Genomic DNA, 144,179 nt, shown 5'->3' on the forward strand with positions numbered 1-144,179 from the left:
CCTGCCGTTTGGAAGCTCCCCACCCTTTTTTTGCTCCACTAGTACTGCTTATTTCCCTAGCCTGTAGTTTCCACTTCCTGCATTTGGGCTTAATTTGGCTCGCTACTGGCCCATTATCTACTCCCTCTTCAGAGCTTATTTGGCATGTGTTGTGCTCCTTGGTTGAGTTTTCGACTTCTTTTTCCCACTCTTTCTTTTCCTTCTTTTGTGGTTAATTTCCTGCCTTGCTCTGCCGTGTCAGCTTCTGTAACTTCTGCAGCTAGTAGCTTGAGTTGTCTCCTCGAATTTCTAGCTTCTTGCATTAAATGTTCTCCACCTACTCTGTCATTTTTTCTATGGATTGTTGGGTCTAAAGGTTCACCCGCTTTGGGAAGAGTAGATTCAGATTCATATCCATTTTCAGTTCCCGGGTGTTGTTGACTGTTTTGCATTTTCTGTTGACTTCGGGAATCCGAAGCACCATCTCCCTTCTTGAATTGATTTTGTTCTCGGTGCCAACTATCTCGGCAATTTTGCTTTATTTTTTCAGCTCGTGTTGCAGCTTTCATCCAGTAGCCCTAAGGGAGGTCTTCCTTGGGTTGCCCTTTATACTCTATGCATTCCTTATATTGATGCCCTATAAGCCCACAACAAAAACAGAAATTCGGTAGCCTTTCATACAGAATTGGGATTGAGATGCTGCCTTCATCTTCTGTTTCCACTTCCAGGATTTTCTGAAGTGGTTTAGTGATATCCACCGAGATTCGAAGCCTTACAATCTCCCCAATACAGTTCCCATCTTCATCCGTATTTACTTCTTCCACTGAACCAATATACTCTCCCAATTTTTAAACCATATCTCTAGGCATCCATGTAATCGGCATATTACGAAGATGTACCCAAAACGATGTGTGAGTGAATGACTGGTTGGCTATGTCTCCAATGCCTTTTGGTTCCGTTAACACTATTAATGCCCTATCAAAATGCCAGGGCCCTCCTCCCATGACTCTCTTTTTATCAGCCTCCACAGCAAACTTGAACATGAATATGTTACTTCCCAAACTCTCTATCATCACCTCTTTATTTGTTCTCCATATCTGTAACATAGCAGATCTGAGACCTTCTAGATTTACTCCTCTTTGGTGCATAATCTTGCCCACTAGGCAGCATGCTGCTATTTGTTCACCTCTAGCACTCTTTCTACCCATGAGTGATATTTTATTCGACTGGTCTCCTTTGATAGAAATAGCTTTGCATTTGTGAATTAACTCCTATGTATCCATGCCTGGCTAGTTCACAACTACTCCAATAATGAACTTCTAAAAATTTTCCTACAATAATCCCTGTGTTTAATGAACTTCACCCTTTTAATGACTCTCACTGCCAACCTCATAATAAGGTGAGGCCAATACTATTAGAACTAAAAAACCACACCTGTCAAAGAGTGGCTATATAAGCCATAAAAACTCCTTTTTCCTCTCATTCAAGGTTTTCTCACGGAGAGGAGAGCACTTGTGAAGAGAGACTTGCTTGATTGATGTTTCTTTCACTGACTAGAATTTGTTGCTATCACTTTGTAAACAGATCCCATGGAGGTGTTTTTTTCAGCATTGTGGCAAGCAATTAATTAAAACATTGAATCTGGCTTACATGGGTCTTTTTAATTTTTCTGTTCGGTGCCATGCCCTCTGTTTTCTATATTTTGCTTTTTTGCTGGACCTATAAACTGATACTATATAATGCGGCACGCCAAAAATACCCAAAATGCATAGATAATTTTACTCTTTACCATAACTCAATTGGAATCCTCACGCAACGGAGGATGCCATCAGGAATTAATTGAGTAATATAGCAGTTTATGCAAAAATGAATGTGAAATATCAGCGGAATCCATTGTATTTTACTTTTAAGTCTTTTTTTACTCATTTATCTAATATGATTTTAATTTTTATTCTAAATTAATTTTCAATTTTTCATCATTAAAATTCAAATATTGAACATCATTTTCTCTTCTTCTCTTTTTTTTAATGAAGGATAAATTATACACAATGTCTCATTTATAAAATTCATGTATGTATGTTTGTATAAATAATTGAATACAAATATTTAATATAAATCTTGTTATATATATATATGTTTGAGGGAAAAATAGGAAAGGCAATAAAGCGCCACGTGTCGACAAATGGAATGACTCCAGCACAATCTGAGGTACCCCGCACGATCTGAGGTAATCGGCATGATTTAAGGTACCCCAGATAAATTGAGGCACCCTACACAAATAGAGGTACCCTGCACAATTAGGGGTACCCCACATAAATTGAGGTACCCCACGTAACTCGAGGTACCCGGCAGATCAGATGCACGAGAATCCTCTGAAAATATCCGCCATGAGAAATGTCTCCATCTCTTAAAAGATATTATTCGATTTTGTCATAATTAGGAATCAATAACGTTGTATCAAAAGGGGGGGACAGCCGCCTGCTACCTTTGCCAAAAGTGAAGGACACTGTCCCAAGGACAGTGGTCTTCAGCCGCCTACCCGACAGCTACTACAGAGGTACCCTGGACCACTCTCCAGCGCACGCCACGTTTCCAAAGGATGAGATACACCTCAAACATGCACATCACGGCCCAAAAATCATAAAAAGGTAAAAGGACGTTAGCCAAAAAGGGTACGCCACGTGGCAGCTGAGGTACTCCATATATAAAGGTGCTTAGGTTTCATTCTCCAGGAGGTTCTCACTCACTATGAACACTCACACTCTAAAAAATAGGTTTTCTTGAACCTTAAACCCTAATTTACAGAGGGCTAGCCAACTCTCTTTACTATAAAAGCTTGAGTTTGCTAACTTGAGCGTCGGAATGTGAACGCCGGGGTACCCCGGCTTCACCTCTAACCTCTATTTCATTGTTTTGCAGGCGTGGAGCCCATTTTAAAGAATATCTCTCTTGGTTTTGACCTTTCACCATTGTTACCACTCCTTCTCCCTTTTTCACCTCCCCCAAATTTCAGATATACCGCGCCGTGCACAACAAACTAGTGAGGTACCCCATCTCCCCAAAAAATATAAATTCATTGTTCAAGATAAATTTTGGCTTTTTCTACCCTAAAATCTGTTAAAAACAATTGGCGCCGTCTGTGGGGAGTCGCACAAAAAGCCTCCACCGTGGTTACTAAACTAGTTGTTGTGTGTACTCTAATACATGGCACCCGACACACCTCCCGAAGGTTTAATGGCGGATCCTTTAAGGATGGGAGATGATAGCAACGGTGAAAGTAGTGATACCGTAAGAAGGGTAGCCCGTCTCAGCAAGGGCAAGGGTATCAAGCAATCAATAGGTATCCGCCAAGATGATGAACCCATCTCTCACAAGCACTTTGAGGATCTTGCCCATACAATACTTAGGGCGGTTGGATCTCAGGCACCCAAAAGTTCACTTCCACCAGTGACACTAGATGCTCCACCACCTCAAACGGACGACCAAGCTATGGTTATAACAGAGGTACCCGAGGCCAACAAGCCAAAGCATAGGCCATCGGGTACCTGTTCTAAGTTTCAAACCGTGGGCTCTCGAGATGAGCATTCCACCGCTTTTTTCAATTCCCGCTGCAGCCAGGGTACGAGGCGTGCAAAGCGTACCCACGAGGACCTCCGTGAAAAGTTAAACGCCAAAAGGGCTTCTCAAATGGCGGCGACATTGTCGGGTACCCCATGAACTTGTGGAAAAAATGGAGAACTTGGAAGCCCAAGTGAAGCTCCTCTCCGAGAAGCAAAACATCACAGCTGCTATAACGCCAATGACCTACCAATCGCCATTCACTATGGAGATTCAGAAGGCAGCTCTCCCCGAGGCGTTCGCCATGCCTCAATACCCCAATACTCGGGTACCACTGATCCCTCGAAGTATGCTGAGCTATACCATGACCAAATGCTTATCAATGGTGTAGATGAGAGCTCTATGTGTAAGATGTTTACACACACACTCACGGGCCCCGCGAAGTCATGGTTTCGATCTTTGAAAGCGGGTAGCATATCTTCCCTACACCAATTGTTATCCGAATTTACTAAAGAGTTTTCCTGCGCTTCCACTCAAGATACGGTAGCCTCCAAACTTGCCTTTATCAAGCAAGGGGAAGCTGAGCCTTTGGCGGAGTATGTGAGTCATTTTCACCAAGAGGTGCTGCGAACCAGAGCATTTGGAAACCAATACACATTGACCCATTTTGAAAAAAATTTACGGTTGGACAAGTTATGACGTTCTTTTCAAAAGAAGTACCCACTTTCATATGGGGAAGCCCCTTCCCGGGCGTTGCAGCAGGTGGAGATGGACGAGAAATGCCAATTGAAGAGCTAAGAAGATAAGGCCGATGTTACAAAGAACAAGGAGAAGCCCAAGAGGATGAAGGCCCCAATACTGTTGGTACCCCGAGCACGGAGCCCTTCACGGGCTGCCCCGCAGGGACGAGGGTATAACGCTCAGGGTACCTCAAGGGTACCCAAACCTCCAAGATCGCCACCACCGGATCAGCGAGAACCACCACCGAGGTCTCGGTACGAATCTTACCATCCACTAAATCGATCCCCAGAGCAGATCTTCTACCATATTCGGGATAACGACCTTTTTCGTCCTCCTAAGCCAATGAAGAAGTACCCCAACATGAAGCGTAGCCTGAAGTATTGTGAGTTCCATGAGGACTTCGGTCACAGCACAACCGAGTGTTTTACCTTGCGAGAGGAAATTGAATATTTGATTCTTAACGGGTACCTCAAAGAATTTGTTGCTGGCATAAGAGAAGCTCAGAAATCCGCGGAGCAGGATAAGGGCAAGCGGGTAACTGATGGCAGTCCTGAACGAGAGGTACCCCCGGGACATAAGAAAGGCGTGTATGTCCGGATGATCATGGGCGGACCGACTTTAGCGGGTCAATCTAGGAGGGCTATCAAAGACTATGATAGATCGTTGTTGATAACCACCAATATTGGCAGAGAAGTCAACCTTAATGAATGGGGTACACCGAAGGTACCCCACCATCCCCCGCCTATCCTTTTTACAAAAAAAGATGCGAAGGGTATCTCGTACCCCCATGACGATGCCTTAGTAATTACGTTGAAGGTTGCCACAGGTAAGGTAGCAAGAACTCTTGTAGATACCAGCAGCTCTGTTGACATCATTTTAAAAGCGCCTTGGATCAACTATTGATTGAGTCGCCAAAGATCACCCCTTATGCTATGCCTCTTATTGGGTTCGCCGGAGATATAGTTATACCAAAGGGCATCATTACGCTGCCCGTTGCACTTGGTAAGGTATCTCATCGTGTTATTCATATGATTGATTTTCTTATTGTAGATCACCCGGGTGCCTACAATATTATATTGGGTAGGCCGTTCTTAGTAGCAACTAAAGTGGTGGTATCCATGCACTACCTGACCATGAAAGTCCCGTCCGCCCAAGAAGTCATCACCATTAAAGGGGACCAGTAATTGGCTCGTGGATATTACTCCGTGGCCTCCAAAGTCACTTACCAAATAGCTTCTGATCCACCAATGAAGGGGTACCCTAGTGGCAGCTAGCCTACACCTTATCCCTCAAAGCGAGCACTTGCTAGACAGCAGAGAGCAGTACTCAAAAAATCTCCTCAGGTAGCCCACCCACAAAAACAGTTGGAATCCTCACCAATAAGCGTAGATGCAGTTGCGGGGGATAACTCAATGGTACCCCACGGGGATCAGGTGGAGCCCATATGTGAAGTTGAGGCACCCTTGGATCCCCGAATATTGAAAGATGAAAAAAGGGGTACCCCGGTTGAAGACCTTATTTCAGTCTCGATTTGTGCCACCGACCCAACAAAGACCGTGAAAGTAGGCTCCAATCTTTCAGAGGAACAAAGAGAGAGGCTCATCACCTTCCTACTCGAGCACCACGACTTATTCGCTTGGTCCCACTCGGATATACCGGGTATCCCACATTTCCTATCTTGTCACAAACTCAATGTCAGCCCACATAATAAACCGGTCAAACAGAAGCGTCGCGCCTTCAACTAAGAGAGGTACGATGCAATTGAACAAGAGGTAGACCGCCTATTAGCAGCGAGATTTATCCGGGAAGCAATGTACCCCGATTGGGTATCCAACATTGTTCTAGTCAAGAAATCAAATGAAAAGTGGCATATGTGTGTGAACTTCACCGATTTGAACAAGTCTTACCCCAAGGATAGATTCCTGCTTCCCCGGGTGGACCAGCTGGTTGATGCAACAGTGGGGCATGAAATGCTTAGTTTTATGGACGCCTTCTCCAGTTACAATCAAATTCCAATGTATGAACCCGATCAAGAGAAAACAGCCTTCATCACTAACCGTGAGTTATACTGTTATAAGGTTATGCCGTTTGGTTTGAAGAATGCCGGGGTTACCTATCAGCCGCTAGTGAACAAAATTTTCAAGGAACAAATCGGACGCACCAAAAGGTGTACATAGACGACATGATCACCAAATTGGTGCATGCGGGGGAACACCTGGGGTACTTCAGAGATACCTTCACCGTTTTGAGAAGACACCAGATGTGGCTCAACCCCGAAAAATGTGCATTCGGGGTTACTTCGGAGAAATTTCTTGGGTTCATAGTACAACAACGGGGGATTGAGGCCAACCCCGATAAAATTCGCGCGATTCTTGACATGAAATCGCCACGCACCATCAAGGAGGTTCAAAGCTTGGCAGGCCGGGTAGCTGCCCTAAGCTGCTTTATCTCCAAGGTTACAGACCGGTGTAAGCCTTTTTTCAAAACTTTGAAGACCGGCAAGAAGCTCCAATGGACACCCGATTGCGAAGAGGCTTTCCAAGAACTGAAGGGGTACCTCGTGAATGCTCCACTACTTGCCAAACCTGAGTCGGGAGAGGTGCTTCTGTTGTATCTCGCTGTATCCGAGCATGCCACTAGATCCGTGTTATTCCGAGAGGATTATAATGGGGTACAACGACCTATTTACTATACTAGTAAGGCTATGGTTGATGCCGAAAAGAAGTTCTCCACCTCTGAAAAGATCGTTTTGGCATTGGTTGTCTCCGCACGAAAGCTCAGACCATATTTTCAAGCTCACACCATTGCAGTCGTCACCAACCTTCCCCTCTGGCAAATCCTCCAGAAGTTAGACATGTCCGGAAGGCTTCTCCGATGGTCCCTCAAATTAAGCGAGTTTGACATCATCTTCAAGCCTCGTTCGGCGATTAAAGCCCAAGTAATCATTGATTTCATTGCAGAATTTGCCAATGACTCAAGTGGTGAAGGTGATATGAGGTACCTGTCAGATACCCTATCCACCGACAAAGGGGGACAAGTCTGAGAAATATATGTAGATGGTTCCTCTAACTCACACGGAAGTGGTGCGGGAGTTATTATAATCGACCCGAACAAGGTGAAAATATGCTACGCTTTGCAATTTGGATTCAAGACTTTAAACAACGAAGTCGAATACGAGGCCATCTTAGTAGGGTTGAGGATGTCGAAGGCTTTGAAAGTAAAGAGGGTACACGTCAAGAGCGACTCCCAGTTGGTGGTAAGCCAAATTACTGCACAATATCAAATGAAAGAGGAAAACATGAAAGGGTACCTCAGAAAAACCAGATAATTGATGTCCCAGTTTTGCGAGGTTAAAGTGAAAAGGATACCCAGACTGGAGAACAACGAAGCTGACACCCTGACAAAAATAGCGTCCCTTGGTGTAGCTCAGTCAGCTGGCCCCATAACGATAGAACACATACCCGCCCCTAACATTGATCTCCTAGAGCCGTTGGAAGTAGGATCACTGTCCAACGAAATACTTTGGATGGAGCCTATCATAAGGTACCTCAAGGACGGAGACCTCCCCTCAGATAAAAGTGAAGTAAGACGACTAAAGTATAAAGCTGCGCGGTATTGCCTGATCTAGGATACCCTATATAGAAGAGGGTTCACTCTTCCTTACTTTAAATGCTTGGGAAGTGACGAGGCCGAATATGTCATGAGGGAGATATATGAGGGGATTTGTGGCAATCACTATGGAGCACAATCACTGACGCAAAAAACTCTCCGTCAAGGGTACTACTGGCCTACCATGCGGGAAGATGCCAAGAATATAGTACGAAGCTGTGACAAATGCCAAAGGTTTGCCAAGGTGCCCCGTCTACCCCCAGAGAAACTAACAGTTATATCTTCCCCTTGACCCTTCGTTATATGGGGAGTGGACCTCATTGGCCCGTTACCTACTGGGAAGGGGCAAGCAAAAATGCAATTGTGGTGGTAGATTATTTTACAAAGTAGGCGGAAGCGGAGCCACTAACAAGCATCACATAAAGGAAAACCATCGAATTCATTTGGAAGAGCCTCATTTGCAGATTTGGGATCCCCTATGCAATTGTTAGTGATAACAACAAGCAATTCGACAATGAAAATTTTCAAAGTTTTTGTTCAGAGCTTGGGATAGCCAATCGATTTGCTACACTTGCCCATCCCCAATCTAATGGGCAAGTCGAAGCTGTTAACAAGATTATCAAAGGTATCCTGAAGAAGAAGCTAGAAGAAAGAAATGGAGCATGGGTAGACGAGCTACCTGGGGTTCTGTCAGCCTACCGGACTATTTAAAATACCTCTACCTGGGAGACCCCTTTTTCCCTTTCATTCAGTGTTGACGTAGTGATTCCGGTGGAAATCGGGGTACCCTATCACCGGGTTGAATACTTTGACGAGGCCAAAAACACCTCCTTGATTGCTTCCAACCTTGATTTGGTGGCCGAAAAAAGGGCTAGAGCAAATTAAGGACAACCATATATCAACATCGCATTTCGAGTCTATATAAAAAAAGGGTACGCCCTCAATCCTTCAAGAAAGGAGACTTGGTCTTGAGAAGGGTAACTCAGAATACTAGGGTACCATGCGAAGGCACTTTTGGGGCAAATTAAGAAGGACCTTACTGCATCGACAAACCCGTTGGGTCAGGTGCATACAGGCTACTCCACATGGATGAGACAATCGTAAGGCACTCCTGAAATGCTGCAATACTACGATGCTACGGAAATATTACTAAATGACAGTGTCTTAACCTTTAGTCTTTTGCTGTTATTTGCTTTCTTTAATGTTTTTGTGTGGTAGGCCAAATGAGGTACCCCAAACGCCTTATGTTGGTCAGTTGCAACTTTAGAGTTTCTTTAATTTGCAAATGAAAAGGATATGAGGTCTTGCGTTCTCCCATTCTCCTTAGGATAACAAAGCTAAGTCATGTATTGATCAACGCTTTCGTTATCTATAAATGTATTTTCTTTCTCAACAAATATGATGTGGGTTCTTTCTTTATTTTTCGCCACTTCGATCTTAGAATGCGGATTATATTCATTTATCGCCATTAATATACCCTCGCATCTGGTTATGTGCAATTCTCACCATACGCTTATCAATTATGACTAACCTATCACAGGACTAGCCAGGGTACTTGATATGCCTAGATCGTGACGATCTATGTAAAGCCAAGATGGGCAGCAGAGTGAACAGCCCAGGGGTAGCCTTTCTGCGGAAGCACGACAAAGCTGCCTAGACAAATAGATGGAGGGTTAAAGAGGACCCGAGGGTGGAGTAAAACCGGCATACCCTAGCGGCACGAGGTTCAGCTTAGGTATGAGAATACCCACACCTCCGTCCTCTTACTTGAGCAAAGTATGTGGTAAGCTATTCAAAAATTCGGAGAGAACTTTGAAAGAATAAGAAATTGATTGGTTGGACCAATTGCGCACTTTCAATTTTTGATCGAGATGTCGCGATGATATTTTGATTACTTATTTGTGGGAAATCCGCCATGGTTGCTGAGAAGGGCATGCACCAAATTCGCCGATCTGTATAAACCAGCAGGCACCTGATGTCGAATATTTGTTAAGGTATCGGGGGTACCCCATTTAAAAAAAAAGAAGAAAAATGAGGGGTACCCTGAAAATTTAGAAGATAACAGTTTAGCCAAGCATTCATTTGCAGAACAACAAGAATACAAAGTACGAGAGGGCTCGGTGGCATGGTATCATAACAAAAGAGAAGTCCTAATAATACAATATATCCCAAGAAACCAAAAAGAAAGAAACAAGTTCCAAATAGCAAAATGTGGATATATCCAAAAAACAAGGGCACACTGAAAAGGCTACACCGAGGGTGGAACACCATCCCCACCATCCGTCTTCAGAGGGCGATCAGTAGAGAACTCTGAGGTACCCAGAATATGAGCAGCTGAAGTAGGGGCATCTGAGGCGGGCAACGGCTGAAGTGCGCGGGGTACCCTAGGTGACCTGGAAGGGGTACCCGATCGTGTATGTGAAGACTTCCTCTCCACAATCGTCTTCAGAATCGTGGCCTTGTTGACAAATTTCTGCACATGGGGTACCTCCAAGTCCGGATCCACGCTTTACACCTCCGTCATGATAAGTGAGAACGCATCCTCCGTCATCGTCTTTTGTCGGGATAACAGATCCTCGTTTGTGGCCCTCAACTCGTCGCAATCCTTCTCCACTCGAGCTTTCTCTCTAAAAAGGCTAGTAATGCGTTCCTGCAAAGTCTTGACTTCTCGAGCAAGCTCGTCCTCGCGAGACTGGCGACTTTGGAGCTCACCCCTCAACTTGTCGACCTCTGACTGGGCGGCAACAAGGGAGTTGAGGTCTGGAAGGCAGTGGCTGAGGAGAAAGGATGCATACAGATCGTAAAATACATGTTAAATATATGTGTATGGTAATAGAAATAAATAAGTAAAAAATGAATGGGTACACCCGGGGCACCCTAGTAAAGCCTACCTCTTGGGTAACCCTGAGTGCCTGACCATAGCGCTGGCTCAAGCTCAACTTGTTTGTCTCTTCAGCGATCTCGGAGGTAACATTTTCAGTAGAGTAGTAGAAACAGTGAGCCAAATGCGAAACCTCCTTGTTGGAAGCCGGGTCTAGGTCACCTTCACGCAACACATTGGTGAAAGCGGAAACCAGCTCGAATTTTCTCTTCTTCGAGCGAGGGGTACCCTTCGACCCATTGTGGGAGGTACCCTGGGATTTCCCCTTTGGTCTGGGAGCTCGAGGCGGCCGGGAACGTTTCTGGGGTACCGCCGAATCCTGAGATCCGGAAGCACCGCCCACTACCGCTTAGAAAAAGGCATCAAAAGCGTCACCCGCTGATTCCATAACTGCACCAAATGCACAAAAGTTATGTTAGCCAGACAAGTACTAAGTACTACAAAAGCAAAAATGGGAAATGAAAAGCAGGGAAACAAAATAAAGAATGAGGTGATAACGGGGTACCCCAACCCGTAGATAATAATAGGGTACCCCACGACACCCGAATCATACATGAGTCACCCCCAGAAGCAGGTGGAGGACTTCGGTCAATCAACCCCGCTCTCCATAATCTGCTCTCCTCTAGCACATTACTACCCCTCTGTGCACCTCGAAGCCTATCCACAAACTTCTTCGCCTCTCTCCCCACCTCTTGAACTAGGCATGATCCTTTAGCACATGTCACACCTGCAAAAGCATGAAGAACCCAAGGTTAGTGAGATATTCATGCGAAAGATTATGATAAAGAACTGTAAGTAAGGGAGATACTTACAGTTTACATTGAAGAAATTAGGAACTTCCACAGGGTTGCCCTTTTCATCCAGAGTCTCTGTCCCCCAGCTACCCTCAGCAACAAACTATCCCTTTCTGTAACCCTTCTTCAAGGCGGGGTTCCCCTCAATAATATGGCAATGATCACCCCAAGCGAAGAAGTAAGCAATACCGGGACCCTTAGGCTTTTTGAATTGGTAAAGGCCCCTTAACTCCCGAATAGAAATGTTGAGTTTCAAGATCTCTAACCATAACACATGTAAGCCCGTAAGCATCCTCCACCCCAAAAGGGATAGCTGCCCAGGTGCTACTCCCAAATAACTAAACATTCTCATATAGAAAGGTTGGAGGGGCAGGCGAAGTCCTAGATCAAAGAGGTCAATATGGAGAGCAATCCCATCAGATTTCGGACACTCAGGTCCCTCATCCACATGGGGTACCCTAAGCTGAACAGAGGGAGGAATATTGTATTTGACTCTAATTTGTTCTAAATCCTCCAAAGTAGCCCTCCTAGTGCCTAGGGAAAAAAGGTTGCCAGATTTTGAAGGTGTGAGAGGGGGAGATTTAGGAGGCCGGTCTGAGGAACGAGCTGGAACCTTAGGCTTGGATGACCTACCCTTCTTTCGAGGATGGGGGATTGGCCGTTTACTGGGAAAATGTGGGCTGACACGAGGAGTACTCTTAGGGTTTGGAGCTCGGAACGAGAGTTACAACTCCTAGAGGTACTAGGGGGGAGCCTATTCCCCTCGCTAATGGAGATGTGGGAAGGAGAACCCGTAGGAGGGCTGTCAACTCTACTAGCCCCAACTGCACGACGCTTCCTCATTGATCCCGTATGTTTCTTGCCCATTTGCTTTCCCCTAACAACACATCCACAAGCCCCCAACAACACATCCAACAAGCCACAAGTTCCCTAACAACACATCCACAAGCCCCCCACAACACATCCAACAAGCCACAAGTTCCCTAAATAATAACATATTTATACCAAGCACCATCCACTAAATGCAAACACCAACCACAAAAAAAGAGAAAAACAGAGAAGTTGCAGCCACCAAACCAAACCGACGCAGGGGAAAGAGCTGCAGCCACAGAACCGAAGCCGGCTGCCATGGCTGCAGCCACCAAACCAATGCCGGAAATCGCCAAGAAGAACGCCGGCCGAAACGAAAAAGAAAGAGGAAAAAGAGAGAAGAAAAAGTGAGAAGAAAAGGAAAAAGAAGAGAGAGAAAGCAAGGATAAAATGAACACACAAGGGAGGGGAGTTACTGTTGTGCAAATTTTATTGAACTCTCAAGTGCACGAATCTATTGTAGAATAGATTAATGGTGACTAGTGTCGATCTCACGAGGAGGTTGATTTTAATTATATGTAGAAATAATTTTATAAATGGGTAGTTAGATTTGTGGTGAAAGTGACTTTAAATTATCCTAAAATTAGATTTTAAATGACGAGAATAAATTGAATAAAAATTTATTGAAATGATGTACTTAGGTATCTGGATTCGTATCAACATGCACCATGGGCTAAATATTCCTTATTAATACCAATTAAATTATGAGAGGGGAATCCACACCTCATGAACCACACTCTAATCAATATGGTGCTAAGGATTTATCATGCCAAATAATAATAACCTTGTACTAGGGAGCCGGTGAAATCAGAGCGGTATCTAGACAAGCTTATTATTATTTGTCAACGAGAAGTCAAAACATCCACAAAAACTAGAGGGGAAGAGAAAATAAATTTACCAAATAAAGCCCATGACACATGTTGAGACTTCACCTTTAACCCAAGCTTGAAAGAAAATTAGTTACTCATAATTGAACTAGAGGCAAAATGAGAATTTATTAAAATACGTAGAAAATATAAGATGTAGAAGGAATAACAGAAAATGGATCCAAAAAATGGATTCAGAGCTAACAAAGTAGGGGGGATGCCCCATTTTTATAGATACATTGAGTAAATCGTAGCCATCGAATTAAAAACAGTTTGGACGCTCAGAATTGCGCCACATCATCAGTCAACAGTATGCGGTTTGACCACGCGGGTGAACAGTAACACGGTTTGACCCGGGTTGAACAGTGATGCGGTTTGGTTGAAATAATCCTGTGCAATGCATGTACCGTACGCGAGATTTTTGGTCCACTGATATGCTGCCACATCATTGATCAACAGTGCATAAGAATTTTAGTCCAACAGGATCGTGACGCCTCATCAGTCAATGCCACATCATCGGTCAATGCCTCGTCATCGATCCGTCTATGTGAACAGTATCGTGAACAATAACGTAGACAGTACCGTACATGTGAATAGTACCGTACATGTAAACAGTGCCATTTTTCCTTTTATGCTCCTCTGAAGGTTTTCGACCGTCCTGAGTTCAAAAGTGATGTCCGCTTTGCCGTCTGATCTCTCGTTCATTGTGAAATAACTATGATGCCCCTAAAATACATAAAATACTTAATTATAATACAACACACATAATTAAATGACAAGAAGTTTAAATACATAAAAGTAAGGGTGTTAGTAAAACTTGAAGTGTAAAATGATAATTTTCTCCTTTATAAATATACATTTTCTAACACTCAACACAGCCCCCAACCAGCTTATTGCTAGTCCCTAGCAAATAAAGCGAAAACAAAATTCAAATCCAAAGTGATTTTTTTCTTTTTTAAACAATCATGTTTATTCAATCAGACTAATAATAGTAATCAAATAAAAGTATAAACATTATCTCCAGTCTAAAAAAATATCGCACCCATATCAACCATTCACATGAATCAGCTCAGTAGACTTTGTCATAGCTACTTTCAAGAATGACATGTCAAACCCCAAAATCTCACTGGAAATAGTGACACTCTCACAATAAAATTAAACCTAATAAAAATAGTCACTGCAATGAATGGTAATTGAGAGAAAATAATAAAGAAGTGATATCACATGCTCTCACCAAGATGAAATAAATATGCCTTCAGCTTAGAAATAATACGATCTCAAGTCAAATAAAAATGTTAGTCAACCCAATTTATTTATTATTTTTTTATGCACCACTACATCTTTTTAGCCCATATAACTAGCTTCTATTTCATATTATAGTTTCCTAAAATCAAGAAGGACTTTTATTAGAACGTAACGTAAGTTAGAGACATGGCTAATAAATGAAGATAAATAAGGAAAACAAAGTGTATGTTTGATAAATATGTAGAGATGTGTTTTTTGAAGTTGCAAGATGGATTTCACCTATTATTATTTTTTTTAAACAACAATTTTTTTCTCTTTTTTTTTTGTTTTTGTTTGGCACAACTTCACTGAATAAAATAATTATTTACATTTTTCTCAAACATAAATAGATGATGAAACATATAAGATATTGGATAATACTCCAAATCGGAGTGGGTCAAGATAATAAGTTTGACAAAGAATATATATATATATATATATATATATATATATTTTAAAGGCTCAAAAGGGTTAACTATGGATATTTCATAAAAGGAATGGCTAGAAAGGCTTAAACGGATCAAAGATGACATTTCCATAATCTTTTAGGGCTCTAAATAATCTTCCATATCTACTAGTTAGATGGACCTCCAAATGTAGCAATACACTTTTTTTTAATTATATATATATATATATATTTTAGGGTTAACTCAAAAGAAATCTAAAGATCGTGTATAAAATAATAAACTGTTAAGCTATATAAAGAATGGGCAAAATAGTTACTCTCCAAGAAAAATAATAGGCTAAAAAACTCACTTGGTACTTATTATGACATGTTCATTCCTTCAAGCAACTCATATTTGTCTCCGACATCAACATGTAAAGTAGCAAACATAGCGTAACATCACTTAAGACTAAAGATAATACAAATACTAAAATTTGAAATTAATCATGTCATCCAATGTTAAAACAAATCACACAATTTTTATTTATTTATTTATTTTCAAACAACATCATACCCCCCAGCCTATTCTAAACATGAAAGGAAAATATGCATGCAAAAATGTGAAAATGATGCAGAAAAACTAATTAGAAAAGTTACACTTAAAAAGAAAACGATTTTTTTTAACTAAAAAGATGCATTTCTAGAGGCACTACACTCCATATTCAGCGATCTTCAACACAAAAAGTTAGCAACAATTAGTTTTTACAACAAAAAATTAGTAAAAACTTAACCAAGATTCCACAATTGTCGACTATTCCTTCCCCCCAACCAGAACGAAACATTGTCCTCAATATTTTAAAGGAAAGAAGTAGAGTTTAGAAGACATCACCTGGGTGGTGCAACACAGAAGAAAATATTTACAAGCGGAGAGTTAAATCTAATTTGTACTTCTTACTGTGGCTACTGTTACCGTCATTATTTGGATGCTCCAACACAAAGGTCCAGGGGTTTGGCTCCGGTTTATAAGCTTGTAGCATGTCAAGTAGCTCATTAGCAGTGTGAGCACAAATAAAAAGTTTTTTCGCATTGAAAGGAATGAAGTAGTTTTTTATTACAGGGTTAAGAAATGCGATGAAGCTATCATAAAAGTTATTGACATTTAACAAATTGATGGGTTTCTGGTGAATGTGCAAATGAGCCCAAGATGCTAGTGTGATAAGTGCCTCTAGTGTTGCAACATCTCCTGGAAGGAAAATAAAAGCACCAGCATGATTAAGCGTTTCAGTTATTCTTTCTTGCATACCTGAGACGACTAACTATTCTCCAGTCGATGAGTCAGACAAACTGCTCAAAGGTTTTAGAGCTCTTGGGATGATGCCTAACACTTGGCTTCCTCTGACAAAACTAGCTTCTGAGACCAATTTTGATAACCCTCGGTTACCTCCTCCATACACCAAGTATAATTTTCTCTCTGCTATGCTTCGACCAAGATCTATGTCTGCATCAACGAACTCTTTATGTTTGCCATAGTTAAATCCAGAAAGCACACAAATATTCTTGAATTGTCTATTGCGAGTAGCTGCCATTGAAATATTTCTCAAAAATAATTTGTGAGTGCTTAACAAAAAGTCATATTTAAGAATCTTGGTGACAGTGGGTCACAACTATCTATGAGGTGGCATGTCAGCGTCAAATAACGTGTAAAGCACATGGCTCGTGAGTCAAAAAGAAAACAGTAAAAAGAAAAAGAAATAATGATAAAATAAATTTCTTCCTCTGGTTTTATGTCCAGAAACGGCTTGAACGCCCTCTGTGGGTCGAGATAGGCTTCCCATCCAGTTTTCTTATAAGCTGGCAAACATGGTCGTTTATAGTAAGATTCCCGAGACTATATCGTGCATGCTCTTTCTGGAATAATGGCCATAACTAGAGAATCACTCCTTGCACATATCCACTAGGATGCGTTTCAAGAGATAGAAGGATATCATCCAATGACTCCTTATTTAAGCCATCCCTAATGAATTGAATCTTATCTTTTTTGTTATCAGACATCATTCCTAAAGAACATGAGTTTTTATCGTAACTCATTCTGGCACACTTATGACAAGCAACATAAATTCTTTGAGCTCGTCGCTTTCCTGCATAATTTCCTTTACCACAACCAGACATGTATGCAATAAATTTTGGAGGTAACTCACCTGCCAATCGTACTTTAGCCTCGATTAACCAACAGATGTCAGCAGGTATATTATTCCTCATGAGCAGGAAGTGAAGGGAATCGCTTGTGAAGCTTCGCTAGAATCTCGTTTCTGTCCATACATTTGCTTCAGAATATCAGTTATTATGGGAAACTGAAGTAACCGACTTGATTGTCACGGAGTACCGTTATCCGCCACTTCACCAGGGTAACAAACTAAAGCACACAAACAGAAAAAAAAATTAAAACGCACAAAGAAAATTAAAATCGTCCTCTTATTGAATTTACCTTAAGTTTCAACTGGATGTTGTAAACACTTCTTTTAATATCTCTGAGTTGGCTTTCTAAACCCTTAACATAGGATACTAACTCTGGTGGTTGCAGAGCCCAAGTACGATGTGTCTTCCAAAATCGAATTTGCCTTTTGAGATAAGATTTTACACGTTGAAGTGGTTTAAGAATGTTCAGGAGGAACGATTTAAGTATGGTACTCATGATTAACAATGATAAGAAAAAAAAAACTTAATGGTTAAACAAACACACTTATGCAAAAATAATTTCAATTAGCAAAAAAAATAATAACAAAGAAAGAAAGAAAAAAATCAAATCACTGAAAAGAAAAAAAAATCAATTCAAATCTGGTGGGTTACTCAAATTTATTTCGGTGTCTTCTCCATGTGGTTGGTACTCTAGATATGGCTTTAATATTTGACCATTAACTTTAAACGTAACACCGTTCTTTATGTCCTTTATTTCAATTGCCTCATGTGGAAAAATAGTATGAACAATAAATGGGTCACACCATCGAGAACGTAACTTACCTGGGAATAGGTGCAAGCGAGAATTGAATAAAAGCACTTTCTGACCTGGAGTGAAATATTTTTTCATAATTTGCTTGTCATGGAAGACTTTCATTTGTTGCTTGTAAATCTTGGCATTTTCGTATGCATCATTGCGAATTTGTTCAAGTTATGCCAGCTGTAATCTTCTTTCTGAGCTAGCTTGCTGCATGTCAAAGTTGAATTTCTTGATGGCCCAGTATGCACAATGCTCGAGTTCCACAGGTAGGTGGCAAGCTTTTCCATACACTAGCCTGTAGGGTGACATCCTAATCGGGGTCTTGAAAGCTGTTCTACATGCCCATAATGCATCATCAAGTCTTAATGACCAATCTTTTCTGTCTGGCCTCACCGTCTTTTCTAATATGTGCTTTATTTCTCGATTGAAGATCTCAACTTGGCCACTGGTTTGCGGATGATATGGGGTCGCCACTTTGTGAGTGATTGAATACTTTGTCAAAAGAGCTTTGAATGCTTTGTTACAAAAGTGGGCACCACCATCGTTGATTATCGCTCGAGGAAATCAAAGTGTGAAACAATGTTGCTTTTCAAAAATTCTATCACCACCTTGTGATCATTGGTTCTACATGGAATTGCTTCTACCCATTTCGATACGTAGTCCACAGCAACCAATATGTATTGATGGCCAAAAGAAGGGGGAAAGGGTCCTATGAAGTCGATACCCCATACGTCAAAAATCTCAACCACTGAAATTGGATTTAGTGGCATCATGTTCCTTCGTGTAATGCTCCACATTCGTTGACACCTATCACATGAAGAACAGAAAGTGTAAGCGTCTCGAAATATAGTTGGCCAATAGAAACCACATTGTAAAACTTTAATCGCTGTTTTCTTAGCATTGAAATGGCATCTACAAGCTTGTTCATGGCAGAATGAAAGAATATTATGAATTTCTCTTTCTGGGATACATCGTCTAATAATTTGATCTGCACAATACTTGAACAAATACGGATCATCCCAAAAGAAATTCTTTATTTCTGTAAAAAAATTTGGCCTTATCTTACTCGGTCCAATGCTCTGGAAGTTGACCTGTAACAAGATAATTCACGATGTCAGCATACCATGGTAATACTTCCACACTCATCAATTGTTCATCTGGAAATGACTCATTCAATGTTAATGGCTCTGTAATTGTGTCAAAATGGAGACGAGAGAGATGGTCTGCCACAACATTTTCTGTGCTTTTCTTATCTTTAAATTCCAAGTCGAATTCCTACAAAAGTAACACCCGGCGAATTAGTCTAGCTTTTGCATCTTTCTTTGTGAGAAGATATTTAAGAGCAGTATGATCAGTGAACACAATTATTTTACAACCAATGAGATAAGATCGGAATTTCTCTAATGCAAACACTACTGCTAACATTTCTTTTTCAGTAGTTAAATAATTCAATTGTGTATCATTGAATTTCATACTAGCATAGTAAATAACATGGGGAATTCGATCAATTCTTTATCCTAATACTGCTCCTACTGCATAATCAGAGGCATCACACATGAGTTCGAATGGTAAGCTTCAATTTGGGGGTTGGTTGATGGGTGATAACGTCAACAACTGCTTTAATTTTTCAAATGCTGCAAGGCATGAATCATCAAAGGCAAAAAAAGGTATGTCCTTAGCAAGTAGATTGCATAAGGGTCTAGAAACTTTGCTAAAATCTTTAATGAAACGTCGATAAAAACCAGCGTGCCCAAGGAAAGATCTTACTTCTCTGACTGTTTTGGGTGGAGGAAGATTAGAAATGAGATCCACCTAACCTTTGTCAGCCTCAATACCTTTGCTCGAAATGATGTGACCGAGAACAATACCTTGTTTTACTATAAAATGGCACTTCTCCCAATTTAAGACTAAGTTCTTCTCGACACATCTCTGGAGAACTAGTGTTAAATGATGTAAACATTAATCAAATAAATCACCAAAGATAGATAAGTCATCCATAAAGACTTCAAGGAATCGTTCAACCATATCAGAAAAAATGCTTAACATGCATCGTTAAAATGTAGCAGGTGCATTACATAATCCAAATGGCATTCTCCTATATACAAATGTGCTAAAAGGGCAAGTGAAAGTAGTTTTCTCCTGATCTTTTGGTGTTATGGGGATCTGATTGTATCCTGAGTAGCCATCTAGAAAGTAATAAAATTCATGACCTGTTAATCTATCAAACATTTGATCAATAAATGATAAAGCAAAATGGTCTTTACGTGTGACAGAATTCAACTTTCTATAATCAATGCAAACACACCATCTTGTAGTCACTCTAGTGGGTATTAATTTATTATCAGCATTGATAACTACTGTGACTCCTGACTTTTTAGGGACAACTTGTACAAGACTGACCCATGAACTATCATAAATTGGATAAATGATACCTGCGTCTAATAGCTTAAGGACTTCAGTTCTAACAACTTCTTTCATGTTAGGATTTAACCGACGTTGCATTTCCCTAATAGATTTAGCATTTTCATCAAGATGAATGTAATGCATGGAGTCTACTGGGTTTATACCTTTTATGTCTGCTATGGTCCATCCTAATGCTCCTTTGTGCTCTTTTAAAACATCCAACAACTTATTTTTTTGTTCGTCATTTAGGGATGATGAGATGATTATCGGCAGAGTGCTTTCTTCTCCCAAAAATGCATATTCCAGAGTGTTGGGTAATGGTTTGAGCTCGAGTTTCGGTGGTGATTCTATGATGGGATGAGTTTATTCTCTGATAGTGCTAGTTGTTCAACTCTTGACTTCCACTTATTAGTGTCTATGGATGGTGCTGAGTCAAGTAGAGCATTGACCTCATCGACCGATCTGTCAATATCAAAATCAAAACCAAAGTGAGTTAAACATATTTGTAAAAGATCATCACTAAGGTTTAAAACAAAAGTGTTATCAACTAATGCTTTTATTAAATCCAGATAAATAATTCCATCATCGGCATTGTGAGGTTGTTTGGCAATGTTGAAAATGTTTAGCTCCATAATCATGTTGCCGAAGGACAACTGTATATTTCTAGTCCTGTATTAAATGTGAGCATCCGCAGTTGCCAAGAAATGTCAGCCTAGAATAATGGGGATGTGCTTCCTTGAATCATGTACTGGTTGAGTGTCAATTATAATGAAATCAACAGGAAAATAAAACTTGTCTACCTGGATAAGTATGTCCTCCACAATACCATGAGGTATTTTTGTGGACCGATTTGCAAGCTGCAACACCACTGGAGTTAGGTGTAATTCTCCAAGTCCAAGTTTTAAAAATATTGAGTAAGGCAACAGATTTACACTAACTCCTAAATCCAACAAAACATTCTCAATTGTGTGGCTCCCTATACTACATGAGATAGTGGGGGAGCTTGTGTCTTTGCATTTTAAAGGAATTTTATGTTGGAGGATAGAACTAATGTTTTCTGTTTAAAATGCTTTATTTTGAACATAAATGTTTCTCTTTTTAGTACAAAGGTCTTTAAGAAACTTGGCATAAGATGGAACTTGCTTTATAACATCAAGTAAAGGGATGTTAACACTTACCTGTTTGAAAATTTCAACAATCTCACATGTGGATTTTTCCTTCTTTCCTTTAGCTAACCTCTGAGGAAATAGAGCTTTGGGAACATATTCTCGTGTGTTGATTTCTTCTTTCTCCTCTGGTGATGAGTCCTCAGCATTTACAGGTACAATTTAATTTTCGTTTGTCACCGGCATCTCCACTTTGTTGTCGACTTCTTTTCCTTTTCGCAAGGTCATGACTGCTTTGACCTCTCCATGCTGCTGTGGTGAACTGGTACTTGCTTCATGTACTCCTTTAGGATTAGGCACTGGTTGACTTGGAAATTTACCTTTCTCAACAGTCATTGCCAAGGTCTGAACTGAAGAAGCAAGTTGTCCCACCATCTTCTCGAGGCTTGAAACTGATTGGGCTTGTGAGTTGAAGCCTGCTCTCAACTCATTTCGTAGTTCATCAATGGTGTGGTTCTGTTGCTCAATTGTAGAGTGAGTAACATTTTTGAAATTATGGAATGCATCCTCTCATGGTATGGGTTGAGAGTAGTTCTGGTTTTGATTGTATGGTCTAAATGGTGGCTGAGAGGCTTGAGGATTTTGAGGAATTGGTTGCATTGGTGGAGCTGGAGCTGGAGCTGCTGGTCCATTCTGTTAGAATCCTTGAGACCATGAAAAATTGGGGTGGTTTCTCCGTCCAGGGTTATATGTGTTGGAGTATGGGTTGTAATTTGATGGTTTTCTCATTACACCTATGGCATTGGCTTGATCTAAGTATGAGTCATAACCATGTGGCTCTATTGATTTAGCAGTCGATAACGATACTATTTCTCGAGCGAGACCTTCAACCATCTCCTTGACTTCTTTGATTCCCAAAGTTGACTCGCCAATGTGAACTTCATTCACTCCTTTAATTCTTTTAGTATTCCTGAGTGACCGACACCGTTGTTGGGAATTATCCGCTTGTCGCTGGAAGAATTCCCAAATCTCCAATGCACTTTTTGACATTAGCTCTCATCCACTTGTTGCCATTAGCCATTTTTGCACATTCGGCAATAATCCCTCCAAAAAGTATTGGCATTAGTGCCATTTCTCGTACCCATGATGTGGACACTTCAAGAGTAGCCCATTGAATCGCTCCCATGTTTCGAAAAACTGCTCGTCTTCTCTCTGGGTAAACTCTAAAATTTCCCTGTGAATAGCATTGGTTTTATGCACTGGGAAATATTTATTCAAAAATTTAGTTACCATTTGTTCCCATGATGTAATGCTATTAGCAGACAATGTATTAAGCCATAAACGAGCTCTATCCTTTAAAGAAAATGGGAATAGTCTAAGTTTTACATCATAATCTGAAAAATTCTCATATTTAAATGTTTGACAAATAGCATAAAAATCATTCAAATAATTATATGACCTCTCATGTGGTTGCAAATCCATTTTATTTTTAACTTGTTTGTGTGTGCGAAGTGTTTTCTCAAGTTCAAGGTCTATGGGTTCAAGATTAGGTAATAATGACCTTCGACCATGCATGCAAAACAAATAAAATAAAAATAAAGATGGGAACAAAACAAAAAAAAATAAAGAAGAGGAAGAAATTACGATACTAACCTTATTGCGCTATTACAACCTTACTATAAAAACACACTAAAAAAAATACGTGAAATAAATTAACTAAAAATAAATTAATAAGCTAAACAAAAAAAAATTACAAAGAAAATTAAATTACAGAATTTTAAAGAAGAGAAAAAGAAAATAAATTCTTACCTCTAAATATACATTCACTTTTTTTTAAATAAGAAAAAAATACAAGAAAACAAATAAAAGAAATTATTCACAAAAATTAATTTTACGAATTAAAATAACTTACCTCCTCGACAATGGCGCAAAACATTTGTTGTGTAAATTTTATTAAACTCGCAAGTACACGAATCTATTGTAGAATAGATTAATGGTGACGAGTGTCGATCCCATGAGGAGGTTGATTTTAATTATATGTAGAATTAGTTTTGTAAACGGGTAGTTGGATTTGTGGTGAAAGTGACTTTAGATTATCTTAAAATTGGATTTTAAATGGCGAGAATAAATTGAATAGAAATTTATTGAAATGACGTACTTGTGTGTATCTGGATCCATATCAACATGCACCATAGGCTAAATATTCCTTATTAATACCAATTAAATCATGAGGGGGGAATCCACACCTCATGAACCACACTCTAATCAATATGGTACTAAAGGCTTATCATGCCAAATAATAATAACCTTGTACTAGGGGGCCGGTGAAACCAGGGTGGTATCTAGACAAGCTTATTATTATTTGTCGACAAGAAGTCAAAACATCCACAAAAACTAGAGGGGAAGAGAAAATAAATTTACCAAATAAAGCCCATGACACATATTGAGACTTCACCTTCAACTCAAGTTTAAAAGAAAATTAGCTACTTATAATTGAACTAAGGGTAAAATGAGAATTTATTAAAATACGTAGAAAATACAAGATGAAGAAGGAATTACAGAAAATGGATCCAAAAAATAGATTCAGAGCTATCAAATTAGAGGGGGAGGCCCTATTTTTATAGATACATTGAGTAAATGTGGCCATCGGATTAAAAATAGTTTGGACGCTCAGGATTGCGCCACGTCATCAGTCAACAGTACGCGGTTTGACCACACGGGTGAACAGTAACACGGTTTGATCCGAGTTGAACAGTGACGCAGTTTGGTTGAAAATAATCCTGTATAATGCATGTACCGTACGTAAGATTTTTGGTCCACTGATATGCTGCCACGTCATCGATCAACAGTGCATAAGAATTTTAGTCTAACAGGATCGTGACACCTCATCAGTCAATGCCACATCATCGGTCAATGACACGTCATCGATCCGTCTATGTAAACAGTGTCGTGAACAGTAACGTAGACAATACCGTACATGTGAATAGTATCGTACATGTAAATAGTATCATTTTTCCTTTTATGCTCCTCCTAAGGTTTTTTACCGTCCTAAGTTCAAAAGTAATGTTCGTTTTGCCGTCTGATCTCTCGTTCATTGTGAAATGACTATGATGCCCCTAAAATACATAACATACTTAATTATAATACAACACACATAATTAAATGATAAAAAGTTTAAATACATAAAAGTAAGGGTGTTAGTAAAACTTGAAGTGTAAAATGATAATTTTCTCCTTTATAAATATATATTTTTTAACACTCACCAGTTACCGTGTCTATCGCCGGGTTGGATATCGTCGTGAGTCGTTGGAAAATCGCCTTGAACCGACCAGATCTGGAGCCAAAATCGCCATTGCAGCAGTCGAGATCCACGCCCAAAAAAACTCCAGATGAACGCCGGCCGAGAGAGAAAGAGAAAGAAGAAAGAAAGAAAGAAAGAAGAAGAAAGAAAAGAGAAGAGAGAAAACACGGGAAGAAGAAGGAAAAAAAAAAGGGAAGTGAATAGATAGAATAAGCCTAGGGAAGACGATCAGGTTAAAAAAAAAGACAAAAACGGAGAAGCTGCAGCCACCAAACCAAAACGATGCAAGGGAAGAGCTGTAGCCACCGAACCGACACCGGCTGCCATAGCTGCAGCCACCAAACTAACGCCACAAATCGCCAAGAAGAACGCCAGCCGAAACGAAAAAGAGAGAAGAAAAGGAAAAAGAAGAGAGAGAAAGCAAGGATAAAATGAAGACACAAGGGAGGGGGGTTACCGTGTTTACTGCCGGGTTGGATCTCGTCGTGAGTCGCTGGAAAATCGCCTTGAACTAACCAGATCTAGACCCAAAATCACCACTGCAACAGTTGAGATCCACACCGGAAAACGCACCAGATAAACGCCGGCTGAGAGAGCAAGAGAAAGAAGAAAGAAAGAAATAAGAAAGAAAAAGAAGAAGAAAAAAAAAGAAAAGAGAGAAAACACGGGAAGAAGAAGGAAAAAAAAGCGAAGTGAATAGATAGAATAAGCCAAGGGAAGACGACCAGACCTAAAAAAAAAAGATAAAAACGGAGAAGCTGCAACTACCAAACCAAACCAACGCGGGGGAAGAGCTACAGCCACCGACCGACGCCGGCTGCAATGGCTGCAGCCACCAAACCAACGTCGTAAATCGCCAAGAAGTACGTCGGCCGAAACGAAAAAGAAAGAGGAAAAAGAGAGAAGAAAATGAAAAAGAAGAGAGAGAAAGTAAAGATAAAATGAAGACACAAGGGAGGGGAGTTATCGTGTCTACTGTCGGGTTGGATCTCGCAGTGAGTCGCTGAAAAATTCGCTTGAACCGACCAGATCTGGAGCTAAAACTGCCACTGCAGCAACCGAGATCCATGCCGAAAAACCCAACAGATGAACGCCGGTCGAGAGAGAAAGTGAAAGAAGAAATAAAGAAAGAAAAAAGAAAAAGAAAAAGAAAGAAAGAAAAAAGAAAAAAAAGAAAGAAAGAAGAAGAAAAAAGAAAAGAGAAGAGAGAAAACACGGGAAGAAGAAGGAAATAACCAAAAAAAAGTGAATAGATAGAATAAGCCTAGGGAAGACGATTAGGCTAAAAAAAAGAGAAAAATGAAAAAGCTACAGCCACCAAACCAACCGACGCAGGGGGTAGAGCTGCAGCCACTGAATTGACGCTGGCTACTATGGCTGCAGCAACTAAACCAACGCCGCAAATTGCCAAGAAGAACGCCGACCGAAACGAAAAAGAAAAAAGAAAAAGAGAGAAGAAAAGGAAAAAGAATAGAGAGAAAGTAAGGATAAAATGAAGACAGGAGGGGGGGTTACCGTGTCTACCGCTGGGTTGGATCTGCCGTGAGTCGCCGGAAAACCGGCTTGAATCGACCAGATCTGGAGCTAAAACCGTCATTGCAACAGCTGAGATCCACGCTGGAAAATGAACCAGATGAACGCCGGCCGAGAGAGAAAGAAAAAGAAGAAAGAAAGAAGAAGAAAGAAAATAGAGGAGAGAAAACACAGGAAGAAGAAGGAAATAAAAAAAAAAGAAGTGAATAGATAGAATAAGCTTAGGGAAGACGACCAGGCTAAAAAAAAAAAAGAAAAATGGAGAAGCTGCAGCCACCAAACCAAAACGACGCCAGGGGAAGAGCTGCAGCCACCGAACCGACACTGGCTGCAGCCATCAAACCAACGTAGTAAATTGCCAAGAAGCACACCAGCCGAAACGAAAAAGAGAGAAGAAAAAGAAAACGAAAAGAGAGAAAGTAAGGTTAAAATAAAGACACAAGGGACGGGAGTTACCGTGTCTACTGTCGGGTTGAATCTCACCGTGAATCGCCGAAAAATCAGCTTGAACTGACCAGATTTGGAGCAAAAATCGCCACTGCAGTAATCGAGATCCATTCCGAAAAACGCACCAAATGAATGCCGGCCGAGAGAGAAAGAGAAATAAGAAAGAAAGAAAGAAAAGAGAAGAGAGAAAACACGGGAAGAAGAAGAAAATAACAAAAAAAAAGAAGTAAATAGATAAAATAAGCCTAGGGAAGACGACCAGGCTAAAAAAAAAAAAACGGAGAAGCTGCAGCCACCAAACCAACCGACGTAGGGGGAAGAGCTGCAGTCACCGAGCCGACGCCGGCTGCAATGGCTGCAGCAACCAAACCAACGCCAGAAATCGCCAAGAAGAACGCAGGCCGAAAAGAAAAAGAGAGAAGAAAAGGAAAAAAAAGAGAGAAAGTATGGATAAAATGAAGACAGAAGGGGGGTTACCGTGTCTATCGCTGTGTTGGATCTCGCCGTGAGTCGCCGAAAAATCGGCCTGAACTAACCAGATCTAGAGCCAAAACCGCCACTGCAACAGCTGAGATCCACACCGAAAAATGCACTAGATGAACGCCGGCCGAGAGAGAAAGAGAAAGGAGAAAGAATAAAGAAAAAGAAGAAAGAAAGAAGAAGAAAGAAAGAAAAGAGAAGAGAGAAAACACGGGAAGAAGAAGGAAATTAAAAAAAAAGAAGTGAATAGATAGAATAAGCCTAGGGAAGACGACCAGGCTAAAAAAACATAGAGAAAAACGAAGAAGCCGCAGCCACCAAACTAAACCAACGCGGGAGGAAGAGCTGCAGCCACCAAACCAACGCTAGAAATCGCCAAGAAGAACGCCGGCCAAAACGAAAAAGAGAGAAGAAAAAGAGAGAAGAAAATGAAAAAGAACAGAGAAAAAGTAAGGATAAAATGAAGACACAAGGAAGGGGGGATACTGTGTCTACCGTCGGGTTGGATCTCGCTGTGAGTCGCCAGAAAATCACCTTGAACTGACCAGATCTAGAGCCAAAACTGCCACTGCAGCAGCTGAGATCCACGCTGGAAAACGCACCAGATGAACGTTGGCCGAGAGAGAAAGAGAAAGAAGAAAGAAAGAACGAAGAAAGAAAAAGAAGAAGAAGAAAGAAAAGAGAAGAGAGAAAACACTGGAAAAAGAAGGAAATAAAAAAAAGGAAGTGAATAGATAGAATAAACCAAAGGAATATGACCAAGCTAAAAAATAAAACAGAGAAGCTACAGTCTCCAAACCAAACCGACACAGGGGGAAGAGTTGCAGCCACCGAACCTGAGCCGGCTGCCATGGCTGTAGCCATCAAACCAACGCCGGAAATCGCCAAGAAGAACGCCGGCCGAAACGAAAAAGAAAGAAGAAAAAGAGAGAAGAAAAAGAAAAAGAAGAGAGAGAAAGCAAGGATAAAATGAAGACACAAGAAAGAGAAAACACGAGAAGAAGAAGAAATTTTGTACCTGTGAGCAATATTGATACAGTAAGGAGAAAAGATGAAATTTTGAAGGAAGAAGGCCACTGGAGATAATCAACTTTTGGGAGATCGTTTGGGGATTTTCAAAATAAATGAGAGGAGATTGACATTCACGTCAGGAGTTTTTAATTCAACCTGACAAAACACACAGCACAAGAAAGGAGGTCAGGGATGTTTGCATGAGATTGATATTTTTAAAATTCAAACTGCTTGTCAGACGGCTGCCACTTCCCAAGAAAAATGAGAGAGAGACATGAAGACAACTGTTCGTTCCCATCGTTAAAAAAAAACAGGAAAAGGAAAAGACAAAGAGAAGATTTTTAACTCAGCAGTACACAAAGTTCAGTCAAGGGAAGAAACTAAGCAAGATATCTTCGGTCCAGACGCATTGCCATGTGTCACTCATACAATGAGTTTCTTTTACCTCCAATACTTCTCGCCAAAAAGAAACTAGGGGGATGTTGTTTGAGAAAAAAATAGGAAAGACAGTAAAGTGCCACGTGTCGACAAATGGAATGACTCCAGCACAATCTGAGGTACCCCGCACGATCCGAGGTACCCGGCATGATTTAAGGTACCCCGGAAAAATTGAGGTACCCCGCATAATTAGAGGTAGCCCACACAAATAGAGGTACACCGCACAATTAGAGGTACCCCACACAAATAGAGGTACCCTGCACAATTAGGAGTACCCCACATAAATTGGAGTATCCCACGTAACTCGAGGTACCCGGCAGATCAGATGCAAGAGAATCCTCTGAAAATATCTGCCATGAGAAACCTCTCAATCTCTTAAAAGATATTATTCGATTTTGTCAGAATTAGGAATCAAGAACGTCGTATCAAAAGAGAGGGACAGCCGCCTGCTACCTCTGCCAAAAGTGAAGGACATTGTCCCAAAGACAGTGGTCCTCAGCCGCCTACCCGACAACTATTGCAGAGGTACCCTGGACCACTCTCCAGCGCGTGCCACGTTTCCAAAGGATGAGATACGCCGCGAACATGCACATAACGGCCCAAAAATCATAAAAATGTAAAAGGATGGTGGCCAAAAAGGGTACGCCACGTGGCAACTGAGGTACTCCATATATAAAGGTTCCTAGGTTTCATTCTCTAGGAGATTCTCACTCACCATGAACACTCACACTCTAAAAAAATTAGTTTTCTTGAACCTTAAACCCTAATTTACAGAGGGCTAGCCAGCTCTCTTTGAAATATAAGTGTGCAACCTAAGAGAGAGGGTGAATTGAAATTTTAAAATTTATCCTAAGAAATCCACACAACAAGCAATCTAATGTCTTAACAATAATTGAAAACAATAAGTTCAATAATAGCACAATAATTAAAGAGTAAGGGAGAAGAGAAACAAACACACGAATTTTTACGTGGTTCGGCAATCCCCGCCTATGTCCACGCCTCCAAGCGATCCAAGCTCGAGGATTTCACTATCCAAGCCTTTCCAAGGCTTCAACGATTATAATTGACTTTGAGGTGTCAATAAACCTTTACAACAAAGAGATTATCTCTCAATCTCTTCACTCAAGTGTCTCACGCACTCAAACTCTTACAAATGAATTGAAGAAATGAAAGTTACAATGAAACTCACTTAATGAGTAGATATTCAAAGATGAAGAATAATGAATGATTCAATGATTTGTGTTTTGCAAGTTGAAGGCTCAAGATATCACGTGTGCTTTTTGTTCTTGCTTGTTGGAGAGCTTCAAAATGAGTTGGATTTGAGTTCTTATAGTTTGAGCTCAAAAACTAGCCGTTACTCACATTCCAGACGTATCCAGTTTGCCGTTTATGGAATCCAGTAAGCCGAATTTATGTTACCGTTAAGGCAAAAATTTTGCCTTACCGGCTTGCTGGATTTGGAATCCGGTAAACCGTTTTCGTTCTGGACGCTTGCTGCCCGTATCCGAATTTTCAGTTTTTGGAATTCGGATAGCCGCTTGCTACAGTAACCTGCTACAGTGAAATTTTTCCTAAATTTTTAGTTTGACCCCAAAACTTTATAAAACTGTAGTATGGCCCAAAACGTTATGAAACTTTGCAAACAAGTCCAATTTCATAATTTCTAAATAATTCTTCGTTAATCCCAAACTTTCTGAAATTATGATTTCGCCCAAACTTGTGAAATTATAGAATGACCCAAAAATATTTAAATAGTTTCAAATATGTCCAAATCCGAAATTTAAAACACTATCAAAGATTTTGAAATTACTTTAATTTTAGTCCAAAATGCTTTAATTCCATAACATCATTTTCTTATTATAAAAGCACAATTCATAAATCTTTACTTAATAAATACATGTGGTTTGTTATCATCAAAATCAATATTTATAACCATATAGGCTAACAATCTCCCCTTTTTTGATGATGACAAAGCACATTCAAAACTTTAATCTTGTTATGAAAAAGCTCCCCCTTAATCAATGCAAGTTAAAAAATGATTTGAAAATAGTTTAACAAAAACTCCCCTTGCATACATGCTCCCCCTAGATACATGCATATTTTCATAACACATATTAAATCATTCTCCCCCTTCATCATCAAAAAGAATAAAAGGTTCCCCCTATCAATAATCAAAATCGCGACATAAGCACATTAGTAAAAAAAAAAAATATATATATATATATATATATATATATATATATATATATATATCCATAAGCATAAGAAAATCCATATAATCCATAATAATCACTCAAAAACAAATCCATAACATCCAACATAAATAGTCACAACAAATCCATATCATCCAAAACAAATACATAAACTGAAAAGCATAATAACTATCCATAGAGTCAAAAATAAAAGAACACATAATACAGTAAATGAAATGTAGGTGTGTCCAAGTACAAGTATAAGATACTACTCAGGTGGTGAGGATGGAGGTGAAGGAGGTGGAAACGGATATGGAATGCCGAAGTGCTCAAAGAGGAGGCGCTGGCCATGAATGAGCTGCAGCTGCCGCTACTGCTGCTGCTGCTGCTCCTGCTGAAGCTCAGTCTGCCGCACCGAAAGTGTCCGCACCTCATCTATAAGCTGCTGAAGAGTAACATCTCCAGAGGTAGGAGGTCGTGGAGGTGATGAAACGGATGCAGATGCACTAGGAGCTGAAGCAACCGTGGAAGAAACTCGGCGTCTACGCTGCCCTCGAAATGAGAGTGAGAATACTGGAAGTTGATCAGCTGGAATCACAGCATTTAGTGGCCGATCATCACTTGGGGCTAGAAAGGTAAACTTGTTATCGCTGTATTTGACTAAGTGTCATCCTTCCACTCAAAGCCTGACCCAACAATAACCTCATCCCCAATACCCTTGGACGGCCTATAAGAAGGTTCTAGAATAGGCACTTCAAAGAATTTAAGAATTCGGGTAATGAAGTGACCATAAGGAAGAGAGCGGGTAATCAAGGCAGGAATGCTCAACATGGTGCAGATGATGGAATAGCCTAAGTCAACCGGGCGACCTCTAAGAATACAGTCAATCATGGCGACATCCATGTGAGAAACCTCATCCAAATGTCCTGATCTAGGAAGTACAATGGACTGGATGATACGAATCAAAAAACGAGTTTGAAGACAAAGACACTGAGTACGAAAATGAATGGTACAGTCTTCAACAGAAAGATCATTACGCCGACAAATATTACGAACGGCATCAACATGAACATAGTCATCAATATCAGGAGGTTTCCTAAGAGAAAAAATGTCCAGGTCATCATCGGAAGATCCTAGGATGGAGTTCAACTCCGAATCATCAAATTCAATCAAAACTCCTCCAACTGTGGTGATTACTCGATTCTCTTTCTTTGCGGAACAATCCATATTCGAGTAAAATACTTTCACCAAGTCGGGATACACATTCTCTTCCATCAACAATGCATCAATCCAACCAACATCTCCCAATAATTGAAATAAAGTTCTATGACTAATCTGAAGAGTATGTAAAACATCCGGTAAAACAAAGAAAGTGTTGAGTACCTCACGAGTCCGAAAGTTTTGTTGGAACCTTTTGATCAAGTGTTGCTTGTTTTGAAAATGAATGGACTCAAAGGTGGATTGACTGGAGGTGCATGTTGCTTCCCGTGGCCGTGTGGATGGTTGAACCGGTTCTTTGCCTTTTCTTCGAACCGGCCTAGAGCTTGACATGGTGATTTTGTTGGATTTGAAGATAAAAACACCAAATAGAATGAAGATGATGAAGATTGAAAGGGATTTGGTAAAATAAATTGGAGCAAAAACGGCTTGAGAGTGAGAAATCTAGAGAGAGAAAAATCAGCCCAAAACCTAGGTTGAAATTCGGATATAGGGATTTGGAGTTTGAAAAAGAGTTTTGAGTGTGATTTTAGGCATAAGAACGGATGGGGATCAAGATTCATGGACTAATTTGCATTAAAATCGAGTGGAAATTGTGGATTTTGAAGTGAAAATGAGAGAGAGACAATCGGGTTTTAGAGAGAGAACAGAAACGGTATGCCAAATGCATGAGGAAGATGAATAGTGCTTAAAAGATCACAAATCTAGCTTGCCGGATTTGCTATCCGCTAAACCGGATATGGACCCGAGAGCAGCAAGAGGCAATTCGGCTTGCCGGTTTCCTTAACCGGATGGCCGGTTTTGAGAGCCTCCAAAAATCCGATTTTCCGGATTGCCTTGAACCGGAAATCCGGTTTTTTTCCAGCACATTCTCAAAGCAAATTCGGTTTTCCGGATTGAAGAACCGGTAGACCGGTTATGAGGCAGAGACCAACCAAAGCTAATCCGGTTTACCGGAATTTGTCCCGAGAGAGATCAATAGGAAAGAATGTTTTTCCGAATGAATGGAAAAGGAATATTTGCTAGCTCTTATACTTGTTCTACACACACCATTTTATTTTCGGCCTTAAAAATTGATTAATTTTAAATCATTTTGAGATTTAAAATTTTCAATAAGCCATTTAATGCATGAAACACAAAATCATAAAATCATAAATTTACAAGCATATCATGCTATCTAATCCATGAAGCATAAATCCATATGATAACAAACATATCAAGCCATGTAGAGAAACATGAATTAAGATTCAACATTCATCATTCCAAGCTCATGTCTTATCTTTATAAAATGCTCTTCGCTAAGAGGTTTTATAAAGATATCCGCAAGTTGATTTTCAGTGGAAACAAATTTAATTACGACATCTCCTTTTTGAACATGATATCTAAGGAAATGATGTCTAATTTCTATATGCTTAGTCCTAGAATGTTGAATAGGATTCTTAGAGAGATTTATAACACTAGTATTGTCACATAAGATAGGAATTTGATCAAGCTTAATACCATAGTCTCTAAGAGTTTGTTTCATTCATAGAATTTGTGCACAACAACTACCTGCGGCAATATATTCTGCCTCGGTGGTTGAAAGCGCAACTGAGTTTTGTTTCTTACTAAACCAAGAGACAAGTGAATGGCCTAGGAAGTGACATGTTCCACTAGTACTTTTTCTATCAACCTTATACCCAGCAAAATCGGCATTCGAATAACAAGTTAAATCAATATGAGTTCCTCTAGGATACCAAAGGCCAAGATTAATAGTGCCAATTAAATACCGAAAAATGTGTTTGACAGCAAGCATGTGAGACTCTTTAGGACAAGATTGAAATATAGCACACAAGCAAACACTAAACATAATATCAAGCCTACTAGCAGTCAAGTAGAGTAAGGATCCGATCATACCTCGATATGTCTTGATATCAACTTCCTTACCTTTCTCATCTTTGTCCAGCTTGATGGTAGTACTCATAGGAGTGCTTTTTGCCGTTCCATTATCATAGCCAAATCTTTTGAGTAGATCTCTCACGTACTTGGCTTGATTTATGAAAATTCCTTCCTCGTTTTGTTTGATTTGAAGTCCAAGGAAGTACTTTAACTCTCTCATCATACTCATCTCAAACTCTTTACTCATACATGATGAAAAATCTTTACATAACAACTCATTAGTAGAACTAAAAATAATCTCATCAACATAAATTTGAACAATAAGTATATCTTGGTTCTTATGTTTAACAAATAGAGTTGTGTCCATTTTTCCCATCGAAAAATCATTATCCAACAAGAAGTTTTTAAGCCTATCATACCAAGCTCTAGGTGCTTGTTTTAAACCATACAAAGCCTTGGATAACTTATACACATGATCTGAAAATTTTTCATTTTCAAAACCAGAAGGTTGTTTCACATAGACTTCCTCCATAATGTATCCATTTAAGAAAGCACTCTTGACATCCATTTGATACAAAATAAAATCCTTATGACATGCATATGCTAACAACATCCTAATGGATTCTAGCCTTGCTATAGGTGCAAAAGTCTCATCAAAATCAATTCCTTCTTCTTGGTTGTAACCTTGAGCCACTAATCTAGCTTTATTTCTTACAACCACCCCGGATTCATCCATTTTGTTTCTAAATACCCATTTAGTACCTATAATGGATTAATGTTCCGGATTAGGAACTAACTCCCACACATTATTTCTGTCAAATTGATTCAACTCCTCTTGCATTGCCATAATCCAAGATTCATCATTTTCCGCATCCGCAAAGGATTTTGGTTCAATTTGAGAAATAAATGCAGCATGCTCACATGTGTTCCTAAGTGATGATCTAGTGATAACACCTCGTGAGGGATCTCCTAAAATTACATCCTTAGGGTGAGAAGATACATACCTCCACTCCTTGGGGAGTATTTGTGAAGTACCTTCATTTTGCTCTGTATTTTTTTCCTCATGATGTTCTTCTTGAATTCCATGTGGCGCGTCTTCTTGGTTGTCATTCGATACTTCTTCTTGTTGTTCTTCTTCTACATTATCATCAACAACAACTTTCTCCGTAGAGGTGGGGTTAGACTCATCAAATGTAACATGCATAGATTCTTTTGTTATAAACTCTATAAGCTTTGCTTGAATTTGAATAACCAAGAAAGATACCAACATCAGATTTTGGATTAAATTTACCAAGATTATCTTTTGTGTTCAAAACAAAACATTTGCATCCAAAAACTTTAAAATAACCAATGTTGGGTTTTCTATCTTTCCAAAGCTCATATGGAGTTTTATTAAGATTAAGTCTAATCAACACCCAATTTAAAACATAACAAGCGGTGTTGACGGCTTCGGCCCAAAAATACTTAAGCAAAGAGTTTTCATTCAACATGGTCCTAACCATTTCTTGAATAGACCTATTCTTTCTCTCTACTACTCTATTTTGTTGTGGAGTCCTAGGTGATGAAAATTGACGTTCAATGCCAAAGTCATTACAAAAATTTTCAAATGCATGATTTTTAAATTCTCCACCATGATCACTTCTAATACAAATAATAAAGTAACCTTTTTCATTTTGAACCTTTTTATAGAAAATTCAAAATGCATCAATGGCATCATCCTTATTAGCTAAGAACAATACCCATGTGTATCTTGAATAATCATCCACAATTACAAATGCATAAAATTTGCCACTTAAACTAGCATATCTAGAAGGTCCAAACAAATCTATATGAAGCAATTGAAGTGGTTTTGAAGTAGAGACATGATTCTTGCTTTTGAAGGAAGTTTTGATTTGTTTTCCAAATTGGCATGCTTCACAAATTCTATCTTTTTAAAAACTGATTTTTGGAAGACCTTTAACTAAATCATTTTTCATGATTTTTGAAATCAAATCCATGCTTGCATGACCTAATCTTCTATGCCATAACCAACCATCATCATGCAATGCGGAGAGACATTTTTCATGTATAGATGCACAATCTATATTAATGGTATAGACATTAACACATCTATTTCCTACAAACAAGATTTTCCCATCACATGCATTCTCAATAACACATTTTGATTTATCAAAGATAACTCTATATCCTTTATCACATAATTGACTAATACTAAGCAAATTGTGTTTCAAGTTTTCAACCAAACATACATTCTCAATGAGAGTAGAGGATACATTACCGACATTTCCAATTCCAATGATTTTCCTTTTGAATTATCCCCAAACGATACATCTCCACCATTTTCGATCTTGGTAAAGCTTGAAAACTAAGAATAATTTCCTGTCATATGTCTTGAACAACCGTTGTCCAAGTACCACTTATTCTTCTTCTTCTTTGAGCCCTGTAGAAAAAATCTCAAGTTTTAGGTACCCAAACCTTTTTGGGTCCTTGAGAGTTAGCAATGGTTCATTTCGGAACCCAAACACATTTCATACCATAATATGCATTTCTCTTCACTGCACATCTATTTTTCATATGGCCGTCTTGATTGCAATAATGACATACAATTTTATTGTTAATAGATGTATTTTTCACAAAATAACTCTTGTAAAATTTTTGTTTCAAATTCGGTTTATAACCTATGCCACTTTTGTCAAATACACATTTTTGTGAGTTTAGCAAATTGTCCAACATCTTTTGCCCATTTGTGAATTTTAGCACAATTTCATTTAGGTCATTGCTCTTCTTTCTAAGTATTTCATTCTCATTTTTCAAGTCATTCATGTGTGACTCTAAGTGCTCATGTGAAGTGCTAGAATTCTCAAGTAATGCAATATTATCATGCAATGTCTTATTTTTTAATTCTAGGCATGTAATCTTTGTACTAAATGAATCATTTTCATTCTTAAGCTCTATCATCTTCTTTTTAAGACAAATATTCTTTTTACCAATCTTCATTAGCTCACCATGCAAATCATTAAAAGCATCATGCAATTCATCATATGTAGGAAGAACACTTACCTCATCAAGTTCATCATATGATTCTTCCCCTATGGCCATGAGAGCTAAATTTGTCATTTCTTGTTGCTCATCATCATCACTTGTTTCCTCATCGCTATCATCTCATATGGCCACCATAGCTTTCTTCTTGAATTTGTTGAGAAGAGGACATTCCGGTCGTATGTGCCTGGGCTTCTTGCATTCATAACAAGTGATTGGCTCATTCTTCTCCTTCTTATTCTTGTAGCCTCTGAACTTTCTCTGTTCATTATTCTTTTTGTAAAATTTTCTGAATCTTCTAGCCAACATAGCCAGCTCCTCATCATTCATTTCGCTTTCCTCATCACTCTCACATTTTGAAGCCTTGAGAGCAATGTTCTTCTTCTTTTCCTCATGCTCTTTTTCAGCTGCCAAATCTTCTTCATATGAAATAAGAGAGCCAATTAAATCATCAATAGGTAACACATTTAAATCCTTGGCTTCCTTAATGGCAGTCCTTTGTGGTCTCCATTCCTTAGGTAGTGACCTAATGATTTTCTTGACTTTTTCGCTATTTGAAAAAGTCTTTCCTAGGGCTCCTAGAGTATTCACTATGTCCGTGAATCTAGTATACATAGAGTACACATCTTCATTTTGTTCCATTTAGAAAAATTCGTATTGTCGAGTGTACCTACTTATTTTAGATTCTTTCACTTGGTTCGTGCCTTCATAGACAACCTCAAGTTTGTGCCAAATCTCATTAGCACTTTCGCAACTAGACACTCTATGAAACTCTTTCTTATCTAAAGCACAAAACAAGGCATTCATGACCTTGGAATTTAGATAAGCTTTTCTCTTTTCGAATTCATTCCAATCCCGTGAAGGTTTTGAAATATCTTCTCCAATTTTATTTTTAGTCAAAGGAATGAAAGGACCATCATTAACGATTTCTCAAATCTCATAATCTAAGACTTGCAAGTAAATTCTCATCCTAGTTTTCCAATATGAGTAATCGTTTCCATCAAAATAAGGTGGTCTAATGGTATATATATAAAATGAATAATTTATTTAATATAATTATTTAATCAATCATGTTTAAATTAACTTTGATATGATACCAGCACGACCCATCAACCCTTTTTGTCAGCGGCAAATTGTTAATAGCTATTGTCGGCGCTAAATTGGTAATAGCTAGAGGAAAGGACTGAAAGAGATGAGGACTTAAAAACGCAACGACGGCGTTTCTTGTCCAGCATTTACCCGTGACTGTAGCAGATGCCATTGTCCATAAGCTTAGTCAGCTTCCATCTTTTTTCTTTACTGAACGCAATAGTGTCGTAGCATGCCATTCATTAATTGATCACCCACCGAACTTTTTAAAGAGAGAACGATAAAATTACAGCCAATACTTTTATAAAAAAAATATTTAAAAATTGAAACAATTATTTTTGGCGCTTTTCCCATCAATAATGGAGCTGGAAACAGTGTTAGAACTTGAATTACGTATTTTAATAATCAAGAATTTCATATTAAAAGACAATAATAATAATAATAATTAATCAAGAATATGACAAGGGACCAGCAATTTTGAATAATTAGTCATTTGCTTATGTAGCAGACTTTGGTTTTGCTCAGTTTTTTACTGGCTGATTAGCAAAAAGCTCAGACACCTTCCTATGCCGACAACTTTATTGAGTCTGAGAGGTTAAGGTTTCTTTGTCATGTTCACAAAATTTTCTGTTTGATTTTGTTTTTGCACTTCTGTTTGGCTACTGAGAAAAGAAGTTGGGGAACTAGTACACATCAATTTCTTACTAGCTACTTCACTCAGTTGAGCTACTTTTTTCTTAACTTGCATTTCACATTGCTAATGATGATCCATGAATTAGTAATTGAGATGGCTTGTTTAGGTATCAAATTTCAGGGTTGTTGGTTGTTTGACAGAGTACTAAATTGTTTATATGTAATTTAAGTTTTCAACTTCTTCGATTATGATTTTCTTTCCTTTTTTTTTTATTGGGTTAAATTTGAGTGTTCTGGGTGATAATGCAGGATTAAGGGATAGTTTAATATATGCTTCTGTGATGAGTTGAGTGAGTATCTTGTTATGGAGTCCGCGAATCAATTTCTGAAAGTATTTCGTGTTCAAACTCGGAGATGGCTTTTTGTGGTGCTGGTGGTGGCTGTTACTCATCTGTTATTCCAATCCCTTTTGCTACCATATGGGAAAGCCCTTCGGTCTTTGATGCCTGACAGTGAGGTTGGAGTACACGATGAAAGTGGCCTGCCGGCTTTGAAATCTTTTTCAAAGTCTGTGATGGTACGCAACCCTCTTACGGTTAACGCTTCAGACTTGATGAGTGATTCTGTGTTTAAAGGGTCTCTGGAAGATGATGAAGATTCTAAGTTTGGTAGTGACACTGGGGATGATAGTGGGCTAAGGGAAGTAGATGGAGACACTAACAATGGGATCGTGTCTGAGGGGAAAGGCCAGGATAATCCAATTGAACTTGTCACAGATAGAGAAGTGGATGATGATTCTGTAGCTGAAAATGTCAAAGATCTAAATGATTTGTCTGAACTTGAAATTGAGAGAATTGGTGAAAATAGTGCCACGGTGGAACCCGCCGGTGAAGCTAAACAAAGTCTCCCACTAAAGCAGATTGTGCAGCCAAACTTGGAAATTGTGTCAGATGGCGTGCCAGAGCAACATACAAGTCAGTCAATTGCAAATATTGGAGGCGAGAAAACTTTATCCATAGTATCTCCCTTGACAAATATAACCCATTTGAAAACTGAGGAGTCAAATGCAAGCTCCGCTGCTAGGTCTGCTGTCCCAAAAAGTGATATCGCAACTTCAGTGAATATTTCTGCACTGATTGGCAGTCCTGGGAAGAAAAAGATGAGGTGCAATATGCCACCAAAAACAGTAACATCAATATTTGAGATGAATGATATACTAATGAGGCACCATCGGTCTTCACGTGCAATGGTATAGTTTTCTCTGAATACTTAAGTCTATGCTTTAGTAATGCTGAGAATTTAACATTTTTTGTATTTGATTGTAGAGGCCACGATGGTCTTCTGTACGTGACAAGGAAGTTTTGGCTGCCAAGACAGAGATTGAGAAGGCTTCAGTTTCAGTGAGTGACCAAGAACTTCATGCCCCACTATTTCGTAATGTTTCCATGTTTAAAAGGTAAGCTGACAGAATTATCTTTGATCTTACATGAAAACCTTATTTGCTGCTTTCCTTCGTGGATTTCTGGTCACCAGAAGAAATTAAGGGAATGTGGTTTATGAGACTCTACTTTTCTCTTTTTGTCCGCCTTTTCATCAGTTTGCTCTCAGTCATAATATCTGCAGTATCCTCATGGGTGAATGAGCATTGTTGCTGAATCACAGATCTATTAATCTTTTAAAGTATGTATTTTGGTTTTAAACTTCTACTTGGTTGCATTTTCAGGAGTTATGAACTGATGGATCGCACGCTCAAAGTCTACGTCTACAGGGATGGAAAGAAACCCATCTTTCATCAGCCAATACTCAAAGGTTTATATGCTTCTGAGGGATGGTTTATGAAACTGATGGAGGGAAATAAACATTTTGCGGTGAAGGACCCTCGAAAGGCTCACCTGTTTTATATGCCATTTAGTTCACGGATGCTAGAGTATGCACTTTATGTACGGAACTCTCACAACCGGACCAACTTACGACAATACTTGAAGGAATATGCTGAAAGTATTGCAGCAAAATATCGTTACTGGAATAGAACCGGTGGAGCAGATCACTTTCTTGTTGCCTGCCATGATTGGGTATGCTTTCATGCCTTTCTTTCCACGCTAAGAATCTAATGAGGCTAATATTATGCCATAAAAATCAAATGTGATTCTAGAAATCAAATGTGATTCTAGAAATCAAATGTGATAAAATGATCAAAACTGACCATTTTATCTTATTCCTAACTCATTGACCATGCCAACCCCATGTGGTGGTTTGAGGTTTCTCAAGCTAATTCAGAGAAAATGTGGGGGAGGAGTAGTAGTCTGGTCCTTTGGGTTCTGTTCTTTCAAAAGAGGAAAGCGTTATATTGCATTGTCTACATGTCCTAACTCCATTGTATCTACAAAAGTTGCTGGATCACTGTGAAATTTCCCTGCATTTTTAGTTAGACATTTACGTATAACATTAATTCATTGGATGTCTTATAGGCTCCATATGAGACGAGGCACCACATGGAACATTGCATCAAAGCCCTCTGCAATGCAGATGTTACTGCAGGCTTCAAATTGGGGAGGGATGTGTCTCTTCCAGAGACATACGTCCGTTCTGCAAGAAATCCTCTCAGAGATCTTGGGGGTAAACCACCTTCTCAGAGGCACATTCTTGCTTTCTATGCTGGTAATTTGCATGGGTATTTACGTCCAATCTTGCTGAAGTACTGGAAAGACAAAGACCCTGATATGAAGATCTTTGGTCCAATGCCTCCTGGAGTTGCAAGCAAAATGAATTACATCCAACACATGAAGAGCAGCAAATACTGTATTTGCCCCAAGGGTTATGAGGTCAACAGCCCACGGGTGGTCGAATCCATCTTTTATGAATGTGTGCCTGTGATAATATCCGACAATTTTGTGCCACCATTTTATGAGGTGTTGAATTGGGAAGCATTCTCAGTAATAATTGCAGAGGAAAACATCCCGAACTTGAAAGACATACTGCTTTCAATACCGGAAAAGAAGTATTTTGAGATGCAGTTTGCGGTCAGGAAATTACAGCGGCATTTCCTCTGGCATGCTAAGCCTGAGAAGTATGATCTCTTCCACATGACCCTTCATTCAATTTGGTATAACAGAGTCTATCAGATCAAACCTAGATGAGAATAATGCCCTCAAATTTTAATGGTTTTGGTGTAGAAACCCACCCGCCCTTCGTATTCTTCCTTGAAGCTATAAACTTCTTCTATTGGTTGAATTAAAGATATGTTTTGTACAGGTCTATGTAACTTTGCCGTCATTACCAAGTGATCTTTTGTATATATATTGCTGTGCACCATTTTCCTTTTGTGAAAAGAATAAAAAATATCACAGTTTTTGTGTCCCTGTATCATTTTCATCTCTTTGAATGTCAATTAATATCGGGAAAAGATGGTAGTAATAGGGTAGCTGAACATTTTGTGGCATGCTGACACACGAATGCGACGAGAGATGGATTGTAACACAAAGGGGAAATTTTATTAGTAAAAGTAGACGAAATTAACAGAATATGTATTTCTATTGCCATTGATTTCAATATGATTTTGAAGTACATGCGCTGAACAGATTAAAATAATCTGAGTTTATTATTAAACTTACGTTTTTCCACCTCGAGGAGGATGTCAAAGGATACGAAAACTACTCTCTTGATGATGCGCAAGCCTGGAAAGGAGGATGTCAAAAGATGCTTCAAGCTCGGATTTGATAGATCTTTGAGTTCGGTGCCTCCTATTTTTCGTCTCGTTTATGTTTCCCATCTTATTTATTTTTTCTTTTCATTGCTCCTAATGACGAGCACTGGGGCTTGATTTGTTTTTTTTTTTTAGTGCCTTTTGAGAACTCTTCCCTTAAGTAAAACTTTACGTGCATTGCAATTGCTTCAACTGCAACGGAGGAGGAAACGCCAAATTGGTAGATAATTGCTGCTGAAAGGAAGGTGGTGTTTCCTACGAAGAAAAGTAAGGAAATGAGAGGAGAGGAAAGTAGAAGAAAAGAGAGAAAAGAAGAGGACAGTAGAGTGAAATATTTTTCCATATTTGGTTTATAATAGAATTATAGAAAGAAAAAAAAAATTCCTTTTTTTTTATTCGGACAATTACTATTAAATTTTTTGAATTATATTTAGAGTGATAAACATTAAAAATTTAACAGTAAAATTATATAATATATTACATAAATACACTAATAAAAAATTTTAAAATAATTTACTTGTATTTATAATGAAACTCTATTGAAATTGCTCATTTTATAAACTAATAGGGGAAAGATAATGCAAAAATGATTAAGGCAGAGGGGCGAAATTGGGATTAAAATGATAAAGAAATGGCATAGATATATGTATGATCAAATGGTAAAGCATTCTAATTTAAAAAAAAAAAAAATTGATGGTAAAGCATTCTCTTTTATTGTACTTATTTTCAGATCCGTTTATTGCATCTGTCCACAAAAATCTTTCAAAAGAGAAGTTTTTAGCGTACATTGAAAGTAGAAACTCCTCAAGAGCTGCTGCCTCTGGGTGCCTTCCCTTAAGAAGGTTGTTGGGAAAACAAAGAGAATCAGGCTACTGCCGGACACTTTTACAATAAATTTCTAGTAGATGTTATAAAATTATATATTTGTCATGAAAGTATTGCGAACAAATAATGGAGGAAATCGAAAAGTATAATAAAAGCTTAGTGAGAGTGAGAGAAGATAATCGGAGGAAATAAATTTTTAGAGAAGTCATAACTTCCTATATTATGAAGCTTGATATTTTCCAAAATGCATACATTTGCTCAATTCCACCTTCGCCTATGGAATTCACTGTCAATCCACATTGGAATGTTGGATTAGGTGCAATGATGGACTAGGTAATGTGGGGACATATATAATTCACAAAACTTCTCCTTGGACCCATCATTTATATTTCTTCAGATGTAATAGTACTGGACGTGCTTAATACTGCCTCATTAAAAACCATTGCCAGTAAAATTCAATGGGAAAACCTGGTCAAAAGGAAAAAAGAATACAATACATATGCATCAATATTATTGTGATTTTTCTCTTGTAAGATTATGCTTCTCTTGTTGAGTGCTTTCTCTTATTAGTGTTCCTCCTAATGGCAATATGTATTAATTTGATAGTTTATTGAGGCAACACATGCTAATAACATATACAATTTTCTCAAATGTAGATGTAGGTAGAGCTTTTGTAAATAATGTTAGTCATATTATCCATAGAGCATATCTATTTGATATCAATATTCTTCTTCTGTTGGAGCTCATAAGTGTAGAAGAATTCGATGAAATATGTTTTGATTTGTCCCTTTAATGTATCCCTCTCTGAATTGAGCTATACATGCAACATTATCTTCATATATCACTGTTGGGATATCTGAACTTAAAGATATTCTACATGTACTTTGAATATGATGGATTACAAATGGCAACATGCTCGACTAGCTTCATGAAGTGCAAGAATTTCATAGTGGTTGGAGGATGTTGTAACGAGAGTTTATTTCATAAACTCCTAAGAAATTGTTGTACCATTAAAAGTAAAAGCATATCCAATTTGTGAACAAGTTTTATGGGATTAGATAAATAACATGCATTAGCATAACCAATAAGACTTAGATTTTTTGTTAGTTCATTAGAATAAAATAAAGTCAAATAAATTGTTCTTTGAAGATAACCAAAAATGTGTTTGATACCATTCCAATGTTTTCTAGTTGGTTTGGAGCTAAACCAACTAACAGGTTAAACAGAAAATGCTATGTCCGGTCTAGTACATTGTGCTAAATACATCAGAGCACCAATTGCATTTAGATAAGGTAGTTCAGGATCGAGTATCAATTCATCATCCTCTTTAGGATGTAATTGATCCTTTTTAGGATCAAGAGACCGGATTACCATTGGGATATTCAATGGGTAAGATTTATCCATGTCGACACAATGTTTCAAAATTTTCTCAGTATAATTTGACTAATGGATAAATATATTATTAGGTTTGTGGTTGGTCTGTAACCCAAGACAATACCTAGTTTTCCCCAAATCTTTCATTTCAAATTCATTTTTTAAACAATTCGTAGTCTTTTAGAGCTCTTCAGAAGTTCTTATTAAATTCAAATCATCAATATAAATGGCAAGAATTGCAATACCAGATTCCGATTGCTTTATAAAAACATACTGACAAATAGAATCATTAACATATCCTTCTTTTATCAAATACTCATTAGGCCAATCATACTACATGCGCACAGATTGTTTTAATCCATATAAAGGTCTTTGTAGTTTTATTGAATACAAGATACAATGTAATGATTGACACGACTTGACATTTTGAATCCTTAAGGGATTTTCATATATATATAACCCATATAGATAAGTTGTCACTACATCCATGAGACGCATATCAAGATTTTCTGATATAGCCAAACTAATTAAAAATCGAAACATAATTATATATATATAATAGGAGAATATGTCTCGTTGTATTCAATACCAAGTCTCTGTGAGAAGCCTTGTGTAGTAATTCATGCTTTGTATCTTATGACTATCATTTTCATTACGTTTCCATACAAATTCTCATTTGTACCCAATGGGTTTGAAAACCTCAGTTGTTATGACTATAAGTCTAAATACTTCACATTTAACTAAAGAAGTCAACTCTACTTGCATTGCCTCTTTCCACTTAAGCCAATCATGCCTCAGTCTACATTCATTAATGGTTTGCAGATCATGATCATTTATAATGTCAGTAGCTACTGTAAACGGAAACACATCATTGATGATAATTTTTTTAATTTCCAGCCACTTCAAGAGCTTGTGCCATTTCTTGGGCATGTGCCTCTTTCAAAGGTCTTTCAGAATGTTTAGTCTTATTATGGACCAAATGCCTTTTCAAAATATTACCCTAAGTATAGTCAACAGAAATCCCATTATTTCTAGTTTCAAGTGCCTTTTCAAGGTTTTGTTCTTAAAAAAGAATTTTTGTATTGTCAAGGTTTTTGTCATAAACCATTTGATTTTCTGAAACATTTTGTTATTTTAGATTTTTAGCGTTATTTGCAGCAGAACCCTATTTAATCATTTTTCTTTTTCACGGAATAATATCTTTTAAATCAATTGGTCTGCCATGCTTTTGGCGTGCCATAGATAATTTCTCAATTGCATTTTTCATTAATTATTCTTTAAGAACAATGACCTGATTTGGTACATTAGTAGTTGGTATATACGATTTGGTTACTTTTGCCGCATCTGTAAAGACATCTAGCAATTCTTTTGTAATTTGCTGCAAATGAATTATCCTACGCACTTCTTTTTCACTCTAAGATGTGTGTGGATCTAAATGAGAGAAAAATAGGTCACTTTCCATTAAGGATCATGTCTAACATCATGAATCTTTTTTCTTTCCCCTAATCGGGGAATATGTCTCATCAAAATGGCAATCCACAAATTGTGCAGTAAATACATCACCCATCAATGGTTTAAGATATCCAATAATAGATGATGAGTGAAATCCCACATAAATTTCTAAATGACATTGGGGTCCTATTTTAGTGCGTTGTGGGGGCGCAATCAGCACTTATATTACGCAACCAAAAGTGCGTAAATAAGATATATCTGGATAGAGGTGGCAAAAATACCCGTCCGGTCCAGACCCGGACCGTACTCGGGCGTTGTGGGCCGGGTAATGATATGAAGTCGGGTCGATCTTGGGCATCACTTGATAAACCCGGAACCCGAATTTTATTTAAAAAATTATAAAATATATATTATTTTAAATATTTATATTTATTTGACGCATTTATTGTACATATATAAAGTTTTAAATAGTTAAAATTTATATTTTCATGTCAAATTTTATTGAAATAAATTTAAAACTTATAAAATTACCAAAAAATATATACACATATAATATTAAAAAATATAAAATTTGAGTACCCGGATTAAAACCTGGCCCGGACTCGGACCTAGACCGGTTGCATCCAGGCAGGGTCCGGTCATTGCAATACCCGAACCCAGCCCGGGGTTTTGCCATCCCTATATCTGGATAATGTCTCAATACCAGTTGTAATGAGGATTAATATTTATGATAGGCAGTAGGCCTCAAGCGAATTAATGCCGCAACATGCAAAATAGCATGTCCTCATATCGAAATAGGTGGTTGACTTCATAATAATAAAGTTCTGGCAATTACTCGGAGATGTTTGATAAGAGATTATGCTAATCCATTCTGAGTATGTACATGTGGTACTGGGTGTTCTACATCAATCCCAACTACCATTCAGTAATCATCAAATATTTTAGAAGTATCAAATATTTTAGAAGTATCAAATATTTTAGAAGTAAACTCTCTAGTACTATCTAGATGTGTAGTCTTTATTAGATAATCTACAAATTGTGCTCATAACCTGATTATCTACGCAAGCAATCTTGCAAATGCAATATTACATGTAGATAATAAACAAACATGTGATCATTGTGTGGATGCATCAATCAAAACCATAAAATAATGAAATGGACCACTCAGTGGGTGAATAAGACCACTGATATCTTCTTGAATCATTTGAAAAAATAATGGAGATTCAAAACCAATTTTATTGGGTGATGATCTAACTACTAATTTTCCTCGTGAACAAGCAGTGCAACTATTCTCATTGGACAATAAATTTTTCAAATCTTTCAATAAGTGTCCACGAGAGTTCTCAATAATTCTATGCATCATTAGTGATCCAGGGTGGCCAAGGCAGTCATGCCAAAGTATAAAAGATTTTAAATTATATAACTTATCTTTTATGACTGCATAACTTTCCATTGGTTCATCGTCGTATAATATAAGTCAGATGAGAAAGCTGGAAGCTTTGCGAGTATTTATTTCTTTTTAAACATATTAGAAGTAATGCATAGATATTTGTATATTATTATCGTTCATTGTTTCTATATGAAAATTATTACGATAAATGTTTTTAAAACCAAATAATTTTTTTTATTTAGGTGAATACAGAGCGTTATGAATATCTAATTTCTTACCTTTTGCTAATATAATCATTGCTCTTACAATGCCTTCAATAAGATCTATGGGACTTGATATTGTATTCACATTGGCTTTAATTAAATTTAAATTTGAAAAATACCCTTGTTTCGAAGGATCACATGTGTAGTTGCACTATCAGTCAAACATATTTCTTAGGGGTTTTCGCGGATTTGGACATCAATTTATATTCAATCTATGATTTTGCGGATTATAAATTTATAATCCGATTCAATCCACAGATTGATGAAATTTAATCCAAATTCAATCCATATGTCTGCGGATCGGATGCGGATTTGACTTAATCCATATCTAATCTACCATTTTGTGGATTGGTTTGCGGGCTAAAATTTTTTAATTCTGTCCTATTTACGAACTAACTAAATAAAAATAAAATTAAAATTAAAATAAGTTTACTACTAATCAAATTTAAAATTAAATACGATTTACATAAACTAATTGTTTAAATAAAGATAAAAAAGACATTCAAAGTTAAATTAACTGCTTAGGAAGCTATTTTTTTTTATTTTATATTATTATCATATAAGATATAATATAGCGTTAATGTAACAATATGTTAACTTATTTATTTATTAGTAAGCACAAATGCTATATTTACAAGTTAAATTTTTAATTAAATAAATATTTTTTTTTAGCGAATTTCTGGATTTTTGCAGATTTACAGAAGTAAATTCATATCCAATTCACCGATTGTGGATTTTTAAATTTTCAATACAATCCAATTCACCAATCATGGATTGGATTTTTACAGATCGAATTTCTACGAATAAGACGGATTGAGTAGATCGGATTAAATTTTGAACACTCCTAATATTTCTCCATTAAATATTTTATTGAAATTCATATCCTTAAACAAAAGGAAAAAAAAATACATATTAGATAACATGAAAAATAAAAATTACATGAAAAAACATAAAACAAAAGTCAAATTTTTGAATATGATGAACATTTCAATCATTGATCAAGTGATTAATTTTTCCATGTTTGTCTTCAAAGAAATCTGAAACATCAAGTTGTGTGACATCCACTAGATCCGAGTCATCAACATAGTTTGTTTTGACATTCTTTCCTTTGATTTTAGGGATGCCTAAAACATATCCACACGATGTCTGGGGGTATAAAATTGTCCTAAAAAATGACCAGACATTTTACATCTATCACAAGTGTTTTCTTGAATATTATATTAGACATATATTCCCTCATCATTTTCCCCTTTTCTATGGTTCTTATAACCAGCACGAGATTGATAATAATAATTTTTGTTATGACCTTGACCTCGATAAGAACCACGACTACGACCATAATTATGTCTACAACCACGATTATGCCGACGGCCACACCCCATTTTCATAATTATCATCACGATAAGGTGAGATATCATTTGCTTGAAGAATTGGTTTTGTACCAATAAGATGGGGTAAGTGATTTTTCATTAATAATTCATTATTCTTTTCTGCCATAAAACGATATGCAATCAAGTCAGAATATTTTGTATACTAACGGGCTTTGTACTATTGTTGTAGAACTATATTAGAAGCATGAAATGTTGTAAAGGTTTTTTTTCCAACATATCCTTATCAGTCATATTTTCTCGACACAATTTAAACTCCAAAGTAATTTTGTATAATGTAGAATTATATTCACTCCAAAGTAATGTAGAATTATATTCATCTACTGACTTAAAATCTTGTAGGCTAAGGTCATTTCATTCATTACCAGCGTTTAGAAGAATTACTCACCTTAAATGACCATTTCTTTTGTACAAGTTATACCAAAGGACATATGAGTCCTTTATAGTAAAATATTATGTTTTCAGTACTTGGTGGAGATGATGACGTAGAAAAATCATGGCCTTGACTCGATCTTGAAGGGTTGAGTCATTATTATTTTTTATTGTGTTACTAAGGCCTATATCATTAAGATGAATTTCAACATCTAGGATCCAGGATAAATAATTTTTGCCAGATATATCCAAGGTGTTAAACTCCAGTTTTGTCAAGTAAGACATTGTCATAAACAAATAAGAAAAGATTAGTATAATGTATATTGAGAGATAAAAATGTAAACAACTAGCCTTACTTCTAAAGGTAATTTTAAATAAACATATGAAAAACAAAAGAGTATGGGAATAAAATACTTCATGTACTAGAGCGAAGTCTTGCTGAAAATGTGTTATAAAAGTATATATTTGTTGTCGAAGTATTGCAAACAAATAATGGAAGAAATCGAAAAGTATAATAGAGGCTTAGTGAGAATGAGAGAAGATAATTAGAGGGAATAAATTTTCAGAAAACTATAGCTCCCTATATTACGAAGCTTGATATTTTTCAAAATGCACACACTTACTCACTTCTGCCTTTGCCTATATATATGATTATGCCCATGGAATTCACTGCCACAACAGCATAAAGTAAGTGGCATAGTGGAATCCATATTGGAATGTTGGATTAGGTGCAATGGTGGATTGGGTAATAGGAGGACATATAATTCACAACAATTATATCTTTTTTGGGTACACCGATGATGTTCTAACCTTAAGACTTGATCTGTAATTCTAATGTTTAGAAACCACGATTATGCAATTGAAGGGAAACTCATTTTTTTGCTATGGTTAATTTTGTAGAGAAGACTCCGATATATTCTTTGTCGATGAAAATTTGGCAACATGGTTGTAATATATAATTCAGATGTAATCATTCTTTGTTTTGTAGGATGAGTGTCCTTGTTTTCTTTTCCATAATCATAAAATAGCTCGTTGACAGATCTTTGGAAAGCTTTCCATTTATATATATATAGTCATTTTCTAATGAGAATATCTTTACTTTTAAGTGAGATGTCAGTAAAATACAAAAAAAAATATAGATTTCAATACATTCAAACTGTATTTTTTTTTTTTGTACAAGAGGAGCCTAGATCACCGCTAGGCTAAACAAAACGAGAAAAATCAGTCCCTAGTTCATCATTGAACAAACAATAATGCACTCCTATGAGAGGTGAATGAAAAATATGGCACCCAAGGGGGAGAGTGAGAGTCATTCCGGTAAGGAAATCGGCAGCAAAATTCGCCTTTCTACACACATGCTTCATTAATACTTGCTATTGGGTATAAATTCAAATGCTATTGGTGTCAATGTGCAAGTGTACATAACAAGTCATATAATGATGAGTATTCAAGATCGTCTCCACAACGATTGATATTATCAGACTTTCTACAACAATTTTATCAGTGCAAATTTTGTTCTAAATTAAAATAAAACAATTAATGAAACTAATATACTAATTAAAATAAAAACGTAATAAATAAAATGTAACAAAGTAAATTATCACGTCAAACTCAAGGATAAAATCAATGGGAATATAGAGTAGTTGAGTAAATAAACTCTCTTAATGATTTTGACTATTTTTCTAATGTTTGGCTCGGTTGCTACAGCATCTGCTACAGCACTGGGCAGAATTCTTATGTATCCTCAACTGTCACATATTGGATATCTTATATCTATATGCAACCTAACAGTCATCAGTTGTTATGCTAACATTAGATATAACATTACACGCTTAGGTTTTAATTACCTTACATGGTGAATTCCTATGTCTAGTTCATCACTAATTTTAAATTAAGTATGACCCTTTTGAGATCATGTAAAACTCAATCCAAGAAACTCAATCTAAAACCAAGTATTGCTATGATATGTTCCACTAAGATAGACCATTTTGTGGCTCTTCCTTAGCTAGTATCATTAAATGAGTGATTAGCTGAAATAATTAAAAAAAATAAATACTATCAAAACAAAATGTTACATCAAACGTGCAGCAACTCATATTTTCAGTCAATAAACCATTAAGATTGTTTATCACTCAACCAAAAATAAATTTAGTTCATGATTTGCAAAAGAAAAATAAAGAACAAAGTTTCAACTATCAAACACCTCCTCATGAATAAATAGAAAACAAGAAAACAAGAGACGAATAAGAAAGACTGAGCTCCCAATTGATTTCAACAAATTCTCTCTTTTGCAGCCCTCAATCTCTCTCTTGAATCTTGTTTTTCTTTTGTTTCTTTGTGATTTTTCTCTTTGAGTGACGACTCTCTCTTTTTCCTTACCATGTGTGCTTCTTTTATAGTTGAAAATTAAGGTAAAAGGAAGTCTAGTTCGCGTGTCTTCCAGATTAGGAAACTGCAGATCGTAATATTTTGCAAAATCTTTTCTGTCATTTTTCGAAGATTGCTACAGCAATGGCAATGGTTGCTACAGTAACGACTACAACAACTGTATTGTTCCAGACTTGATTCCATTTTTTTTATCATCTTGTTATTTTCTATCTTTTGCAAGCCTATTGCATCAGCATTCCTTCTTTGAAATTTGAGCTTCCAGTCACCTACAATTATGCATATGATTTAAGCACACAATTTATTCTAAATCAAACAAAATTTATAAAAAATAAACTAAGATAAATGATTATGCAAAATACAACAAAAATGCATTGAAACACATCATTTACTCTCTAAGTATTATTGATTTAAGTCTAAAAGTGTCATGATAACTCTCATTTCATAGAGTTATCACACCTCCAAACTTAAACCATTATTTGTCCTCAAGTAATGACAACAATACTAACACTTCAATCACACAATCATGCAACAAATAACTTAGTTATGTCATCAAATTTGCAAAGATTTTTTCACCCTCAAATCACACTCATAATCACACAAAATAGTCATAGCAGTTCAGTTCTAGACTTAGGCTTCATTCTATCCAAAGTGTGTGTGTGCCACTTTGATCAAACTCTAGAGGTGCTACAACATTACAGATATATTGCATATAATTCAAAGGTAGAACACAAATATATTCACATATAGGGGAGCAAAAATCACAAATAAACTCAGACTGTGCTACAACAATACTAAATTTTTTTTTTGCACTTAAAACTCTTCAATACATCATTGATTTTTCATGTGAATGTCGATCAGTGGTAATGATGACATCCAATTACTCAACCAATGCACAGATTAGAGTTGCGACAGCAATGCTCATAACATAGTCTTATCTAAATATATCTTTAACGCAAGGCAAAACATGAGGCTCATGAACAAACTTGGCTACTCAATATCCTAGACAAATGATCATTTTTTTTTGTTGCTACAACAATGCTCATAACTCTTATTGCCTTTGTACTCAAGTCTGCATATGGGGTACATACTCAGCCCTGGTTACTCAGTGACTTAAGCCATTGGAACATAATTTTTTTCATAATAAGCACAATTTAACAAAATTTTTCCCCAAACTTAAAATATTTTCTACTCTTTTTGGTTTTCTTGGCTCTGCTACAGTATTCTCATAAAACTCAACCAAAGTCTAAGTGTCGAGACCTAATTTCAACCTTTATCTCTAACTATCTCTACTTGGCATTCTCATAAATACTGAATAACACTTAATTTATCTTCATTAGGTTTTCAAATCCATACACAAATACTAGATAAAATAGCTTCACATAACACACAACACAAACACATCTCCACCAAAATAGGATATTTGCCTTTATTCATCTTCCACCATTGTAAAAAATCAAAGTCTGGAGTTCTTTTGACTAAAGGATCCTCCAAATACCTATCTAAGTCGGATTTCGAACTAATAGATTGACTATTTTGAGTTGCATATGCATCAAAATCACCTATATCATCTATATCATCAAAACCAATATGAGATTGGTCGGAAGGAACAACAATCGAGGTAGAAGACTCACCAACAACACCATATCTTGTAGTTGTGGATTTGGCCTCATAATAATTCATCGTTTCACCACAAAGGTCTCGCTCTTTGTTAAGCTAATTTTCAAAATCGACTGCATAATTCTTCGGATAATAGTAATTAATCAACAACATCGTGTATCTCGGATCAAGAATAACAGTCATGACTAATATCCCACTAATCTCATCCCAATACTTTAAAAAATTTTCAATCATGTTATTCTCCATGTTCTTAACTGCAGGAACATCTGATGTTTGCCACTCCTTTAATGCAATCCTCATTTTAGAAACCAATGGAAAAAATAGATTAGCAGTGGGGCATGTTGTACTCGAAAACATCTCAGTCAACCTTGAAAAAGGCTCCAAATAATCCAACATTTGCTTAGCCAACTCTCATTCCTCACTACTAGGCAAACATTTGTATTTCGGCTCAAGTGTTTGCAATGGAGAAAAAACACTTTTGTACTTCACTGCAAGTTCAAGCATCTTAAAAGTAAAATTCCATCGAATTGGGCAATCAAGCCCCAACTTTTTTACATCAATCTGCATTTGACAGCATGCCAACTCAAATATTTCCACCTATTTTGGCGACGAACTCCAGTAAAACACATTGTCTTTAACACATGTAATACCACTCTCAATCACCAACAACTCATCCTTTATAATTAAATTCAAAATATGAGCCGCACACCTCATATAATAAAAAATTACCACCCAATATCATTGACTCGGCTGACAACAATCCTTTCAATCTTTCAACCAACGCATCATTAGTTGAACAATTGTCCTAAGTAACCGTGGATATCTTTCTATCCAAATTCTAATCCAGCTAACACTTCACCAAAATTTGTGAAAGGCAATTAGCTCTATGTGGGGCTTGCACATATATAAACCTATTTATTCAAAAAAATAATAATAATAATTATGCAAATTACAAAAAAATTAAATAAAAAATTTAAAATTTATTAAAGTACCTATAAAAATTTAAATATTTAATAAAGTAAAAATACCTTAGGATTCGACTTTGCAAATGTCATAAGTTGTCAATGAAATGTCTTGTAACAACCATATAACCTTTCTTTTGATTACAAGCAGTCCACATATCTGTAGTAATTGCCACCCTACTATTTTTAATCTCCAACAAATTCATTGCCTTCGCCTTTGCAACATTATATATCTTAAAGATCTTACTCTTTAAAGTGTTTTTGGACATATGCTTTACCAATGGGTTGCAATAATCAATAAAATCTCTAAACGCTTCATACTCCACAAACCTAAGAGCAAGCTCATGTTTTACAACAACTGCTGTAAGTTTTTTACGGGCAACCAATGGATCAAATTTCTGAATTCCAAGCTCACCACTTTTGGTTTTCACCAAGTGTTGCTAATTCAAGAACTTCTTCAATTGTCAGTTGATTAAAATCGTGAATTTGTCTAGTACGTCTATTCCAATGACTGGTACTTGATCCACAAGAAAGAACTGTTCCACAATGATTACATTTTACCTTCGCTACACCACCAACATTTATCTTTATGAAATGGTCCTAACAATTTGACACAACCCTCCGTTTTCTTTTTTTTATCACTTCGCATCTCTTCTTGAACATTTTCTGACTCCACTGATGGATTTGAAGGTAAATTAGAAGATTCAGAAGCATTTTCCATTATAAACCTATATAAAATTAAATGAGATACAATATTAAATTAATTAATTAGTTAATTAATTAATCAAATATCATATAATTTTCTGAAAATTTTATAAGAATGTAGAATATTTTTACACCATAATGTCAATGTCATAATAAATTTTCTAACAACAAAGCACGGGACACCACAATACCCTAAATTTGTAACATCCAGGACACCATACTTCAAGCAAATTTACTTTATTTACAAGCACAGTACAATGCACAAAACTGCTTCAACCCATAAATACCAACAAAACCAACAACACAGCTCAAAATTATTAACCAACAGCACAATATTCTTTAACATTTTCTACATATTCTTTAACTACAATATTCTTCACAGCTCAAAATCATAATATTCTTTACAATATTCTTCAACAGATTAACCAATTACATATATTTAGGCCTTAGATAATATAATAAAAAAAATTTGAAGCTTAATTGAGGAGTACCGGACCGGAGTTGGATGGTTTGCTGCCTTGTTGCTGGCGTGGTTTGAATCGCGTACTACAGACTGCAAATCGCTGCTGCTGCCTCGCGCGCATTCAAGTGCTTGTTGTAGTATCGCGCGACTGTGCTAGTGGGTGGGGGTTGCTGTTCCGTCGCGCGAGAGATGCTGGGTGGCTGGAGCTGGACGATGGGTTGCGCGGGACAGCGGGACAGCGGGAGATGCTCGCTACTGCTATTAGCTGAGTGGTGGCTGCTGGAGTGCTGGTGCTGGATACTCGTCGCTCACTGCTGGATGCTGTTGGCTGCCGGCGGCAAGAACAGAGAGAAGCTGGCACGTAGGCACGGTGAGGTGACAGACGGTGAGTGAGGGAGGGAGGAAATGAGGGATTTAGGGATTTTGACTTTGGGAGTTTGGGTTTTGTTCAAAACTAAAGAATTGTTTTGTTTGGTTCACTTTTGTTTTTTGTTTAATTTTTCAATTTTTTTAATTTGAATTTTATGACATATTATAAAGATTTTTCTTTTAAAAAAATTATTTATTAAGCCCGGACTTTTAAAGAAAGCCCTTATCTGAGCCCATTGCATATGGGCTTTACAAGTTAGAGACCATTGTCCATCATTTAAAGCCACGGGCTGGGCCGGGCTGGCCTAGGCTTAGGCCGACCTAGGCTTTTCTGTCAATCCTACCTACAATTTAGCTTTCATAATGGAACAACTACCCAAATTCATGCTAAAACCACAAATCCATTCCCCACAATAATTCATTACCAAGCCACCAACACTTGCCAAACCCAATCTCTTCAAAGCTTTATCGGTATTAAGTTTGAGAAATGGTCATGTTGGGGGCTGCCAGTAGATCCATGCTCTATTTTTGGAGTTCTTTGACCATCGAAAGACTTATAAACAATAATAAGCTCTTTTGAACGATTCTTCACGTCCATGATTATGTTGGAAAGGCTACTCGTCTTATGTGCATAAACAAATTGATTGCACCAATACCACATGCGCCACATAGTGACACCAAACAATACTGGCCAATCTTTCTCATTAGTAATCTTCAACTGGTTTTTCATATTACAAACAATCCATGCATAGAGATCCAAGGCAAAAAATGTATGACTTGTGTGTTTCGGAAGAAGGGCTAACCAAATACGTTTGGAGTCCACACGATCCATGACTGCATGAAGGCCATCCTCCATGATGTTCGGACACCGTATACAAGTACTATCATTAAGCACGTGTCTTCACGATATTCCTTATTAGTTTTCAACCAATTATGCACCAGCAGCCACAGAAAACATCGAATGCTTTGGAGGCCCTGCCATTTCCATATCAAACTCCAAATGGAATTATTCTCACTTGACAACAGCTTGAGGAGAGATAAATAAGCAGACTTCACACTAAATAAACCGGACCTCGCTAGTCCCCAATATCGGCAATTATTTTCCCCACTAGTAAAAGGGGGCATAATGCCAATTATTTTTAGAATGATATGGTGTGACGGCAAAGAAGAAAAATGGTCCCAGTTCCAAGTGCCAGTAATATCAATGAAATTAGCCACACACTCATTCAACATGTTCTCATCGATTGGGCCAAGAGCATAGGATTGCAAACAATTCACGTCCTCTAACCAACAATCTTTCTAAAATTTAGCCAGCCTCACATTCCCAATAGCCCAGTGAGTCCCTTGGACAACCTCATTCCAAACATTTCACAATGCCTTTTATAAAGGAGAACTATATCGAGTTGGAAGTGCAAAAAGGAGATGGTCCTTATCAACCCCATATTTAGACATCAATACATGGATCCAGAAACTATAAGGAGAGTCAAAGAGATTCCAACCAATTTTCATAGCAAAGCCTTATTCATGAGATTAATATTTTTAAGTCTAAGACCTCTACAACATTTTGGAAGTTGTACCATATCCCACTTAATAAGATGCATGCGCTAAGGCTCTTTAATCCTGCTCCAGATAAAACGTTTGCAAATCTAATTTATTTTATTTTGAATACTTGCAGGTAGCATGACAGTCTGTATGAAATAAATGGGTAGGGCTTGAATGACCGATTATGTTAATGTTATCCGACCTACAAGAGAATGATGTTTGGTTGTCCAACCCGAGAGTTTTTGTTGAACTCGGTCAATAAGGCTTTAATGAGTTTACTTACTAATCCTCATGTGCAACAAAGGCATCCCTAGGTAATTACCAAGGTCTTTCGTTGTAGTGAACTCGAGCTTTTCTCTAATCTTTTTGACATCAACAACATTCACATTGTGGGAGAAAAAAGTCAATATTTTGCTAGTGCTAACGTTTTCCCCAAAACTCACGCAAAAAGAGTTGAGAACATCCTTGATCACCAACAACAAAAGATCATCAATAAAGAAAACATGAGTTATAGGGATAACTTGACGAGCAAGCTTAATTGGTTTCCATCGACCTTCCCGAACAGCTTGATTAATACCATGTCTCAGTTTGTCAATGCAAAGCATAAATATGTAGGGTGAAATTGGGTCGCCTTGCCGAATTCCTCTCGAAGGGATGAAAGATTTCGTAAGTTCCCCATTCTACAGGAGCTGCACAGTGGGTAAGGAGATACATTCCATAATAACACGAATGAGGTCCATAAGCACCCCAGCTAGGCATAACGTCTCATAAATAAAATTCCAACTCAGTCTGTCATAAGTCTTTTCAAAATAAACTTTTATTGCCATTTGGCCCACTTTACCCTTTTTATTTCACAGAGAATGCACCACCTCCCGAGCAATAACAATATTTTCAGTTATGTGCCTCCTAGGTATAAAGATAGCCTGTGTTGGACCTATAAGATGTGGTAGCACCTCCTTCAGTCTATTGGTCATTATCTTAATTATGATTTTATACATAAGAGGGCATAAGCTGATAGGCCGAAACATTTTAATATTCGCAGGGTTGTTGTTCTTAGGGATAAGGACAATTAAGGTTTTGTTGAGTTCAAGAGGAATATTTTTACCAACAAAAACTTCTTTGACCACTTTGCATACAGAAGGTCCTACCACCTGCCACTGAGATTGATAGAAGATAGCATGTAACCCATCCACTCCGGGTGCCTTCATTAGGTGCATGTTAAAGACAATCCTCATAATTTCCTCATCATTCACGGGTTGCATAATGCTGCTTATCATATTGCTAGTCATTCTTGGAAAATCATTAGAAGTAGGATACACACAATACTCCCTCTCCTCATCGGAGTAAAGGTTTGCAAAAAATGACACAGCATGTATTTCATCTTTATTCTGCAGCCAACTTCCAACATCATCTTGGATAGTCACCACTTTATTCATTTTTCTTCTTCGGATAGTTTTTTTTTATAAAAGAAACTAGTGTTCTGATCCCCATATTGAATCCAATCTCTTCTGGACTTCTGATACCACAAGATTTCTTCTTGAGTCAAAACATCTTCCAGCTCTTTCTATAAATCGGTTTCCAACTTGATAAAGTGATTAGTCTGATTAAACTCCAAAGCTTTTTGAATGCCCCCAATTCTTGTTGAAAGCCTCCTTTTTTGTTTGAAAATATATCCAAAAATATCTTTGTTCCACTTATTCACTTTGAAAATAAATTCTTCTGCCATCTCCACATAACTTTTATTAACATTCCAATTATCATATACAAAACTAGGAAATCTATCATCTCTGAGCCACGATGCCTGAAAACAAAAAGGCCTTTGCCCCACTTGGAACCTTACAATATGACATTCACGGGCCAGGAGAGGATGATGATCAGATTAGATCTTAGAAAGATAAAGAACAATCGTCTCAGGGGCCATGCACGACCAATCCTCATTCCACAAAATTATATCTAACCGTTTATGAAGCGTCCCTCGAGACCATGTAAAAGTCGGGCCTTTGAATCCCAGATCACATAAACGATTTTTATGAAACCATTTCTTAAATAAATTACACAAACCGATTACTTTCCCAACACCCCTTTTATCTGCACCATTCATAATAGTATTAAAATCCCCACCAATAATCCATGGATCATTAACCATCTAAGCCAAGATATCAAGCATAGGCCAAAACTGCTTTCGGACTGTCTTAACAGGGCATGCATAAACTGTTGTCACCCAAAAATAATGGCCAAGCTTAGAGATACGGTAATGTATAAATTGCATGTTATTAATCATCACCTCCACCTGAATATCTTAATTCCACAATAGCCAAATGCCTCCCGCAAAACCAAACGCTTCGACTCTATGTGATCTCGTAAAACCACATTTCTGTATAAAATTGTCAGCCATTGCACCACTGATCCTAAGTTGGAAAAGAGCCACAAAATTCAGCTTATAACAATTAACCAGGGTTTTAAAAGTTGTAAGGAAACCCCATAAGGCTGCCCCCCGACAGTTCCAAAACATAGGTAAACACATCATTAAGAGGAAAAAAGCAAATGAAAGAGTTCCTTACACATCAGGTGTGTCCACTATCTGCTCAGCATCTATACCATCTTCGAACACAAGAGAATCAGCAGACTCTGATTTTCCATCTTGCTCGGCACTATCTCTCATATAATCACTATCCTCAGAGTTGTCATCAGATTGATTAAAACTATGTTGTCTCCCATCGGAAGGGTCATTATAGTGGTTCAAACTGAGCAAGAGATCTTCATTAATACCGACAGAATTTGAAAGCATCATTAACTTATTAGGATTGTTGGAACTCATACCCTGCAGGTTATCAAAAGCTATGGTTGTGTGTTTCTGTGGGTTTAGGCTCGTGGTGATAGAACAAGTAAGTCATAGGAGATGGCTGCGTTTAGTAAACTAGGTTTTTTACAAGCTACCTCTTTATGCATGGGTACATGGTTAGGTTTTGCATGTGCATGTAGTGCGCCTTTGTGTTGCATGATTGAAAGGACAAATAGTGACTCATTATTGGCATTATTATTGAAGGTAGGGTTCGTAAAGTCTTGGTATTTGAGGCCTTTTTGGTAAATGGTTTAGGCATGGTTACATGAGAGTTAGGAGAAAATGTTGACCGCCATCTAGCCTCCTTCGCAATTGTAGTATTATTGGAAATAATGTCTTTATCATTCTCATTAATAATCGTGAGAGGTCCAAAGCATGATCCTTGGCCAATCATTCCTAACTCAGCTCGGTTCTATTAAAAAATTGTGACACTTTCCTTATGAGCCCTATGATTGCCTTTTTTGGCCACCACCATCCAAGGTCCGAATCTAGGGTTTGCTGACTGTACCGCTGCTTCAACTTCCTTCGACTGATCTAGAGAACTATCTGTATTTTCCTCTTATCTCACCTCGTTTGCTATTTTCTTTTGGCAAGATGAAATGAGGTAACCGTAAATTCCACATTCAAAACATATGGTAGGTAAACTTTCATATTCCACTTTTTGAATCTTACTATCGAGCAGGAACTGGGAGCATAACAACTTATCTAGTGCAACTTCAACAGCGATCCTAGCAAACTTTCCCCTAGTGGTTGATTCCGTATTATAATCAATACAAATGACATTCCTAATTACCTGGCCTAACAACCTCAGCACCTTCTTGTGATAATAGTGAAGAGGCATACCCGGAAGGCGAATCCATGCCACTACTGATGATATCTTCTCATTAACACTGTCAAAATGCAAAGACCATGGTTGTACCGTTAAATAATGTCCAAGCACGATCCATGGTCCTTGAGTAAGCACATGCTGAGCATTGGAATCCCTTTTGAATCGGACAAGGAAGTAGTTATTTTCTAGATCAATCACAAAGAAGCCGTGAGACATATTCCATAAAGCCTCCAAACGATTGCACAGAACTTTGTATCCAATAGATCTTCCCAGCAATTTCACAACAACTGTTGATTGCCATGGTTTCACTAGTTGTAAGTGAACTTTTTGGGAGAAAGATATAGCCGGTAAAAATCTTTCCATTTCAATTACCACATCCCCGATATCAATATCGATGTCCTCTTCCTTACCCATGAATTCCTCTTCCAACTCCATCTGAGTCTCCAAAAGTTTGTCTCTAAAAGATACAGGAGGTGGGTTATCCCCATCCACACCCTGTGCTTTAAACTTCACCCTCTTCGTAGATCGGTTGTTTTCAATCGATGGAGGAGAGGATTTTTCTAGACTAGTCTCCATCTGTGTAATTTCTCAAAAAAAAAAAATGTATTTTGTTACCCATCATAAAAATGAAGATGTTTTCACTAGAGATTAATTATGTGTGTGTGTGGGTTTCAATATTTTAATAAAGTGCAGTAAAACTATTTTTGTTTTAACGAAAGTTTGTACTTTGTACTTTTAATTTTGTACAACTTTTATCGAATTGAGCCTTGTGTAATAATAATAGTAAAGAATGGCATTGCCATTGCCCTTAAGGATAATAATGGTACCCAGAAACCCACAAACACACTCAATATAGCATTATTCAACAAAAAAATTCAATAACTTATCCTTGTAGTTTTGTTTTGGATTGTTAAATAAATCCATAGAAGGATATTTGTCCAAATTCTTGACCACATAAAGATAAATAATCTAGCAGAGAAATAAAAAGAGGATTTTTATTGAGAATTAAATAACAAAATATTAAGAAGGTAATAAAATAATAATCTTGTTATGATCCAAATCCGGACTCAAACAAATGAATAAGCTCAAATTATAATAAAGCTGGAATAACTAATTAACTCAACAGGATTTTACTTGTTTGACAAGAATAAGTAAGGACTCATTTACTCAACACATATGATTGTAAATAGAATAAGCGAATGACGTGCTGTTGAGTTAAAAGAGGCTGACAACATGACCTACAAATTAAAGATAAAATACATGTCAATATGCACCGGCATATGCTATGTCAGATATGTCTTTTACTTCCAGATTTCAGTACGTCTTGTCATACGCTTTAAACAAAGCCAGACGACGTTTTTCTTAGATACCTAACTTCATCCAAAATTCTTGAATTAAATGCTATTGGATAGGATAAAAGAAAACGCCAAGGGACAACCTAAAAATTATGTCCCTCCTCATATTTCATCATTTAGTTCCATAATGATGCATTGATTTCATCAATTACTTGAAATATCCTATAATTATTCTAATTTTAAGATTGACCACTTAATAAAGTCATTCAGTTATTTGATTGAAACTGTAAAGGAAAGTAGATTCGGTAGAAGTTGAAAGTCTTGAACAAATTTCAATGGATCATCAAATGAAAAATATTCAAAGGACTTTATAAGTTCAAACTGTAGTAAAACTGAAATAACTAACTCAAAATAAAAGAAACTTGAGGGCTCTGTATATTATTCTATATATAATCGTGAACTTATAAACTAAAGTAATCAGCTTCTTGTTCAACAAGAACAAGCGCAAATTAAAGCAGCTAAGGCGAAGCATTCTTCTCTCCTTGGGATTAGGGGTGGGCAAATTCGGTTTGGATCGGTTTGGGACATATTCTCAAACCGATCCAAACTAATCGGTTTGAAATATTTTTAAACCGATATCAACCTAAAATTTTTTCAAACCGAACCGATCCAAACCGACTGGATCGGTTTGGATCCGGTTTGAACTTATTAGCTAAAATTTCACTTCTTTTATATTATTTTACCTAAATTATTTGTTATTTTTTTGTGTCCGCAATCCAAATTGATACATCTTTTATATTATTCATATCTACTTTGATATCTACATAACAATTCAAAGATACATCCATACAAGTTTACAACATAATACATCATAATAAACAAGTTCTTAACTTGTTCATTCAAAATAAACTTGAACAACATTTGACAATTAAAATATTGTGCATCTTGTCCGTCAAAATTTATGGCCCAATTACTTTTGCTTTGTCAAAATCTACATAAAATGATAAATATAATTAGTTAGATTACTTAACTTAGAATATAATGTAATTATATAATATTTCTGGATTGGATCGGTTTAAATCAGTTTGTAAGGATTCTAAACTGAAATCCAAACCGAGTGATGTCGGTTTACAATCCAATAAACCGAAACCAGTTTTTTTACTAATGAAACCGATCCAAATGGTCGGTTTGGATCGGTTTGGATCGGTTCGGTTAAAATATGCCCACCCCTACTTGGGATTTATATATAATATACAAATGGTGAAATTATATTGGTGTCACATTAATTGAGATGATAAGTACAGCATTATTCAACAACAAAATTTGATAATTTGTCCATAGAGTTTTAATTTTATTATTATCTAATCATTTGTTTCTGAGTTGGGGGTCCTAATATGAAGATCTTTGGCCAATTGGGTCCAATGTCTCATGAAGTTGCAAGCAGAATAAGTTACATCCAGCACATGAAGAGCAGCAAGTACTGCATTTGCCCAAGGCTATTGCCTGCAACATTTTCTTCCCGCAAAGAAATTGTAAAACTTTTTGAGTTTCTTCATCACTCTTTATCTTCATCTCTCTGATGGTCAGTTGATCTCATTGGTTACACAAAAGCATGCATTCTTTTCCCATCTCACAGGTTTTACTTTCCTATCTCACAAGCTTTGCTTTCTAACTGTTTATTGGATAAAAAATAAAACAAAGCTCATCATACTTAGCATGGCCCGTGACCTGCAGCAATCAAGTATTAGAAACCGAGAAGGCAGCAAGTTTCATAAAGCCGTAGCTTTTTCTACACATCGTAGCCGGTTACCCCCAAAATAAAGTACAAATTTATTAAAATAGCACCGTGTCTGCGTGCATTCATCTCCATCGCCATTGCCCATCACCAAACGTTGGCGGCTCAAGTCTTCTTACACGTAACTCATTAAATTAGAGACTTTGAAAGAGCTTCAGTAGTACGATTTGGGATTTTCTATTTTCATGGAGACCTTAAACGACATTTGTCGCGTCCAAGAGATGCTACACGTCCTAACACGACACGTGCGCCTGAAGCCCCTATCCTCTCCACTAAGACGCTGATCTTGGTGGGTCCCCGTCCAGTCGCCTTTCTTTAGCTTTGTTCTTACGGTACTTGCCGAAACTCCCCACTCTTTATCCACTCCATTTTTCAATAATAAAATAAAACTAAATTGGTGAAAACGAGATAAAATATATCTTTAAAAAAAAATATCCTCTTCAACGTGTCTTGAAGGCGCACCCAAATCTCTATTGTTTTTAACCCACTATGGCACTATAAAAAATTGGGAGTTTTTGAAGTTGATCCAAATTTATGGAGGGCCAGCCTTTTCGAAAAAAAAAATCTTTAAATTTCATATGGGTAATTTTTTAAAATCTCCCCTGAGATTTAGGTTTGTTGTAAATAGATGACGATAATTAATTTATTTGTAAAAAATCTTCTACCGTAGTTAATTTTAACATTGACCGTTAGTTGACCGTACAAAGATAATATTATCCTTAACAATAGTTTATAAACAAAAATAATTAAAAAAAATCAAAATTATTGACGCGAAAAGTATAAATACTATTTTTTAACAATTTTATCCTTATCAATTCCAAAAATTTACAATATCATAGGTAAAGATTATGACTATTTCATTTTTAAATTTTTAATTTTATCTTTCTTGTAGAAATTTTAAAAAAATATCAATAATTTAAAGAGTATTTATTTTTTATAATTTAAAGAAAATATCAATAATTTTTTATAAATAAATCAATTCTCATCATTTATTTACAATAAATCCAAATCACAGGAAGTTTTTTAAAAATTACTCAATTTCATATACAAGAACAGAATAACAGAAGAACGATTAGCTTTAAATGCGTCACTCTCAATGCACTGCTGCTAAAGCGACCCAACGTGGGCCAGCCAAGATTTAGCGTAGTGGGTGTGTCTGTTGAATTCATCTTCAAAGCAACTGGATAAAGATCATCATCTATTGCTCCATTCTCACTTGATGACCCTCCCTTCATTCGGTTGCTAGTGTTGCTGCTATACTTTATACTATTCCCATTTACCCAAAACAATCTAATTAATTAAATAAAAAGATTAATAAAGAAATAAGTTCTTTGCTTGCAACTTTTAATATACTTCTGGCATTTTTCGGGCACTGGGTTGTTCGAATTTTTGGCTCACTTTCAAGATTTCCCTCTTATAAATTGCGACTTGGCAGCTGTTTCTCAACAGAACATAACCGATCTGTTCCTGGGTTTGCAGATTTGACATTTGAGTCTTGGGCTGTCCCCATTTGCATTGGTGTAACGTGTAAGTAAGCCACTCAATTTTTATTTGATGTTAAGTTGCTTCGTGCAGATGTGTTTGAATTTTGGCCTCTGTGGGAATTCTTGAATCTATATTGAAGCGTTTTGAGCTTTCTTTCTTGTTCTATTTTTGTGTGGATTTTATTTCCGTCGCATTGCTTCTAATGCTCCAAGATAGATCCCATTTGATATGGCTATATCTTGGAATGATTTCAGGATTTGGAAGAATTAATGGGAGATTCATATATTGATGGAGAAATTTTTGAAACTCCTTCGACTGTAAGTAATTATATCCATGTGATATATTAAGAACTAATGGGGAGATTCTTATGGTAACAGTTTCAAAAGAGTCAACAAAATGAGGGATTAGATTGTAAATTCATTTATTATTAGGGTCTTGCTCTTATCGCATCCGCCTAAAGAAATGGAAAATTCAATAATCTCCCAGCCTGTAGAATGACTAATTAAATGATTGCTTGAATTTAACTTGGCCCAGTTGCTTGTGTATTAGTCATCATCACTTTTCTTTGATTAAAGCTCAGCTGTCTTGGTCTGATATAGGTCCTCTTATCAGGTCTGTTATGATGTTGTGGAGTTCACAGGTCCTTTTGATTATCTTGGTTTCTTCTCGTCAATTGACAACATCTTCACCTGTCTCTGGACATTAGCTACTTATATAAGTCACCAATTCATTCATTTCATTGGTGAGTTTTCATTTTTCTTACATGTATGGATGCTGCTGTGCATATGGGACTGTTGTTATTGCAGTTGCACCTTCAAAATTGTTATGTTCTTAAGTAAATTTTTTTTTTTTTTTTTTAGGGGGAGTCCTGTAATTACCATATTTTTGGATCATGATGGCTGTTTCATCAGTTTATTTTCACTGCAGAGGATATTATACTCAGAGATATCAGTAGATTCTCAGGAGAGTTGTTCGTTTCATCTGGAGAACATCCGAGATCTTCAACACAAAGCATTTGTAAATCCATTTTGGAAGAATGCTCATCATCTTTTAATTGTTACATTGCACGTACAGTCTGTGGAAGAAGAGCCTTGGGCCCCAGGGTTGGATTGTTTGTAAATACAAGATTCGAAGTTATAGAAGCCAATTGCAGATATCTGGGCATCCCTTTCACTTTTAACTGGTATTAGTTTTTGCTTGCATCCATTTTTAAATAAATTTACTTATTGATTCATTATGAAATGGTCACAATTTGTTTCTTTGTCTCATTTCCTTATCTTCTATAAAATCACCAAAATATCTCTTGCGTGAAAATAATGTATGATTTGCGATCTGGTTGTATGAATATACTAGCTATGCATCTCATCTACCTTGAGCATCCTTCGCGGGCATGCATCTATCTTGGGAGTTTTTTTTTACCATTTTTTGCTGCACCCAATTGCTCCCTCTGGTTGTAGGTTGATGCTCCCATTGTTTGGAATACAATTTGCCTGGAGGTTGGCAATTGCCTCTTGGAGATGTCCTTTTCATTACATCAGATGTGCTCAAGGTCGAGTCCGTAGGTAAGTTAATTTTAGCTTTTTCAAGCTGATCAGCATGGTAATAGAAGTCTTTTCAAATGATGTCATTCACTTCCTAATTGAAGAATAAATTTCGTGCTCCATTTAGTCTTCTGTTTTTTCTTGCATTTGAATTCAAAATTCTTTGATTTTTACATTAATTTGTATCTGTTAATTTGCTACTCAAATAACATGAGCTTCTTTTTGGTATCTCCAGCATTTCATCTCGAGTGAGAAGAACTTTGCATGGCTCTTCTGATGATATTGGATGGTTGCAACAAACTCCTGGAATGGCTCCCGTGGAGGATGGTACCGCAAGATTTTTGGAGCTTCTTGAATGCATAAGGTATTAAACTAATGTCATGGTAAGATTTTCATGTTTAGTGCTTTGCAGAATCAAGCATACTTCCTCTTACTTGGTTCATATTTATTATAGATCCTATCACCTGTTTGTCATCTTGCTCTCTCAGGAATGGGGAGCATACACTGCCTGACTCGTTTGTTTATCTATTAATTCCAGGTATGACAATATATTTCTTTACCCATACTCTCAAGGTTGGCTTTGTTTTGTTCATTTGACATTTAAGATGGCCGAAATCCATTTTAATGTGAAATACTGATCTTCATCAGGCCTTTTTAGCAATCATGGTCCATTATATTTTGTGGCCACTAAGAAATTCTTTTCAAAGAAGGGTCTGGCGTGCCATATTGCAAAAATTCACAGTGAGGTAACAGATGGCTACTTTTTACTTTTCAAGAATAGATTCACTAAAGCAAAGTGAACTTTTATATGCCTGACAACAATATTAGCATTTTGTCCATGTCCATATGATTGTTTCTTTCCAAATTAAATTTCATTTTCTTCATGATGACTTTCTTTTGCTTGTTGTCACCTTTAAATATATTGATGTTCTTTCTGGCTTTTCTATTTCTTGTACAAAGGCATCAGTGGAGCACAATGCATGGGAACTGAAACAATATATTGAAGAGCTTTACTGGGGATCTGGCAAGCGAGTGATGCTGCTTGGGCACAGCAAGGGTGGGGTTGATGCTGCTGCTGCATTATCAATGTACTGGTCTGACTTGAAAGACAAAGTTGCTGGACTGGCGCTGGTGCAGAGCCCATATGGTGGCACCCCAGTAGCTTCTGATATTTTGCGTGAAGGCCAAATTGCTGACAGAGAAACCAGGAGGATCATGGAGTTTTTGATATGCAAGTTAATTAAGGTACTCCTTTACTGTCTAAAACTTAATGGATGATGTACATGTGAAATTTTAAAAGAAGCATAAACTATTTTCTATGCTGATTTAGGAAAGCTTTGAGATTACTTTCGAAAGATTATGTATGAACAATTCAACTCAGGCTTTGTTAATGAAGCCATGATCATAGCTGATTCAAAGCTCAATATAGCTTGCCTGATTATGTGGTGTCTAAACTTCTTTTATCCTGTAATATGATGCAAGGCTCTTGCTGTGTAACAGCAATAGGTCATAGAATTTCCCCTTGGCCCATCAATTGTCTAAAGTAAACGATAGTGATTGCAAATTTTGGACATAAGAGGGGCATTCAGATTTTTTGTCGTCTCTACAGCAGGATATCAGGCGAGAATATTATACATGGGTTCAGTGCTAGAAAATGATCCAAAACTGCAGTTTTGTTGAAAATGGGAAGTTACAGCAATAATGATGGTTTGGCTTCCCTTAACCAGATTTTGGCATAATGTTTTCCTAGTGGTTAGAAACCTACATATTTTAGAAACAATGAAAAAACATTTAATTATACACAGAACATCTTGGAAATGCTTGTAAGAGTCCTAGGAAGACTTGGGTATCTTTAGAAATGCATTTCAGGACTTTGGCTAACTCTACAATTGATAACTGGGAACTACAAGCAGAACTCAGCGGAAATGTGCTTTTGCAATATATGTTTTTGACTTTTCTTCACAATTATGAAGTTTTTACCATAACAGTTCACAAGAAACAATTTTTGTTCGAATCTTCCTCTGAGATTATCCTTTTGTTATGCTTCCTTTTTCTCGTGTTAAGAGTTTTCAGGGGCCTTTATGCCAATTTGGTGTACTATAGTTTGTGCACAATAACAGAACTTCATTTGGTCTCAAGTTGGATATACTATATAAAATGAATCTTTTGGGAGGTGTGATCATGAACTATGAAAGTACATTGTAGGGAGATATACGGGCATTGGAGGATCTCACGTATGAAAAGCGGAAAGAGTTCATCATGAATCACAAGCTACCTGAGGAAATCCCTCTTATTTCCTTCCACTCTGAAGCAAGCGTGGCTCCAGGTGTCCTTGCCACAATGACTCACATAGCTCATGCAGAACTTCCCTGGCTTCCCCTTCCAAACTTTGGTGGTGAGGAGTCAGATAATTCAGCTCAAGCAGGACGGCAGGTGCCTGTAGTAATTCCTGTTTCAGCTGCAATGGCCGTGTGCGCACTCCATCTTCAGCTAAGATATGGGGAGAAGAGTGATGGGTTAGTGACATGCCGTGATGCCGAAGTTCCAGGTTCCGTTGTAGTCAGACCGAACCAGAAGCTTGACCATGCTTGGATGGTTTACTCTTCATGGAAGAAGAATCCCACCGAACCCGATCCTTGTGAAATGTGCGAAGCCCTTCTGACTCAGCTGGTGGAGATTGGCAAGTCAGAGCAAGGCAAAAAGGGGGTTGGAAGTAGTTCAACTTCAAATTCTACAACATAGAAGTTTTTCTTTCTATTCAGAGAATGAAGCTTTTACGCAATGCTTCACCTCATGGCATTTCCGTACAAAGAAAAATTAAAACACGTCAAACATTAGTGATAAGTAATTGTTGGGGCATCAGCCACTCTGTTCACCGCCATTAAAATCATTTTGACTGCTTAGTTCGCATTGCCATTGCTTTACAGACGGTAAAAAAAAATTTCATGTTCCCAGCTTCATCTTCCCCATCTCATTTGGTGTCCCAAAAGTACTATATTGAATTTGTGCTAATTTGGGTGCCCTCTTGAAGTAATAAGTTTTGGGGCATGCACAAACATTTTGTCAGAAGCCTATAAAACTCCACCCCTTTTAGTCCAATATAACAAAAGGCCCATTAACTGTTGCCCTTGAACATTGTATGTTGATTCGTGAATTAATAAAGGTTGCCAACCACCCGCAGTGATGAAGAGTATTAACTCCCTCAAAAGTGACCAATTGATTCACTCTGAAGCTTCCAAAGGCAATGTTGCAATTATGGCCAACTGCTAAAGCTGTTTCTATACAACAGCTTTAGATTTAGGGCCTAAGGTTATGTTCAGAATAAGAAATCTTGCTCATCCGAAAAAAAAAAAAAAAAGAAAAGAAATTTTGCACAATAGGTTAGGTTATGGAGTTTACACCACGAGCAGTAACCTATTGATTTATGAAATATAGCAAGAATGCTGTAATTTTTCATTTCGAGAGAATGAGACTTTCATCTCTTCCAAAATTTAGTTTTGTTACTTGAATTCGTAATAAAATTTGTAGTACCTCATTTTGTCTATTGTGTTAAACACACTTTTTTTTTTTTGAGTTATGTTATATACAGATTGTTACTGATATTACATCAGACATTACAATTACAATATTTACAATCGTACTAAACAACTGAGACCACCGTCATACATTAACCCACTAAAGCACTTGCCTAAATACTTTAAACCCTCTTTAATATTCGAGGGGTGCCTACTCCATTTACGAAACTAAACAATTGGGACCTCCACTTACGAAACTAAACAATATGAGTGCCTACTCCACTCATATTTCATTTTCATATTTCGTAAGGGAGAGACTATCACCACTCAATTAGTTGATAATTAAGGAAAAACTGAAACTAACCTCCATAACACTCTTATGGAGTCTCGAACCCTTACACTTAATATTGTAAGTGCAAGGCTTCTCCCATTAGACCAAAAGCCCATTGGTTGTTAAACACACCGTTGGAAGCTAAATATGATACTTTTTACGTACTAATTGAATATTTGATACTTCTAAACGTCTAAACTAGTTAATTTATTTGCTAAAATATTCTTTTTGCTCTTTAATTTTATGCTTTTTCTTAGACGGTTTTAGCTCCATGAATGACACGAAGTATTAAAAATTTATCATGGACTTAAGTGGTGAAAAAAATTTGTAAGAGGGATCTTATATAAAAATAATTTTTTATAAATTCAAACGAGTGATCCAAGTCTAAAATTGTATCCTTTTATAATCCTGCAAATTTCTAATAAAATAAGTGCAATGAAATAACTCGTTTTTTTTTCTTTATTTTTTTCCCCATAAGATACAACCATAAAACAATATTGCTTTTCTTTATTTTTTTTTCCCACAACTCTTAAACGTGCCCCATGATTCACAAAAAACAAAAAAAAAAAAAAACAATTAGCTCATAAATATCCATGGACCCAGAAATTTGCATGATTTTGGCAATGTTTCTGACCCAATTTCCTCTGAAACTTGTAACACCATTGCATGGACTTATTATTATTTTTAAAAAAAAAAACAAAAACAAAATCTCAAGACCCAAATGCAGATAATTCCAAAATGAAAATTGTCTTTGACAGCTCAGGTTTACGTGAACATTTAACTTATTATTTGTTATATGCGGAAAAACAGATACATTGCAGAATTGATAAATATTATCGTCATATATCAGTAAAATAAAGTGATACTTAGGATATTTTTTTGGGTTGGGGTTTTGTAATTTGTTAAACTTTATAACTTGTGTTACGCATAAAATGGATGATTCTCATTCTGGAACCCATTTGATTAAAACAAGAAGACTTCTAATAAACAAAAATATTCTAATAATGATGTATTAATTAATATCCATATTTTTATTATATTCCTTAATTTTTATATTAATCAACTTGTCTGCAACACGACTAGGAATAGGAAATCTTACTCAAATATTGGTTCCTAGTGAAAAATAGGAAAAAAAAAAACAATAAGATAATATACAAAAATTTGCTGGCAATAATTCAAATTTTTCTTCTCTAGCTCTTTCGGTACAGAAATTATTAATTTCATTCACATTAGCGGCTAGAGAAATAATTGACTTCTGTTATAGCATGTACGAATGTACATCATCATCATCATCAAATCCTTGGCAATAATTTGTGAATGAAGATTTTTCAATAATGGTTTAAGAGACAGATGTGCCCATAAAATCACTCTATAGGTAGTGAGCTCAGCTCGCCATTGGAACAGCTAAGATGATAGCCTTTTTTTGGAATGTGCATTTACAAATTTAAGATGATGATGAATAAACACTGCCAATTTTCAGAATTTTATCCCAAAAAAAAAAGATTAATAAATTATCTTCCAATGAAGAAGCATTGAACCGAGACCCACTGTGATTCGTATAACCGGACCATCATCTGAATTAGTGTGATATTAATTTTGGTGATCGTAGGGGACCCCAAATGTCCCATTGTTTTTGGTGTTTTTTTCCCTTGCCGATCCACAGTTATGAAGAGCATGGTAACCCAGTTACTTTATTTCTAATTCTAAATTCTAATCTCTTTCAATTTTTTTTTTTTTTTTTTTGCCGCTAAGTATTGACTAAGAGTCAGTTTAAGATTGCGGTAGTTGATGAAATAAGTTGTTTTCGTTGCAGGAATAAAAAAAGTAATTGATTAAAAAAGTACCTTAATATTTGGTAAATTACATTGTTGCGGTTTATGTAAGTTTGAAAAGAAAAGTACATAGTTTTGGTAAATTTTATTACGAATGAGTTGTTTTATTATATAATTATCAAAATAGACATAAGTTTAAATTATTTTTTATTTTTAGAGTATGTTTAATAAATTGCATCAATATGCCTTTTTTTTTCTTTTTGAAACACATAAAATTACATAAAGTGAAAAAAAAACTCAATTAAATAAAATCTAATGAACTTCATAATTCATTATATAAAATATGATAAAAAATCATACTAGTACATAATCCAAATAAAATAAAAAGTAATATGTATGACGTTCACATTAAGTTTATTATAATAATAATGCTCAAATTTTTTATTCTTGTGATCCAAAGTCATTAGTATTATAATACTTTTCTTGAGTGTCATTATTTCTTTCTATTCTTTCATCAAATTAGGATCATTTTCAATGTTGCCAAAATGAATGTCATGTTGTGCACGCCTCCTTAAATAAATGTGCAATGCCATGATTGCAATGGCATAATTGTTATTAGCGTTATTAATTGTGGTAGTAATATGATATCTAATGGTTTATTTATTATAATTTGTAGAAAAATAAGAGATAATTGTCTTCTTATTAAAATATTAAATTTATAATAAGAACTTTAGAAATGTGTGGTTGCTTACTTAATAAGCTGCTTATCAAAAGCAACTTCTTACCCACTTTGAAAAGCTACTGTCAAAATATAAAAAATTATGAAATAAACAATTTTTATAAAATTTATCAAACATTATTTTTGTCAAAAATTATAAAATAAGCCACTTATTGAGTTTTAACCCCAATTCCAAATGGAGCCTAGGTCTTGTTTCTCAGTTTGAATCACTCATAGACTTCATATTTAATCATCTTTCCTCCCATAATTATAGGTGGAAGTAGATTTATCATCCCAAAATATTAATTGTCACATATTTTCAAATTATTCTCAATAGATAATTGTACAATAAATATAATTTTTAAATTATTAATAGACTGTTAATTTGAACTGTTAATGGACCTTAAATTATAATTTTTATAATTTGTAATAAATTAGTTATTAGTAAGAACTTAGGTGGTGTTTGGTTGGAAGAAGAAGAAGGGGGAAAGGAAAGTAATTTAAATTTCTTTCTTATTTCCTTTGTTTGATTTACCATAATTTACAAGAATTTAATTTCTATTAGAATTTGATATACATCATAATGTGGAATTTAGATTCCACACCACCAAAGAGTGATGATTTTCAATTCCTCCTCCATTGAAAGCCAAAACATCCAAAATTACCCCTTCAATCTTTTATTAACTTGTTTAATATTATCAAATTATTATTATTTACAATTTTATTTTATCAATTTAATATTTTAGATAATTAATTTCGTATTAGTAAAAGTTAAAGCAATTATTTAACTAATTTAATAAAATCACTTTATTTATTTTATTAATTTAAAAAATAGAAATACAAATTTAACAATCACCGGACCGCCGTCGATGTCGTCGCCAGACTACTGCCTCCACAGTCAACATTCGCGCGTGTAACGTCACCGCCTGTACTGTTGGAGTTACTGGCCAATGAGCAACGTCGTTATACTGTCGCACAAGTGAAAAAATGAATTTATCTTCCTCAAATCTAGTTAAAAGAAATTTGAAAACTTTCTAACTATCTCATATGCGGACAAACATCAAGTATCTCGACCAAATAAGTTGTTTCAATCCATAGATCGTCAAGTTCTGATAATTTTCATATAATTCTTGAGTTGAAATGACATGGTATAGTGGTGATCAGCGGCTCTAATGGCAGCGGCAGGAACTCTATCTTTTTTTTTGTTCAAATAAAATTTTAAAATTATAATATATTAATTAAGAAATTATTTGTATAATGTCATAATTTATTTAGAAACAAATTAAATTAAACTAATTTAAAAATAAAATTATGTTAATAAACTTTTTGAATAGAGTTTAATTACAAATATAATTATATTACTTAAAATAAATTGTTATTAGTTATTTATATAGTACATTAAATAAATTTATTGTTTAATTTTTTGAATTATATTTATGATAAATATTAGAAGTTTAACACTAAAGGATGAAATTGTCCAAATAAAAGTTAAGACATTTTTTTTTTTTTGGTATAATTTTGTAACAAATCAAACATTAAAAAAGAATTTCAATATACTCTCCTCTCCTTTCTTCTACTTTCCTCTCATTTCTTTCCTTTTCTTCAAATCAAACCCCACCTTATAAGACAAATCGGTTAACAGTTGGAGAAGAAGTAAAGAAAAGTAATGCTGATTAAAATGTGATGTAAAAAAATGGAGAGTAGTGAGAGTCTGAGAGTGAGAGATGATAATTTTGGTTGAAATAGAGAGGGAAAGCGCAAGAAACTGAACAGAGAAAGCTTTCAGCAGTACACACCCCAATGAGCGTACTGTGTAAACCCCACTAATAAAGGACGGCAAGGACGGCCCTGCCAGCTGTCTTCTAAAGACACCCCTCACCACTCTTATCACTATCCCTTTCTCCATTAACTACTACTTTAGTTAGAAATTTGTAAATGTTAACTGCGTCATTAAGTTACGATGCTTGCTAGGTGTCAGTCCCCTTTTATTTATTTATTTTTTCATATAAAAAAAAAATTAATTTAACTGGTTGCGAGGTTAGGGGAGGGAGGGTCAAAATCAAAATAATCAGTGAGTTAAAAAAAACGACAGGTCGGCCGTGGTGCTGGCTCACTTATAAACACCACGTTTCCTTATTCTTTTTTTTTTGTTTCCCCCCTCCGTTCTATTAAAAGCTCCCCCCACCCTGCGTTTCTCTTGATCTGCCTCTTATACTCTCTACTTCCTCTCACCTCCCACTTCCCTCCCACTGAATCCCCTCCAAAACGCTGCGTTTTTAATTGTTTGTTTCATGCTCTCTCTCTCTTGCTCTCCATATACCACAACATTATATAATGACTGAGTGGAATAGCTCGGAGGCCGACTCGAACAACTCACCTTCGTCGTCCGGGTCGTCATCTCTGACAAACCCGCCAACCGGGAAACCCGTTACGTCCGACCCGGACCCGACCCCGACCCCGGATGCCGCCAAGAAGCAGAAGAAGAGGCCGAGGGACGACAGCAAGCACCCGGTGTACAGAGGGGTCCGCATGCGGGCGTGGGGGAAGTGGGTATCCGAGATCCGAGAGCCCAGGAAGAAGAGTCGGATCTGGCTGGGCACGTTCTCGACGCCCGAAATGGCGGCACGCGCGCACGACGTGGCAGCATTGAGCATCAAAGGCGCCTCCGCCATTCTCAACTTCCCCAAACTGGCCGGGTCCCTGCCCCGACCCGCTTCCAACTCCCCGCGCGACGTCCAAGCCGCAGCTGCCAAAGCCGCTTCGATGGAAATCTTCGACAACCCATTACCCTCAATATCTCACTCGTCATCTTCATCATCGCTGTCGTCGTCGTCGTCGTCGCCAACGTCAACACCAACGTCGTCGTCGTCGTCACCATTGGTGGTACCGAGTGACGTGTCGACAGCGACGCCGGAGGAGCTGAGTGAGATAGTGGAGTTGCCCAGTCTCGGCGCGAGTTACGACGAGTCGAGCGAGTCCGGGAATGATTTCGTGTTCGTCGACTCGTCGTGGTATGATTATAACTATGATTACAATTACTATTATAATATCGAAGAGGAAGGAGAGTGTTTTAATTTTATGAATAATGATTCAATGCAAGTGCAAAATAGTAGCAGTGGTGGTGGCGGTTGTGGTGCGATTACAGCTGGGTTTGAGTCTCTGTTGTGGCAACACTAATTCAACTTTGACGTCAATTCTGTGAATGCGAATCTTCTTCACTCTTAATTTTTTGTTTTTTGTTTTTAATTTAATTTACCCTTTTTGTTTGATTTTGATGTAACATGTCATGTAATCTAAGCAGCAGCTATAGATAGCACTTTTGAGAGTTTTCGTTATATTTGTTTTATGAAGGCAAAAACAAAAAAGAGCAGCTTTCTTGCGTATCAAGATGTTCTTAAAGGCTATTACCCAATCCTTTAGTGCCTGCAGCACATGAACTCTGTGAGCTAAAATCCCCCTGCGGTTACTTGTTTTTTCGGGTTGAATGGTCAAATTCTGCCTTTATGAATCAATATATGTGATTATTTTTGTGTGAATTACATCTTATCCGATCACATAAAGGATAAAAAAGTGTTTTTTTTTAAAAGAGGAAGTGTTTTCTGAAGGTGCAATAATTGATTACTCATCACTCTTTCTGGGGAAGTAATTGGTGCAAGGAAATTTTTTTTTTTTTTTTTTTTTTTTGTCCTGCAAAAATAATCGATTAAACTGAGTGCCAGCGTCAAAATATGGAACCCATATGATAATGATGTGGCCAGCAGCCAGCGTCTCTCACTTGAACATGGCATCGTTTTGGGACTGACTGGCTGGCTATGCTCTCACACTCACGCTCATTATGAGTGACGCATACACATCATAAGTGAGGTTGGGTTTTAGGTGAGAGTTAGTTCCTTTCAATTGGCAATTTGTGAGCTGGGGTATTTGTCTATTTATTTCTCTGTTTTTCAAATTAAAAGCTGCGTGGTTTCCAAATATAGTAGCTATTTTTGACAATATATATGTATAAATAATATTATGCTGCAATCTACGTCACTCACGACAAGCAAATTATGTATTCCAATTATGTGAGTGAACATTATATGCATGTATATTTATTAATCTCTCAATAAAAAAGCCAAAAATATATCCGTGCATACGCACTCTTCCAAAAAAAGTGATGCAAGAAAAAAAAATTAAAAATTAATTATTAAAACAAATAACAAGCTTTTACATATATAGAAAGTCATCGTGAAACATACACATATTTAGAATATAAATTTACTTCCTTTTGAGAATGGAATACTGAAAGAAAATCTTATTGATATATTGTAGCTTCCTCTAGACCTCGGGAGGGAAAAAAAAAATCATGAAATTAAAAGAAATGCTTGAATGCACAATCCCTCTATCATCCTAAAATGAAATGGAAGGAATGATTTATTGGTTTCGTAGTTCTTAGATTGTGAAGATACATTATTAAGTTTTCTAATTTTTTTTTCCCTTCGATGTTGAACTTAAACCTATGCTCGAGGTACAATAATCTACACAATATTAAGGGATCCGTGGATTATCTACAAGAGAAAAGTTGCAATAGTCCTCTTATACTATTTAGATCCCACGAGTAAACAAAAAGTTGAACCCATAGTTCGAATAGGAGAAGTACACTATTCTAATGTATCTGGGATGGTCTACATCTCATGTTAGCACTAATAAAAGCACATTAAACTATTCATGTAGGAGAGCCTAATCATCAAGATTCTGACAAACGAGATCAAATTTATATTTAAAATGTATAGTTAAAACGTGTATATATATCCTTCTCTAGTACAGGCGCCCTGCAAATACGCTTTTAAGTCATGAGATTTAAAAGAATTAATTTTTAACACTCTTAAACTGTACGGTTTAAGAGCGTGTCTATATTAAAAAAAATAAATAAATGTCTATACCTGAAAATGATTATATATATCCGCACACTATACTATACAACCCCTGATGTCAACAAAAGGCAAGTTAAATCTAGGCTTAGTTTTTATGCCATGAACATGATCCACATGATATAGACTTTTCTAAGTAACCGGTGTGAAAAATAAAGGTCTACTTCTTTCGTGTAAAAAGCATCTCAATTAAACGACATTTTTCCAGTCAAAGTTGCTTCTCAAGTAACCAAATACGGAACACTCTTCCCTCGTGCCCTACATGCATATATATTTAATTAGTTATGTACGAATATATTGCGTATTCTTTCCCCAAAGCCTTACTTCAAATTTATGATGTATAACAATATTAATACAACCATTAATAATGTATAATTTATGTGACATTTGGGTTTTTATGAGTTCAATCATATGTCACTATTTTCGATACCCTACAGATTCAAAAATTCACTTCTGGTATCATAAAGTAATTACCTTCCACATTCAACATCCAAAATAAATCTATCATAGTAATAATATTATGAGCCTTTGTTTAATAACATATAACGTCATATTTGCAAATTAAAATTTTATAATCGTACATATATTAGCCACAAAATTAATTAACTCACTGCTGTAATTGCTGAAAATTACAAAATCTAGGTTTCTATGCTTAATCTGTATATCTTTTTGCTTGTTATTATTACCTCTCGCTGCCAAGTTCTTAGCTCCTGAGTTACAAAAAATTAAAATGTTGCCAGGTCTTAAGCTTAATCACACATCGCGTATAGCCGTAAGACGTGGGAGCTATTCAGCTGGCAAGAGCAAAATAAATTAAAAGGACCCCAGTTTTTTTGTCTTCTAATTAAGATATTTTATTAGTTTATAATAATATATTGTCATCCTTTTTTAATTTATTTATTACAATAAAATTGTTATTTTATGTGGTTGGAAAGTGAGAGACCTTAGATCTAGCAATTTAATTAATCAGATTACTTAACTTTGATGCTGGACCACAATAAATTGAACTCTTATGGACCAATTATCGATAAGCAGTGTTTACAATTTTTAATTTTTTGTTTAAGAAAAATGAGCTGATCATGCTGTAACAAGTAATTATGTATATATTAATTAAGAGAAATTTGGCTCCGTTGCTCTGCATGCATGGAGTTGTAATATCTCTCGTAATCAGTCTCACGTGCCCTTTAATTCGATGGTTGACTCTCCAGTTGTGAATGGAATTAATTGGGAATCACAAACTAAACATCTTTCTTTGAGCATTCCAATTTATTAAGATTGATACATGAAAAATGCTTGGTAAAGAGAAGTACGAGAGAAATAAAAAAGAAAATGGTAGAGAAAAAGTGAGTGGGTAGAGAGAGAGAGAATAAAATTCTCTCGTCTTTCTCTCGTGCTTCTCTACACCTAGCACTACTCTTGATACATATGTATATATAAACTCGAAGTTATTGAGCAAATCATTTTTATTTTATTCGCAATACAATTATTAAGTCACTGATAATACTGCACTAAGTTCAAATCTCGGTCGCACGTATAATTAAACAACTTAGTTCAATGCCTAATTATTCAGAATTAATCTTGTCAATACCCACGGAACAACAAGAGCATGATTGGCAACAGAAAGGAAAATCAGTTCCCCTTTGTAATGATATATTATTATGGATTAAGATCACGAACCCTAGCTGCTTTTAATCATGTCATTATTTTTTTTAATCTCCTTCTTGTCACTTGCCTAGATGTAAACCAAATAGAATAAACTTTTTGTTAGTAATATTAAAATAACGTGCGTAATTACTTTATAATATATGTATATCAGTATATGTATATATATAGTCAGATAGAGTCAACATCAATCACCTTATATATATATATATATATATATATATATATATATATCATTCCTTCTTCAATAAATATATATTATCAAATCATCATCGTACATCGATCTGATTAACCATTAAACATTATTTTTTGGGTGGTTTATTTTATTATTACTTCATGGTTAGCCAATCAATGAATAAGATTCCACGGTACACGATTCCTTTTCATAATATTCAATTGACAATGTTTTGTTGCTTGCATTGGTAGTATATGTTCACACAATTTTCCTTCATATAAAAGAAATTAAAAGGATAAAAGAATAATACAATTAACAAGTTAACTAATTAATTAATTAAAAAGATGGCATTTTGAATAAACACAAACAAAACACTGTTGTCTAGAGATATGATACACGTGGCCAATTTGAGCTACTTAATTTAATTCACAAGTCACAAGCGAAACCAAGAAATTTTCTAGTTTCAATTCGAAATTAATTATTGATGGTTAGTTCAATTCATTTGGTGGATATTAATGTCTATATATTAATTACATACATTATTCATAGGGCCAATATTGTTTTGAAAGTGGTAGGGTTAGATTCTGATTTGTATTGTTTTTGAGGGTCTCATTGATACTTGTCCTCGTATACTAATTTTGCAATGCCTTCAAGATTAGGCATATTTTATTTCATGAAAAAAAAAAAACAATGACTTAAATAATTATGGGTCCTAGTCTAATTGAAATATCAACGAATGTATATAGCTCATAGTTATCCATTTATTTATTTATTTATTATCTTCCATTTGATCACAATAGGTCAATGACATCTTTCGCAATGGAGGGTTTTGACGAAATTAAGAGATAATCTATAGAAAATGGTAATCACCGCAGTTACGTTCGTAATACTAGCTCAAAAGCCTCAATTTATATATACAAGTGATTAAACTTAAAAAGGAAATAGCACAATTAGTATCACTTGAGAATAATTTCTGATTACTAAAAATCGGTCCAATCAACGTTTACATTGATCACCAAAGATGAAGATCTGTTATTCTTTTGTTTCCATTGTTGTTTGACTACTTTGTAAATTTCTAGCTTATTTTCAAAATTGTAAATAAATTTTTTGTTTCTGTTTTTTTTTTTTTTTTCGGGTCTTCTTTCATTGTCATGCAACAAATAGAGATGCTATGTCAAGAAAATTTTGTAGTCATTTTTAATTTTTAAGTACTTTTTTCGGCCAGAAGAAATCATAAATGCACTCAGTTTATCTTGTCAAGAAAGTCAAGGAATTCGTTAAGTCAGAAGTAATTCCTTTGATTTTGTAAAAGAAATCTTCCATTTCAAGGATTCTATCTTTATTCTATTAATCATGTTAATTCTTTTCATTCAGAAAGTCATTCATTTGATATCGTCTAGAATTCATTTGATTTCGAAAATGGAAATCTTCTATTCCAAAGATTCTACCTTCATCTATTAAACTTCTCACAGCATGCTCTTGAAACTCATCGTTAACAATTTGACATAGTGGCTAAACCACGTATTTGTTACCCAATATAAAAATTGATCAGTAAAAATTGAGTCAATTAACATTTATGTTGATAGATAATTAATATTTATATTGACTAACAAAGATAACAACAACTAATTATTTTGTTTCCATCATTGTTTGATTCTTCACAAATTTCATAAATATACTTAATAAGAGTCTGATTTTTTCTTTTTTCAAATTTGTTTAAGGGTCATTTTCTGACGCCGTGATTAAATATAAATTGTGTAAATGAAAAATAAGACATTTAAGTTTAACATAAAACATATAAATCAACATTAAGTGTAAAACAAAACATAAATTATATAAATAAAATATAAAAATTATAAATAGAAGGTAAAACAAGTGTAATAACATATAAGAGTGGTAAATTGACGTATTATTGGTAAACAAAAGAAAAACTTATAATAAAACATAAATTGTATAAATGGAAAAAGGGCTTGTAAATGAAAGGTAAAATAAGTAAATTAACATAAGAATGGTAAATTGATGTATTATTAGTAAATAAAATAAAAACTTATGGTATAACATAAATATAACATAAAATTTGTAAATGAACAATGATGGTAAGATCAATCATAAATTAAGTAAATGAAACATAAATCTTATAAATGGAACATAAAATAAGTAAATTCATATAAGAATGCTAACTAGTGTATTGGAAAAACAAAAACAAAAAACAAAAACTGATAGATGTAACATAAAACTTGTAAATCAATAATAAGTGTAAAATAAAACATAAATTATGTCAATGGAACATAATACTTGTTAATGGAAGGTAAAACAAGTTAATCAACATAGAACTGGTAAATTAATGTATTATTAGATATAATATAAAAATTGTGAATCAATATTAAGTGTAAAATAAAACATAAATGAGGTAAATAGAACATAAGATTTGTAAAATGAAAGGCAAAATAAATATATAAACATAAGAGTGCCAAATTGATATGTCTAAACAAAAACTTATCAATATAACATAAAATTTATAAATCAGCATTAAGTATAAAATAAAACATAATTTATATAAATGGAACATAAGACTTGTAAATAAAAGGTAAAACAATTAAATTAATATAAGAGTGGTAAAAATGATGTATAATTGGTAAATTAAAAAAATTACAGACGTAACATAAAACTTGTAAATCAATATTAAGTGTAAAACATAAAACTTGTAAATAGAAGATAAAACAAGTAAATTAACACAAAGGTGGTAAAATGATGTATTATTAGTTAACAAAACAAAAACTTATAGATAAAATATAGAACTTGCAAATTAACATTACGTATAAAATAAAACATAAATTATGTAAATGAAACAGAAGACTTGTAAATGGAATGTAAAATAGAGAATTATTATAAGAGTGATTGAAAAAAATAAAAACGTACAAATGTAAAATAAAAACTCATTATAAAAATAATTTTGCTTTATTAACTTGTTTAGTAAACAAACACTATCATAGGAAATGAAAAAAAAAATTAATGAATGTCCTATCATGATTATAGAATTTATGGTTAAACCAATTTAATAAAAGTTATTCAAAGTGTTTCCAATACAAAATTTTATTTCCAATTGATGAGTACTTTTTTTGCTTCATTAAATTAAATGGATAAAATATTTTTTAAATTAACGTTTAATGTTGATTTAATTTTATTTTATTTTTATACGTGTTTGTTTTATCTATAATTTTAAAACATAATTTACCACTCTTATATTAATGTACTCGTTTTACCTTTCATTTATTAATCTTACGTGTAATTTATTAAATTTATATTTATCACGACATCGATTCTGTGATTTTAATCACATCATTATAAAAATTTTCTTTGTTTAATACAATCATACTAATCAAAATCGAATCGAATGGTAGCCACCCAATCCGAACCGAAAGCATAGGAAGCCTAGGACGGGGAAATCATAGAAACTCTCTAGTTCTCCATCTTATCCAATGGCAAAACACACTTAAGTGAGTCTAACTTGGTTTTTTTTTTTTTTTTTTTTTTTTTTGCCTTGTGACAATACAGGTTAGGGGTAAGGGATAACTGACACGTCAAGGGTGTGGAGCTCGCAACCATTAATGTAAGGTACATCGATTTATTTCAGAGCTTCGCAACAGTTTTCTTTAAATTCTCAGTTCACACTCACCTCATTTAATTACACTTTATATTATTAGCTTCGTGCATGCTACCCGCAGCATTAATCAATACAATGTAACCATCACACTGGATGTGGTCCAAAATCACATTAAGAGTGCGTTTGGGATTGAGGTGCTGTAGCTTTTAAGCTACAGCTGTTGTGAAAAAAAAAAACTGTAATTATGAAACAAAAATTAATAATATATAGTAAATATAAAATTTAAATAATAATTTTGATAAAATTATTAAAGATATAATAAATTTTATATTATACAAGTGAAAAATCATAACAATATAACTTAAAAGTTACAACAGTTAGTGTTTACCAAATACTTTAGTGCTGTACCTTTTAAATTACAGCTGCCCAACCTCAATCCCAAACGCACCCTAAATTGGTTAGTTCTCCTCAATTTCCAATAATTTAATCAAAATCTTCTATTAACAATTAATATGGCTACGTGTCGCAAGCTCGGAGAGCTATTAAGGAATTCTTAGAATATTAAAATTTGGAACTAAGGTGTCCGATAAAACGAGGTATACAATTAACAATAAATAATACTCAGATATTGTGCTACTGTGCAGAAAGAGCTGTGGAGAAAGTCTTGAGAAAACATTTTGACTTTATAATTATCTAAAAATAGGCGGCATAATCAACGATCAGCAATCAACAGTACTACTGTCAAAAAGCACTTTTTTAGTTGGACTGGTACCACTCTAGAGAGAGAGAGAATAAGACGCTTTTTATTAAAATTAGATGGGGGGGGGGGGGGGTACTTATATAAAAGTCATAAGATAGTTATATATATCCAATCAATTACCTAATTCATTAATTATATTAAAGCCGCATTCGCGGCCAATGACACAATCTAATCTAGAATATTAAACATGATAGGAAAATGTTAATCAATGAGAATTAATCACATAACGAAAAAGGGCACAACGGATAAAAAGTTTCAAGGATATATATAGTTCCATTCAACCCCTCGAACAATAATTGTGAATTTGTGATTACTAATATAATAGATTTTACGACTCCAAACAAATAGATTTTCCATGTGCAAATTAGAACGGGTCTATTTGTATATCAAAATACCACATTTACCATTAAATAACTTTTTAGATTATTTTTTATTTTGTTAGAAACTTTAATGGAACCAAACGATAAATATTAATATCAAAATCTCTTTTAAAGGAACAATTCTATCCTTTTAAGATTGAGACCCCCGTTTTGTGCCCCTCTGGCTCTTCTTCTCTAGAGTCCTCTTTTCATAAAATAAAAAAAAAAATGAAAAGCAATCATGCAAAATTTTAATTAATGGAGTAATGGGTCCTAAAAGTTTGAAGGCTATGCTTGTTTGGACTCGTGTTAGTTCCAATTTCCAACAGTCAATTCAGTGCAAAAGAAACTACTTTGAGCTTAGACCAATGTAAAGATGACAAAAAACAGAAACTATTTGTCTGCAAGTGGCAAGTTGATTTAGAACTATTAGCATCTAATCATTCCATATTTTCATTTTAAACCCATCAACAAACATCTAATCTCCCTTTTGTATGGGAACCAATTGATTCATCATCATATCTTCTGCCCCATCAACAGTGATTACATCATCATTTATTCATTACATACATTACGCGTTGAAACCTCATCTTTTAAGTGGGGCTGTATATTTATCCTCCTTTAATGCTTTTGCTTAAGGATAAGTGCTGGCCACACACTGGCTCCAAAAACGTACCTTTTTGTCGCCAACTTTGCGATCCGGCCATTGCTAATTCGCTATCTATTTTGCCAATAAGAGCACTTCGTTAAGCTAGCTTTTTGTCATGCATAAATCAATCATAATCAGTGATATTTATCAGATTATCCAATTGCGTTTGGGCACACGTAAATCCATTGTAATTCTTAGCAGGAAGGGTGAAATTTAAAAAAGGACAAAAAATGGTAGCTTCAGGAAGAGACTGAGAGAGAAATTTTAACGTTATATAATAGATGCATGTTATAAAATTTTCTCAAATGATTGAAGGTTGAAAGTGTAAATAGATCATGCTTCTTTGCATCGTCTTTTTTCATCAAGTTAATGATTGGTTACTTCAAATTGGCAAAAAAGTGTCACGTCGGATGCTCTTCATTTCGACACGTACGCTTAGCTTGCTAAGAATAGAAAATATGCTTGTGATCTGGTTCATGCACAAAACGTGTTTCAGGAAAGCATGAGATGATGTATTATGTGTGGCTCTAAATGACATTGCATTTCTTTAATTTGATAGCTTAGTGTATGGCCACAGATACTATAATTTATATCGTTTTTGAGCAAAAGTTGGGTCTCTGTACCCTCACCCCAAATACCAACAATAGCAATAATAATAGTGGAGACTGGAGAGTTCAGGAAACTACTTTTACCTGATGTAGGATAATTTTCTTAAACATTTGTCATATACAAGACAGATTTTTTTTTATAAGATTATTGTCGCATGCAAAAATAATGTGAGCTCTAGTCATACATGAGTGATGAATTTGATATCATACAGAAGCACGGTATTCTAATAATTAATAATTAGAAACTGGGTTTTGGGTATGATTCAGGTCCATATAGGGTTCTATATAACACATACTTAAGCAAGGTTGAGAGCGGTGGATTAAAGTGTAGTGTAAACAACCAAATGGTTGTGGCTCAGTTGGCAGTGCAGGCTGAGTTTGTGAGAAGAGCTTTCGAGTTCGATCCCTATTAAACACACCATTTGAGAGGGGTAAAGAACCTTAACTATGACTACACTCCGAATCTGGATTAATCGAGGCCCAATGTGGTCGCGGCACACCGGATGATTTACAACAAAAAAAAAAAAAAGTGTAGTGTAAACAAAAAAAAATAAGAGAACTTCAAAGTGATCACAATGAATTATTTTAATTTCATTCCATGCTTCAAATTACTGCATTTTCTATATATTCTAAAATTGATCAATAATTGCAGACCAGGTCCTACGAGTTTGATTAATCATTTAATTATAATTTGTAATAATTTAAATCCCCGGACACGTGGAAGTTATTGCATTCCCTAAAAGATTGGGAGTGGTGAGAGTTTTTAAATATTGATTTATTGAAACATAATGATCTTTCATCGTGCAGTTTAGCAAGTTGATTTTTTTTTTTTCAATTTCATTTAATTTACATACCAAAAGTATTAGACCATGGTCAGCTAAGGCTTCAATTAAAAAAAAAATCTTTATATCCGCCAAAATAGAAAGAACACATAAATATCGCAGAGGAACAAAACTTCAAAATGTGATTAATATTTCCGAAAAATTAAAGCAAATAAAAGATTATTAAACAAAGTTGAACACCCCAAGAATTAATTAAAAAAGTCACGTGGAGGAGCACGTGATATCTCCACTGCCGAAGCAGCAAGGGGGTGCGTGGCCGCGCCAGCGGCGAGGGAACCGCGTTGGAAGAGTGTGTGCTGTACGTGCGCTGTGACTGTCTCCATCGTCCAGCAAAAAGCAGTAAAGACTAAAGCGTACGAAATTATTGAAGGTTGAAAAAAATTGTGAGATCGCTGACCAATTAACAGCGACTGTCGGCATACTTAGGTCACTGCCACGTGCGTGTGTCAACGCTGCTGCGTGCCAGTGCTGACTGATGGGCGGTGGCTCCTAGGCCTACGTACGCGCAGGAGAAGATGTTATAAGGCTCCATCATAAGCTGGTCCCCCATTTTTCATTTCATGATTTGCATATGTCGTTAAATGTCGCTACATGCATTTTCTTACTGTGATTCATGAATATCTTACATGCATTATCATTAAATTAATATATGCATTAATTTTAAAATAAGTGTTACACGTTGTATGCATATTTTTAGTATGGTTCATGAATATGTTACATGTATTATCGTTAAATTAATACACATGCTAATTTCAAAAACATGTGTTTCACGTATGTGGTTACTGTGGCTCACATTCATAAATTAAGATAAATTAAGATTACTCATATTTTTATGATTAAATAATGATGAGAATAATTATTCTAAATTTTTTAAAAATTAAGATCTGAATAATTTACTCACTTTCTTGATGGAAGGAAGTGAATAAAATATATTATAACTACTAAGGGTCCCTAACCTAACTAGTGACAACTTTGCATGTGAATTACCTACCAAACCAAAGACTATATAAAGGAATAGGTTAGAAAATTTTACTGACCACTCCAGTTGAATTCGAATCTTAAAAGAGATAGAGAATAAAAAAATCAATTTAAATTTTACTCACCCTCTCATTTTTTTTTCTTCGCGGGGGGGGGGGGGGGGGGGGGGGGGGGGGTTGGGAATTGTAGGTGTCATTTATAATAACAGTTCAATGCCTTTCGTCTTTATTTCACCTTTTAGTTTACGAGTTGTCAATAATCTTCCTAACTAGAGGTGGGCATCAGTTCGGTTTTGGGATGAATTTTTGGTTTCGGTTCGCTTCGGGTCCTAAATTCAAAAAAATCGTTCGGGTTTTAGAGAAAATAAAAACCAAATCGGAACCGATAGTTCGGTTTGGTTTAGCTTCGGTTTTGATTTTTCGGTAACGGTTCACTTAACAGATCGAATTAACAAATCCGTTTTTTGGTTCGCCTTAACTTACACACAAGGCCTACCATAATCAATGTATAATAAAATTTTTTTACAAATTTGTATACACACAAAAAAAAATTACAAAATTTTGGACTAAAATGAATAATTTTTAGAATCATCGTTACTAGTTTTAATATAAAAAATTTTAGCTCAAAACTTAAATAAAATAAAATAAGTTTCTGCACCATAATATAATTTATTAAAAATATAAGGATCATAATGTTATCTTACCTTGTTGACTTTTGGCCAAGGAGCCTTTTGGAAAGTTTGCAAAACATATTGGGTCGTGACAAAATTTCTATATGTAAATATTTTTTAAATATTGTGTCATACTAAAATTTTATAAAAAAGAGAGACGCAAATGTTATTATCGGATCGGTTCGGTTCGGGTGTTTTTAAATTTAATCGAAAACTAAACCAAACCACAGTTTGGTTCGGTATTTCTATATTTAATTTTTTTGAAATAAAAAAATTAAACTGAAACCAAAAAAACCAAAACAAACTGAATTTTTTTCGATTTCAATTCAGTTTTGTCCACCCCTATTCTCAACAAGAAGCTTATTTATGTTAGTGCAAGTGCTTTTACGTCGTGTACAAATTAATTTTGTTCCAAAATATTTAAATTAATAATTATTTTGCATTTTTTATTTTATCTTGCGCGCTGGCATGCACGCAAATTGATGATCAGGGATAGTGCCAAAGGATGCAAGGAGGGGCTGAATTCCCTACTGACTTGAAAAGAAATTTTTTTTTTTTTAATGATCTATTTATTATTAATGCCTTAAATGCCCTTTCTAAGTTTATGATTTTTTTTAAAATATAAATGTTTTCTCCTCTAAATTCTAACGAATTAATATTCAATATAAATTATAGGATAAATAATGAGTTGTTTAAAAAATCTTAATATATGACTTAATATCACTATTAATTGATAAACTAATAAACACTAAAAATTACTTATAAACTGTTATAAAATTTAAAAAATATCACGTATTGAATGAAATTTATCATTTCAATACTTAAAAAAAAAAAATTAATTGTGATGTTGTAAAACTTAACTCTTGTATCTAATTGATGATAATCGAACCGTTGTTCGTTTAGCTCCTTCTTAACAGGCATCGACCTACATGGCATGGTGTGCGGGGCCCGGTTAAAAATCTATTTTAGGGAAGATAACGACCTTAAATGGAATTTAGCCTATTTCAATATAAATTATGAAGTTGAAGTCTACGATTAGGGTATCTTATATCATATAACATTTATTATGATTATTAAGTTTGCGAGTTCTTCATTCAGGCCCCTATTGAACCAAAATCCTAATTTCCCCACATTTTTCCACCTAACCAGAAATACCATTCTCCCTATTATATATTATTTTGATTTTTTTGAAGATTTTTCTCGATATTCACTTCATTCTCCTTCAATTTTGATAAGTATATCTCATAATTTTTGCTCCTCATATCCATTTTACAAAACCAAAAAAAAAAAAAGGGAAAGGCAACTTATGTCCATTTTAACTTAAATACCCCTGCTCATTTCTAAATATTTTTATGAGCGTTGCTATATACCCCAGGTCAAATCCCGAGTCAACCCTCGAAGATTGTAAAACGATGCCGTTTTGAAAATTAATTTTTTTTTCATTTTAAAATTAAACATCTGCTGTTTCATTTCTCTCTCTTTTCATTGCGTTCCTTTTCTTCCCAAATACAGAGCATTGTTATCTTCCTTCACAGCCCTATCTAATTCCTCCAAATCTACTTCTGAAAACGATGCATCACAAAGATGCTGCTTCTGCAAACGACAGATCAAGTAAATGAATGCACTTAAATCATGTAGCTTGGCTGGTTTTTCAAAATCTGCTTTTGTCTTTACTTTTGCATCATTTTCAGAAGCAAAGTCTAAGGTTGAGATGTGTTTTAATAATCCTGATGGAAAAAGATTACAACGGTTATGGGTAATTGGAATTTTGGTCCCTGAACACAATCTTTTTTTACTTAAAAAAATCTAAAGATAATGTTCTCAAAGCACATGTTTTTTCCTTTTCCAAAACCAGGAGAGAGATTGCAGGGACTGTGGCCAGAAAGAATTCTTGTTTATAAATAATTTTTTTTTTTTTGCTATGATGGCTGTCGGTGGTGGTGGTGACGATGGATGGGTACGTGTGATGGTGGCTGCCAGGCGTGATGGCTATCGGTGGTGGGGGTGCCGATGGCTGGGTATGCGTGATGGTAGCTACCAGTGCCTGTCGGTGGTGGTTGTTGGTGGTGGTGGCTATGAAACGAAGAGGAATAGGAATACAATGCCAAAGGTTGTGAGACGAAGAGGAAGAGAAGGCAATTTTGGGCTGCCGTTGGTTTTGCCTTAACTAAGCCAAAACGACGTCATTTTAGTGAGATTGAAAATGACAAAAAAAAGTTGAAACGGCATCGTTTGGATTAATTTCGGGGTTTGACCCGGAGTTTGACTCGGGGTAAGTAGCATTTTCCTATTTTATAACTTCTGCAACTTCTTCTTTAATAAAGGGGTGGGTGACTTTTTACTTTTTACTTTTTACTTTTATAGGATTTGAACTTGAGTAATTAGTCATGAAAAACTATTTGAAAATCACTCTACAAAGTTCAAGGAGCCAACTCTTACAAGTTACATTACATATACACCACAAAATGCTGGAAATTGTAGTAGCTAATTCCACCATTTAATTAATGATTCTACTCAAATAAAAAGAATATAAATTTTAGTACAGAGGTAATTTTAAACTACTCTCATAAAATGATTATCTTTAAAATGATAATCACTTTACAAATTTCAAGGAGCCAACTTTTACAAGTTACACGACATATACACTGCACAATGTTAGAAATTTCACCATTTGATTTATGTTTCTATTCAAATAGAAAAAAAAAACTTTAGTATGGAGTTAATTTTAAATTATCCCTCACAAAATGACAATCTTTAAAATATCTTTTTAAACTATTGTAAATCTCAATTTTATTTTTGTTAAGAAGAGTAGAAATTTTTCATCAGCCTATCCCTATTTTTCCTTATCTTTTGAATAAAAATAGAGGTGAACTCAGATAAATTATGATTTCGTGAGAAGGGTAATAAGAAATTTAGCCTTCTACGACGGATGTACTTACAGCGAATATAAAAAGCAACCATGTGATTCATCAAAAACACTTGTAGCTCTCGCTCCAAGCCAAAACGACAATGAATGGCGCCATTCATTTCAGCGTTTTAATGGCTTATTATCAATAAAGAAATTAAGAAAAAAAGCACCAAAATCAAAGTCAATATTTGAGTAGAGAATATTTCCTTGCACGGTACGTACCACACCTGCATTAAGTTTCGATTTAAAACATATTGCTGCATCCCAAAAAGGAGGGACTGATTGATTGAAAACGAAATATCAATAAATATTCAATTATCATATCAATTATATATCACTACTTGTCCCCATTTTTTTTTTTTTTTTTTTATAAGCAAAAGAAAAGGCAAAGTTCATGCTTTACGTAACTTCTTGTGTAGTCCTTAGTCGTCTGATTCATTTAGGAAAAATGATAAAAAGACGAAACGCCGACAAGAAGTTGACAAAGTAGAATATATATCGAGTTTAATTTATTAATTGCGTTGTAAATTCAATGAGTAAAATTGGGTTTAATTTAATATATTTTTTTTTGCCTAAAGATCAATGCTTTTTATTTAATTGTATATATAGTTTTAAAATGTTGGTTCCAAGTGTAAATGTGTGATCAATAGGTGGGTCATCCAAGTGTACATACATTACATCAACTCAATAGTCACGCTAATAACTAAAGTGTTGTTTAATTAAATGCATATATTGAGATACAACTCATAGATTGGATGTAAGTTATTTATAGTGTAACTTATCCATACATTCAATGGTAAAGGATTGTATAATTTTTGGTTGAGGAATAAGATTGAATGATTGATATGGTCCATATGGATGTGTAAAAAGTACGGTGGAGAATATTTAAAGCTTTGAATTATCTTTAAAGATTTATGTCAATTCGTATTTGGTCTTGGATACATTGATGTAACAAGAGTACCTACTTTTAAGTGATTTTTAAAATTTGCTTGCCATCTTTAAAGGATAATACTTTATAATTTTGATACACAAGATTTCTTTTCTTTTTTTTTTCCCCCTAATAATTTGAATAATTGAACTCCAAATATAAATCAGAGAGAATTTGATAACCATTTTCCTTACAGAAAGATACTAAAATTTTTAGTTTGATTAAACAAATTGAATGGGATTGCTTATAAACTAAACATATAAATGAGTGATCAATAATGATCTTAATCTCCAACTTGGCTTGATCAAATTTCTAAAACAACCTCTTGAATTAATCAACTATCATGTTTTAGGGAGTATATTTTCTATGAATTTATCCGGACTAGGCTTCCAATGCACTGACTCAATTGTAAAGGGTTTTTGCTCCAACTTCAAATGTGTACATATTATTGTAAAGTTTGAAAAGAAAAGCGTATCCTTTGAAATCGAGGTTTTATTATTTATTCATTTAAAACAATAGATTTAAGTCATCAATTCAAAACATATTCTAGAGTTTATAAATTGGGGAATATGCTGCGCGAGGCCGAAAGATGTCACTTCTATTTGACAATATTGATTGGGGTGTGTTACCAACCTCGAGGACCATGGGGCGTGGGGGCACATCAAATTCCTTCTTTAGAAGAGATATTTTCGACAAAAACAAATCATGCATAACCAGATCAGACGAAGTTTATTCGACAGCCACGCACGTCCATTTGAAACCAGGCGGGCCCCACAAATTAATGTTGGGTCCTCCAATGATGCGCCTAATATCACTCTGCCGACCTCCAAATGTGCGATGACGTCAAGACCGTGTTGCGAATAAAACGTGGTCGAAAAATTTTTAAACCGACGGATCCGCATCAGGGATAACAGTCAAAAGGTTGACCGCGAGATAAGATGTGGGGCGGTGTTGTGGTGCTACGACGAGGAACAGGGTAGGGGCCGCTGGATTTGCGGCGTATACAGAGTCTCAGACCAGATCTGGCAAAACCCACGCGAGTTGATGATTAAAGGCTTCGGTTCTTTTTGTTGAACAGTGAAAAAGGTTCAAAACCAAAAAAAATTGGTGGTATCTCCACCCATACTTTTTGTTTACTTATCCAACTTTTAGATAATAATTACAAATCTAATTTTTTTTTTTTTTAGATACAAGAAAGACTAAATTATACAATATTACAATCTATTTTTTTTTTTTTCTAAAGAAGTATCAAAGTGATAAATTTCATTCAACTTGTGATATCATTTAAATTCCCTAACGACTTATTTGTAGTTTTTAGTGGCTTACAAGTTTATCTATTAATAATGATAGTGAGTCATAATTTAAAGTCTTCTAAATGTCTCATTATTTATCCTATGATGTAGATTGAACCATTGGTTTATTATAATTAAAAATCTTGAAGACTTTTACTATTAGCTCTACTATGCGCTTGCATATGTAGCGATGGATGGATTTGTTCATGGTGATAAATTCTTTAACAGATGAAAAAGATAAGAGAAAGAAATTATCATAATTTTTCTTAATTTGATAAGAAAATTAAAGAATAAGAGAATCTATTACAATACGTAAATGATAAATTTTGATTTTTTAGAGAAGAAAAAAAAGTAAAGAACGAACTAAGAGGAGATAACCTTTGTAAGTAAATTTTTTTTTTTTTATAAAATTATGAAGGGCTTTTAGGACAACTAATAATAAATCGACCATTAAAACAAGTACATTCTCAATCCTAGTGAACAAGGACTTCAACCCTCCTTGCACCCTTCGACACCACCCTTGGTTTTAACCTAAGTTTATATTGACTATTTTAACCTTATAAAATAAAAGTATCAAGAAATTACTTTAATACATTTTTTAAAAATTTTTTATACAAATTTTATTATTTCTAAATGTTATGTCAAACTACTTTATTAGTATGATTATTAATCTTTAATTAAATAACATAATGTCCTTTTGGTACAATGCTCATGTAAATATCATACCGTCAAATTTGAGTAATTTACATGTAGGATATTGATAATTATTAGATTTCATTTAAAAATATTTGATTATAAGTAAAAAAATTGCATACCTAAACTGTTTGATATAAGAATACATATTTATTGGGGTAATTATATTGTTAATTTATCTCATAATAATAAAATAGTCGAATAAAAATTATGTAAAAAAAATTTTAATAGTCAAAGATTGTTTTAAAAAAACCTAAGTTAAAGAAAAGTTATAAAAAAAATTAAATTGTTAATTTATATTTATTAAAAATAATATGAACTTGTTATAATATTTTACAAAAATTGAGCAGATGTACATGAATAGTGGGGTCAAAATATTCCTGCGCACCCCAAAAAAAAAAAATAAAAAATGTACATATATTTTTTGAAAAGTTAAGTTGGTGCCGGGGTCTTTGAAAATGATTTTCTGTTGTTTTCTGGCGAATAATTTGTCGACAATTCTTATTTTTAAAACTTGTAATAATTTTATTTTAAAGGGTTGGTGTTCATGATTGTTGTTTAGATGCAGAGTATTAAAGGATTTTGCAAGATATTCACGTTTTGTACATTTTATTCAAATGAAGAGCACCTCATTAAAACTCCCACAGTTAAATGTGTTTGTACGTACTATGATCAAATGATCTTTGGGTAGTTCTCATGTTACACTCCTCTTTTATTTTCTATTTTTTTAAATGTGTAATAGTTAAGATTGATTTCATATTTAGTGAAAAATATAAAATTTTAAATTACCTTTGTCGTGAATTAATTGCTTTTCTAAATAAGAGATAAATTGAGATTTTTTAAAATAAGAGGGTAATTTGAAAATAATTAATTCACACAAGAATAATCTAAAATTAAACCTAATGAAAAAAATGGTTGTGAGATTTATTGACACAAGGATAAGGTTTCGTGCCAAACTTAAGGTGGCATTTTTCAGTAACACAAAACCCAACTTGAATAATAATCGGTGCAGCTCTTAAGATTTCTCTAAAATCCTCATAACACTTTTTTTTTAAAATTTTATTTTTTAAATATCCTCAATTTGATTTATAAAATATAAATTCATAGATTAAAATTGACCATCTTCTTATAAAATTTCGCAAGTGCTTATTTTAAGTTTCATTTATAAAATACAAATAAATCTTAAAATCTTAAATTATTTTTTTCATATTTTATATAATTTTTATCTTTGTATTTTCGGACTCTTATTTATCAAAAAAATATCTTTTCAATTAAAATTTAAAATATAAATGTGAATTATGAAATGGGATCGCTATAAAAATTTGTTAAAAGAATAATTTATTTAAGTAGATAATTAAATTTCTATTCAAAATAAGAAATGAATTAATATGATTTTGGTCATTTAGGCATTTCAATTAAAAAGGGATTTTACATAGAATTTTGAGGGGGGGTCAAAAGGACAACTCACACAATTGTGATTGTGAGCCCAAACAGTAGACAAAACTCTAGCCCAATAGATTGTGGGCCTCCCATTATGTCGCTTCACCCCAAGGCTAAACATTACAACATCAGTCGCCAGTTTCAATTTCATTGGTCCATTACATTACACAATTAGGATGATTGCTAGTAATAATGCTAGGATTTCACACCACGTGCAGAATTGTTTCTTCCTATTTGTGAGGGCTTCAGCAGTAATCCATATGCGGCTACAAGACAGAGAGTCGAGAGACTTGATGGAAAATCAGAGTGGAAAACTGCAAAAAATAGTCTGGACAACAGGACAAGAGCAATCGTATATGAATACGAGGACATAAAGCAGCCAACTGAGCTATGGCATTGGCACCACTACATGTCTTGATGCAATAATCAACGCCTGAAGATTTCATGATGCGGTATCTTGGAAAGCAAGTTTTTCTGTACACTAAAGATGGCTATATATTGAAAACATCCAGAATGCTGCCGTAATGGTTATCATAACGGATCATAATCAATCAGCCGATGGCTTGCTTATTAAGAATCTTAAACAATAAACAATCAATGTGTCTACTAAAGAAAAAAAATTTCTTCTTATACCATATATCCTGCTCCTGAGTCTTGACATTCTAGGTTCCAGTATGATTTAGCATTGCTGATATTCCCTTATCAGCTTTTCCAGGAACAAAGCTGACGGAGCCGTCGCATTATTTTCTCTTTGAAATGTTTGCATATCATGAAATTCCTAATTTCTGTAACTTCAAACTCAAAAAGATTTCATCTGTCCTCAGGAAATTCTAGTATATTTCATTGTTGCCTATTCTCCTGCTAATGTGGCAGTTCAGTGTAATTTCCAATTCCACTCATTTTTCTTCTCGACTCTTTCCAATATTTATATGACTTTTGCCCTCTTTATAAATTCCAGAATGAATACACTTGCTTCTTCCCACCATCATCCAGGATGAAGGTGGTTTACTTTTGGAACTTTACGAGAGCTAAGCATTTTCCTCTTTCTCAGGCCTGTACCATTCATTACCAATTGTCCTTGCAGGAGCAATTCCCTCCTACAAAATGATGGAACCTGTTAGAATCTCTCAAAATGATTGTGCGTCCAATAATATCAGACGCAAACTTCATAAACAAATGGCAGTCGCCACAAACACGAATGTTTTTCATAATCCTAATGGGTGTTACTCCATGAGGTTTTTTGATCAAACAATAAGCAAGAGCAAGTTTCTCGCTGTGGTAACAAATAGATTTAACTTTTTCTTCCTCCTGTGTATCATGTAGAACCAATTTAGTATTGGGAGAGAAGCCTGCTTCCTGTAGCTTCTTAATCAGTTTGCTTAGTTCTTCATATATAATTTCTGTTTCTGGATGAGTTCGATCCTCTGATACAAACTTGTGGACCTTGTTATCTATCTCAATCCAGCTGTAAGCAGCAAATTTTTTAACATTCTTACTTTTCATGGAAGACCTTATAGATGCCACATCTTCCCATCTCCCACAGGCAGCGTACATGTTGGAAAGCATGATGTATGGACCAGCATTTATAGGTTCCAATTCAAAGAGATGTCTTGCAGCCATCTCTCCGTGCTTGATGTCACCTTTCATTGCACAAACAGATAAAAGAGTGGACCAAATTAGGGAGTTTGGTTTGTGGGGCAGGCTTTTAATCAGATCCACTGCTTTATCCACGTCACTGGAACGACCAAGGAGATTAATCATACAGGCATAATGATCCAGAGATGGTGTTATGCCATGAACTGCACTGATTGAATCAAAATGGTTTTGTCCCCGTTCAAACAAGTCAGCATGAAGACAAGCAGACAGAACAGACACAAAGGTAAAACTATCTGGTTTTAAGTTTTCTTGCAACAGTTTGTCATATAGAGCCAAGGCCTCTAAATCCTGTCCATTTTGAGCATAACCATTGATCATGGAATTCCAAGAAACTACATTCCTGGTTGGCATCATATTGAATACAGTCCAAGCATCATCGGTAACTCCGCATTTACAATACATATCAATAAGGGCACTAGACACTAGCAAGTCATCATCAACCCCCAGAACAACTGCTTTTCCATGAACTACCTGACCATGATACAGAGATGCTAGTTTGGCACAGGAGCTAACCACACTTGAGATACTAAATTTGTCAGGCCTTACATCTTCTGATAGCATCTCATTGAACAATATCAAAGCATCCTCTTCCTTTCCATTTTGGGTGTATCCAACAATCATTGTTGTCCAACAAACATTGTCCTTCTCTTTAATTACATGAAACAACCTGCCCGCATCATCTATACGCCCAGTTTGAAAGCAAGCACCTAGAATGTTTGAAACTGTAACCTCATCGGGATTCAAGCCCAAGAGCTGCATTTCCTGAAACAAATCAATGCATTTCTTAGGCTGTCCATTTTTCAGGTATCCAGAAATCATCAAATTCCAAGAAACCAGGTTCCTATTATTCATTCGGTCAAACAACCACCTAGCTTTATCAATCTCCCCACCCTTTGCGTACATATCAGTCAAAGCATTCCGAACAAAAACATTACCTCCCAAATTGCCAACAACAATCTTGCCATGAATCTGCTTCCCACGCCTCAAATCTAACAACTGCGCACATGCATTTAACGCGCTCACATGAGTATAATCCGTAGGTTCAAATCTATCTTTCTGCATCCTCGAGAAAACCTGCAGTGCCTCACGTGAAAAACCTTTGTTTGCAAAACCTGCAATCGCCGTATTATAGGAAACAGAGTCACGAATCGGCATTTTATCAAACAGTGCCCTCAAATCCTGAACAGACCCAGATCTTGCGTGCGCGGAAAGCAAAGCGTTCCATGAAATAATATCTCTCAGAGGCATTTTATCGAACAGGTCACGCGCGTAGGATAATTTCCCTGATTTAGCATAGAAATGAAGGAGACGATTGTGGAGGAATGTAGTGTTGGGCTCGTAGAAATTGAGGTCCATGTGGGATTGCAATCTCTTGGCTAGTTCAACGTCGTTGACTCGAGTGCAATCTAGCACGAGCTGAGTGTATGCTTCTTCAGTGGCGGCCTGGCCACGGCTGTAGAGTGTGTCAATAGCTTGCCGGAGCTTGTGCTTTGCTTTCATTTGTAGGGGTTCTTGGTTCTGAATTTGAATTACAGTTTTCTGTTACGCGGGTCAAGTTGTATGGCGCCTAGAAACCTAAGTGAACATGAGAGTGAAAATGAACTGCCAAATAGAATGGGGGTACAAAGTAGGTATTTATTAGGGTCGGTAAATTAAGGGTTGGGTTAGACTTTTTCAAAGGCCAAGTTCCTTAGAGTAAAAGTGCAAGGATGGGTCTGGGTTGGGTTTACTGTGAGCCTGTGTTAGATTTAGAACTTTACTTTGTTTTTAAATTTTTTTTAAAACTGTTGTAAATTTAAAATGATTTAATAATAATTAAGATGTTATAAGTAAGAATGAACTAAGGGTGTGTTTGGTAACTTGCACATCATAGGATTAAAATACTATTTTACATTAATTTAATACTAATTTATGTTTGGCGTTAAATTCGACTGGCGCGACATTGTATTAACTTGGAAAACTAATGCGGTCAAATCTGCATAAACCAAACTCGAGGGCGAGGTCAGGTTTACACCGCATTGTATTAGAACAAATCGAAAAAATAAAATAAAAAAATTTTGCAACATGTTCACGATGAAATTCATATCACCCAATCCAGCGCCACCAAATCGACCTGACAATCATCGCTTGACGCTATCACCGACGCCTTTACAGTACCGCGTGACACCATAGCTACTGCTCCATGAAGACGCCTTCATCGTGGAGAAGATAAAGCCCAAAGAAGAAGAAGAAAAAAGGAGAAAAAGAGGAAAACAAATTGAAGAAGACAAAGAAAGGAGAAGAAAAGGAAGGGGAAAAAAAAGAAAATGAAATGAAGACGAAGAAAGAGAAAAAAGAGAAAAACAAATGAATGAAGGGAGGAGAAAGAGGAAGCAGATAATGATATATTCAAAAGCATTATCCAAAGAAAAGAAAAATTTTAAAAAAGGAGAGAGGAAATTAAAAAAAGTAAATAAATAAAAATATGTTTTTTAATAAATAAACAAAATGTTAATAACTGTTGTTTTCTAAATATATATCATTTAAATTAATTAAAAAAGATTAATATAGTGCAACACCAAACACAATATAATTAAAAATTAATACAATACAGTATTACACCAAACGTTTTACAACATTATTATAATCCAGTGCTAATGCAATATAACATAATACAATACACTTGAATTAAATAATATAATATAATATAATACAATACAATGTTCCAAACACACCCTAAAAGAAATAAATATTTCAAAATAAAATAATAAATAAATAAAATAAAGCAAATAAAACTTTATAAATTTAATTTTTTAGTACTAGATTCTATAATTCAAGACTCTTAATTAATTAACACTTAAAAGAGAGTTTAATATTATAATTTTAAATTTTTTGATTCATTATTGCTATATAAATTATGAATTTAAATTTTTTAATTTTTCTATTATTTTTTAAATTTAAATTTATTATTCTAATTTATAAATTTATTTTTTTAAAAAATAGAAGGATTGGTCTGACAATTTTTTTTTTTTTCTCAAATCTTTGTCCAAGACTCTCATGCGGAAGGCGTTGGCCAAAGCTCATGGGAATGAGTCAAACCGGCTCGGGCTTGGCCCGGACTTTTATACCATTCTAATATTTATTGTTGTGAAAAATGAGAAGTATCCCAATAATTATAAAGCAATTGTGAACGTGTAAGATGAAACAAGAGGAATGAAAAGAAATAAGCCAAACGAAATTTGAGAGAATAATGGGTGGTGGCCTATTAAAGTTTCACCGGCCATTTCCTCAATAAAATCAAGCGGTACAATTCAGTTCAGACTGAACATAATGCATTATTAATTAAATAAACAAAATGACACTCTCACCACAAATAGCACAAGATGATAGCACAAAACTGTGCGTTTTAATAAAACAAAATTATAAAAAATTTATAAATTGGTGGGAAATTTATAAATTGGTTTTAACAGATGTATTGTGAATCTTGGGTTGATTGTTTTCTGTAAAATGGTATCAGAGCCAAATTTTTGGTCCAAACATTTTGTAATATCATTGTATATTGGTGGGAAATCGGTGATATATACTCTAATGGTTAGCCCAAATGAAAATTATATCACTTTGTATTGTTGGTATAACAAGCCGCGTAGTAGATTATTTTAAAATCAGAAGTAATGATGGATAAAACTAGACATATGTTGGTACGCGACACAAGATATGATTTAATGTTAGATTACAATGCGATATTGAATAATATATCTACACATATGCAATACTATTCATTAGAAAGATCTTATTTAGATATTAAACAGATAGTACAACTATATATATCACAAGATTATGAATTTAGAGTTGGAGAACTCAGAATAATAAAAAAAAGAAATTTAAATATAGATCCTATTATACTAAACAGAATAAAAAAAGAAGTTTTGAGAAATAATTTCCCGTGTAAACAATGGAATATTAATTTTGTTGATGAATATATTGATGAGCTTAAAATAGATTACAACAGATTCTTATCTATTAAACAAAGAGAAGAATATAATTTGAATAACAAAAGAATTAAAAGTAAAAAAAAAAATCCTTCCAGTAATATGTTGATAGGATATAATTAATCTACTCTTGCCTTATATGTAAAGGTTTAGAGGAAAACAACATTCCAAAGGATATAAGAAATATAATATGTCATAAATATTTAATAGAATGTAATGAAATATTATGCGGATGGTATAATGAATAAATTACATGAGCCATTAGTAATTTCACAAAATATAAAAACCAATAGGTTACCACCTTTTAGTTATAGGTAAAGATGATTTACCTATGGAAGATTCAAAACTTTTTGATCTAATAAAAATTAAGATATGTGGGGAAATAATCTGTTAAATTGGATTTCTCTATATTTATTAAATAGACTAGGAAACCCTAATTTTTCTATAAACGATGTAAAAAGTGTAAATGAAATATTAGAAATGATGAAAATATTAAGAAAATCAAAAGGTTGGGAGATCAAATGAGTGAAGAATTTGATCAAGTTAAACAATTAATAAAATATTTCAAATTGAAGATCAAGATATATTAAAAGAGTAAATCGTTAATGTCATAAATAGATTCAATAGACATCATATTGAATAAGATAGAAATTCAATTAAATAAAATAGAAAAAATTGTTGAGCAACTTGGTGAAAAGTTTGCAATAAATATAAATGGAAAGCTTCAAGACAATAGAAGTGCAAAAGATTAATCATAATTTGGAAGAATTACTCATTGTAATTCAAGAACAAAATAAATTTCTACAAGGTACAATAATTTACTTCAATGAGAAGAAAAATAATGAAATTCAATAAATATGAAGACCAATATTTAACAAAATAGATGGGAATAAAAAAGTAATACTCTAAGAATGTTAAGTGGAAACACATACAATGGATTAAAGAATTATGTAATCCAAGGCTATTTGATAAAAATGAAGAATCTGAAGCTAGTGAAGAGGAACATGTAATTATAAATTTACAAGATATTGAAAATAAAATTGAACATTTAAATATGAATGAAGCAAAGCCAAGAGTTTATGAACAAGGTGAATTTATCAATAGAGCTTTCTATGCCAGAGAAGAAATACTAACTTACGAAAGGCCACAAAGTCAATAAATTAGATCTAGTAAACCTAAAAAAGAATATAAGGCTCCAGAAGAGTATAGAGAAAGATCAATCAATTATGATGGAGTACGCTTAGATTTAGACTGTGTCAAAAATAGAGATAAAGCAATAACCGCTAAGGTTAAATCTATGAAAATTGTTCTTGCACTTCACAAGCTTGATAGGAATAATAGTACAGAATTCCTTAAAACTTCTTTCACAAGAATAGTATCACAATAGTACATGGGATTAAAACAAGATGATAAAAATAAAATATTATATAGAGAAAATCTTGAATGAAATGAAGCTCAAGAACAATCTTAAATAGATTTACAGATGAAATAAGAAAAAAAATTTCTAAGAGTAGACTGAGAAGCTGATTTTCAGCAAGAATCTAGAAGAAAAAGAATAGAAAATATAACGAAATTGATTAGGCTTGAGATATGTGATATATGTCATTTAGAAGCATACACATGTAGCTCTGAAGAGTTATACTATAAATATGAATTATATTATAATGATTTATATTTTATGAAAATACCAGACCCGTGAGAATAAAAAATTATGCTAGAATGTAATAAAGAATATGAAGATAATATAAACACTGATATGCTCGAAAATAGAATAGGTTTGCATGAAGTAGGATAAACCAATGGTGTGGAGAAATAAGAGATATGAGACTTATAAAAAAGCAAAATCAAGGATTATGTTGTTTTAAGTAAAGAAACAACCAAGATTTGGATGTTTATATAAAACCTATAGGCATTAAAAAAATTCAAAAAGAAGAAATTCTTTAAAACCAACAAAAAATATGACAAGAAAAATAAATATAAGAAGAAGTTCTTTAAAAGGAATAAATTAAAAAAAAAAAATCTAAAACTAGTGCATCCAAAAAGTATAAATGCTAGTTGGAGAATGAAGAAAGACATTATGCAAACATTAATAATATAGCCACAAACTCTTGTACTAATTTATTTTGTACAAACTGATGTGGTATGATAAAATTGGTTGAATTAAATATTTCTGGGTCCATATGATCTATTTTTTTGATTTGTATTTTCATTCAACCAATGAATTAATGCCAAATCAGTTTGAACAAGATAAATTTGTACACGAATTTATAGCTGTATCATCACTCTTGTGCAAATAGATGTCCTAAAAAGAAAAGAGTAAATATCAAAATGTTTGTGGATTTCAATAATTTAGAATTAATCACTGACAATGAAGATATTAATGACAATAATAACATTTATTATCTATTTGATGAGCCTTTAAGTAGCTTAGATTCAGAATGAATATAAAAGAAACATATAATAAAGATCTATATCAAGATAAAGAATTAAAAGAAGGTCCTTATAATAAAGAATTAATATTTGATAAAGAACAATACCTTAAGATTAATAAAAAAGGAATTAGAAATGTCTATGACGTCAGTCAATAAGTTTGCACAAGGAATTACTAACATGATCAATAGAAAAAAATAATGTATTTCAGTGTTAAGAGAAGAACCAATCGAGATAAGGCATGCCAAAGGAAATAAAAATGTACCTTTGTTATTAAAATCAAATATAGAAGATAAAATCAATAGAATAAAATCAAGTGATAAGCCCAAGATTGGCTATGTTCATATTGGAGGAATACAAATTATGATAATAGCTCATTTTAGAGAAGGAATATGTAGTCCAATAAATTAGGCTATTCTTGATAATAGAATAAAAGATCCAAAACACGTACTCTTTGGAATAATACAAGGAAATCTAAGCTATAAAAAATTAATATTTAGGATATACCCTGAATATTCTATAAATCTTAGAGATAGAAATGTAAACAGGACTTTAATCTTAAGTCATGATTTTAAATACTTTGAAATAATGCATGATCGATCTTATCCATATAGCATAATGTATGTCATATAATATACATTAACAAATTATGCTAATAGTGAAATGCTTGCTGATAAGAAATTTATAGAAATAGATAAATTTTTTAAGTTGGAAAAATACAATCTCTTGGGATTTTAAGAAAATTTGATTTATTAGAAGAATGGAAGATGGATTTGAATAGTAAACCTACTTTGATTAGAGGAAATACTACTAAAATTATAGAATATACACTCGAGGGAAAATTCATTAAAGGGAGTATGAGATCATTCTCTATACCTAAATGGGGATCATAATTAAGTAGAAAGCAAAGTTTTACTAGATATAGGCAACTTGTGATATCACTGTCACAAGAAATATTAGCAATAGTTAAAAGAAATAATCAAAATCTAAAGATTAAGATTGATTATAATAATGGAAAGTCATGACATGAGACTTTTACTATCTTAGATACAAGAGCTGAAAAATTTTATGTTGATGCCAAAATGTTTAAATATTTAGAAAGAAAAATTCTCATACAACCACATACATATTGTTGGTTCCATCTCATTTGGGGGCCCAAAAGGCTAAAGTCCAAAAAGAGTTGCTTGATGTGAAATTAACATTAAGCTTTGGACTTAGATGAAAATTGTCATGAAATTTGGCTTTAAAAGCAAGCGGCAACCCCAATTTGTGGAATCGCAAAAATGACGAGTGGAGAGAGAGAGAGAGAGAGAGAGAGAGAGAGAGAGAGAGAGAGAGAGAGAGAGAGAGAGAGAGAGAGAGAGAGAGAGAGAGAGAGAGAGAGAGAGAGAGAGAGAGAGAGAATGACTGGTTATTACAATTTGAGGGTAAGATTTTCAATCTTTAATTAGGCGATTGGAAGCCAAAATTAACTCCGTTTTCTCTCAAATTTTAAGGGTAAGTTCTTGGCATCACCTTCTACAATCCTAATGGTCTTGATTTTATTGTATCCTCTCGTTGACTATTATTTGAGATACCTATTTGTTAGAGAGATAATTATTAGGCTGCTACTGTAAGCTAAGAATATTGAGATTCTTGATGTTAGTAACCTCTAGTATTATCTAGTGAAGAATTTATGCTGTAATCTCATTAATATAGTGGAAAATTATATCGGACTATGGTCTCGTGAGTTTTCCTGTTTTGGATTTTCTACGTAAAAATCTGTATCTCTTGTGGCTGATTTTATTACTTTGGATTTATTAGTTTATTTTTCTGCCTATTTATTTGTGGTGTACATCCTATTTAATCACACAAAGAGGAAACAAGTTTGATATTTAGAAGTGTAGAATGAAGGATTTGCTATACATGAAAGACTTACATGAACCCATTGAAGGTGAAGAAGCTAGACCCACTGATTTAAATGATAAGAAATCAACTCAATTAAACCAGAAGGTTGTGGGTGTTATTAGGTCATGGATTGATCAGAGTGTGTACCACCATGTCGCGAAAGAATTCGAGATTGATGTTCTTTGGAGAAAATTAGAAACAATTTATGAGCAGCCAACAACAGATAATAAAGATTATCTGATGAAAAAGCTTGTTAACTTAAAACATAAGGAAGGTCGCTGTCTAACTGAACACACTAGTGAGTTTCAGGGTTTGCTTGATTAACTAACTACTATGAATATTATTTTAGATGATGAGTTACATGCACTGTTGTTCCTTAGTTCTTTGCCTGATAGTCGGGAGATGTTAGTGGTTATGTTAGTGGTGTTAGTGAATAATTCAGCGCCGGATGATAAATTAACTTTGGATATGGTTACAGATAGGCCGTGGAATAAGGAATCTATAAGAAAGCGCATTGAAGAAATTCTTTCTGAGTCAAATGCACTTGTTTCAGAAAAGCAAGAAAGGCGGGGGAAAAGCCAAACCAGAAATTCCTACTAGTAGAATAATGATAATCGTAGAGGAAGATCTAAGTCCTAGAGGAGAAACATGAAGTGCTTTCATTGTCAGAAAATAGGTCATGTTAAAAAGGAGTGTAGAATGTGAAAAAGAGAACAAGCAAAAAAAAAAAAAAGCGATGGTCAGAAAAATGACGAACAGAATACTGCGGCCATAATTGATGGTGATTTGGGTATTGTTTATGATGAAAGCTTAGTAAATCTCACTTGCCATACCAGTGATTGGGTGATTGATTTGGGTGCTTCGTTTCATGTTACTGCACATCGTGATTACTTCACATCTTATGCTAGTGGTGATTATGGCCATGTTCGGATGGGAAATGAAGGGGCATCCAACATTGTTGGCATATGAGATATTTGCTTAGAAACCAGTATTGGCTATAAGTTGTTGCTTAAACATGTCAAACATGTACCATGTATTCGCCTTGTTCGGATGGGAAATGAAGGGGCATCCAACATTGTTGGCATATGAGATATTTGCTTAGAAACCAGTATTGGCTGTAAGTTGTTGCTTAAACATGTCAAACATGTACCATATATTCGCCTTAATTCGATCTCTATAGGCAAGCTTGATGATGATGGTTATACCAACCAATTTGGTGAAAAAAATCAAAACTCACTAAAGGCTCCCTAGTGTTAACTAAGGGAAGGAAAGTAAACACCCTATATGTGTTAGAAGACAAGATTAAGAAAGAATGTGTGAAAGTGGCTGTAAAAGATTCTATTGAGACATGGCACGACAGACTTGGTTACATTAGTGAGAAAAGATTAGAAATTATTGCCATAAAATGATTCTACTTAGCTTTGCAGGTATGTCCCTCAAGACTTGTGTTTATTACTTAGCTGGAAAAACACATAGAGTAGCTTTTAAAAGCATTTCTCTATTTAGAAAGTTGCAAATCCTTAATTTGATTCACACTGATGTTTGCATGATGCAAAGTAAATTAATAAAAGCTGCACTTTATTTTATGACTTTTATTGATGATTGTTCTAGAAAAATATAAGGTTTGCTTTGAAATCTAAAGACCAAGTTCTTGAAATATTTAAGTTATTCCATTCTTATGTTGAGAGAAGGACAAGAAGAAAATTAAAATGCGTTAGGGAAGAGAATGATGGTAAATACAGAGGGTCATTTGAGCAGTAGAGTAGATCTTATAGTATCAAACTTGATAAGACTGTACCAAAAATCTTGCAGCAGAATGATGTTGCAGAAATGATGAACAAAACAATTGAAGAGAGGGTCAGATGTATACTTTTTGATGCCAAGCTTCCTAAATCTTTCTGGGCAGAGGCTATGCATATTGCAGTTGACTTGATTAACCTTCTTCTTTAGCTCCATTAGATGGCGATGTACCTAATAGAGTTTGGACCGAAAAAGATGTTTTTTATAAACACTTAGAGTGTTTGGTTGTAGAGCATATGTTCATATCCTTCGAGATAAGAGATCAAAGCTTGATGATAAAGCCAATGAATGTATTTTCTTAGAAAATGATCAGAAGTAGAGATGTTGTGTTCCTTGAAGATCAAATAGTTATTGATGTGGAGAAGAGTGACAAGTTTTAATCATCTCCAGAGATTTCTATTATTTCAACTTTAGTTTTTCAACTTGTAGTTCATGATGATAATGGGGGAGCTAGAGAGGATAATAATGATGGTCCAGCAGAACCAGTTGCCCATGCACCTCTAGAACCACCAGCACCACCACTTAAGCCAGAATTGAAAAGATCCACTAGAGAATGACAACTTTCTACTAGATATCCTCCACATGAATATATGATGCTTATAGATGAAGGACAACCAGAATGTTTTGAAGAACCCATGTCTCACCGGTATAAGAATGAGTGGGTTAAAGCTAGAGCTGATAAAATTTAACACGACCCGATTACCCGACACGAACACGACACCAATAAATGGGTATGGGTCGTCGAATTTAACACGATTATTAAATGGGTCGGGTCCGGGTCAACACGATTTTTTTCCGTGTCGGGTTATGATTAAAATTCTTGACCCATTTACCTGATCAATGACCCGATTATATTTTCTATTTTAAAATAATTTACAGATTCTTTTCATCAAAACTCAAATATTAGAGATGATTTTCTTTATTATTTTTATTCTTTAAAAGGATGAATATAGACACAATAGTTTATTTATAAAATTTTAAATACATTTAAAGCTTTAATAGTGTAAATGTATAAAATATTGGTAGACATGTATATTTTATAATATTGATATATAATCTTATTTACATATATATAATTAAAACCCCAATAGTGTGTGTAATATTTTAGTAGATATGTATATTTTATAATATCGATAAATTATGTATGTATGTATGTGCATACGTATGTATGACAATGTGTAAATATTTGATGTAACTTTTGTTCAATATATAGATATTAAACGGGTTATTGGGTAACCCGATTATTTTTCCGTGTCGGGTTTGGGTCTCAATATTTTGACACGATTATTAAATGGGTCGGGTTTGGGTCGAGCTAAATTTGACACGACACGAAGCTGACACGACACGAACACGACCCGATGACCCGTTTTGCCAACTCTAGTTAAAGCTATACAAAAGGAGATGAAATTCTTGAATGCGAACTACACTTATGACTTAGTGAAGCTGCCTAAGGGAAAAAGGGCACCGAAGAACAAATAAGTTTACCGGTTGAAGATTGAAAATAACTCACAACAGTGGCACAAGGATAGATTGGTTGTGAAGGGTTTCAGTCAGAGAAAGGTATTGATTTTGAAGAAATATTTTCTCTTGCAGTGAAGATTTCTTTTATCCGAGTTGTTTTGGGATTAGTAGCTAGTTTAAATTTGGAGATTGAACAACTTGATGCGAAGACAACTTTCTTGCATGGTGATTTAGAGGAGAAAATATACATGGAGCAACATAAAGGGTTAAGTGTCAAAGACAAAGAAGAACTTGTGTGCTAGTTGAAGAAAAGTTTATATATGTTGCAACAGGCACTAAGACAGTGGTACAAGAAGTTTGATTCTTTTATAGAGAATCATGGTTTCAACAAGACTATGTGCGACCATTCTTTTTTTGTGAAGAAGTTTGGTGATAATGATTTCATCATTCTTTTGCTTTATATGGATGACAAGTTGATTGTCGACCATGATGCTAGTAAGATTGACAATATGATGAGAAAGCTTAGTGAGTCTTTTGTAATGCAGGATTTGAGATTGACAAAATAGATTCTTGGCATAAAGATTTCCCTCGATAGAAAATCTAGGTCGATATGGTTATCTTAAAAAACACATGTTGAAAGAGTTCTAGAAAGATTTAATATGGGCAAGCTAAAATCCGTTTGTTTTCCACTTGCGGGCCATTTCAAGATTAGTTATGAACATTGTCCTACAAGTGAGAAGGAGAAGTATGAGATGAGATGAGTTTCTTTTGCTTCAGCAGTTAGTAGTTTGATGTAAGCCATGGTTTGTACAAGACTAAATATTGCTCATGCAATTAGTGTAGTCAATCTGTTTCTCTCCAATCTAGGCAAAGAACTCTAAACAGCAGTGAAGTGGATTCTCAAATATCTCAGAAGCATTTCCAAGGTATGTTTATGTTTTGGTGGTGACGATCCTGTGTTACAAGTGTACATAGATGCAGATGTGGCAAGAGATGTTGATTCGAGAAAATCTCTATCAGGATATTTGCTCACCTTTGCAAGGGAAGCAGTCTTATGACAGTCCAGACTTCAGCAATGTGTTGCCTTGTCTACCACTGAAGTAGAGTATATTGCAATCACTAAAGGTTGCAAAGAAATCTTGTGGATGAAGAATTTCTTACAAGAGTTGGGTGTGAAGCAAGACAACTTTATTGTGTATTGATAACTCTATGAAATGTGAGTTATCATGATACTTTTAGTCTTAAATCAACTATACTTAGAGAGTAAATGACATGTTTTTATTACATTTTAGTTATATTTTGCATGAATATCAATTTTAGTTTATTTTTAATAAATTTTATTTGATTTATAATAAATTGTGTGCTTAGATCATATGCATAATTGTAGGTGACTGGAAGCTCAAATTTCAAGGAAGGAATGTGGCTGCAATGGGCTTGTAAAGATGAGGAAAGAACTTGGTTAAAGAAGAATTGAAACAAGTTTGGAACAATGCAGATGTTAAAGCCAATGTTGTAGCACTATTGCTGTAGCATCGTTATTGTAGTTATTTTAGAGCAATGACAGAGAAGATTTCGTGCGAGATACTTGTAAGATTACGATATGAAGTTTCCTAATCTGGAAGATACGTGCCCTAGACTTCCGTTTACCCTAATTTTCAGATATAAAAAAAGCACACAAGCAAAGGAAAAAAAGAAGGGCTGTCATTAGAGAAAAAATAAAGAAACAAAATAAGAGAAAACAAAGATCAAGAGAGAGAATTGTGGGCTCCAACTAAGAAATTCAAGAAGAAGATCAAGCGGATCTCACTCTTATTTATTGTTATCTTGTTCTATCTTGTTATGATAAATTGTTTAACAACTGCAACTATTTTAATTCTTGTTTTATCGCAAAGTATGAACTAAATTTACTTATGGTTGAGTGATGAACAAACTTGAGGGTAATTAACTAATATTTTGTGTTGCTACGTGTTTGTTATAGCACGTTGTTTGGATAATACTTATTTTAATTCATTATTTCGTATGACAACTTTATTAAGTGAGTTTAATCACTCAACTACTTCATTCCCCTTAGTTACATCCTAGCATTTGCCGGGCTATTTTAGGTTATTGCATTTTTCTTATTGCGTTTTTATTTTAATTAGTTCATTAGTTTAATAATTTATTTTAATTCAAATTTAAAATAAAAAATTTTGCATGATAAAATTACTATAGCAATTCCCATAACAACAATTCATGTAGAGACGATTTTGAATATTTATCATTATATTACTTGTTGTGTATACTTGTACATTGACACCAAAAGCATTAGAAAACAATACAACATGTATTGCGGCAGTCAGAGTGTCATTCACTTAGTAAAGAATTCGATATACTATTTGAAATCTAAGCATATTGATGTGAGGTATTGTTGGGATAAATTCAAATGCTCTTGGTGTCAATGTACTAGTGTACACAACAAGTAATATAATATTAAATATTTAAGATCGTCTCCACAGGCATTGTTGTTATAGGAATTGCTAACTACCTGAGTAGAGTGGACATTTTATACAGCGCACGCAAAATTATGTATTTACCCGTTATTTTTAAAAGTGCAAAGTGCGTAAGTCGCTAATAAAAAAAAAAGGAAACCCAATAAAATTTTATTTTCTTTTTTTCTTTGTTCTTCTTCGTTTCCTTTTTTTTTTTTTTTTTTGTTCACTTCTTCTATGTTTTATCTTCATTTGTTTTTATTTTTTTTCCCTTTCTTCTTCTTCTTCCTCCTCTTTTTTTGAGTGAAGAGATCAACAACTACAGTGGGGTGTTGATAGCTGCACAACAACTCATAACATCAGTAGTATCTGCTTCGAGATTAGGCTACATGACACAAGTGTGTCAGCTACTTCACTGTGATCTTTGTTGCTGTTGCCTATTAATTCTTTTTAGGATTTGGTATTCTTGTTTAAGGTTTAGTTAGTCTATTTGGGTTTTATGATCGAATATTATAATTGTTAACCCTATTAATTCATGTATCTCAAGTTGTTGGATGGTGAGTTTGAGTGTTTGATGGTTAAATAGATATATATGAATCAAGGGTTTTATTTTATGGATTAGTTGAAGAAGATAGTGATGGATAAAGATTCTATGGTGATAAAAATGAATGTGAAATAGATTGAATTCGTGGTGTGTTTACTAAACGAGAATTAGAATGTGGAAGAATTTGAATAGATAGGAATATGAGTGGGCTAGAATAAGAGTGGGGAATGAGAATCAAAATAAGTTGATCACTTAGACTATAAGAATCAGAATCAAAATCGAAAACAGAATGAGTTGGATTGTTATTAGTGTATTTACTTTGTATTAAAATAGGAATTGAAATGAGTTAAATTGTTAGAAATTACTAAAATATTCTTAATTAACTATGGTCTTAATTATTATTTTGTATTTTAATAATTTTGATTATTTATTCAAAAATTATTATTATTATTAATTATCATTAATAATATATTAATACATTAATTAATTATAAAGTTTTTATCATTAACAACAACAACAATAATAAAATCCAAGAATCAAATGTTAAGAAAGAATTTGGTAATTGGTGCACAGAAACACAGTATGAAAAGAATTTGCAACTAAAAAGGAAGCTGACATGTATTATTAGGAATGCCTAGGACAATTAGCGCACATAAACTCAATAAATGTAGTAATGTTGAAAGGATTATCACTGGTAGAATATAGGTCTGTAGCTAAGAAGGATTCAGACCTATAAAACACATCGAAAAAATAAGTAGAATAAGAGAAGCAAAGGCGGTGACAAGGATAAGTTGTAAGGTAATATTCCAAATTATTTTGAATGAGGAAAAACGCCAGTAGGTATGTAGTTTCTTTCCTGGAGTCCACAATCACAAGTTAACCTGGCAAAAGCTTGTGCACCACATAAGGTACCATAGAAGAGTTATTGATTCAGACTTGTCTATGACTTTGTCACTATAGAGAGTGAGAGTAAAGGCATCTCAGATACACGAGTTCATGGTTGACAGATCTAAGGGTTACAACAAAGTTGGGTATACTAAAAGGGATGTGCAAAATAGGCTAAATTCAAAAAGGCACTAGAAGTTTAAAAAATCGAGTATAAAGACATGCCTATCATATCTAGATGGAAAGAAAAACTTATATCCTTATTTCTATTTTGACTTCATAGTTTCTAGTTCAAATCGACCCGGGGACTTATTTCAGTGTGACAATAGATTATGTATTGTTTTGTGATGTTATAGCATTTGACGCCATTTGCAAGAAAAATGCTTATTGGAAATATTTTGTGGTAATTTTGGGGATTAATCACCATCAGCGAACAATAGTTTTCGGCTTTGCTTTAATATCAAATGAAATAGAGCACATATACACATGGTTGTTACAGACACTTAATCTGCAATGAATAACAAGTAACTGAAGATAGTAACAACTGATGGGGACAAAAGAATGTGAAATGCAATAAGTAAAACATTTATAGAAGCGTCCCATGGATTGTGTTGCTGGCGTTTGGCTCGAAATGCCCAAACAAATGTAAAAAGCACAAATTCTACTAAAATATTTTCGCCAGCGCATGGTCAATACTTTAACCGAAGAAGAATTTGATTAAAAAAAGAACTTCATTGTAGATAAACACAATGCCAAAGTTCGCTAAGATATGCTAGATCTAGTGTAGCCACATATAATGTAGCAATTACAGATATTCATCAGTTTACATTGAGATTAGAGACAAACTATCAGAATGAAGAACCAACAAGACAACGTTTATAGAGAAGAGACAATGTTGTGCAAGATCCAAAGGTTGTTGTCACAAAGCATTTAGTGAAGAGAGTAAAGGTGGGAAAACAGTAGCAACAAAAAATGCAGCAGATGTTGTTTTCTTAGTACAATGTCAAAAAAGAATGACACAACAACAATTAGAGGACTGTTGAAGCTAGTGCATGGACTTCTTTTGTGATATCAATGCCTTGGAATGAAATAGAGATGACGTGATAAATACATCTTACACGCTATGAGTACACTGACATTACATGAATGTATTGATGGCATAACAAACAAGATGAATGTATACCACTAGGAGCATCTTCAGATTCGTAGTAATAATTTTTTATAAGAAGTTCAGACAATGAACAACTATCCCAACCCTGAATACAAATGCCTTTTAAAGCTTATCAAACAACATTGCAACTTCATTTACTGCACCGATAAAACTATGGTCACATTTGGAATTGATAAGATTACTTTCAAAACGAGCATCATGGCTATAAGCTGTGAATGTACCGTCTCATTCAACTGCACACACACTATTTATTTGTTGATCAATATATTATTGTACAAGTTAACCTATCTTGTTGGTTTATATTTACTTAGCATAGTGGTTTCAAACTATGATAGTTGTGACAAAAGTTTTTCTACATAGACAGGCACGATGAGTTGAAACCATCATTCAATTCACTTAATAAAAGGTGCTTACGAATGCTAAACTAACATTGTCATCAACTAAATATATAAAAAAACTACTACATTCTACAATTATATTGCGGTTAAAATTTAAGGTACTGCCAATTATACAAATATAACATATATGAACATTACATAAAATAAAAAATATGTAAAGCAGTTAAACATTAAATACAAGTCATATTAACCTCCTACGTTGACATAAACACTTGTTTTGAATCACTTCATAAAGAGAATGTGATGCATCATCGAGATGCTTTTGATGCTTCTCAGTACTTGAAAGAACTTTATCCTTTAAACAATTGGAACTATAAATGATGAGTTCGAGGACAATGCATGCCCTCTCAGTATCTGAATGAAACCGGACCTAAATAATATGCACAAACACTATAATTAGAGGGTTATCCTAAGGTTTCAATTCAATCAAACAAGCGTACAGATTATTGCATTTAACAGATAAAACATAATTTCATCTCTCCCTTAAAAAGGCATGACCACATTTTATGCCTTTTTATAATATAACATATAGTGCACAATCATATTCATTATATGTCTTGGGCTAGCTGGTACAAAACTCAAATGGAAAATCCTTCAAGTTCAAACTTCTAGATAAATAATTTGAATCACCATGCTGCAATACCATCACAATGGACTTTAGTTGCAAAACAACAGTCAATAGGCAGATTAGTTTGAGAATACCCTAACACACTTGACATTACAAATTAAAAATAATCCCATACCCCAAGGTTTTAATTTTTTTTAAGATTTAATACCATTGTAGAAGGTAATTAATACATTTAACTTACCACATGTCTACATTTTGTAACAAACAAATTTGAAGTCATTGTAATAAAAAGTGAATCCCATTTACCAATGTTCAAAACCATGGTTTATCGATGAAGGTGTTGGATTTTTTTGCCTTCACACGTATTTGTAGTTTGTAGAGAACTTGTCACAATCATTGGCCTTGAATCTAAAGGGATGAGTACCTGAAAAAAGCACTCTGACGCCTAGGTTAATGTTTAATCAAGATTAAAGAAAGAAGAAAGAAGAAAGAAGAAAGAAGAAAGATTGAGAAGATGATTTTCTCTTTTTAAGTATGAACAATGCTTTTGGAGGCCAAAGACCTCATTTCTCTTAGAGATCGGTCTATATTTATAGATAATGAGTGATGTGGATTTAGGGTTTTACTTTGAACCCTCAATCTAATGACACGTGTCACCCATTATTTTTGTACACATGGAGGTGAATTTGATCTAGGAAAATTTTCCGCCCCTATGTGTTTTCTTACTAGTATGACATTTAGGCGTGATTTCCCTAAACTAATAGATTGCGAAACTAATTTCCTCTCTTGCCATTTTTATGAGCTCTTGGAGAATTTTTACTTAGGTGTTATTTCCGCAAAATTGCTTGAATGTTATTTACCCCGGAATAGCTAAGGTGTTATTTCCCTAGAATAGCTTCTATTATCTGATACGATTGATACGTGACATGGTTAGGCGCCTTTTGGCACCTACACTACTTCCCTTACAATTGTATTTTTTTTAAAAAATACTTTGATCAGAATAGGAAGTTCTGACATTTGTTTGATTGGCCACGTGGCCTTTTTGAAAAAACTATGCCTTGGGCATTTGAATATATTTTCAGAGGAATGTATCAATGAACTTTTCTCGTGTTGACTTAGGAAATAGTGAACTTTTTCCTTTGAATTAAAATTCTTGGATAAAATGTTAGCTCTCTAAAATTTTCCTTTAAACCGAAGTTCTAGGAGGAAATGGTAATTATTCTTTAAGCCTTTTTTTTTTTTTGGTAAACCAAAGTTATAAGTGGAAATGTGAATTTTTCGTTGGGCATTCCAATTAGCCCAAGAGTGGTTTACGAATTTTTTTTTTATTTCAGAATTTTAGTAAGCATATATCTTATGCCTTAGTTTAGCATGGCTCATTTTTCTCTTGCCTTGTATAGGGTTGGCCATACCTTTATTTGGCTTTCTTTTGTTAGCTTTGCTTTTGTTTTCCTTAGTTTTTGTCTTGGTTTTTCCTTAACTTTTGTTTGCCACAGTTTTTCATTAGCCTTTGTTTACCTTGTTATGTATTGGCTTTCTCATGGCTTGGCATACTCTTCTTGCCTTACCTTTTGTTTGCTTAGGTTTTTCCTTAATCTTCAGTTGCCTTATAGGGCATTGAAACTTTCTTAGCATAGAAAAAAATTGCTTATTCTAGAGGAATATTATCACAAAACATTTTTTCTTTATTGGCCTAGGGAAGTTTTTCCTCATTATTAGCTTTTATGAAAAGTGAAATATTTGTCGAAAAGATGTTATGAAATTTTTCCTCCTTATCCGTGCAAGAAAAAAGCAAGGTATTGCAGATGAAAACTGTGAGGGAACTTCTTCTTTATTGGCTTAGGAAAGTTTTTCTTCTTTGTTGGCATTTAGAATTTTTTTCTTAGTAGAGGAAGTAACCTACTCTGGAGGACTATTATTATGAAACTGTTCTAAAAGAATATTGTTAGTAAATTTTTCTTCCTTATTAGCTTAGGAAAGTATTTCCTTTTTGTTGGCGTTTGAGTTTTTTTTTTCTTAGTAAAGGAAAAGTAACTTATTTTGGAGGAATATTATTATAGAACTTTTTCTCCTTATTGGAATTTTTATTCCTTTTTTGGCGTAGGAAAACTTTTCCTCACTGTTAGCCTAGGAAAATTTTTCCTCATTCTTAGCCTATGGAAGAAGTGAGCAACTCCGTAGGAATATTATTATGGAGTTTTTCCGCCTTTTCAAAGCAAGGAAAAATGGCTTTTTCTTGGTTTGACTTACTCTTATGGCCTTGGCTTTTGTTTGCCTTGGTTTTTTCCTTAGTTGTTAATTGTCTTATTGGATGTTGGCTCTTGTTTTTTTTTTTTTTGGGCCATGGCTTGAGTGCCATTAAAGTTATAGATGTAGCTTCTGATTCTGGATTTCCATTATTCTTAATTTCGCTTTTTGTTTTGGTGATAAGTTTTGATTCCTCTTGTCTTTTTCGATTCTGGGCGAATCCATTATTAGACTTAGAGGCACATTTGAAAAGTTGTGTAGTTTCCTTCTACGATTGCACTATTCTGATTACGATGATTTCGTGACTAGAATTTCAATAATCTAGGAACTTTGTTTATGAAATTGTTCCTTATAAAATTGGAATTGTTATAACCCTGTATATTATCATTCGATAATATTGCTTGTGGAAATTTTCTTCATGGAATGTGGGTAGCCTTAAGCTTCGATATACTAAATATTTAATGAGATATTACTCCCTCCTCAAATTAGTAACAATCAAGCTATTGTTACTAATATTTAATCATACTAATTATAGGACTTCTCCTCTTTATTAGCCTATCTTTTCCTCTTTGTTAGCTTAGAAAATTTGTTCTCCTTATTGGGTTAAAAAAAGTAACATATTCTCAAGAAATATTATTAGAGAAAAATTTGTTAATTCAGGGACAGTTGATCTATTATAGAGGAATATCATTAGGGAATCTTTGTTACTTGATAACCTAGGGAAGCTTTTTCTTCTTATTGGCCTAAGAAAATATTTCCTCTTTAGCATAGGGAAAACATATTTGATGGGAATATCACTAGGGAAATCTCCCTCTTTGTTGGTGGAGAAAAGTTATTTCTCTTTGTTGGCCATGAGAAATTTCCCTCCTTATTGACATAGGGAAAAGTGAACTTTTCTTCCTTATTGGCCTACAAAATCTTTTCTTCTACGTTGGCATACAAAAAAGTGAGCTATTTTGGAGAAATTTTCTTTGGAAAATCTTTTTTTTTTCCTTATTGGCTTAGGGAAGATTTTCTCTACATTGACATATGAAAAAGTGAGCTATTTTGAAGAAATTTTATTAGGAATTTTTTTTCCTTATTGGCCTAAGCTAGTTTTTCCTCTATGTTGGCCTAGGGAACATTTCCTTCTTGTTAGCCTAAGAAAGCTTTTACTCATTGTTAGCCTAGGAAATCTTTTCTTTTTTATTGGCCTAGGGAAATTTTCCTCCTTATTAGCTTGAATAAGGAAAGTTTTTTTCTTATTGTTGGCCCTGGAAATTTTTTTCTTTGTTGGCTTAGAAAAATTTTCCTGCTTCTTTCCCATATGGAAATAATAATATGACCTATTTTGGACGAACATTACTAGGAAACTTTTTTTCATTTTTGACCTGGGAAGTTTTTCTTATTTTTGGCCTAGGAAAGTATTTCTTCGTTGTTGGCCTAGGAAAATTTGTTCTCTTTGCTAGCCTAGGAAAGTTTTTTTTCCTCTATATTGTCTAAAGAAATTTTTCCTCCTTATTAGCATAGGAAGTTTTTTTTTCTCCTTATTGGCGTAAAGAAAAGTGACATATTCTCGAGGAATGTTATTAAATAACTGATAACTATAGGAAATGAGAGTTATTACATCAATTCTAGACTTAAATCAAGATCATTTAGAGAGCAAATAAGGTGTTTTTATTACATTTTAGTTACCTTTTGCATAAACAATCATTTTAGTTGGGTTTTAATAAGTTTTGTTTAAATCAAGTAATTTGTGCTAAAAACAAGTGCATAATTGTAGGTTTTAAATTTATAAGGGGATACTGAGACATTAGATGAGTAAGAGGAGGAAAGAAGATGACCACAAAAGAAGACAAGCACAATCGAGAATAATGCAGTGCTGTTGTGGATGCTAAGGCAACCAGTGCTGCAGTAATCAGAAAGCAATGCGGGATAAAGCTTAAAGCGTGGGTCAGCCATAAAATCGCGATATGCATGTTTCTTAATTTAAACGCACACACGCATATGGACTTCGGGTCTTCTACCCTAATTTGCAATATAAAAGGAGGCGTGCGAGGAATTATCATAAAAAATAATTACAAAGGCAAGAAGAAGGAGATCAGATTGAGGAGTGCTATTCGGAAACAAAGAAAAGAACCGTGCAGAGTTATTTGTCTTTCATCGTGCTCAACTTATATTTTCTCTTCTTCTTTGAATTATTTGAATATATTCCGAGATCAATATATTTGTGTTTATTTTTCTCATCCAGATTATGAACTAAATTTACTTGTAGTTGAATGACAAATAATCCAATGAGTTCTTGACTGTTCTTTTATGTTGTTATGGTAACGCTGTAGCATTATACTCTAGTAGTTTTTATGAATACAACTGTTATTTCGGTTGACCACCCATTTAATAGTTACAGTTAAGATAGAGCAGCAAAATGACACGTTTTAGCGGATATTATTAGAGTATTACTTGTTCTTAAGTCGAGTTTCCTGGATTAGGTTACCTTGAATCCCATAAGGGCAATACTTGAAGTTAAGATTTGTGTCACTCTAGACATAGGTGTTCACCTTGTAGGGTGGAGAGATTAAATGTTATAATGCCGTACCATAAATATATGAGCAACTGATCATTGTTAGTAGATTTAAAGATATGAGATTTCCAACATGCGATAGCTGCAGATGCATATTTATTCTACCCATTGCTGCAGCACTTATTGTGACAACTGGTGCTAATTTGGTAAATAACAGTCACCCCATTAGGAGAGTTTAATAATTCAACTACTATATTCTCAATTGAATCTTAGACACATTTAACTTAGTTTATTTCATTACAATAATGTTTTATTCCCAACTCTCGCAATTATTAGTTACGATAGAATTATTTGACAATTATTTGTTTCGGTCTTTAGTTGATTTGCACTATTGTGATTGCTTTAGTATTTTAGAGTAACATCAATCCCTGTGGAGACGATCTTGAATACTCATCACTTTATTACTTGTTGTGTATACTTGCATATTGGTATTGATAATAATTGATTATAGAAATCAATCAACATGTTTTTGGCGCCGTTGCCGGGGATTGATTGTTTAGTTTTGAAGTGTGAAATAAATCGTGATAGCGCCAAATTTGATTTGATTCATTCTATTTATTGGCAGATCGGTATATGGATGCGCAAAGACAGATCTGTGGCATTCCAATTTGATGCTGAAATTGAAAGGACAGTCAGGAGACTACGAAGAGAACAAAGGAATTCAGAAATTGCTTCAAGCATGAATAATTTACAGGATGCGCAAAATTTGAATCCTCACGGGCTTCTACAACCAGTCAACATTCAAGAAGAGCAGAATGAACATGCCAACGGGAGATAGCCAGGCAACAACAATATTATTTACATGGGTGATGACAGAGACAGAGCTATAAGAGATTACGCTGTACTAACCCCGCAAGTTGTACACCCTGGGATAATCAGACCTGAGATAGAAGCAACAAATTTTGAGTTGAAACCAGTGATGTTTCAAATGTTACAAACAGTGGGATAATTCAATGGATTGCCTAATAAAGATCGTCATCTCCATATTAAATTGTTCTGGGAAGTAAGTGATGCTTTCAAGATTGCTGGAGCAATATAAGATGCCTTAAGGCTGAGGCACTTCCTTTATTCCTTAAGAGATCGAGAAAGAGCATGGTTAAATTCGTTACCCTCTAATTCCATTACTACATGGAATAAATTGACTGATAAATTCCTAATGAAATATTTCCCACAAAAAAAAAATGCAAAACTACGGAATGAGATTACTTCCTTCCATCAACTTGAAGATGAAAGTTTATACGAGGCGTGGGAAAGATTCAAGGAATTGCTAAGAAGGTGTCCTCATCATGGTATCCCTTGTTGTATTCAATTGGAAACTTTCTACAATGGGTTGAATCCGAGTACAAGGTTAATGGTGGATGCTTCAGCAAATGGAGCTTTGTTATCCAAATCTTACACTGAAGCTTATGAAATTCTGGAAAGAATTGCCAACAATAATTACCAGTGGCCTTCAGCTAGGCAACCAGCAGCAAGAAGATTAGCAGGGGTACATAACATTGATGCAATTACAGTCTTATCAGCACAAGTAACCTCATTGACTAACATGGTAAAAGTCATGACAGTTGCTCCAGCAACAGTAAAGCAAGTTACTGAACTTTCTTGTGTCTATTGTGGTGAAGAACATGATTTTGATAACTGTCCTAGAAATCCAGCTTCAGTAAACTATGTGGGTAACTTCAATCGACAACCTCAGAACAACCCATATTCAAATACTTACAACCCAGGTTGGAAACAACACCCAAATTTCTCATGGAGCAGTCAGAATCGAAATGCTCCAGCATTGAATAGACTTAGTAGAAACACACAACCACCTGATTTTCATCAATAAAGTCAAGGGCAAAAGCATATTAGTCAGGATCCAATCACTTTACTAGAAGCACTGATCAAGGAGTATATTGGAAAGAATGAAGCAATTATGCAGAGTCAAGCTGTGTCCTTGAGAAACCTTGAGAACCAAATGGGACAACTAGCTACAATAATGAGCAGCAGAACTCAATGAAGCCTACCTAACAACACAGAAGACCCTAGGAGAGAGATCAAAGAACACTGCGAAATAATTAGTTTGAGGTCTGGCAAGAATGTTGATATCCCAGTTGAGGTGACAAAAAATGGGATGGAATACAATTCAGCACAAAAACCAACTCAAAGGAAAGCCTGTTACACCAAAATCCTCTTTAAGACACTGGTTACATGAGCCAAGCTACAGTAACTGCAGAGGAAATTCAACCAGAACATGCTGAAAAAGAAGTCACAACACCAGTAGTTACAACTTGCACCAAATCAAACAAACAAAGTTCGATATCTCCTAAAACTACCCACAGTTTAGACATCCACCACCTTTCCCATAAAGGTTCCAGAAGAAAAAACAAGACAAGCAGTTCGGCAAGGTCCTAAAAGTGTTATAGCAACTGCACATAAATATACCTTTTGTGGAAGCTTTGGAGTAAATGCCAAATTATGTGAAATTTCTAAAAGATATCTTGGCACGAAAAAGAAGGTTGGGAGAGTTTAAAATTATTACTTTAACACAGGAAAACAGTCATGTGGATTGCCTGTATAAAATTTCCACAAAATTGAAAGATCTAGGGAGTTTTACAATACCCTGTTCTATAGGGACTAGGTATGCTGGCAGAGCACTTTGTGACTTGAGAGCTAGTATTAATTTAATGCCATTATCTGTATTTAAGCAACTAGGAGTAGGGGAGTGCAGACCAACAACAGTCACTCTGCAATTAGCTGACAGATCTCATGCATACCCTGAATGAAAGATAGAGGATGTATTGGTGAAGGTTGCAAATTCATATTTCTAGTGGATTTCATTGTGCTGGACTTTGAAGCTGACAAAGAGGTACCCATTATACTTACAAGACCTTTTCTAGCAACTGGAAAAACTTTGATAGATGTGCAGAAAGGAGAGCTCACCATGAGAGTGAATGATCAACAAGTCACATTTAATGTATTGGAGGCTATAAGGAACCCTGATGAAGTAGAAGATTACAATTTCCTAAGTGTAGTGGATCTTGTTGTAGCAGACAAAATGGACAGATGCTGTAGTAATGTACTTGACAAAGTTACCACCTTTGAGGATGTTGAAGAGGAAGATGTTGCAGTAATCCAAACAGATTAGATGGACAAACAACAATCTGATAAGCACAGCAGGTTTATTGAACACCTGAATCTTTCAGACAGGGAACTAAAAATAACTTTACCATCTATTGAATCACCTTCTAGCTTTGAATTAAAATTGTTACTTTCACATTTAAAGTATACTTATCTTGGTCAAAACAACACACTCTCTGTAATCATTTCTTCTACTTTGGATGCAGGTCAAGAATAGAGTCTAGTAGATTTGCTGGGAAAATACAAAAGAGCAATTGGATGGACCATGGCAGATATAAAGGGGATAAGCCCATCCATATGTATGCATAAAATCCTGTTAGAGAATTGTTCCAGCCATTCGGTGGAGCACCAGAGAAGGCTGAATCCTATTATGAAAGAAGTGGTGAAGAATGAAATCATCAAATGGTTAGATGCTGGAGTCATATTCCTAATATCGGACAGTTCGTGGGTAAGCCCAGTTCAATGTGTTCCAAAAAAAGTAGAGATAACAGTAATGACTAATGAGAAGAATGAACTTATTCCTACAAGGACAGTGACTGGATGGAGAGTGTGTATGGATTACAGGAAGCTCAATAAAGCCACAAGGAAAGACCAATTCTCACTTCCATTCATAGATCAGATGTTGGACAGATTTGTTGGAAAATAGTACTACTGCTTCTTAGATGGGTATTCGGGCTACAACTAGATTGCTATAGCTCCAGAGGATCAAGAGAAGACTACATTTACTTGTCCCTATGGAAAATTTACCTTCAGAAGAATGCCATTTGGGCTATGCAATGCTACAGTAACTTTTCAGAGATACATAATGTCTATATTTTTTGATATGGTAGAGTAGAGTTTGGAAGTTTTCATGGATGACTTTTCAATTTTTGGGGAAACATACAATGATTGTTTACACAACTTGGAAGAAGTTCTTAAAAAATGTGAGATGACCAACTTAATACTCAATTAGGAAAAGTGCCATTTCATGGTGCAAGAAGGAATAGTGTTGGGTCACAAGATATCCAAGGATGGTATTGAGGTAGACAAAGCCAAGATAGAGGTAATAGATAAACTGCCACCTCCAACTTCAGTAAAGGGTATTAGGAGTTTTTTGGGTCATGCTGGATTCTACAGAAGATTCATTAAGAATTTTTCCAAAGTAGCTAAGCCTCTGTGTTCATTGCTGGAGCATGATAAACCATTTCACTTTGACAAATATTGCCTTCAAGCATTTGGAGAATTAAAGAAAGCTTTGATCACTGCTCCAGTAGTTATATCTCCATATTGGACTTTACCATTTGAATTGATGTGTGATGCTAGTGATCATTCTGTGGAAGTAGTATTAGGGCAAAGAAAGGACAAGGTTTTTCATTCCGTATACTATCCAAGCAAAACGTTCACTCCAACTCAGATCGATTACACCACTATAGAGAAAGAGTTGCTAGCAGTAGTTTTTGCTTTTGACAAATTCAGAGCTTACCTGGTGGGTACTAAAGTAACTGTTTACACAAACCATGCAGCCATCAAATATTTAATTTCAAAGAAGGATGCCAAACCAAGATTAATAAGATGGATCTTACTGCTTCAAGAATTTGATCTGGAAATTAAAGATAGAAAGGGGACTGAGAATTAAGTGGCAGACTATTTGTCACGCCTGGAAGTAGACATTAGTACATTGACAAATATGGGCATCACCGAAACTTTTCCTGATGAACAACTGTTGGTAGTACAACAAGCACAGATGCTTCAGCAGTCAGAATCTTCATGGTATGTAGACTTTGCTAACTACTTAGTAATTGGGTTGCTACCACCTGAGCTGAAGTTTCAAGAGAAAAAAAATTTCTTCATGATGTTAGAAGTTATCAGTGGGGTGACCCACATTTATATAAGCTATGCTCAGATCAAGTAATAAGAAGATGTGTTGCAGCAGAAGAAATACCTCATATACTGGAGTCATGTCATGCTGCAGCATATGGAGGACATTTTGGTGGTCACAGAACAGCTGCCAAAGTTATGCAATCAGGTTATTATTGGCCCACTATTTTTAAAGATGCTTATGCATTTATTAAATGTTGTGACATGTGTCAAAAGACAGGGAACATAACTAACAGACATGAGATGCCATTGACTAACATACTGGAAGTGGAAGTCTTTTATGTTTGGGGAATAGATTTCATAGGACCTTTTCCCCCATCTTTTGGGAACGTATATATCCTTGTTGCTGTGGATTACGTATCCAAGTGGGTAGAAGCTGCAACATTACCTACCAATGATGCTAAAATCATGGTCACTTTTCTTTAGAAAAATATTTTTTCCAGGTTTGGCACTCCTAGAGCAATTATCAGTGATGAAGGCACACATTTTTGCAACAAAATCTTTGCTGTAGCAATGATGAAATATGGAGTCAGACACAAGATAGCAACAACATATCACCCACAATCCAATGGTCAAGCTGAAGTGTCCAACAGAGAAATTAAAAAGATCTTAGAAAAAGCGGTGAACCCAACAAGGAAGGATTGATCTTTACACTTGCATGACTCTCTATAGGCCTACAGAACAACATACAAAACTCCACTTAGAATGTCTCCTTACCGAATTGTGTATGGCAAAGCTTGTCATTTGCCACTAGAGCTAGAGCATAAAGCACATTGGACACTGAAGAAATTAAACTGGGATATGCATGCTGCAACAGAGCAAAGGAAACTTCAACTTTGTGAGCTTGATGAATTACGACTATTTTCATATGAAAATGCAAGAATCTATAAAGAGAGGACCTAACACTAGCACGACAAGCATATTCAGCACATGCAATTCTACCCTGGTCAATTAGTGTTGCTTCACAATACAAGACTAAGATTATTTTTGGGAAAGCTCAAGTCACGATGGTCTGGCCCGTTTAAGCTATTAAAATTGTATCCTCATGGAGTTGTTGATCTTCTCGATGAACAAACAGGCCACGAATTCAAGGTTAATGGACACAGGGTTAAGCATTACATACATCTAGCAGCAGAATGTTCAAAGGAGGTGTTACTCTTTAAAAAACCCAGTCATTGAACAAAGAAAGAAGGTCAGGCTGAAGGACCTTAAATCAAGCGCTTCATAAGAGGCAGCCTATTGAGGAGATAGCCACTTCAAACCAATTTTGATATCATTTGGTTTTATAGACAACTCTTTTTCTTTTACATTTTATTTAATCATGTTTTTCCCATATTAACCATTTATTTTTATCCTTTTCCATTATTGCATACTTTATTTTCACTTTAATTTGATATATCTATTTTTAAAATAATTTTAGACTTAATTTTAGTAAGTGTGACAATTGAATTCTATATTGACATGTGAGAGTGTATGGTGGCAGAATTCAGAGGTGAACCACGCGTCAGAAGCTTTCGTTGGGAGTATGTATCCGTTGTTAGAATAAGCGAATGGATGCTGCAGCAGCTAATTTTACCGTTACAGTAAATTAAAAGCTGGAGCCTTTCACTTACTGTTGGAGATAAAATCGTGACAGATGGACGCATGGATATGGATAGAAATTACGGAAACAAATCTCCGAAATTAAAGCTTTAAATTCACTGGCCGATGATTTTGGGATATGCACATTTAATTCAAAATATTTTATTCCCTCAATTATTTCAAGTTACTGTATTTATCTCCAACTAAAAGTCCACTATAAAAAGGAGTCACTGTGCTTAGTACTCTACACCACTATTCCCCATTTCATTCACAAATCCAACTCTTCTAATTCTTAACTTCTTTTTCTCTTTTTACTCTCAGGAATAGTAGCCTCAATTTGTTACTGCCACAGCAATGCCGAGATATAAGAAAATAGCAAGCCGCCTCAAAGATCCGTCACGATTCCAGAGTTACCATGCTGAAGAAAAATATGAAGAATTCATAGAGCCGCGTCAGATTCTGGAAGAAAAAAGGTTTCAATTTCCAGACCAACTCATGGGAATTGTGCAAACAATTCATAATGCTGTAACAAAGCGAGGATGGCTAGAGTTTTGCAACCACCCTTAAGATCCTGTGCTGCCTATAGTCAAAGAATTTTACGCCAATTTGGTAAGCCCTGATCAGCACAACATTTGGGTAAGAAATACACTTGTCCCACTAGACTCCCGAGTTATCAATGCTTTCTATAACTTACCTGCTGAAATTACTTGTGAGTATGCTAAGTTGCGTGATAAGTTAACCCCGAAAAAGTGGAACACCATTTTCACAACTCTTACAATCGAAGGGGCATCATGGGCTAACGAGGAAGGGCGTGTAGTTAATAGGATAGATTTGAAACCTATTGCTAAGGTGTGGGTGAAATTTCTTAAATCTAGGCTTATGCCTACCACTCACACTACTATAGTTTCGCAAGAAAGGTTGGTCTTGTTATATGTCATAGTTCGAGGGCTTCCTATAGACGTAGGGAGCATCGTTGCGAAAGAAATCCGTGATTGTGCAGTCAAAACTCATCGAACTGCTGCCTTACTATTTCTCTCACTCGTCACCAGAATTTGTGTAGTATCAGGAGTTCATCTTGACGCTAGAGATGAACATGTAAAAAATGATGGTGCCTTTACGGCACGTACCATTGAGCGAGTTGCTGGTGAGAGTGCTGGAACAACCATTGAACCAACTGTTGTCACAGGAGCAAGACGAGCTATTGGCTTGGAACAGACTATCCAGGCACTCAACAACAATATAACTCAATGTGTGGAAGCTTAGCAGAGGGAAAATGGTCGGTTTTGGAGTTATCTACAACACCTGGACAACCAACTACAATAATTTACTCTGTACATGAAACACACTCACTGGAACTTCCCTGATGCACTGCTCCAGCAGTTTAATTTTGACACCCACACTACAGATGCTCCAGCGGAGGCTAGTGTAGAAGCCACTGCCACAAAGGAATCAACAGAAGATGCTGCAGCCGAACCACAAGTAGAGAAAAAATCAGAAGATGCTGAACCATCTGATCCACCTGAGGAAAAATGTGACAAGTCTGAGACTAATAGCTCACCCACAGAAGCAGAGGACAATTCGGTGAAGGAACGTGAGGAACCAACCATGCCAGCCCAGCCCAAAACTAGGAAAAAGCACATTATTCAAGAAGAGGAAGAGGAAGACCTTGAAGAGGAGCCGTCTATTCCAGTCCTCGCGAGCAAGAGAAAGGCCAAGGGCAAAGCAAAAATGACAACACCTCCAGCCTCTGACGATGAAATGGAGCAAGTCGATGCTGAACTGGCTGCTGCAGCAGCCATAGCTATGCCTACACCTGAGCAAGCCAAGCAACTACTTGCGGTCATTATGGCCATCACAGCTGAGGGCCAGACAGCTGATGCATTAACTATAAAGCCTCCCCAGTAAACTTCTAGCTAGCCTATTCGCACCAGTACAAGACAATCCAGCAAACGAAAAGGCAATACATCTACAGGTACTGCTACAACAATCCCAAATCCTCTCGCTAGCCCCGTAGTGAAAAAGACAAAGCCATTGCTAGCTGCTTCCCCAAAAGCTTCACCAAAGGATAAGCTGCGCAGTGCATCCAAGAAGCGCTGAGAGCATCCCATCATGTGCTGCAGTCCCCACCACAGGGGAGTACTCTTTTCTTATTAGTTTGCTTATATATATATATATATATATATAAAAGCTTTTTCTGTTTGTCAATTTGTGTGGTATTTTCCAAGGTCTTCCATATCCTTGTCAAGTTGTGTGCATTTGTTCTGTATGCTTGTGAGGACCCAACATCTCTCAAGTTTGGGGGGGTTGTTTCTGAATGCATGTGTTTATGTTTGTGCTGTATGAAGCTCTTTATCTAATATTTGTGTATGGATTTGAAAGCCTAATGAAGATAAATTGAGTATTAGTCAATATTTATGAGAATGCTAAGTAGAGATAGTTACAGATAGAAGTGAAATTCTATCCCAACACCTAGACTTTGGTTGAATTGTATGAGATTGCTAGAGCAGAGCCAAAAGAATAGAAAAGATATTAAGTTTGGGGGGAGAAGCAAGTTGATTGACTGTGATATCTATGAAATAAACTCTGCTCCAATGACTCCAGTTACTGAGTAACCAGATCTGAGTATGTACCCCATATGCAGAATTGTGTCAAAGGTAGCGAGAGTTATGAGCAATGTTGTAGCAGTTCTAAAAAAAAACTAAAAAAAAGAGAGAAAAAGAAATTCTCTATCTAAGGCATTGAGTAGCCAGGTCTGTTCATGAGCCCCATGTTCAGTTTTAAGTAAAAGATACCTCTAGATAAGATTATACCACAGATATTGCTACAGTAACTCTGATCTGGGCATGGTTTAAGTAACTGGGCGTCATCATTACAAGTGATTGACATTCACATGAAAGATAAATGTTACAGTGAGGAGGTTGAGTACTACCCAGTTTAATCAATGTTAAAACAATCACAGTTTGAGTATGTAAAATTTATGCTACCCCATTTATGAATGAAGTATATCACTGCGGAAATTTATGCAATCTTTTGATAATGTTATAACATATCTGGAATTCAATCAAAGGAAGCACACACACACTATGGATAGAAAGAAGCTTAAATCTAGAACTTATTTACTATGGGCATTTTGTATGATTGGGATTGTGATATGAAGGTGGAAGAATCCTTGCAAAGTTGATAGAAGAGCTAAGGTTTTGTGCATGTTTGTTTGCTGGAAAGTAGTATGTGTCATTACTTGAGGACAAGTAACAGTTTAAGTTTGGGGGTGTGATAACTCTAGGAAATGAGAGTTATTACATCAATTCTAGACTTAAATCAAGATCATTTAGAGAGCAAATAAGGTGTTTTTATTACATTTTGGTTACCTTTTGCATAAACATTCATTTTAGTTGAGTTTTAATAAGTTTTGTTTAAACCAAGTAATTTGTGCTAAAAACAAGTGCATAATTGTAGGTTTTAAATTTATAAGCGGATGCTGAGACATTAGATAAGCAAGAGGAGGAAAGAAGATGGCCACAAAAGAAGACAAGCACAATCGAGAATAATGCAGTGCTGTTGTGGATGCTAAAGCAACCAGTGCTGCAGCAATCAGAGAGTAATGCGGGAGAAAGCTTAAAGCGTAGGTCAGCCATAAAATCGCGATCTGCATGTTTCATAATTTAAACGCACACACGCGCATGGACTTTGGGTCTTCTACCCTAATTTGCAATATAAAAGGAGGCGTGCACCACATAGAAAGGCAGCGATGAATTATCATAAAAAATAATTACAAAGACAAGAAGAAGGAGATCAGATTGGGGAGTGCTATTCGGAAACAAAGAAAGAACCGTGCAGAATTATTTGTCTTTCATCGTGCTCAACTTATATTTTCTCTTCTTCCTTGAATTGTTTGGATGTATTCCGAGATCAATATATTTGTGTTTATTTTTCTCATCCAGATTATGAACTAAATTTACTTGTAGTTGAATGACAAATAATCCAATGAGTTCTTGACTGTTCTTTTATGTTGTTATGGTAACACTGTAGCATTATACTCTAGTAGTTTTTATGAATACAACTGTTATTTCGGTTGACCACCTATTTAATAGTTACAGTTAAGATAGAGCAGCAAAATGACACGTTTTAGCGGATATTATTAGAGTATTACTTGTTCTTAAGTCGAGTTTCTTGGATTAGGTTACCTTGAATCTCATAAGGGCAATACTTGAAGTTAAGATTTGTGTCACTCTAGACATAGGTGTTCACCTTGTAGGGTGGAGAGATTAAAGGTTATAATGTCGTACCATAGATATATGAGCAACTGGTCATTGTTAGTAGATTTAAAGGTATGAGATTTCCAACATGCGATAGCTGCGGATGCAGATTTATTCTACCTATTGCTGCAACACTTATTGTAACAACTGGTGCTAATTTGGTAAACAACATTCACCCCATTAGGAGAGTTTGATCATTCAACTACTATATTCTCAATTGAATCTTAGACACATTTAATTTAGTTTATTTCATTACAGTAATGTTTTATTTCCAACTCTCGCAATTATTAGTTACGATAGAATTATTTGACAGTTGTTTGTTTCGGTCTTTAGTTGATTTGCACTATTGTGATTGCTTTAGCTTTTTGGAGTAACATCAATCCTTGTAGAGACGATCTTGAATACTTATCACTTTATTACTTATTGTGTATACTTGCACATTGGCATTGATAATAATTGATTATAGAAATCAATCAACAATAACTTTTCCTTTTAATTGGCTTATGAAATTTTTCATCTTTGTTGGCTTAAGGAGAATTGATCTATTGTGGAGTAATATTATTAAGGAGCCTTTCTTGTTGGCCTAGAGAAGTTTTTCTTCTCTGGGCTAATTTTTTTTTTCTCCTTAACATACAGAAAAATAACCTATTTTGGAGGACTATTATTATAAATCTTTTTCTTTTTGTTGGTCTTGGGAATATTTTTTGTCTTTGTTGCCTTAGGGAAAATTAATTTATTATGGAGGAATATTATTAGGGAATCTTTCTTACTTGTTGACTTAGGGAAATTTCTCCTCTTTTTGAAGTGGGAAAAAATGGATTATTGCAAAAGAATACTATTATGAAAATTTTCCTCCTTGTGCTAGGGAAGTTCTTCCTTTTGTTGGTCTAGGAAAGTGAGCTATTTCAGAGGAACTTTATTAAGGAAACTTTTCTCCTTATTGACCTAGGAAAAATTTTCCTCTATGCGGGCCTAGAGAATTTTTTTCTTTACGTTGGCCTAGGGAAAAGTGAGTTATTCCGAAAGAATTTTATAAGGGAACTTTCTCCTTATTGGTTTATGGAGGTTTTTCCACTATGTTGGCTTAAGGAAAAATGAGTTATTCCAAAGAAATTTTTTTAGGGAAATTTTTTTTCTTTTCGGCCTAGAAAAAACTTTTCTTTATATTGGAATAGGGAAAAGTGAGTGATTCAGAAGGAATTTTATTAGGGCAATTTTTCTCCTTATTGGCTTAGAAAAGTTTTTCCTCTACGTTGTTCTAGGGAAAGTGAGATATTTTGAAGGAATTTTATAAGGAAAATTTTCTCCTTATTAGCCTATAGAGGTTTTATCTCTACGTTGACCTCGAGAATTTTATTGAGGATTTTTTTTATTGGCCTAGGAAAGTTTTTACTTGTTGGTAGCCTTGGAAAGTTTTTCCTCTTTATTGGCTTAGGAAAATTTTCCTTGTTATTAGTTTAGAAAGTTTTTCTTTATTATAGGCCTAGGAAAGTTTTTCTTTTTTGTTGGTCTAAGGAAAAGTGAGTTATCCTGAAAGAATTTTATTGCAGAACTTTTTCTCCTTATTGGCCTGGGAAAAAATGAACTTTTTTGAAGGAGTATTATGAGGGAAGTTTTACTCCTAATTGGCTTAGGGAAGTTTTTCTTCTTTGTTGACCTAAGATTTCATTTTTTTTCTTGGCATAAGGAAAAGTGAGTTATTCCAGAGAAATTTTATTACGAAACTTTTCTGCCTATTAACATGTTTTTTAGGAAATTTTCTTCCTTATTAGCTTAGGCTCTGCATTGGCTTAGGGAAAAATGAGATATTTCGGAGGAATTTTATTAAGGAAATTTTCTCCTTTTTTGGAGTAAGGAAAAATGAACTATTTCACTAAATTGTTTTCGTGAACTAGAATTCTTTGTGTAAGTATATTAGTTGTTCTTTCTTGATATAAGAAGAAATATTAATTGTTCTTAGACGTTTCCCTTGAATTGAAGTTTTATGAGGAATTTTACTTTTCTCTTAACATAAGAGAGAATATTAATTGTTTTTTAAAACTTTTTCCTTAAACTGAAGTTCTAGGGGTTTTCCGTTGATGTATGAGGGTATATTTTTTGTTTTTTGAACTTTTCCCCTAAATTAAAGTTCTAGGAGAAAATCTTCTTTTCCCTTGATGTAGGAGGGGATATTTCTTATTCTTTGAACTGTTCCATACACTGAAGTTCTAGTGGGAAATGTGTTCCTGAGTAATCCGGGCAGTTTTAAAATGAATTTTGAGATTTTTGGAAGCATATATGACAATGTATAAGATGATCATGAGTGCTCATGAAACAATCATGAATATGAATTCTCGTGAGATACATAGATATGAATGTTTATGCATGTGAATGCTCATTAGTACATTATTTTATAATCAATCACTTGAGTACATGAGTTTTACATTATCAATTAGATTAATTTTTTTAATAGTTGAAATCATTCATGCAGTCGTAATATTAGTTTTTCTTAATTGGTAATACGAAGTGTTCTCCTTTTACAAGCTATCAATCAAAATAAGAATTTAGATTAATCTGGGATGTCATTTAAATGGACTTTACATTTTTCCTTGAGAGATGCTACCATGGCACCATTTGTTGTGAAAGCCACCTAAAATAATCATTTCAATGAGTCAAATATTGAGTTGCTTATTTGTTTGGCCTGTCTGTGTTTCAAATGATTTATTTGTAGCTTTTGACAAGGAAAAATTATTACGACTTCCTGAATTTTATCCTAAAATATTTTTCTACAATAGATGTTATAGCATCTAAGATGCAACTTGATGTTTACATCATAGATTTGTGGTCTAGTATAGAGTTTTCAAGATTGAAAGAGATTGATGAACTTGCAAGGACAATTTTAAAGACTAAAAAGGGCAAGATTTATCCGTTAGTTTATTTATTGGTTTCATTGGCTTTAATTCTATCCGTTTTACATCATAGATTTGTGGTCTGGTAAAGAGTTTTCAAGATTGAAACGGATTGGTGAACTTGCAAGGACAATTGTGAAGACTAAAAAGGACAAGGTATATATGTTAGTTTATTTAGTGGTTACATTGGTATGTTAGTTTATTTATTGGTTACATTGACTTTAATTCTATCCGTAGCCAGTGCCATTGCTGAGAGAATAGAGTTCGAAACCAGATGGATGATCAATGGTTGAATGATAACTTAGTTGTAGATATTGAAAAAGATGTATTTGCTTGTATTGACAATGAAGCTATTATACAATATTTTCAAAACATAAAAACACATCGAGAACAGTTGAAGAAGTGTTTGAAAATGATTATGTCAATGAAATTGAATATTTTAATTTTAATTTTTTCTGTTGGCTCTTATTATCTTGTCCAAAATTTTTTAATCAATTTACTAAACCCTTCTAAATTTATTTCGTAGGTCTGCCAAACTGAAGTCAGACGAGGTAAATCACTCAATTTTCTTGCAGTTTTTGAAGGTTTTAGTTCCTTCAATGTTAAAGACATCGCACCTATCGACCTTTTATGATGGCTATCAACCAGCTTTTATTAATTGGATGGACTTTCAGTAACACACCACCCAATCACATGTACACACGATCGACATTTAAAGTTTGAATAATGAAGTTCTTAATCACCCAAGTGTAACATACATAATCGAATCAGTGTGACATAATTAGTAAAATGCCATACGGTTTGACATTATTTATCACGATTTCAATGCTTCATCTTATTGTTTTTTTTTTATTACCAATTTTATCTTACGGTAACATATGCTTGGCCTCTTCTAAATTTGAATGTTTCATCTGCCGTCACAGAATCTTGTATTATTAATTTGACGTATTCTTTAGATCATGTGCGGGTCATCTTTGGAACCCCAAATGTCAACACACCGGCGCGATACGATGGGACTCGGTAATCAACGCTCACCACCACCACCACAAAATTGACAACACAAATCATAATTATCGGTAATCAACACTTGGCCTTTTTTGATTGGGCAGACTATATTTATACTTTTGTTTCTTGTGAAATCGTGGATACACTTATTGACTCAGTCCTATTTTAATTTTGTTTGATATAAATAATTGGTTTCTTTTTTTTTTTTTTTCAAAAAATCTTTTGTGCAACTCTTCAAAGATGACAAATTGCTTTGAGGTGAAAAAGCGTAATTATTTATTGGTGTGTTTTCTTTCAGTTGTTACCCTATTAAGTATTGAGAAAACCCAAAAAAGATGGAAAATAAATCAAAATAAAGGAAAAGAAAATTAATTTAGGGAACGAATTAGGATTTGTTTTGTTTAATTATTAATTTTTATTTAGGATTTAAGGTTAATGAAATGACAAAATTACTCATGTGACATCAATAAATTCTCGACAATGTTAACAATATAATGATTAGTTGATACAAAATGTAAATTAAGAATTGCACAACCATTATCAAAATTATTTGATATTTTAATTTTAATTTTTTTCATAAAGTTTGGAGGGTATGATTGGAATTCAATAAATATTTTTTTGAAATACTAGAATTAGGGTCTATTTGATATTATTTTTAAGAGGCTCAAAAGTATTATTGAAAAGTTAAAAGTTAATTTTGGTGCTTAGTAAATTATTTTAAATTACTCTTAGCAAAATCATTATGTCCTACATTAGATTTTGAAAAGTAAGGAAGAATGAGCTTTTCAAAATCTAATTTTAAAAATTAGTTTTAAACTTGAATACAATTGTATATATATCCTCATATGTATTATAAAAATCCAAAATTATCTTATTAATTAAGAAATAAAATCATTAAATTTAAAGAAATTATTTTTATTTCCATTATATGGAGAAAAAAAATTAAAATTAAAATCTTTATTTATTCAACATTATGTTCATTTTAGTAATTTAATTCTTATAGTAGTTTAATAATAAAATTTACTAAATACATATAATTATTTTTAAAATTTACAGTACTATTAAAAATAATTTTACCAAATGTTTAACTAATTTTCTTTTTATACTGCAATTCACAATAATTATTTTAAAATTTACAGCATCACCAAATTGGTCCTTAAAAAATATAATTTAAGACAAACGTGGGTGAGCCATTGAGCTGTAATGCTTCATTAGTCATGAAGGCATTAACCGATTTGGTTTGGTTCTACCCCTAAACCGAGCCAAAGCGAAATTGATTGGCTCATAAATAAATGAATCGAAATCAAACCCAATTAAAGAACCAAATCAAAACAAAATAATTTTGATTCGGTTCAATTCTTTAATCAGGTTTCAGTTTGGTTTATTTAAGAATTTTAATATTTTTTCTTTTATATTAACTTAAATTTTAAATTTGTTACTTAATTCAATTCAATTGTAACCACTATAATTTATGATTTATGTAAAAAAATTAATGTAAACTAATTTTATAATAAAAAAATATTATTACTTATAGATAAATAATATTTTTTTTAAAATTTAGAACAGTGAACCGATTGATTCCCTAATTTTAATTTAATTTTGAATCGGATCAGATAAGAAACAATCGATCTTTTATTTTGTGAACATTTTTCACGATTCGACGACAAAAACCGAACCGAATGACCATGCCTAACGAAAATAGCAAAACCCGCATGCGCAGAGCAATAAGTACCGGCGAGATTCGAAACCGCAACGGCTAACTTTTATGAAAGGTGAATTAGCAAAAATAAATAAATAAACAAGAGGGTGGAAATAGTTAGTATTCTCTCTCATCCATAAAGCGAAAAGAGGAATTGGTTTGGTAGTTTGTCAGCTGCCGCTTTACGCTGAATTTCAAAACCTTTAAAATTTGCATTGAAGCATCACCTCACCATCATTATTCATACACGCGTCTTTGTAGCATGCGATGAAATTAACTTTCACGTTCACCTAATGATGATGACCGATGCTCAATGGATCTTTCCTTCCCATTTCCAATAAATAAAAAAAAATTAATTAATTATTAAAGATCCAACTTTATGTATACTTAATGCTTTTTTCTGTTTAGAGATTAAAAAATTCAAAAGTTAAATATTTTATTATAAACAAATTTGACGTTATGTAATTTAAAAAAAAAGAAGAAAAAAACCTACCCTGCATCAATATAACCTGAATAAAAAATTATAAAAAATAGCTGTATTAGTCTAACATAAATTTATAATTTCATTTAAAAAATTAAAATTAAAAAAAAAAGGTGTAGTATTACCGAATTGCAATAGAAGTGCAAAAACAAAAGAGAATATCCTGCCTGCTAATGCAGTTTTTATTATCATTTCCTTTCAAATAGTTGCCTTCTTATCCAGTATCCACCACCATCACCACCACCACCAGTATCCACCACCATCACCACCACCACCAACAGTGGCACTAACTAACTTTTATTCATTTTTCATTTGTATGGGAGCTGCTAAAACATCTACAAACTTTTTATCTAATTTTTATTCTTCATTTTTTTTTTCTAACATTGCATTTAATATCAATCACTTCCTTAAAAGTCAAGCAAGAATCACTCTTCTTATTACACACATACTCGTTCGAACACTTCAAGTCTTGTTCTTTAATCCTCTTTATTTGATTCGGTTTTGATAAAAAAAGCAAAATCCCCAAACACTTTAATTATATTATTTTTAAATTAAAAAAAAAAAGAGAGTCATGTCTCAGTCTTCTCGAGATAAAGCCGCGCCACCGGGGGACTCCAAGAGACACGTTAATAATAATAACGTTCACATAATGCCCGCTTACCCAATCGACGACGTCGTTTCGCCGTTTGGCGACGCGGCTCCCAATATATCCGATTCCGAGCTCCGGGAAACCGCTTACGAGATCCTCGTCGGAGCCTGCCGGAGCACCGGCGTGCGGCCGTTGACTTACATACCGCAATCCGAGCGGGCGGAGCGCACTCCAGCTCCGTCGCTTTCTTCGGCGCCGTCGCTGCAGCGATCGCTGACGTCGACTGCGGCGAGTAAAGTCAAGAAGGCGCTTGGGATGAAATCGATTAAGAAGAGAGTTAGCGGCGAGTCGGTGGGTCAAGGGAAGGCGAAGCGAGCGGTGACCGTTGGTGAGCTGGTGAGAGCGCAGATGCGAATCTCGGAGCAAACCGATTCTAGAATCCGGAGAGCCTTGCTGAGGATTGCTGGTAGTCAGGTGAGAGTCGGGCACTCGGGGAATTATGATTTTTACAGGGTTATTTTTGTAATTATACGCTTTCTACGACAGAGAAGATTACCAGGAAGTTTCTGCGCGCGGAACCTAATTCCAACAGAGTGATCGCATGTTTTCGTTACTTAAAGAGTATTGGAAATAGCACCAATTTTTTTGTTTTTTAATTTTTCTTTTCTATATATGGCTAGTATTTTGTTATCCTTATTTATAAGGGATGTATGGACACAGTCATTAAATAATTTGTAGTTAATTATTACTAATGTGCATGTTTGTTTCAGCTTGGAAAACGCATTGAAACAATGGTTCTGCCTTTGGAGCTGTTGCAGCAGATCAAGCCTACGGATTTTACCAGTCAGAAAGAATATGAAGCTTGGAAGAAGAGAATTTTCAAGCTTCTTGAAGCTGGACTCCTTATGCATCCTCACCTGCCGCTTGATAACACTAGCACTGATGCACGGAGACTTCGGCAAATTATTCGTGGGGCTGTAGAAAGACCCTTGGAAACTGGAAAGAATTATGAATCAATGCAAAATTTAAGGAGTGTTGTTATGTCTCTCGCTTGCAGATCATTTGACGGTTCTATTTCTGAAAAATGCCACTGGGCAGAAGGATTTCCGTTGAATCTCAGAATCTACCGAATTCTTTTAGAAGCTTGTTTTGATGTAAATGAGCCCACATCAGTTATTGAAGAGGTTGATGAGGTTTTAGAACTCATAAAGAAGACATGGGAGATCCTTGGAGTTAATCAAATGCTACATAATCTTTGTTTTGGCTGGATTTTGTTTCACCGTTATGTTTCCACTGGCCAAGTGGAAAGTGACCTATTATTTGCTGCCAATAATCTGTTGATGGAAATTGAAAAAGATGCAAAGGCAGCCAAGGATGCAGATTATTCTAAGATTTTGAGCTCCATATTGAATACAATACTGGATTGGGCCGGACAAAGACTTCGTGATTACCATGATATTTTCCACGATGACAATATTGATTCTCTGGAAACTGTTGTTTCTCTTGGCGTTTTATCAGCTACTATATTGGTGGAAGGCATTTCTCAAGAGTATCGCGGAAAGAAAAATCAAGTTGATGTGGCTCATGATAGGGTTGACACATACATAAGATCTTCGTTACGTACTGCTTTTGCTCAGGCGAGTTTCATATATTCATCATATTCCCTACTGTCATTAAGGTTTGCCTGCTTATTTTGCTGTTAAAAGTATGACTCTAAGATTTGTTTTGATTTGTATCATGACAGAAATTGAAGAAGGTGAACTCTAGCAAGAAATTGTCCAAAAACCAGCCAAATCATCTCCCTGTTCTTTCCATCCTAGCACAGGATGTTACTGAACTGGCTTTTGACGAGAAAACAATATTTAGCCCAATACTTAAGAGATGGCATCCTCTTGCGGCAGGTGTAGCTGTAGCCACTCTTCATTCTTGCTATGGAAACGAGCTGAGGCAATTTGTTTCAGGCATCACTGAGTTGACTCCTGATGCTATACAAGTGCTGTTAGCTGCTGACAAATTGGAGAAAAATCTTGTGCAAATTGCAGTTGAAGATTCAGTAGACAGTGAGGATGGTGGGAAATCAATAATACAGGAGATGCCTCCTTATGAGGCTGAAGCTGCAATTGGCAATCTGGCAAAGTCGTGGATAAATATTAGAGTGGACAGACTGAAGGAATGGGTTTGCAGAAATTTGCAACAAGAGGTATGTTGGTGTTCTTTCAGCATCTAATTCAAAGTGATTGGAAATGAATGGTCCTGAATTTGATTGTAACACATACTTGGTCCTGCACCTGCTGATCTGCTTGAGATTTAATTAGGATAGTCATCATCTGGATTGGATGGAGTGTTGTCTGTTTGTTGATAGGTTACTCTGCCAGCTTAGTTCTTTCTGTTGTCAGTTTCGCTGGTGTCTTGGGAAGATGTAGGTGGTGTTATTTCTCTGTTCTGATTGTTCAATTTTTTTAACTGACATACAATTAATGTTTTCTAATAATGCAATAACTCCAGTGATTGCATATGGCACTAGGAGTTTTATTTCTTTTGTGTTTAATCCCTAATCAATATTTCATAGGTGCCAAACAGTAAGAGCATTAGCAAAACCAGCAGTATTCTGTTCATTTGTACTTGTTTTAGCAGACTGGTTATTGATTAGTAAACCTTTATCATGTGACTTTGAACTTTTCTTTCACTCTATTTTCTCATGCCATTGCTTATTTGAAATTGGCCTTTCTTCTAATTGCTTAACCTAATCTATCATGTGTCATCCTCATTTCTCTAGGTTTGGAATGCACGAGCAAATAAAGAGAGTATTGCTCCTTCTGCTGTTGAAGTCCTTCGAACTATAGATGAAACAATGGAAGCATTCTTTATGTTGCCAATACCCATGCATTCAGTCTTGCTTCCAGAATTGATAAGTGGTCTTGATGGATGTCTTCAACATTATGTATTAAAGGCAAAATCTGGCTGTGGTACGTTTAATGAAGCTTGAATAATTGTTTTCAACTATTTATCTCCATAATAACAGCAGTTTCTTTCGTGATCTGCAGGCAGCCGAAATAATTTTATTCCTACTATGCCTGCTCTGACTAGGTGTACAATGGGGTCAAAATTTGGTGCATTCAAAAGGAAAGAAAAGTTGCACACGGCACAGAAGAGGAAATCCCAGGTTGGAACCACAAATGGGGATAACTCCTTTGGAGTACCCCAACTATGTTGTCGCATTAATACTTTCCAGCATATTCGTAAAGAGTTAGAGGTCTTGGAGAAGAAGACAGTCCATCAACTAAGGAGTTCTCATTTCACACGAACAGACAATATCACAAATGGAATAGAGAAAAGGTTTGAGCTCTCAGCTGCTTCTTCTGTAGAAGCAATCCAACAACTCTCTGAGGCAATAGCATACAAGGTCATCTTCCATGATCTAAGTCATGTTCTTTGGGATGGCCTGTATGTTGGGGAGGTTTCATCTTCTAGGATTGAACCATTTCTTCAGGAACTTGAGCACTATTTGGAAATCATATCATCAACCGTGCATGACAGGGTCAGAACACGTGTTATTACTGACATTATGAAAGCTTCTTTTGAAGGGTTTCTGTTGGTTTTGCTTGCTGGAGGCCCTTCCCGAGCTTTCACTCATCAAGACTCTGATATAATAGAAGAGGATTTTAAGTTTCTTTGTGATCTTTTCTGGTCTAATGGGGATGGATTGCCTGCAGATTTGATAGATAAGTTTTCAACTTCTGTTAGAAGTATTCTCCCATTATATCATAATGATACTGAGAGCCTGATTGAGGAATTCAAACGTTTGACTTTGGAGAGTTATGGCTCTTCTGCTAAATCTAGACTTCCACTACCTCCAACTTCAGGACAATGGAATCCCACTGAACCAAACACGGTCCTGCGAGTTCTCTGTTATCGGAGTGATGAAACAGCTGTGAAATTTTTGAAGAAGGCGTACAACTTGCCTAAGAAATTGTAGCTTTGGTGAATTGGTGAGTACTAATATTATTTATGCGAGCATATTTCAAATATTTCTGCAGCATGCTTTTGGTGGAGGCCTCGGTTAGCAGCTGTAATTGTAGGCAAATATTCTCCTGTATAGTAATTTACCGGCTGGATTCTTTTAGTCAGGAGCCTTCACTAATTATTAAAGAAGTTAACAAGTTCGTAGAACCGATTAGCCTTGAGGATTTAAAATTCTAAGACAATGGTGTTCGCATTGGTTGTTTGACATCCGAGTGACTGGATTGTTACTATGCAACGGGGAGGATGGCTGAATCTTCAACCCAAATTTCCACATTTAGAGGCATTCAATCGAGATGGCGAGGTTTTTTGGCTTCTTACTCATAATTTTTCTTTCTTGGTCTTTATTTTTTGGGTATATTTTCCAGTAGGGAATGCAAGTTACAGAGATGGAGGTTATGTAATTTGAAGGAAATTGTTTTGTTTTGTAGATATGTCAATATGTCGTATGTTTGTTGTGAAATACTCAACACAGTCGGATTTAATGAATGATCTCTTCGAAATATGTCAAATCCCCATAATTTTGTGTTGTTTATGCTCGTTTAGATTTTAAATTCCTTGTTTTCAGAACAAAGAAATGTATTCCAATTTTTAAGTCAAACCAACCTAGTCAGATACGGCAGCTACAAGCTCAATTAGATTATTTTTGGTTAACCAACTGCTGGATGTCTATAATACTCCACATACTGTATTCGATCAGGCTACACATTCACATTTGTGAAACCTGAATCGAACAGCTGTTGGTGCAAAGCAGTCGTGCTCTATTTCAGAATAGAAGCGCCTTCACAAGTCCGCATTTTCGCTAGAACTAATTTTGTATTTCTTGATAAATAAAAGCTAAAAAGTCTAATGTATGCACGCATCGTAACAACAATTTGATATATTGATGGCGAAAACAGTGCCACAGAAAATGGAAAACGAAATGTGATGGTATATGCAGCAAATCAATCACCATGCACATCATAGGCAAATTTTGTTTCTAAGGGCTATAATATACTTTGAGCAAATGACAAGCCAAACAGCCAATTCCAAAACTGGTTAAAAATGACTCAAATCTAAAAAATGGGGAGGATTATCACGAGGGACCAATAACAAGGATCATATGAAAAGACTGCAAAATCTTTTGATATATCGTTTCGATTTCCACCATGGAAATGACCAGCTACTCCTGTGTGATCCTTCTCAAAAGATTCAGGGTACATTTAAATTTGAGTTACAGACAAGTAACCTAAAACATTTCCCTACAAAAAGTTACTTCCTACTGCCAAGGATTCTTCTTTCGTGATCCGCTTCTTTTTGAGCTGGGTGTGCTTGTTCTCTGCCACGTTGACGAGTAATAACAGTAAGTAGATATATATAGTGTGGTAAAAAATTCTCAAGATATACAGTCTACATAAAAAGGAAAAAGATAGAACAATTCTACATACCGACTTTGATTTCTTCATCTTTCCTCTAATCCTATTTTTTGAAGGTTTCAATTTATATATCCGAACCATCCAGTGGTGAGTAGTGAATACCTGAATTGAGAAAAGGGACAGAATACCAACTTAAAAGCAATAATTCCCTCAAAATGAAGTAAGCAAGAGTGCCAACTTAAAAGCAAAGTAATCAGACGGGGTAAATTTCAGAAATATATAGTGGACCATCATTTGTACTTGTCACCAACAATATGAACAGTGCAAAAGATGGATTGAAAGCAGGTCCAGTATCCTCTAAATTATCACTTAACTAATTTCTGGCAACCAGAACTGCAATTATACCACAAAGATATAAGAAATAAAAATCTGGTCATCAACAAAATAATTTCCAGTATATTAGTTGCCGAACATCTGAGAATCACTTTAATAGTCACTTTCAAAACTTGTTATGATCTCTACTTGAGTATTTTTCAGAACATTTTGTGTTGCAATTCTCACTGCACATTTAATGAAATGAAATTCAAGATTGTCTTACCTCCTCAAAATGTGTAAGTTTGAAATATTTCTTCCCAATCTCAGTCCGCCTCACTCTATCAAAGCCTTTGCCATCAGTCTCCACAAATCTGCAAGAAATACATAGTAATGAAATAACTACTCCAACAGCCAAATTAAAAATGGAAATTCATAAGCTTACAACAAAAGCAGACCTGTAATATGAAAGTTTATACATGAGACAATTTAGCATAGTTGGAGTAGCCTGAGAATCAATCCGATATTGACCATCCCTCTTTAGAAAGAAAGCAAAGTATAAACCAGTTAGTACCATTTATAAGCAAAATAAAGTTGAAGCAACCAGTTTCTTAGCCAAAGAACCAAAATGTTAATCAGCTACATGACATCTGCAATACAGCAGCCAAGTTCTATTCTGAACAAGAAGCCAAAAACAAGAATTCATTTTTAGGTAATTATATCTAAACAGAAACCTACCAGATAATCAGGTTCTTTAATATGAGGGAAAACACCCCCTCCTATACGGACCATCCACAGGAACTTATTGATATCATCACTGGGGTAACCA

At 35.0% G+C, this 144,179-nt stretch overlaps 9 protein-coding genes and 1 non-coding gene across 12 annotated transcripts in view; 5 read left to right on the forward strand and 5 right to left on the reverse strand.

Moving 5' to 3' along the window:
- Positions 1-7,609: 7,609 nt before the first annotated feature.
- LOC112095592 lies at positions 7,610-8,598 on the forward strand. Its single transcript, XM_024177694.1, has 3 exons — positions 7,610-7,861; positions 7,907-8,121; positions 8,352-8,598. Exons 1-3 carry the CDS (start codon positions 7,610-7,612, stop codon positions 8,596-8,598), a joined length of 714 nt encoding a protein of 237 aa, XP_024033462.1.
- A 30,496-nt stretch (positions 8,599-39,094) lies between these two features.
- Positions 39,095-41,551, forward strand: LOC18055951 (probable glycosyltransferase At5g03795). The gene is made up of 5 exons (XM_024177695.1): positions 39,095-39,979; positions 40,056-40,186; positions 40,454-40,802; positions 41,199-41,388; positions 41,457-41,551. The coding sequence occupies exons 1-5, from the start codon at positions 39,095-39,097 to the stop codon at positions 41,549-41,551; spliced, it is 1,650 nt and encodes a 549-aa protein (XP_024033463.1).
- Positions 41,552-41,584: 33 nt separating this feature from the next.
- LOC112095905 lies at positions 41,585-41,825 on the reverse strand. Its single transcript, XM_024178630.1, is given in 2 exon segments — positions 41,585-41,701; positions 41,703-41,825. Coding segments are annotated over 2 exon segments (240 nt in total).
- Positions 41,826-60,100: 18,275 nt separating this feature from the next.
- Positions 60,101-61,790, reverse strand: LOC112095593. The gene is made up of 2 exons (XM_024177696.1): positions 60,954-61,790; positions 60,101-60,364 (listed from the first exon to the last, which is right to left on the reverse strand). The coding sequence occupies exons 1-2, from the start codon at positions 61,788-61,790 to the stop codon at positions 60,101-60,103; spliced, it is 1,101 nt and encodes a 366-aa protein (XP_024033464.1).
- Positions 61,791-65,377: 3,587 nt separating this feature from the next.
- LOC18055952 lies at positions 65,378-70,233 on the forward strand. Its single transcript, XM_006451192.2, has 10 exons — positions 65,378-65,831; positions 66,044-66,106; positions 66,402-66,531; positions 66,717-66,972; positions 67,247-67,351; positions 67,566-67,694; positions 67,819-67,868; positions 67,979-68,076; positions 68,291-68,575; positions 69,536-70,233. The coding sequence occupies exons 2-10, from the start codon at positions 66,059-66,061 to the stop codon at positions 70,070-70,072; spliced, it is 1,638 nt and encodes a 545-aa protein (XP_006451255.1). The 5' UTR covers positions 65,378-65,831; positions 66,044-66,058; the 3' UTR covers positions 70,073-70,233.
- Positions 70,234-75,834: 5,601 nt separating this feature from the next.
- LOC18055953 (ethylene-responsive transcription factor TINY) lies at positions 75,835-77,001 on the forward strand. The gene has a single exon (XM_006451193.2). It carries the CDS (start codon positions 76,001-76,003, stop codon positions 76,841-76,843), a length of 843 nt encoding a protein of 280 aa, XP_006451256.1. The 5' UTR covers positions 75,835-76,000; the 3' UTR covers positions 76,844-77,001.
- Positions 77,002-96,803: 19,802 nt separating this feature from the next.
- On the reverse strand, positions 96,804-99,393 carry LOC18055954 (pentatricopeptide repeat-containing protein At2g22070). The gene has a single exon (XM_006451194.2). It carries the CDS (start codon positions 99,298-99,300, stop codon positions 97,210-97,212), a length of 2,091 nt encoding a protein of 696 aa, XP_006451257.1. The 5' UTR covers positions 99,301-99,393; the 3' UTR covers positions 96,804-97,209.
- Positions 99,394-121,373: 21,980 nt separating this feature from the next.
- On the reverse strand, positions 121,374-121,480 carry LOC112096016. Its single transcript, XR_002904176.1, has one exon. It is a non-coding gene; the product is annotated as a small nucleolar RNA R71 (small nucleolar RNA).
- A 15,736-nt stretch (positions 121,481-137,216) lies between these two features.
- On the forward strand, positions 137,217-142,195 carry LOC18055955. 2 transcript variants are annotated; one of them, XM_006451196.2, is made up of 5 exons: positions 137,217-138,137; positions 138,434-139,300; positions 139,408-139,863; positions 140,440-140,629; positions 140,708-142,195. In XM_006451196.2, the coding sequence occupies exons 1-5, from the start codon at positions 137,646-137,648 to the stop codon at positions 141,637-141,639; spliced, it is 2,937 nt and encodes a 978-aa protein (XP_006451259.1). In that variant the 5' UTR covers positions 137,217-137,645; the 3' UTR covers positions 141,640-142,195. The 2 variants fall into 2 exon arrangements, with proteins under 2 accessions (XP_006451259.1, XP_024033264.1); XM_024177496.1 differs by having other exon boundaries at positions 138,052-138,284.
- A 350-nt stretch (positions 142,196-142,545) lies between these two features.
- LOC18055956 (dolichyl-diphosphooligosaccharide--protein glycosyltransferase subunit STT3A) overlaps positions 142,546-144,179 on the reverse strand; it is a 9,570-nt gene continuing 7,936 nt past the window's right edge. The window contains exons 19-23 of one of the 2 annotated variants that reach the window (XM_006451199.2): positions 144,089-144,179; positions 143,809-143,888; positions 143,637-143,724; positions 143,111-143,200; positions 142,546-143,001 (exon numbers count right to left, since the gene is read on the reverse strand). The exon at positions 144,089-144,179 is cut by the window's right edge and continues 7 nt beyond it. In XM_006451199.2, coding sequence (XP_006451262.1) covers positions 142,942-143,001; positions 143,111-143,200; positions 143,637-143,724; positions 143,809-143,888; positions 144,089-144,179 — 409 coding nt within the window. In that variant the 3' untranslated portion in view covers positions 142,546-142,941. Of the gene's footprint in view, positions 143,002-143,110; positions 143,201-143,636; positions 143,725-143,808; positions 143,889-144,088 lie in introns of those variants that run through there. The other variant, XR_002903909.1, reaches the window with a different exon arrangement.

The sequence above is a fragment of the Citrus clementina genome, unplaced genomic scaffold, assembly GCF_000493195.1.
Source record: "Citrus clementina cultivar Clemenules unplaced genomic scaffold, Citrus_clementina_v1.0 scaffold_1, whole genome shotgun sequence".
Taxonomy (NCBI): domain Eukaryota; kingdom Viridiplantae; phylum Streptophyta; class Magnoliopsida; order Sapindales; family Rutaceae; genus Citrus; species Citrus x clementina.

Coding starts and splice junctions, on each gene's coding strand:
- LOC112095592 (XM_024177694.1), top strand. CDS start 7,610: ATGTCCCAGTTTTGCGAGGTTAAAGTGAAAAGGATACCCAGACTGGAG. Junction 7,862..7,906: donor TCCCCTCAGATAAAAGTGAA/GTAAGACGACTA, acceptor TGCCTGATCTAG/GATACCCTATATAGAAGAGG. Junction 8,122..8,351: donor AGCTGTGACAAATGCCAAAG/GTTTGCCAAGGT, acceptor CCTCATTTGCAG/ATTTGGGATCCCCTATGCAA.
- LOC18055951 (XM_024177695.1), top strand. CDS start 39,095: ATGGAGTCCGCGAATCAATTTCTGAAAGTATTTCGTGTTCAAACTCGG. Junction 40,803..41,198: donor TTGTTGCCTGCCATGATTGG/GTATGCTTTCAT, acceptor GATGTCTTATAG/GCTCCATATGAGACGAGGCA. Junction 41,389..41,456: donor CATTCTTGCTTTCTATGCTG/GTAATTTGCATG, acceptor CCTGATATGAAG/ATCTTTGGTCCAATGCCTCC.
- LOC112095593 (XM_024177696.1), bottom strand. CDS start 61,790: ATGGAGACTAGTCTAGAAAAATCCTCTCCTCCATCGATTGAAAACAAC. Junction 60,365..60,953: donor AAAAGAAAATAGCAAACGAG/GTGAGATAAGAG, acceptor GATAACCTGCAG/GGTATGAGTTCCAACAATCC.
- LOC18055952 (XM_006451192.2), top strand. CDS start 66,059: ATGGGAGATTCATATATTGATGGAGAAATTTTTGAAACTCCTTCGACT. Junction 67,695..67,818: donor GAGCTTCTTGAATGCATAAG/GTATTAAACTAA, acceptor TTGCTCTCTCAG/GAATGGGGAGCATACACTGC. Junction 68,576..69,535: donor TGATATGCAAGTTAATTAAG/GTACTCCTTTAC, acceptor AGTACATTGTAG/GGAGATATACGGGCATTGGA.
- LOC18055953 (XM_006451193.2), top strand. CDS start 76,001: ATGACTGAGTGGAATAGCTCGGAGGCCGACTCGAACAACTCACCTTCG.
- LOC18055954 (XM_006451194.2), bottom strand. CDS start 99,300: ATGAAAGCAAAGCACAAGCTCCGGCAAGCTATTGACACACTCTACAGC.
- LOC18055955 (XM_006451196.2), top strand. CDS start 137,646: ATGTCTCAGTCTTCTCGAGATAAAGCCGCGCCACCGGGGGACTCCAAG. Junction 138,138..138,433: donor TGAGGATTGCTGGTAGTCAG/GTGAGAGTCGGG, acceptor TGTTTGTTTCAG/CTTGGAAAACGCATTGAAAC. Junction 140,630..140,707: donor AAAGGCAAAATCTGGCTGTG/GTACGTTTAATG, acceptor CGTGATCTGCAG/GCAGCCGAAATAATTTTATT.